Source organism: Falco biarmicus, chromosome 3 (assembly GCF_023638135.1).
Source record: "Falco biarmicus isolate bFalBia1 chromosome 3, bFalBia1.pri, whole genome shotgun sequence".
Lineage (NCBI taxonomy): Eukaryota > Metazoa > Chordata > Aves > Falconiformes > Falconidae > Falco > Falco biarmicus.
Window position 1 is genome coordinate 47269477 of NC_079290.1, and position 122483 is coordinate 47391959.

At 41.2% G+C, this 122483-nt stretch overlaps 3 protein-coding genes and 2 long non-coding RNA genes across 16 annotated transcripts; 2 read left to right on the forward strand and 3 right to left on the reverse strand.

The window, feature by feature from the left end:
- Positions 1-7656: 7656 nt before the first annotated feature.
- On the reverse strand, positions 7657-11173 carry LOC130146956 (uncharacterized). The gene is made up of 2 exons (XR_008821057.1): positions 9356-11173; positions 7657-7944 (listed from the first exon to the last, which is right to left on the reverse strand). It is a non-coding gene; the product is annotated as an uncharacterized LOC130146956 (long non-coding RNA).
- An 11421-nt stretch (positions 11174-22594) lies between these two features.
- Positions 22595-37003, forward strand: LOC130146272 (epidermal retinol dehydrogenase 2-like). 2 transcript variants are annotated; one of them, XM_056332257.1, is made up of 7 exons: positions 22595-22770; positions 25417-25760; positions 30872-31003; positions 31988-32087; positions 33368-33512; positions 34089-34214; positions 34728-37003. In XM_056332257.1, the coding sequence occupies exons 2-7, from the start codon at positions 25440-25442 to the stop codon at positions 34819-34821; spliced, it is 918 nt and encodes a 305-aa protein (XP_056188232.1). In that variant the 5' UTR covers positions 22595-22770; positions 25417-25439; the 3' UTR covers positions 34822-37003. The 2 variants fall into 2 exon arrangements, with proteins under 2 accessions (XP_056188232.1, XP_056188233.1); XM_056332258.1 differs by lacking the exon at positions 22595-22770 and adding an exon at positions 23194-23298.
- A 17860-nt stretch (positions 37004-54863) lies between these two features.
- Positions 54864-66894, reverse strand: CHCHD7 (coiled-coil-helix-coiled-coil-helix domain containing 7). 8 transcript variants are annotated; one of them, XM_056332265.1, is made up of 6 exons: positions 66709-66842; positions 63768-63845; positions 63114-63212; positions 62177-62308; positions 59560-59746; positions 54864-58836 (listed from the first exon to the last, which is right to left on the reverse strand). In XM_056332265.1, exons 2-4 carry the CDS (start codon positions 63819-63821, stop codon positions 62207-62209), a joined length of 255 nt encoding a protein of 84 aa, XP_056188240.1. In that variant the 5' UTR covers positions 63822-63845; positions 66709-66842; the 3' UTR covers positions 54864-58836; positions 59560-59746; positions 62177-62206. The 8 variants fall into 8 exon arrangements, with proteins under 8 accessions (XP_056188240.1, XP_056188238.1, XP_056188239.1 ...); XM_056332263.1 differs by having other exon boundaries at positions 59560-59778; XM_056332264.1 differs by having other exon boundaries at positions 62150-62308.
- A 227-nt stretch (positions 66895-67121) lies between these two features.
- PLAG1 (PLAG1 zinc finger) lies at positions 67122-119784 on the forward strand. 4 transcript variants are annotated; one of them, XM_056332254.1, is made up of 5 exons: positions 67143-67256; positions 81489-81547; positions 108683-108782; positions 112636-112994; positions 113594-119784. In XM_056332254.1, the coding sequence occupies exons 4-5, from the start codon at positions 112753-112755 to the stop codon at positions 114855-114857; spliced, it is 1506 nt and encodes a 501-aa protein (XP_056188229.1). In that variant the 5' UTR covers positions 67143-67256; positions 81489-81547; positions 108683-108782; positions 112636-112752; the 3' UTR covers positions 114858-119784. The 4 variants fall into 4 exon arrangements, with proteins under 4 accessions (XP_056188228.1, XP_056188231.1, XP_056188229.1 ...); XM_056332253.1 differs by lacking the exon at positions 81489-81547 and having other exon boundaries at positions 67122-67256; XM_056332255.1 differs by lacking the exons at positions 67143-67256; positions 81489-81547 and adding an exon at positions 67792-68528.
- On the reverse strand, positions 90677-108688 carry LOC130146275 (uncharacterized). The gene is made up of 2 exons (XR_008820849.1): positions 103378-108688; positions 90677-94551 (listed from the first exon to the last, which is right to left on the reverse strand). It is a non-coding gene; the product is annotated as an uncharacterized LOC130146275 (long non-coding RNA).
- Positions 119785-122483: the final 2699 nt, after the last annotated feature.

The following is a 122483-nucleotide window of genomic DNA, read 5'->3' on the forward strand; positions in this document are numbered from 1 at the left end:
AATCACTTTGACAGTTGGTTTCAGTAAATACCAAGTAGCACATATATTGAAAAGTAGATTTGCTCTTACAGACCGGTCGAAGACCAGCGTATTATTTTCAGCAGGGAAGAACTTAAATCTACGATCCATTTACTCGGAACTAGAAACTTTTCTGAAGAAACAATTGTACACAGATCAGCAACATACTGAAGCCAGCAAAAAAATTGAATACATCCCTACAATTCAGAAGCCAAGTTTACTGACTATAAATCTGCAGTAAAATGCCTGGAAAACCACACAGCAGACTTTGAGCCTTGACAGTGCTTTTCCCCCATTCTAAGGTTTCAGCATCAACAAGCACAGGGCACTGCTCAGATGCTCTGAGTGAAGAATGGTGCCTCTCCCCTATCATTTGTCCAGGTTTCAGTTAAACTTCTCCCCATCACTGTAGTCATGTCTATATCGTGCCCATGTTAGTCTTTTTTATTATGGAATAAGCTCTTGAGCTCTGTATTCTCCCACCTCTGTATAGTTACAAAACGACCAGAAGAAGAAATCCTGACAACTGCAGCCAAAACTGTCCAAGTTTTTGCTGGATAACCAGAGGGTCTTTTGCCCTGTCCTGCTGGATGGAAAGCTCTCCCAGTGAACTGAGTTTTTCCGAGTCTGACTGAGCTGGACATACAGGCTGAAGGGAGGGGATGCACTGTGCTCTCTCCAATGTCTTTACCTGGGGAAATAACACCAGTAGGCCTTGGCCATCCCCATCAGGAAGGCTGAGATTTCTTCTTTTGCACTCAGTTCAGTTCTATTTCTTTTCTCAGTTTCATAGTCCATTTTTATGCATCCTGCAATGACTAAATCAGAGTTCTTCCTACAGTCCTTAAGAGGGCCAGCCTGGAAGCTAACCTTCTTCTCATCTCACTCAAAACCATTTCTCTCAGATGAGCCAAACCCCATACAGCATTGCTTGTTCTTACTTTACTCTCTGACACACCAAAGCCCACCTCTCACGCATTTACAGCAGAGCTTTCCAATGCCATGATCTCTCACAGTGTGCAAAGCCTTCATCCTACCCACCAGCTGCACTAGGGATCATAGAGCAGGACTGGGGCCACAGCACTGTTCTTGCCACCAGTGGGGGACCATTAGCAGGATGTTGTGTGGAGCCCACTTCTACCTACAGCCTACAGCGCTGCCTGCCACACAGTAATGTCTGAATTAGCTTAATGCCACCTTCCACACTGAAATGAAGGAGAATCTTCCTCTGCCAAATCGTTGCTATTTTGCTCCTAATTCGTTTAAAATCTGGTGTTATCATAAGGCGTTTATGGTAATTAATTCATTGCTACAAGTTGTATTGATACAGGCGGTAGAATACGAGTTTTCTGATTAGATTGTGTTTCACTGTGAATTTTGCACTGAAATCAGTGGCCAAATTTCTACACATTCTTTAGTCATTCACACTTTTTCATACCAACAGAGGGAAGGTCTGTGGAAAGGAGAAGGAATGAAGAAGTCCCTAAAAAGCAGGTATCTTCTGGTGATGGCATTCCATCTTCCCAAAATACTCTACTTCTTTGACAGGTTTTTGCAAGTCAAGCGGTAGAAAGCATCAGACATCAGGAACCTTCAGCTCTTCTAAATCTTTCAGTTTTACCATCAGTCTGCACTCATATTGCTGAAAAAGTGTTAAATTCATTCATATTCCCCTGACTCTGCACAGATATTTATGAGGTCCAAACACTTTTCTGGACTGATGAATTTGCCCAGGAGCAGTTGTATCTTAAAGGTGAAGAATAAACACTAAATTTGAAAAAAAAACCCCACCCCTGAATTTTAACAGAACTACATAAGACCAGTGCCTTTTTATAAAGACTAAGATGCACTAGCATACCAATTTTACTGCTATGTTCTTCTTGGAGCAACTTGGCCTTACATTTCCATTAGCAAATCCAGATACTAAATAAATTTAATGATGAAGTTAAAGGGATTCACTCAGATATATAATGTTTAGTCATAATTTCTAATATCTTGACCACATTTCAAGAGGTATAAATGCCCTTTTCCTACCATACCTTCATAGATGAACTCTACACTTTTATTTGAATAAAACTAGTTTAAAGCACCAGAAATTTTACAAGTTGTCTTTGAGATTCCTTTAGGACAACCTACTTTGATTTTACAAAGGAGACAGATGAAAATGAGCTTTCCAGCTAGGACAGCAGATTCCAGATCCAAGGAGGTGCATTACTCTGAGCAACAGCTCAGCCATGTCACTTCTATTAGCGCACAAGGGACAATGTTATCATTGGAAAAAATCATAACATCCCTATGGAGGACTGATAGCCTCAAAAAAAAGAAGCCCCATAACAAGTTGTTTCTTTTTCTGAAAGTTCTTAAAGAGTAAAAAAACATAATCTGAGTTTCCAGAACATAGACTTTACATCTTTTTTCCATCGGGGTTTTTGGGGATTGATTTTTTCCTTTTATCTTTTTTTTTTTTTTTTTTTGCTTTGTTTTGGTTTTGGTTTTATTGGTTTGGTTTGGTTTTTAAGAACAAGATAGTTCTCTTATTTTGTTTCACACTGTCGCCGACTGACTCTCCAGTTTTCCTACCATTTGCTCTGCTAATTCAGCAATACCCAGTAGGTGGCCTCAGCGTATAATGTATTTCTTCACTCTATTTTTTTTTTTTTAGTAATTCTACCTTGCTTTTTTCATTGCAACAAGTTTACTTTAGATGGAATCTCCTGCCCTTGATCATTTATTTTCCATATTTCACCATCATCTATTTGTTAAGTACCATTTCTTTTAAATAATACTCTTTCTCTGTTAGTGAAAAAAAAAATAATTCAATTTCTATAGGGCAACTAATGATTCCGGGAAAAAAAATCCGTACAGTTTGGATGCTCTGGTTTAGAGATACCACCCATATACTTCTTGATTCTCCCTTTACCTGACATTTTACATTCCTCAGGGCTTAGGAAACATTTTCTTTAGAGAACGTGACGTATTATCCAGGTCCAGACAGACATACTCATATGGGCTGACAAACAGAGCAGGTCCTTGGAGTCTTCAGCTCTGGGTCTTTCAAAGAGCTCATTGCTGACTCTTGTGGTTCTCCCACATCTCCATCTTCGGAACTCAGTTAACTTGTGTGCTACAGTCAGCCCCTGCTTATGAACAAGGATGTTACCTACATTAGTCAGCCTGTGGGACTGCCCTTTCGGATAGAGAGGTTCTTTTGATATGAAAAGTATGAAACACTTCTTAACTGATTGAAGATCTTGGTTATCCTATTTCTTGTTCTTGTGGGAAACGTTTCTTAGTTTATAAGCAAGACTACCTATAGCTGGGATCACTGAGACGACACGTTGGCAGCTTTTTGTATTTTCAAAGACCAGAATGAATTAAATGCAAGTGTTTAAGACATATTCAAAGACATGTACCAAAATAGGAAATTCTGACCTTCGGCAGTTAGTAGAGTCACTTCTGTAATATTTTGTCATGGTGAGACTCTGTATTCATTCTACCTTGTCAAACGTCATGCAATAAATTACACAAGGTCAGTTGTCATTGTCACTGTGACCTTCTACGCTGGAAGAAGTGCCCATGTATTTGTGAAACATATTTGCCAGTATAAGTGAAGTATATTTATCTACCATGGATGTCCCCAGACTTCCTGACCCTATTTTTGTAGATAATTGATATGTAAATTCGGCCTTTGGCTATTGCCAGTAAGCTAATAAGACAGAAGGTCTTATAGTTTCCCTACCATAATGAGGCCTCAAACCAATTTGGCTGGGATCAAGGAAATATGAAGCCTCCAAATATTTCTGGAATTGCCTCACTATAAACTTTGTCAAGAAGGCAGATTGAAATGTCCTATAATAGATGTGACTGTTTGCATCAAGAAGCAGATATTTTTAGATTTGTGTTAACAAGGGCTTCCTAAGGAGAAGTTGGTGTCTGGTCCTATTGTACCCTAACATCATTCTCAGCTAAGGTTGGGATCTTCGTTGTCCAACAATATGTCCCCAGTACTGTCTTCACTTAAGGCTTTGTTTACATAGGGTGCTAAGGAAAATGTCTAGTCAAGACAAATTAACTACTTGATGTACATAAGTGAGGCTTTATTACATTTTCATTCAGAAGAAAGGCAGTTCTATTTCACAGTAGGCTAAGATACAGTGACCTAAGTTACAATGAATGAGAGCATCCACATAGAGGTTTAGTACAATTCAGCACATGTGCATTAGTTTATTTCACTTTAACATTCCTGAGTGTCCCAGTGCCGGCAAGTCCTAAGAAAACAACATTAGCCAAAATGAAAACTTGGGTTTGCATTTGTCCCCTCCATAGCCTGCTCTGCTACCATGGAGACAGACAGCTCTGTCAGAATCTAGTAATCTCATCTTCAAAGAAACAAAAACATTCTTGGTGAAAGAGCCTGCAAAGCTATATTTGCCCTAAATGTGATCTTGTGCCCTTCATTGAAATCCCACTTCATCACAGAAGGAAACAGAACTATTCCCTGCCACCCTTGTTTTCTTCTCATTTTTTCTGAATGGTAGTCGGAGCTCCTAAATTAGAAATTGTTCCATGGGCATCACAACTAATGGGTCCTGCACAATGCCCTACATCTCCCCAGCAGCACCATCATAGCAACCCTGTGCCCCCTCCCTTGCATTCCTTCTGCTCCACAGTGCAACTTTTCCAACTCTACCCCACAGAGGCAGGACCCTGCAATACCCTCAGTCCACCCTTATCCACCCAGCTCAGGCTGCTTAGTGCACACCCTTGCTGTCTCCTCTCCATAGCTGAGTCTCCTCTGCAGAGCTCCTGCTGTTTGGCCGGGGACTGGCCCTCTCCAGACAGCACTGGAGGACGGACCAAGTGTTGGCTGCCTCTTGGAGCAGGCAGTGATGATTCTTCCTGCATGTCCCTCAGTTTGACTCCCTTCTGTCTTACAAGTCTTCACAGAAAGTATGGAAATGTAACTTCTATGTCCTTCTCCCAAATATTCCTGTGGATTACTGGCAGGGCAGCCAAAAGACATCCTGGCTGATAATGTGTCATTGTGGCCAGAAACCACCCCTGTGAGATAGGAGTCCTAGGATCTCAGCCCATACTAAAAACCAGCTTTCCACAAAGGGACTTCACCTCACTCCTCCATTCTTTGTCTATGTAACAGAAACGTGAAATAACTGATCACAATTTAAGTTTAGAAAGGTGTTGGGAGTTTAAGACACTGGCTGTATGCTGGGAGACTGGTGTTCTTTAGCACTGAAGGAAGAACAGAGTAGGTCTTTTAACTCTCAAGAACATATTGAAATGAAGAAATTAAAACTACGTTCAAGTGCTTGGGGATATTTCTATTTTGGGGGTATATTCTGAATAGTGAACATAATTTAGAAGGAACTCCACTGTTTTTAAAGAGAGAAGTGACACATGGAAGTTATTTGCATGTTAGCTGGAGAAACATTGAAGGAAATGCAAATTTAACCCTCAGACTGGCAAGGACAAAACTGCAGCACATTCCACTTTCATGAGATTTAAATAAGTCTCCTCTTTGCCACAGATGAATAGACAGAGCTCTCACAGGCCTTTGTAGGTCTCAGCTCTGTTCCTTCCAGAAGCTGCTGCTGGAAAATCTGGCCTCTTATTTCTTAGTTCCCTGGAGCATTTTGTACCCATATAGTTACACATGATTTGGGTGACTATAGTGGTCACAAGCCCTTTGTTAACATACCTGTGCTGTGCATAAATTATTGAGGAGTCACTGGCCTGGGCTCATCTTCCACCCAAGGCACTGATCCATCGCAATCCATGTAGGGATTTACCTATTGCAATGCGTTCTCCGTTTCTAGCATCTTGGTACAAATTCACTGGGCTGAACATGAGACGAGTCTCACCCTTTCCTTTCCAAAGAAAAGCAATCAAGTCAATCATCTCATTATAAAGAGGCATCTCCAGATACAGCACATCAGGTACCTCAGATAAACCAGAGCTATTGAATCCCAAACTAAACTGATGTCCGTGGTGTGTCCAGCAACAGAAAATGTGAGGTGGAAAGCGCCAGCTTTATATGCACTTATAACTTCGACACTTGCAACAGTTCAATGGGAATTAAAGACGGTGAGCTGGGAATGCTGCCTGGCATAAGGATGACCTATTTGAGGGAAAGGTGAGCAGGTAAGTAGAAAGGAGAGGGATGTCACCAGTATGCTGTCAGGATTTAGCAGTTAGACCAAATTTTTTGTTTCTGTCACTGGCCCTATCATATTTTAGCTATTTCAAAATATGACGATTAGCCATGTACCACTATAGATAAAGGTGTATAGGGAGAGGAAGGATCAGACTAGGATCACATAGCAGTGATGTACTACACTCAATGTCACTCAAACTTCTGAAGCCAGGCAATAACAAGTAAAGGTACACACCAAAACTACCTAAGTTCTGCTCTCTTTGAACAAGTGTAGTTTAATTCATATAAATACATTTTGCCTCTGAAGATTATAGATATTGTTCTAGGATTGAGGCTCCAACACTGATTCCATCTCATTGCTAAACCTAAGCATATGTTTACCTGAGACATATTAAACCAAAGCATCCCACACAATTGTGCACTCAAACTTTTAGTCTGGTACCCGGAATTAATCCTGTTCTATTTTACAACAGTTTATCTTATTCTTAGCCACATAACTCTTACACAAAGTTATATATATATATTCAGAGGCCTACCATGGACCCCCACAACACCCTCTTGCCTGTGCATCAGCAGCCCTTACAAGACCATGGGAGTCCACCACTGACACATGGTATAAAACTTGGCTTTGGCCATTCTGGATTCCTTAGGGAATTTCTCTTATCTTCTTTTGATCATGTAAATAGGGTGAATCATATAATGCCCCAATAACAGCTCTCTTAAGATGTTCCAGCTAATCCCCTAACCCCTCAATTCAGCATCATCTAAAGGTGGGGACACAGCTGGATACCAGCAGATGACTCCAAGTGATTATTATCCATTCCAGGAGGAAGAGCTAAGGTTGCATTAGCACATACCTTGATTCCTCGCTGGTTTTAAGAGATCAGTGTTATGGAATTGCACACCCTGAAAAAGCACGAGACATTGCAGAGAAATTTTGACAATGTGTTAGTGTATTTTTCAGCAGGATTATTGAGGTGAAGCGTTTTAAATCACAAGTTCACTCACTTCCTCCTCACCCTCTGTGTGCAATCCTCTCTTCCTTCGTATGACTACCCCATTCAGAAAAATTGAGACAGTTTATCTCTCAGAAGTCTTTAATGCACTGCTGGCCCTGTGTTCTGGTGTAAGAGCTTATGCATGGTGTCCTTATTTGCTGTAAACCTAATCATAAGCTTGTATTTTACCTATACAAACTATTTTAGATGACAAAATATGTACATTTTTTCTGTAGAGAAGTATGATTGCATTTGAAACTGATGTGGAAAATAACTGATACTGGAAAACAACATCCTGCAAAGACTATAGCCACTTTCAGTTTTGACCTGCAACTGTGCTTCAAAGTGTGGCAAAATAGACAAAGTGAAACCTGAACAGACATGGAGAAATGGGAGAAAGGAACATTGCCTAGGAAAAGAACTCTTCTTTTCCCCGTTTGACAATAGCAGAAAGTTATTTTACACATGTATCTGTACAAGATGATTGGGTACCTTTTATTGCTAAACTACATTGACATATGTGAGGTAAATAAATCCATCTACTGCTGATACAAAGTTATCTTATCCTGTATGATGCAACAAATACATTGTTTCAAATTTAAGGTGGCCTTTTGACTTCTGCCCTTGGTGAGCCCCAGTTTGTATTTTACTTGTGAGCCTGCTCATCTCCGCTGTTTTCCATTCATCTCCAGTTCTGCCAGGTGTATTCATCTCCAGTTCTACAAGGTGTTGAGAGACAGTCACCAGCAACTGGAACTGTAGTGAGATTAGGTAAGGATGAACACAGCATGATGACAATCTTGCCTGCTCCATTTCGCAAACTCTTAATTGCACCAGTATGAAAGCCCAGGACTTCCTTATTACATTTGTCCCATTTTCCTTGGTACTAAATCAAATTAAGGTGTCATTTTATTATGTATTAAGTATCTTCATGTGTACCTTTTGCTGTGGTTGCTAAAGGTCCGAAACAAATGAAATACATCATTACGTCTGTGCAGGATGTGGCAGAACACACAAGATGAAGTTCACAGGGTACATTGACAAAGAAGAAATGGGGAAAACCAAATGAAAACAGAAATTTGGCACCGGGACTTTCTACACAGGGACACCAGAGGCAAGATGCTGAGAACATATAGACAAGTAATGGCTCCACTGGAAGGACTGTTTAGTCTGGGCATTAGATCTGAAAACCAGACAGCACTGGCTCAGCTGTTCAGGATAGTCCACTGCTGGCTCAACTGCTCGAAAAGCCACATGCCCTTCATTGTGTAGGTTTTACACTGAAGATTTCACAGTCATAGGACATATAGCTGTAATGTGAAAATTACACAGAAGAAATTCCTCTATGCTAGTACAAATACATCTTCTTAGAAAATTAGATTGTTTTGTGAATCTTATTAATCTGTCAAAGCTTAAACCTATGTACTACACTGACCTTCATACACTCAATGGTCCCCAGGTTTAGGCATTTGTGGACAGTTAATATAACAAGAATATAAATCTAAATACATAGGTATGAGATGAAAACTACACTTTCCAATGTAATTCATTCCCTGACTTTCAATATAGACTAGACTAGACTTGACTAGACTGGACTGGAGTGGAATGGAATAGAATAGAATATTTTCAGTTGGAAGGGACTTACGATGATCATCTAGTCCAACTGCCTGTCCAATTCAGGGCTGACCGAAAGTTAAAGCAAATTATTAAAGGCATTGTCTAAATACCTCTTAAACACTGACAGGGTTGAGGCGTCAAACACCTCTCTAGGAAGCCTGTTCCTGTGTTCCACCACCCCCTCAGTGGTGAAATACTGAAATGTTGTTCTTCTGCATGAAATGTGATTAATTTGTGGCTTTCTATAGCTACACCCGGTGTTTACTGTTGAAAGATAGGCATACGTACTTTCCAGCAACACCTAATGATCATCACCTCTTCAGTCAGTCACTATATCTGAGCTATAGCACTGAGAAAGCTTTTAATTTTTTTCTGTTATAGGGCCATTAGGAATTAATGTTCAGTGTTACAAATTTTGCTATGGAATGTGCTTATTAAATGCTTTAGAGGAAAAGTTAAAAAGATGAGCTAGTTTCAAAGTGTTTACAGTTCAATTTTCTACATGGCAAAGCAAGTCTGCCAAACATGAAGGAGGTTTACAGGGAATTACCTGAAATAAAATCTGGTTGTTTCCCTTTCCTATCACTTCTGAACACTATGATGGTAGGATAAATATGTGGCAGATGAAACACAGGTCTGCTTCTCTTAAAAAAAAACCCACCAAAAAAAAAAAACCAACCCACAAAAAAACAAAGCAAGCAAGCTACTGGGTGAATTGTTCTTGAGCACTTTCCCTCCTACCCAAATTTCATGTTTCATTACATGCAGAAACAGTCATATGGAAGTGAGATGCAACAGAAACACAACTGATGAAAAGGTGGACAACAAACATTAGCAAATTGTGGAGACAGACCTAAATATTTGAATGTTCACCAAGATATAGGAAGAATACATAAGTCAGCCGTTATTTGTAAGAGCGTGAAAGAATTCTGTCTGTGGCCAGGGCACTCCCATAATTTCTTGTGAGAGGAGCTCTGCACTTTACAGCAACCTTTTAGTAAGTTACAGTGGGTAACTTAGTGGTTGGCATTGTTCAGGCCAGAACCTTCCCAGTTCCAAGGAAAAGAAGTCAGAGAGTACTAGTGCCAGTAAAATGTTGCTAACTCCTATTCAGGCTCATGCAGCAGAAGACTCTCCTATGCTGCAGTCCTGACCCATGTAAGTCAGGCTGGCAAAGCACTTTCCTATGTGCTTTATTCTCTCATCTTTGACAACTGTTGTTTTCCTTCCTCAAAGAGGCTCCTCTGAGGAGGCAGCAGGTGTGTACATCAGAGTTCCTCCTGTTCCTGTCTTCCAGACCTAACAGAAGGAATGAAGAAAGAAGCAGATCCCACAGGTCATTAAAAATGCATTCTCCCTTCCTGTATCCCTGATTCTTAAAAGCTTCTCTGGCTTTGCTGCATTGGGAACTGGTTGGCCACCCGCCTTTCATAACCTCCTACACATTTCGTTGTACTGATATTCAAGTGTCTGGGCAACCTTCTCTGTGGAGTCTTCCCTTAGATTTCTGAGGGTAATTGGGAATGACTGAGACATAGATAAGTAGCAATGGGACCGACAAGTAAAGGATTAATTTTTAAGATTTGCAGGGGTGACATAAAAGAAGTTGAAGAGGAAAGCAAGGGGGGAAACAATAAAGCAGTGGTCAGCTTGCTGAGTAGGAAAGGCTTATTTGGGGAGTGCTGAAGGTAGCAATGCCCAAAAAGGGAGTGGTGAGAAGAGCTGAGAATCTGTCCTTAAAAAGGTGCGTATGAGATGCAGCCAAATGTCAAAGAGGCGATGCTTGGTAGACTGCCAGAATTACAACATGTAGTAAATATGGGTTAACTAAGGATTGCCAGACTGTTTCAATGGAAGTAGATAGGCTTCTCCTAAAGGAGCAGGGACTGTCTGTGATCTGTTTCTGATGGCAAGAGTTGAGGAAAGCATGTCACCACCAAAGGAAAGGCTGTGGGGAGTGCAAGCAAGCCAGGAACTGTGCACGATTTAAGCCTTAAAACATCACAGATGTGGAAAAAGATACCAGCCCTGGCAACATGGAGAAGCAGGTCAGGTTGTAATATGGCCTGTAACGGAGTGTCCCGGGGCTTTTCCCACACGTGGAAACATCATCACAGGAGCACACCTAGGCTCCCGGGTCAGAGAAAACATTCTCGGATCTACATGACTGTATCAGATGCCTGTTGCCGTGTCACTGCTCAGCTGCCATCACTGTCGCACGGTAGCTCACCCGCCCTCCGCTACGCGACCTCGCTTCGCGCCGAGAACCGAACCGCGGGCACCACCGGCAGGTGCCATTTTGTGGCACAACCGGCCCGAACGCCTCGCGCAGCCCCCGCCGCGGCGGCCCCGGCGCTGCCGAGGCTCCCGTGCGCAGGCCAGCCGCCCGAGGGGTGCCGCCACCGTGCCCGTGCCGCCCTCAGCCCGCAGGCGCCGGCCGCAGCCCGTCGCGCGTCGCCCCGCGGCCTCCGCCGGCCCCGCGCCCGCACTACAGCGCCCAGCAGCGCCGGGCGGCGCGGGGGCCGCTGGGAGAGCCGTTAGGGGCGGGCCGCGGCGGGCCCGGGGGAGGTAAACCGCTGCCGGTCGGCACCTGCAGCTGGCGGTACAGCTCGGCCGCTGGGCGGTAACCGCTCGTTGCGAAAGGGCTGAGGCGGGGGCTGAGGGGCCGCTGCGTGCCAGCGGGGCGCCACGGGGGGTCAGCCCCGCTCCCCCGCCTCCGAGTTTTCCGGGGCACCAGCGGCTCGGCGCGCCGTCGGAAGGAAGGGGAGGGAGGGAGGGAGGGAGGGAGGTGGGCGGGCGGGCGGGGGGTGGCGGGGCTGTCGTTGTAGGTGCGAACCTGAAGGGGAAAAAGCCCGACGGGCTAAGGGAAGCGAGAGCGGCGGCTCGGACCCGGTGCGGGCCCAGCCGCGGCAGCGCTGACGGTGTCGGCTGGCGCGGGGTGCGGGAGCCGCTCCTTCCCGCCCTGGGTGGCGCCTCGGGCAGCCAGGTGAGGAATCGGAGGGTGACTTCGTGGCTTCCAGAACCACTTCACAGGCAGCCTGGAGAGGAACGGCTGTGAGACGGTTGCCGTGCCTGTGGGCTGTGACCGCGCTTGTCGGCGTTTGTTCCAAATGCAAAGGTCAGGCCCTGAGAGGCAGATCCTGATACCGTAAAGTCGGCCATGGAGAAAAACCCTCTTAAGACTTGATCTGAAGTTTTAGAAGGCGAGCATTCTTTGTTACAGCGCTGGGAGCACAGGGGAATGTTTTCTCCGGGCGTGCTCAACAGTTTACTCGAGGGTATACGTTGCATGCAGTAGAGTGCTTGCCCATTCATAATGTATTACATACTCATTTTCATTCACATACAGGATAGGTTACAAGTTTATCGCTTCTAATGCAAACCAGTACGCAGCCTCAGGCAACACTGCTCAAGTTTTCACTAACTACGCGCGCTCCCCGTGCGAGGGTTTGCCCTCTCGGGGGCGCTATTTGAGTCGGAGGTCACAATCTCCCACTGCCGCAATTACCTTTGTGCTACTTTCAACTAATTTTCTGTGGGTTGCAACACTTTATCAACGTGTCTCCTCTTGCAGACAGAACTTTCTCAGAGGGAGGCTTCTTTCTGCATAATTTCGATGTCAGTGTTCCTGTCGTTATCTGTTCCTTGTTTCCCAAGGTTGACTCCCTTGATTAGAAGTCCTTTCGTTCATCAGTTTCGATAACTTGAGAGCCAGCTTGGCCTAAACTTTGTGCACAGATTAGTTTAATGCATTAAGGCTACGGCTGTGCACCACTCCACAGGGACCTGCAGCAGACCCTTGCCCACTTCTTATGTGACCTGAGCTTAGCAGACACATCATGCATCGTTTTGTTTCTCATGGCTTTTTGGTCTTTTCTAGACCAAAGAAAGACTAGGAATATGAGGTTAGTAGCTGGGCTATCTCCTTGGCAATACCTTCCTGACCACTGTTTTTTCACCCAAACTCAAAATGGCAGTCTATGAAATCACCGCAAATAAGCAAAACAAAACTGTACCCACAAGTATTTGGGAGTGCAAATAAACCAATGCAGGCAACATGAAAATAAGAACTGAATCTTCAAAGCTTAGGTTTGGGTTTGGTTGCTTCTAACTGAAAATGTTTGGGACAACACTTTACAATCTGGCTTGTGGATTTTCTTTGCTCAGAAAGTTAGCAGATCACTGGCTTTCTTCAAGAAATTTGTATAGCCTGTCAATTCATAAAAAAAAAAAAAAAAAAAAGAAAGAAAGAAAGGATGGAGGTCTCTGTTGAACATGATGGGAAGCTTCTTCCTACCGCCTTTACTGATCTTCCCTTCCTAATGTATTTTTCCATCTCAGTTTGCAGATGCCAAGAAATTTTCCAATGGAGCTATGTGTCCCCATATGGCAAATTTAAGCCCAGTGAGAAGGGGTTTACTTTTTTAGTGACTGTTGTCATTATGTTATGCATGATCCACAGATGACACAATCCATGGATTGCAGTTTAAAATGAAGCAGATAGGCTAATACCACTGAATTGGAAAACAATGTATACTTCCAATAATTAATCAGTTCCTCTAATTGCACAGTATAAATATTATGTGCCTATACTCTAATGCCTACAAAGGCAGGTAAGTCAGATAAAACCCTGAGACTTTAATTGTACATGGGTACATACTAATACGGACAGACTGTAAACATGCACTTTACATACAAAAGGTCTTTTTTAGGGGAAATACACACAGATTGTCCAGAGATCAAAAGGCAGAAAAGCAGCATTTCCAAAGTTATTCAGAAGCTGCTGTAATGTGTGAGCACATCAACTGCATTTGCTCCATTTATCCATCAGGACCATTAAACAGAAAACTATTTTCTGTGGCCTCAGAAGTCCCTGATCTGAATGTGTCTGTATGCACTCGGGAAATAGCACTTATATGCTTTCCCTGTTCTTACACTGTTTTCCTAAGTATGTGCTGCTGGTTACCTGAGAAGTAAAATACTAGATTAAATAGATGTTTTGTCTAACACAGTATGGCTGTTCTTCTATAAAGAACTATGTCACAGCCAGTACTGTATAGGTACAAGAATCAGTCGTGTCAGATCAGCTATGTAATTTAGCTTTCTGAAATGAAACGCTTCTTTCTTTAAACTGCTGCTCTCAGCAATAACATTCTCCACAATCATTTTATAAAGTGTCCAGTACTCATGCATAACTTAGCTGACTGCTGGATCTCTGAAAAGGGGCTTCTAGTAGGCAATTACTAGAAACAGTGGTTAATAAGTACACTTTTATAGGTATGTATTTGTTTTATAAACAGCCTGCATACTTGCAGATAAGAACTTGCAGCAGAAAAGTCAGTCTGATCTCCAGGACTAAGAATGCTGAGGGAAAAGGAAATTTCTTCCATTTATAACTTGAGGATGATATTTACTTGTTATCACCTACTTATTTATTGTGAGAGACTGAATAATCATTCACTTCATGCATGCTGTTAGATTTTATATTCCTCTGACACACTCCTCCCCTCTCAACTCTCTTCCAAACTGTTGTAAGGTCTCTTAACCAAAAAGCTATTGCATACTGTAACCAGCCTGCTCACTCTTCTGCATACCTTTCAAGTTCTACTAGATCCTTTCTGAGATGAGGGGAAGATGCAGAGGAATTAGTCTTCACTCAGCATTGAAGACGTGGGTGCACTATGGATGAAGTCATGGCGTGATGATTGCTTTCTATTTTCTTATCTATTTCTTCACCGAAAAAACATTCTTCCCAATGCTCTCTGAGCTCTTTCCCTATTCAGAGACCATTGATTTGGGTTTAAAAAGCAAGCAATTGTATACCTGACAGATTTTGAAATAAAGGCCACTCTAAAATCAGGTTCAGTGGTCATGTTTTGTCCAAGTGTAATTTTCAGGGAACAGGAAGAAGGCTGAGGAAAATAACGTTAGTGAAACTATCCTTCAACTACAGGAAGGGCAACAGTAAAGCTTTTTAAAAATGGTTTTGTTTGGCTTTAAGCTATGGAATTAACACATTATAGGTTTCAAGTCTAGTACAGAGAAACATTTCAAAAATGAAACAAGCAATAGGAAATACAGACATTTCAGAAAATATAAGGAACCTACTTCATGTTCAGATAGATGAGAAATGCCACAGTGAGTGCTAGGATCATATCCCGCATTCAAAAGTAACCAAAACAAATTGGGGGGAGGGGGGGGGGGGGGGGAGGGTAGCGGGGAGTGGAAATTGCCAAATTGCCTCTGTAATACTAAGCTGATGTCAGGATTCTCTGTGGGTGAGGTTTCACACTTAGCTTGGTGTTGTCTGATCAAATCACAAAACTCCTGTGGCTATTCAGAGTCAGCTGTGGAAAAAAGTTTTAATTGAGCACTGTTTTTCTAGGTTTTCTAGTATAAAATACAATGAAAGATAAAGGGCTTACAAAAGGAGTGATAAACTTTTTTCCTTAGGGTTAGCTGACAGTAAAGACCTCCTGGACAGGTTTCCTTTCTTCACAAACTTCATGGAGATTATTTTATCGTACCACTTTGTGTTGCTGTGGTATCATGTGTATGATCCCTTTGTCACCTAACAACATGATGCTCAGTTTTACCCATCAAAAGCCAGGTGTATGCATTAAAATCAGAGCTAAGTGTGACAACAGTGACTTTTAAGAATATGAATCCTACATATAATACACAAAGATGCAACAGTTTATTGTAGGAAAATTGTATTAACAAATGCAGTGGATGCATTTCAAACGTAGTCAAAGTGATGTAACAAAAGCATCAAAGTGTAAATATAGTAATTAGTATATATGAAAATGCAGTGCAGCTTACAAAAGGGCGTGCAAGTGTGTCTGAAAGAGCTGGACAGGATTATTTTCCCCCTGCTTTTATATTTGAAATGTCTTTTTAACCCACAGAACACTATATAGGCCAATACTCAAGACTTCAAAGTCCTGAATACAAATTATCTCCCTGGTTTAGATCAGAATTTTACATCATGGAAGGAGCAGCTTGCTCTGCGTGTGGTATATCATGTGTACCGTGCAGCATAAGCATGTATCACTGAGGCACATGCAGAACTACTTAGTGGCAATCGGGCCTGTACACTCTTCTTTTGGGGAGCTGTTCAACTTAAATAAACTATTAAGTGGACCATAAAAATCCAAATCTGTAGATGCGGGAGAGTGACATTTAAGTTTGAACCAAACCTGGCAAAGCAATGGTGATTTCATCTCTGGTTCCTCAGATACCAGCCAGATCACTTCAGAAAGCAGCAGGTTTGGGCTCTTCTGAAGTGACCAGGGGAACACAGTGAAACCTTGTCCAAGCCAGTACACTCCTGTAAATACCTTATGATCAATGTTCATGAATTTACATGTTCTCTGACAAAATCGTTTCACTAAACTTTTTATGTGTGAATTTTCTGTGCAGCTGAAGATGCTAATAATTTAGAAATCATAGAGGAAAAAGGCAAGTTAAAATCCTAAAGCAGCAATGCTGGGATTCTGCAGATAGCAGAGACTCAAGGGTTAATGACATTGCAGCTAATAACTAAGTATGATACCATGGATATAAAAGTTAATTAAAAGTATCAGCAGTTATTGCTTTCATAGCATTTTTCTTCAATTCACAGACCAACAATTAATGCAGAGAAATGTAGCAGCCTTTACTCCTCTCACAGCCATTTGCAGCATTATCTCAACTGAGAAATACACAAGCCAAAATCGACCATCACAAGATGTACAAGTATGTTCTGGCTTTCACCAAGTTTCACTGAGGGACAGAGGGTACTTTTCTTCTTGTTGAGAGGCACTTACTTCAGAATACCCAAAAAACCTGAGGCTTAATAATCACATCAGCTGGTACCCTAGAAAGCATGGTGCAGAGCTAGAAACTCCCATCTCCTTGAGGCCTGTAACGCACAAAGTAACGAAATGACAGGGGAGCAGAGGTCAAGTTTCCTATTTTTACAGTAGCTTACGGTGATACAGGTATGGAATGGGGCTGAACACTCAGTGAATTAATGGCCACATGTTACAGAGTGCAATAGAGTGTGCTACAAGTTCTGCACCTCACTGCCTCCAGGCTTTTTACCATCTAAAAGACAAAAAGCAAAAGAAGGAAAGCAGAGAAACGAAGATTAGGTCTGGCACAGAAGCACTATTCATTTGTTTTCTTCTCCCCCCTATCACTTATCTCCACCTGCAGCCCTTACCTACCTGCAAGGCTGCCCCAACTTTCCATCAGGGCACAGATCTGCTAGCCCAGATGAGGTACTCATCACGGCCTCACCCGGAGTCTTCCCTCAAGTTCACTTAGGTTTAAGTTAGTTTGGTTTGTTATACCCTGCTGTTTCCATCCCACATTCTCCTCCAGTCCTTGCTTATTGCTGTATTAGAACATACTTTCCCACCCACTGCTTTGATATACACTCAATTAATTAAAACCTTGCTAACTTTTCTTTCTGTTAGTTGGCTATCAGCCTGCTGCCTCATTTCCCAAACATCACTACAGACCTCAGATCATTTTTTGCTAGCTTTGCTTCCCTGCTGCGTCTCTAATTTTTCCACATCAGAAACCTTGCATTACTCTTTATTAGGAAGAAGTTTTCCCAAATCCCAAATGGTAGGAAGCTGCCTCACTCTGTTTACTGTTCAATGAGGATTATGAATTACCTTTTTTTTCCCCCCAGCATCTCCCTTTAAATCCATGCTGACAGCCTGTACACATCTGTATTGTAAATGATGTTTTAGCCCAAACTCCCCAAGTAACCACTCACAAATACATTTTTTTCATGGAGAAAGAAGACAAACCTCTTGTGGGCCACCTCCTCCCGCAGTACAGGCAGGTTCTCTTAAAGATAGTATGATGAATATATACCATGGGCACGTAGGGGAGCATGCAAAAACAGCGAGCAAAGAGATACACAGCAACAATCTCATTGCAGCATACTGTGGCAGACTACTGATTATGTGTCTTTGATGTGCATCAGTTACAGCTTGTGCATTTGCAAATAAAAGCCTAGTGAGGGATTGGGAAACATAACACTGCTAGACAAGGCCCTGATTTATAACACTACCTGGACACGTAGTTAATATTGGAGCACATGCTTTAACACTTACTGTATCACACTAGAATTACTTGCACCTTTTCTTTCATTCAGCTTGCTGTTCTGAATAAAGTGGGTCAGCCCTGGAGGCAAATGAGAGCTCAGCCAATGCTACCTGCTTACCTGAGCAAGCCCTCAGCTGCCACCCCCAGCTAGTTCGTGCCACAGTATGTTTAGGATCAATAGGCTGAATATTTCTGCACCCAGAGGGGATTAACATGCCAATTCCATCCCCGCTGCAGGGAGTTCAGTGAAGTTTAGCACCCTTGGCAAATATGACTTCAAAGAGGTGATGCTGCTGCTGCCATCCACTGTTACACTGCTGGGTGAGGGCTGGTATCATCAAGACCAGATACCTATGCTGTACCCACTTGTCCAGTGTGACTCAAAGCTCTGCAGATCCAATAAAGAAATTATAACCAGGTATTTGCGATGTCCTCATGGGAGGTGGAAAGTGTGATTTCAGGTCCTTTACACCATCATCATCATAACCTTACTATAACAGAAACTGGTACATGTTTCCGTGACTGAGGGGCATACACCACTTTTACCATCAGCAAACACTGTTTATTCATAAGAGCTGATGTAGTCACCTGCATCCACAAGGGATAATTGGACTTTGGCATTAGAGGACTAACACAACAGCCATTCCTGTCTGGATAAAGAACATAATTTCAGACACACCCTTGTCTACAATGTTACCTGTTGCCAAGGTTAGAGGCTTCTGCCCATGTCACTTTCACATCACATGGGAGCTCTGATCAAAAAGTCTTGTTTTGCAAGCTTTCATTCCTCTTCCCACACAATCTTCTGCACTGTGTGGGCATATGATAAATTTGATCACAGAGCTGGCCCAGATGAAAGAGCAAACCCCAAATATTTTCTTGCAGGGTTTTACTCATCAGTTTTGGTGAGGTTCACCACACCACAGCAAAATGCTCAGGGAATGAAAGACAAAGTGGCAGGTTCTGACACTGACCATCATACTGTAAACACAGCTTAACAGCTGTAAACTCTGGGATCTGAGCATCCCATGGCTAAGTCATGATGATACTTAGTGCTGCTGTGTTCCTTTTCTGATGAGGATTTGTCCCTTTCTTAATTTGATTTGTAAGGGACAGAAGCATGCTTTTCAGTGCACCAAGCTGCTGGTTATATTTGCTGGATATATATATATTCATATATATTGCTGAATATAACCTTGAACAGATGTTAGTGCAGCACATCCCACGCCCTCACCCTCAGTAAACAGGACTTGGCGCACTTCTCAGATGTAGTGAATGGAGCACCACTGGGTTATAGTTTTTCACTTCTACAATTCCTGTATTTTCAATCTGCTAATAAAGGGAACTAGAATTCAATAAACTCTCATTAGAGGGTGAATACGACTCAAAGGAAACACATATGGTAAACGAAAATTCAGAATGCAACTCAGTCATCTGTGTTCAGGATGATGATCCTTCCTTTTGATTACATCCCCTTTACCCAAGCGGGTTTTCTTCTGCAGGAATAAGAAGGAAAAGTGAATTCTGAAGAATTCTGGCTAAGTGCTGTTTGCCCTACTTCCTTCATAGGCAACACGGGAGACATTTCACTTCTATTAGCAAGGCAGTAGTTTTCAAACCAAGACCCACTCTTCACTGGGCAGTCGCAATATGTGGCTAAGGGCAAGTCTGCAGGCTGCAATTGCAATGGCATACCTACAGCTCCTAAAGCAGCTGACACTGCCACTGGAAACTTAATACGATTCTAGAAGATTCACAGTAGACATACAGAACGAATCACAGTATATAGGCACCGGTGGTATCTCTTGTACTTCCTTTCTTACTTCTTGCCAGTTAAAAGAAAGCAGAGAGATCAGACTGTTTACAAGCATATTACACTATTCCACTTCAACAGCTGGGGTAGGTGGGGAATAATTAATGCTTTAATATCAAAATATTTGTCACAATTTGAGTGCTCTGATAGAAATAGATTATATTTTACAAAAAACAAAACTAACAGAGCTTTTCAGAGAATGCGGCTGCAACAGCATACCAGTCTGTTGTTATTATCCTGGAGTGAGGATGAGTATCCCAGTCACTATACAATTGCATTTATCCAGCAGAGACCGACCCTTACTCTCCGTTTGCTTTATCCTTATTTGTTGCGACACATCTATAATCAAGATTAAATGGTGAAGTCAGGTCAATGTAATAATGAATCTACCACAGATTCACATGAATAGCACTTCAGCATGCTACTGTTTACACTGTTCCACTAGAGGTGCCAGTATCTACCCACAACAAATGTCAAGAGCTTTCTGGAAGTTATGGTAAGCCAAAATACAGTACAGCCCTAGCAGTACACTTACGTACACAACTACTACAGACAGGCAAAAGTGAAAGCACTTACAAAGTTCTTCAGACTTGTTCTTATGACTTGAATGACCTTGGGTTCCTTTGAAAACATCTAGCATGATGTTACACAAAATGCACAAACACCACCAGTCCCAGTTCTGCACTCCTGGGATTTTGCCAGCACTCACAAATTGGTCCAGAAATAACATGTGGCAAGAGGGAGACATCCTCTTCCAATACAAATTAGGGTAGTTTCATTTCTGGACTTGAATCAAAAGTAATGATTCCACTCGGGTCTTCTTTGACCTCACACTGTAAAAGACACTAATTTGACAGTCTTTAAAAGGGTTTCTTTACCTTAAGGCTAATTTTAGCTTTCGTCATACAGACTAGTAAATTCAAGATACTTAGTGAGTTTATTACTTGGAGGAAAACTTTGTACAAGCTGGGGAAAAAAGCCGTGTCCCACCTTCTAGTCTCAAATTCTGATAATAAGGTCAGTCTCAATGTGAAACGTTATTAATTTTCAAGTATTACTAAAAAGCACGGATTTTATCTAAACCTTTCTGAAAATTAAATGCGTAGGGTTTTTTCTTTTTTTTTTACACTTCCTTGTTTTAAGTGAGCTACTGTAAACAATACAATCCACAAAAAGAAAGCAGCAGCCAAAACCAGATTTCATCAGTGTCACTGTCTGGCTATCATTAGCCTCCTAAATTTACTGTATTAATACAATAATAGATTAACTCCCACTAAAATATTCTAATCCAGCAGTTAATTTCTCTTCTGTGAATAGATCTTGAGGGTGCAGCAGAGTCTATAGTCAAGAGTCTAGACTCTGACCCAAAACTACATACCTGAAATAAAAGACCTTTGACCTATTACAGCAATACTTTAAATAGATTGTGCAGGGGAAGCAAGAAAAGTATTTACTTAAACAGCACAGCACTTTTCAAACCCCTGCTCTTTTTGACTAAGGAGAGCCATTTGTTCCAAGGCAAGCAAGCAAGCGAAGCAACATGCTCCCTCACCAGTATGTATCGCTAAGCGTGCTCTCCATCCTTTCTCCTTGGAAAGTGTTTGTGCACAGTGAGTTCTCAAAATTTCTTTGGAGATTACTGGATCAAACGGCAGATTTTTAAAGCTGCCTAAAGAAAGCAACATGAATTGCTGTTTCATATTCTTTATTATGCAGTATATTAAATGCAGTGTTTCGTAAGCATTTGCTTAATTCATCAGATGAAAGTAACATTCGGAAGGCTGGGTTCTGATACATCTAGAGACATGTAACAGCAACACAAATACACCAGTCTGAAAAGGGGCATACTGATGATCTCAGTGCTAAGAAAACACCTTCAGTCATATTTTTTCTGATGGTACTACACATTCTCTCCTCATACAGACTTTCCTTGAAGTTGTGAACGTTCAGTGCCTTACAGTTTGAGTTCTGCTGCATAAGGATGAGCATGAGATTAAAAAAAACCCTCCAAAACTATACTGCTTTAAGAAATTAAAGTATCTATAGCAGTAAACACAGAGCACTTCACTGAATTACCAAACTCATGACTCTATTCTGACGACTGCTAGAAAACACATTTTGCAAGCTCAAGTCTCGTTCGCTCCCCTGAAAGGCCACCACGCTGGAAGGACCATGCATGCCCCTCCGAAACCCTGCTAGTGCCGCACGGCTCCTGCCGCCGGGCCCGGCGGCCCAGGGCACCTCTCCGCACCCAAGCGCACGGAGCACAAACCACCCCGAGCACAGCGCCTTCTCCACTCAGGCTTCCCTAAGCCCTGCACGCCCCGAAGCCCACTACTACCCAACGGGTTTCTCCAAGTTTCTCCCGAAGGCAAAATCGCCCCCTCCTCTCCCGCAGCACCACCCTCCGGAACCGCGGCCGGGTCCTGCTCCCGCCGCGGACCACCCGGGCGGGCTCCGGCACAGCCCCGCCGCACGGGTCCGGAGCAGCCGGGGGAAACCCACCGCCTCCCAGCGTCCCCGTTTCACACGCAAAACCGAGAAGCCACTGTCGGGTATTTTTTAAAGAAAACTCAGGGGAAGTGGGGGGGAGCCGCCCCGGGAGCCCCCGCCCGACGAGCTCTCCGTCCGCACAGCCCTCGCCCGACCGCCGGCCGCAGCAACGAACTCCGGGGGGCAAGCGCCCTCACCGCCCCCCAGGCCGCAACCTCCCACCGCCAGACCCGGCGCGGAGGGCAGCGCCCGCCCCCGGGCCCAGCCGGCCCCGGCCCCGCCGGCCAGCAGCCCCGAGCAGACAGCGGCCGCCCCGGGCCCAGCTCCCTCCCGCCGCGGAGCCCTTCCGCCCCGCCCCCGGGCATCCGGTCAGCGCCGCGCCGGGGCGGGCTGCCGGCATAAAGGCCGGGCCGGGCCGGGCCGGGCCGTGTCGCTCCGCCCTGCCGTTCCCGCTGCCTCAGCCCGCCGCTCGCACCCGCCCCGGCGCCGCCTATCGCTGCGCCACGCCGGGCAGGCGGGGGTGCCCTCTCTGCCCTTCAGCCCTGCAGGCGGAGGTACCCACGGCCGCGGGGGTCCCGGTGCTGGGGGCGTGCGCTGGGGGCCGGGGCAGGTGCGGTGCCGCCCGGCGCGGGGAGCCGTGCTGGCAGCGTCCCGCCCCGGGAGCGAGGGGCGGCGGGCCGGGTCCCGCGGGCTGGCCGCCACGGCTGAAGCCTGCCGGCGTGGGAGCTGCGGCGCTGGCTGGGGCGGCAGGCCGGGCGTGCCGAGCTGCCCGGCGGCATGCGGGTGCTGGGGAGGGCGTTGCTGTGCCTCGGCCCCCGGGCCGCTGGCTACAGGACCGCTGCGCTTTCGGGGGGAGGGGTGGGAGGTCTCAGCCTTCCAGGTGCTTGCTGAGCTCGGCTTAGGTGCCTTGTCATCAGCCTCGGATCTCTTGGGCTAGCAGAGGAGGCCGGTGGGTCGGAGGCCAGCCTCGGTGCTGTCGGTGGTTTGGGGAGCCCCGGCAGCCTGCGAGAGCCGCGAGCTGGTGCGGGTGCCAGCCCGGCGGTGCTGGCGAGCTTACCGGCGCTTGGAAAGGAACCGGTATGGTAAGCCGTTGTAAAGCCTTTGATACTTCGCGATGTAAAAGCCTTCCACGCTTAGGTCTGTGTGAATGTAGGCATATTAAAAAAACAATACTCGGCATCAGAAGGGATCTGAAGCCTTATGTGTGCCAATGGTACCCTGGGTTAATGCACCTGTAAGTAGATCCCTGCTCATGTTAGTTGAGAAGCCCAAATCAGCCAAGTCAGTTAGCAAATTCGATTGTCCATGTGGACGTTCCTGGTCACAGTAGCTGGTGTAATTAGCAGTGCTAATGCAGTGAGAATGAAGAGCTCTTGGCCCCACCAAAATTGGGTTAGGCGAGAGACGTGTCAGTGGAAACTAGGCATCTTGTTGAGGGATGTGGGGCTGGTGTTCTAAGGAAGTCTCCTGTGGTCTGTATGCCTAAGCCAAGTCTACTTCCCTAAGATAAAGTAGGTACTTTCTCTAAGATCTAATATGCCTCTGCCCTATGCAAGCCTAATACATTATTATTTTACTTAATAGATTACTGATGTAAATTCTAAACTGAGTTTAGGTCAAACTGTTATTCTATTTTCAAGGCAATTACCTCTTGTTTTTCCATAGGGAAAACATCCTTATCTATCCTGGGGATACCGATCTTCTTTCATACAAATGGAGTATGTTACATTAAGTGCACTAAGTTAGTGTAATCAAGTTACATTCAACAACTGAATTTATTTTAAAGATTTGTTGCTTCTGTCTTAGAGCCATCAAAGAACTTGTGTTTCCAAAAACTCGCTGGTTTTTTGATGTATGTGAAATTTAATAATTTTCCTGTATAATGTCAATATTGGCTCTAGAAAAATGTTCCTGTGCTGTTTTGATATTTCTAAAATTTCTTATTGGTGTCACTGCCTTTCATCTGTGCCAGAACCTCTGCATACCTTCACACCAGAAAACATTCACCCTATGACTTTTCTTTATCAGAAAGAACAACTTTTTTCCATACCTACTATGCGTCTGATAAATGCTTTCCTGTTATTGGAATAGTTTTAAGATATCCTAATGTTTCTGCCAGAAAACTTCCTGAAATAGCTAGCTCTGCCCGAGCAGTGGCCTATCCCTTTTCAGGACAGACCTTGTTTCCCACGTACAAAACCTGAGACTCATGATAACTTGTGTATGTCTACCTGCTAAATCTCACAATCTTTGCTCAGAGCAGCAGAGATCCAAGTAACTTATCTCTTGGCACTCGTCAAACATGTTTACCTATACACATAGATAGCAATGTTAACCAAGAGATGTTATCAAACTGGGGGTGTAGTGCTAAAGGTTGAAGTGTAAGTGCCAGTGTGCTTTACCTTCAGCTGAGAAGGAAGGTATTAATCCATCACACCGTAATTAGTCAGAGACTAAAACCTGCTTTGACTGAGGGTGCATTTCTTGCATGGTTTTTGTATGCTGGGAAATAAATAACATTCCTTCAAGGACTTAAATGCCTGCTTGGTGTCAGCATTACTATTATGAATACAGTCTGTGAAGTTTAATGCATACCTGAGATGGTAGGATTCAGGCCCGTAACATTTGCTTTAATGCAGGGAGGTGAAGGGAAGAAACTTAACAGCTTTGCAAAAGATTTTGTTCAGTTGCAAAAGCAGGCTTTCCTCAACAATGGTAATGCTAGTAGCTGAAAAGCTAGTTGTGAAAGCCATAATTTGCCTAGTGTGTTTTGGAGATGTATAAGCATACTGTACTCTGAAGCTCCCTATACTGGCAGTTTTTCAGGAGGGTTGAGACTGTGACTTTGACTATGCATTTGGTCAGAGCAGAGATGGGAACATGTGATGTGAGGGGTGGGGAATTTCTAAAGCAGGTGATGGCAAGTGGTTTTATTGCCTCTGCCAAATGGTAAAACAGTTGTGTGCTGCATTCTGGAAGGGAGTAGGAGCAACCTGAAGATGATACAGAAACAGGACAAATGGGTCAGATGTGCAGATGTAAGCCTATATGTATATTATTTTTTTTCAGACAACGCTCGGAAGCAGACTAGAGAAAATATTTAGAATGGATCTGAAAATGCCTTTCAGCTTTGAAATATTGATGTTTGCATTTTTTATCTTTATGGTTTATTCTATCTGGTAAACATTTTCTTTTATCAGGTATCTGAAGAAACAGCCTCAAGATGAACTTCTTGCTGGAAACATTCAAAGTAATCGGACTTACTGTTTATTACTTGCTGGAGTCGCTAGTGTTCCTGATTGTGCCTAGACGGAAGAAGAATGTTAGTGGTGAAATCGTATTAATAACAGGAGCAGGAAGTGGCATTGGAAAACTGTTATCTTTAAAATTTGCTAGCCTTGGAGCTACAGTGGTACTCTGGGACATCAATCAAGAGGGACTCAAGGAGACAAGTAGGCTGGCCAGAGAAAATGGAGCAGCGAGAATACACTGTTACATCTGTGACTGCAGCAAAAGGCAGGATGTCTACAGAGTAGCTGATCAGGTAAAGTATCTTACTTGTGGCTTTGACACTACTCTGAGTGCATGCATGTGCATTTAATTTTTAGTGACCTCAAAGCAAGAGATTCAAGTTAATTCAGAATGTATTGTGCATGCTACCTATTTCAAGAATACTGAGTTTTAGAGTTGACTTGTGTACTTCTGTTCCTTTAAAAATAAAAAGAGCTGGTTCTCTTTTTTTTGTCAGTAGCCCATTTCAGCTGGCTAACTCCTGATTCATTCAATTACTAGGCAAGCACTTACTGGTGAAGTACAGAAAAATCAATTTATTGAAGCTATAGCAGTATTCCAAGTTCTGGCAGCCTTTTACCAAAAGTAAACCCTGAAGACTGTACATTGGAAACTGCCTAAGCAGTTAATCCCCTTTACAGATAAATCCACAGCTGTGAATAGATTTTTTTCAGACTTGCTTTATCAGAATTAATGAGTGTATCTTGAAGCCTTAAATATTTCTTTCTTCCTTTCTGAAGAGCTTTGTAAATATAGCATGTGGTTAGATATTTTAGGCAGACTAGTAGAATTGCCAAAAGCTAAAATTGCTTAACAGTTTCCATTATAACAACCTGTTTTCATTTGCTTAAAACATTGCTAAACTTAACTGTTGATCTAGAAAGTTTCCACAGTAAGTGTTATGTCTGAGGATGAATTTAAAAAAAACCTCAGCTGTCTTCAGAAACATCTGTTGGCCGGAATAATGTTTAAGAAGCTCTAGCCTTCTGCATTTTTCTATCTGCAAAAATGGCTAGAACAAACTTTCTGGTAAGTGAAACTTGTGTGTGACTTGGAGCTTGCTAGAGGCTGGTACTGCTGGTTTTATATCCTCATAATGCTGGTCACCCTTGGTCCCCCTTGCAGCTCCATAATGCCAGCCGAGTTGCACATCTGCTGTCCCTGCAGAGCAATTGCATGTGCCTCACCACAGGCCTGTAACTGCATCCTGATGGACTGGAAGGAGTAAAGGAGGGGGGAATATTGCAGTGTGAAGGACACAGGAATGAAGAAGACAGAAAGTAATGTTCTTTTTTGAGGACTTGAGGGCTTGCGCTTCAGCCCTATGGATAAAAGCAGTATCGGAGCCTTTCTGGCCAAATATGAAAAGATAAGTGTGTACATATGTGTGTGACAGGTTAGGGATGACAAAATAGTCGTAGACAGGAGTGAACAAGTGGTAAGGGGGTCTGAGTGCATGATGCCTCACTTATAATCTTCTGTCAGCAGTTCACTAACAGCTGATTCACTAATAATCTGCCTCCTGATCCCCATAGAAGAAAATCTCCTACTACCATTATTTCAGAAATATCATGTCCTGCTGACAACTGATGTAGAACCATGCAGACAACTTTCCTGTCTTATTAGTAACAAAAAGACTTTAGTATTAGTTATTGCTTGGTGGCATTGTTTACATGATGCGGTGAAGTAGATTTTGGCTCATAGTGTTCAGTGTCACCCTTTGCAATATGGGACAGGAGGGCTCCAGGTTTTGTTTCCCGCCCCTCCCTGTGATTCAGCTTCACACAATGACTTGGAGTTTTGCAAGACTGTAGCAAACTGAGTGCATGTAGGCAGGGCAGGATATGGTTGAAAACTGTGTGCCCAGTAAAACAGTCTCAAAGCCAGAATGAAATGTATGTGGACCTTAAATACCTGCTTCTGGTACTTCATCAGCCACACAGAGAGACAAGGGGAAAAAGTCATTTCAGTAGGAAGAAAACAAAAAAGCTCTGCAGATGTGGTGGTGGTGTTCCCTTACTGTACTAACAGGATGAAGGACAGCTTTTAGCTATCATGAGCTATAGCTTAACACTTGTTTCTGATGTCCCTGTTCCAGAAGTACCCAACCCCAAAAAGGATGTGGCCTTCTCTGACCTATGTCTCCCTCCCCTGAGTTCAGCTAAACTTAAAGAATCTAGGGCTTTGAAAAGAAACTGTTTTTTGATCTTCTTATTTGTGAAGAAACAAAGCCTTTTTGTCATTATCATGTTGCAAAATTGCATCTGGGCTCACATTTACTTCCAGGGTATCTCTTGCATGGTATTTTTTTGCTTATCCATTGTTTTTTCTTGCTAGTAAAGATGACGGTTTGCAGCCAGTTTTCTACTTTTCTAAGAATCTTTCCTGTGCAGAGGAGCAACAGTAGAAGCAGATTTCCTGGTGGTATTTCATGCTGCTTGTAAAACGTCCAGTGCTTTCTTCCAGCTTTGTAGGCAGTTACAGAGGGGTTTGTGATTAAAGAGTAGATGCTTTGGGATGATATTTGGGAATTGCTCGCTACTAACTTCAATATAAGGGCATAACTGCCAAAGCAAGCAAGAAAGAGTGTTTATACCTTAAAAAGATGTTTAACCAGATGAGCTGTTTGCATAATGCTTGCCTTACCTAGGCTTAATGCAAACACCTGTAACATACTTTCCTGCACTGTACAAATGGGGAGGTTTAGAGCTCTGGAAAGCTGACATTATCCACCCCAGCCCCCAACAGCTAGGGAAAAGGCTTGGTACAGGTCTTTTGTACTTGGCCTCAAAGCAGAAAGTTGGAAGGGCTGGTTGTCTTGGCTCTGTCATGCTGAGGGGAGAATGCAATTAAAACAGCCATTTACTGAGGAAAGAGCTGCCACATCTAGTTAGTAGGGAAGCAACATGAACAGAGGTATTGTAAAGCTGGAATTATTTGCCTGGGTTGCAAGAAGGCACTCAAATCTGCTTTGAATTCTATTCAGAGTGTGAATATATTTTAGACTGAGCAGAGACAGGTGGTAAAGAGATTGTTCAGTTTTTTGCCACTATTTCCCTTTTCCATCAACAGAATGCTCCAATCACCAAGTTATAAACTGTACATACCACATCCCCTACCTCTGTCTGTCTTCTGTTTGCACAAAAGAAACATGACCACTTATTCAGATACTTGTTCTTTGCCCCAAAGGTTAGATTTGGGGTACTGGTCCAGACTTCTAGAATTGCTAAATCATCTGATATGAGGCAGTATTAAAGCATCATTTACTAACGATTGCATTTATGTCTCTGAATGTGTACTGAGGGGTACATTCTCAGGTTGGTGACTAGAGCAATGTGTCTAAGGCTGACATGGAGATCATGTGGCACTGCTTCAGAAATACTGGAATTGTTACATGACAAATTTTTGAGAGGGGAATAGACAGACAATGTCTGCAGTGAATGAGGTGGAGAGGGGCTCTGGCTGATTAATAACTGTTCTATATAATCCTACCAAGGCTCCTTTCTGTTTTTTAAACTCTTATGTAATTAACAAACATGGACAAGATTGGGACAAGTTCAAGGAAGATGAGGAAATTAAGCTAGAATAAAGGATATGTGGTAGATTATCCTTTAATTCTTTACTGCTATACAGACCTGGTCTGTCTGTGCTTTCTTCAGCCACTATAGGTACCTAGCAAAGGAAACGCTGTGTTCTGTGAGCTGCAGCAGTATGGCAAGATGGGATAAACCCAGCATGGTTTCCCAAAGCTACTGATCAGCGTGTATTTAGCACCTGATCTGGAAATCACAAATTAAAGTACTTGCTTCCTTTTTCCCAGGTAGCTCAGATTAATTAATTGTACTTCAAATACTACATTAAATATTTTCATTCTCCTTTTGAGAGCTAGCACAGTATCTTAATATCAGCTAGCCTATAGCTGCTCTCTCAAGTGAGTCTGTTCATAAAAGTTCTCAGTCTGGAGCTAAAGTGAGAACTATACTCCTCTTGCTGAACAAAATGTGTAGGTATTATTCTTTAGCCAACTTATTTTCTGGGAACCACCTCAAGGATTCTGGTACAGTGTTAGAATTGAAGCAAATACACTAAAACAACTGTCTGCACCATCACCTGCAGAAGCTCATAAGGCTTTTGCCTTCTGTGACTGTATGACCCCTAAAAATCTTCCTTTACTCAGAATCCTACAGCTTTTGTTTAATTTTCATAACAAACTACTACCCTTCCTACAGTTTTCTCATTTCTTGTGTTGTCCTGAGTGCTAATACCAATGGAGAGATAGTATTCTTTTAGGCTGTTTTCATGAGAAATAAACTTGTAAAAAAAACCCACCCTTTTTGTTTGGTAATGTAAGCTCTTAAGTTCCTGACCTGTAAAGTTGGTTGAAGTTAAGATACTTGAATAAATAAAAAGGTTGTAAGGAGGAAATATTTTACAGGTAGTCTTTCTTACTGCCTATGTGTATGAGGAATACTTCTTATCAAAAGTGACTGTTTGCCCATACCAATTGTAACACACTGGGGGAAGAAAATTCCATCTGCTCCCCTGGAAAGCTGTAGGGAAGTGTGTTTTAATGTGTGCACCGTGGAATGCAAGTAAAGTTACCACTTGTGGAAAAACTACTATGTAATACATTAGCGTTTAACAGTCAGTCAGAAGCGGAATATGTGGAAAGCAACATGAATCTTGAAATACCTGAAATACTAAGATGCTACTAAGTAGCTGCTGCCCTGTGCAGTGGGAGAGATGAATACCTGGACTGCTGGGATGCAGGCAACTAACACTACCAACAGGTGAAGATTCAAGTACTGTGCAAGCTGGCTTTAGCCTTCAAGTCATATGGCAACGCTGCCGCTCTGCTCAGGTTGCTCTGTGGAAAATGCAGGATTTGAGTATCACGCAAGGAACCTTAGAAGTGAAAGTTTAGATATTCCAGCCCTCACACAGATTTTTATGTACCTGATTCTGATGGAGTCACCTGAGGATCTATGTACTGTGCCTCACCACATGGCATAGAAATGGCCCTACAAACAGAGTTGTTTGTCGGTTTTAAGTTGTATTTATTATAGCAAAATACTTGTATTAGTTAAGTCCCTATGGCAGAGAGCTTGCCTGGAACATTTGCAGCAAGAACCAGAAATGTCGAAAGCAGAAGCCTGTGTGGAGCTGTTGGGCTCCACAGCCCCAGAGTAAGTCCAGTTGTAAGCTCAGCTCTAAAAATGTGTTGGGTGAGAATATGCAAGAACCTGAGGTGTTTGGATGTGTAAGGTCAACTTAGTTGAAATGTGCACTATTTCATATGTTTTCATTTATAAAACTTGGAAAGCATGTATTTATTATATAATATCTTGAGGCTTTTTGTTTTAGGTTAAAAAAGAAGTTGGTGATGTTAGCATCCTAGTCAACAACGCTGGTATTGTAACTGGGAAGAAGTTTCTTGATTGTCCAGATTCACTTGTGGAAAAAAGCATGGAAGTGAACATAATGGCACACTTCTGGGTAATATCTGTACTTTGCATATATACACCAAAAGAGCCTTTCAACATGTTTTTAGTGTTAATTTAACCTTTTGGAATTGAGGAAAATATGAAAGGGTATATAGGTCCTTGTAAGTTCAGTCAGAAATTATACAAGAAATTACCTTCTGTGCCTGGGAGTCTGTAAAACAGAACAAGGGTAGAAGAATGGATCCTTTGGGAACTCCTGGCATAGGTGGGTGGAAGAAAAACTGCTTCATATTTAGAAATGCTCTTAGGAACTGAAGTTTACCATCTGCTAAATTCTGAAGTTAGTCATATGTACAATCCCTCAATATTAGTTGACATGAATGAAGCAGGCCCAGACTAAAAGTTGGTGCTCTCGTAACAGAGAATTGTTCAATTCTGTTAGTGTTCTACTTTGTGGTTATGGTAGTTTTGGTAAGAAATACTACATGTTCAGACAATGCTCTTAATAAGTGGGGCTTTTGTCCAAAATGCGTAACTTCACATGCTTTTTCTTCCTTCCAGGGAAGGCAGGTCATCTATGTGGTGTTCCTATCATAAAGAACTGCAAAGGGGTTATTAACACATGCTTCAGTTTCATCATAAATAAATTTCATCACAAAGATTAAAGGAATGTAATGGCATAATTTTTTTTTGCCATTTTATAAAATTTTCAGTAAACATTTAATTCTCCTTTGAAATATTGCAGTGCTGAGCTTTAGGCTGAAAGAAACTTAACAACTAGCTGAGAGAAAGTGGTACTGGTACTGGTGGGGCCTGGAAAGTCCCAGCGCAGTGTTTGAAGGTTAGAGCTCAAACAACAAACTTTTTTTTTTTTCTTCCCCCCCCCCCCCCCGCCCCCCCTCCTCTTCCATAGTGGGACACGGGAGGAAGCTTATTTAAACTGCAGGGAAAATTTTTTAAAAAGACAAGTTCAAAATATTATAGCATGTAGTTTACTTAGTAAAATATTTCATTGGAACTCTAACTTACATTGCAGACTTACAAAGCCTTCCTCCCAGCAATGATGGCCTCTAACCATGGACACTTGGTTAGTATTGCAAGCTCAGCAGGACTGACTGGAGTCAATCGTCTTTCAGGTAGAGCATTAAAGCTAATGTTCACTTAGACAATTAGTTTGATTTAAACTCTGCAATTTAAACTCCTGTAAAAAATCCTGATTTTGAGTTTCTGGGTCTTTGCATATAGGTAAAGCAAATGGTCATACTTTCAAACCAGATGATCTTAAACAGATCATTCCTTTCAAAAGAGTTTTCCAAGTACTGAGCAGTGCTGTGAAACAGGATTTTCTGCCAAGGCAGTTAAAGGATCTAGGAGCCATATAGAAATTTGGAAACTGGTAACGTCAATGTTGTTAACCTGCAGGTATTTGGTGGGGAGAAGGACACTTTGTTTGTTTTGCTTCTTTTTTAATTCTTGCAGCATGTTCTCAAGCTAAGCAGAATGCTGTACAGGTTTCCCTGACTCAAAGAACTACTAAAATTCAGGTGTGGTACAGAGGCAGAGGTGCGATACCTCATTTTGCATTCTCTGTGTCTCAGCCATTCATTCAAGAGGACCCATACAGTGATGGAAAGAAAGTGTTGAGACTAGGGCAAACTCAGAAGGCATTTCTGGAAAATGTATGCAAAGGGGAAGGAAAATGAAATAAGGTGACATAGCAGTAAAAGAAATCTAGCTTCAAGGAAGCGATAATGAAGAGAAATTGAATTTCAGGTTGAAACCACATGAGAGAGTCTTGGAAGCTTGAGTTTGATGCATAAGAAGCTAGTGCATGGATTCAAAGATAAGGTCTGGTATGAAAAGATCATTTCATTTGCTGTTGTTCAGAGGAGAGTGGAAAGGTGATAGCAGGGGATGCAATGAGAAACCCTCTGCCTGTCAGTGTAGAACAATGGTCAATTTAGGAAAGGGGAAGTAAAGGGGTGAATTGCATCAAACACAAATTTTCTTTGTAACCTAATCCTGCAAACAGTTCCTACTATGTTCTAAAGTATTTTCTTATTGGACAGTAATTTCCTGCAGGTACTGCACATATATCATTTCTATACTACAGTGCTGCTGTTGTACACTGAAAAAAAAAAAAAAAACCCAAAAAACAAAAACCCCCAAAAAAACAACCAAAACCAAACCAACAAAAAAAAAAACCCAAAACCACTAATAAAACCGAAACAAAAAAAACCCCCACAAACACACAACTGTGGCTAGTTACTTAACAGGGGCAAAACTATGTTCTCGTCACCATCAAAAACTTACTGCTCCTGTGTACTTGTTCAATGGTAGGACTCACTAAACCTGTTTAGTAAAGTTTAGTTAGTAAATTAAAATGTTTAACTGCAATTATTGTTTTATTTTACAGATTATTGTGCAAGTAAATTTGCAGCAGTTGGTTTTGCTGAGTCAGTTGATTTGGAGTTGAGAGATCTGAGAAGGACTGGTGTTAAAACCACAATTGTGTGTCCTTACTACATAAACACAGGAATGTTTGATGGCTGTAGAACCAAGTGAGTAAATTCTTATGAAGTTCTTATGCAACGTGCATATTTAGCATGTTACGTATTCCTATTTCCTTTATGAAAATCATAAGCTACGCTTTTCTCTGCTTGTGTTATTTTTAGGGCTTCAGATGGGTGTTAACAGTGCTATCCAGCGACTGGGCAACCCAAATGGCAAAGCCCTTGGTACTTTACTGTTCATTTAATCTGAAATGTAATTGGTATCCTTTCCTCTGCAGAAGTCAAATGCTCCAGTTGTCCTCTCTGGTTTCTAAACCCCCATTCACCTCCTGAAATCAGTGGCATAGCTTTGCTCCATATGCTTGTATAATAACAAAATTTAGGAGCCAAATAAAAGCCTAGTGTGTCTTAATGTGAGGACTATATGGATTTGTCTCATTATAGATCATACAAAGGGAAAATAACAATGGCCACTCGCTCCCTAACACAATGAAAGTTCTGTTGTTCATAGGACTTGTAGTATTTATTTCTTTCAGTTGAATAACTGCAAAATTGAGACTTATTTTGAGTAAAATGGGAATCCAAACCAACTTGTATTATTGTAAGAAATGTCTTCTCTTCCAGGTGGCCACGTCTGCTTCCTGTTCTGGAGTCGGAATATGTGGCTGAGAAGATAATCACTGCTATTCGGAGGGACCAAGAAATGTTGTTGCTACCACGCAGTCTTTATTTTATATTACCTTTGAGACAGTAAGTTACGCCTTTCCTTCTTTTCCACTCTTTTTCTGTCCAGGGATTTTTCAGCTATACGTTTGACTAAAAGTGCAGACTAGGCTTTTACTTGTTGGTGTGAATTTTCATTATGTTCTGCAGGGATTCAGTCTGCCCTTGGACCACATAGCAATGACAGAAATCTCTAACTGTGCCTCGCTGACCCCACTGGGGTGCAGCTTTACTCTGTGCTGTAGAGACTGGGCCTGCTCCTTAGTAACTGCATGCCTGGTGTCTTGCTCCAGCATTAGGGCACTCCCGACTGTGTTGCAGGCTGGTCTGGGAAATGGATCTAATAACTCAGGCTGCCAAATGAGTGCAATAGATATTTTGAGAGGACCAGTGGTACTATATTCTAGAGAGTATACTGTCTTTGCCAGTATTAGCCAGGTAAAATTTAATTTTGTGATAAAACTGCACAACTCTTCTGATGTCTGTTCTGTTTGTTGGTTTGGTTATTTTTTTCTCTTCTTCAACTCCCCTACCCTACAGTATCCTACCAGTGAAAGTAACTGTTCTCTTTGCGGACTATTTGGGAGTCTTCAATGTCATGGATAGCTTCAAAGGTCGAGCGAAGAAGGACTGAAAAAGCACAAAATTCTGAGACGAGCAACTCTAAAGTGGACCTTGTTGAAGGTGGTGGTGGTAAAGGTTTGCTTCTTTAGCAGCTATGAACTTAAGGTGCCTCACTTCTCATTAGTAACATTTTTTTAAGGAAATTGCTTTTTAATTGCTGTAAATCAACAACTTTCACTCAAACGTGTTTTTTTTTTAATCCAGTGAACTGTTTTCTTCTCACCTCATTATGGAAATTTGTTCCATTGATTTGTTATAATGCCTTAAATATGATCCTGCATCACAAACTAATAGTTGACAACTTCTGGGGGAGAAGGGACGAAGAAACCATGTGTGTTTGGAAGGGAGCCAGGAAAGCCTTTAGTGGACCTGACTTCTTGCTGCCATTCACTGAACCATGAAGAGGGCCTGTACTGCTGGTGCCGTTACCATTCCCTGGTAAGCTGAGGAATTCAAGAGTTTCCTGAAACAACAGATTCAAATTTATCCAAATGGAAGTTTTGTGACATGAAAGTATGTGCTGTGTTGGTGCAAAACCAATGAAATATATTAATTTGTGGAGGTGGTGATCTTGGAGTCACAGATGACTGGATGTCAGGGCAGGGAGGGTGAAAGATGTAAATTATGTATTTGTGCCAATCTACTTTTGTTCAATTTATTTTAAAAGCTAATACTATGACTGCAACTTTGTAGTAGAGTTCTTTGTATCTTTTAAGTGCAACATTTTAAGAACAATATTACATTTTTGTCTCCTAAGCCAAATAAACTTGTAGCTATAAAGCATAGGGCTGCCAGTCTAGGTGGACTGTCAAATGTCTTGCCAAGTAAGACAATGAGCTACTAAAAGCAAAGGTATTACATCGTATAATCAGGGCTTCTCTTGGCGTTATTTCAGAAAGGAATGATGCTGAAAGTACGGGAGTGCATGGGATCATTACAGCCATAGCTTGAGCAACAGTGTCTTGCTTCTCTGAATTGGGTGGCAGGTTGCCTTGTGTCTACAGAGACTTGTTTTACTTTATTCTTAGGACTATCCATTTATTTTGAACATATGCTGAGGAGACCTTGCCCTTTTTGACAATGGGCACTTAGTAAACTGAAAGCCTCCTTGACTTTTCTAAATCCAAAACAAGAGAAAGGAATATATTTAAATGTATGTCACTTATGCACATGTTGGCTAAGCCCACCTTGTGTCGTGGTACTCTGCTGGCAATCAGTAACACCTGCAAACTAAGACTAAAATGCATTAGCATGCACTTAATTGAAGAACATTATGAAGAAAAGGGTGAGTTTTTTAATGTTGGTTTGTTTGTGGGTTTTTTTTTTCCATGATAGCCTAGAAACTACCTTCATTTTCTTTGTCTATACAATTAGAGAGGTTTACCAATGGAGAAGGGTTTACATAGCACTACTTTACTACTGATAGGCAAGAAACCAAATAAAACAAGTGCATTAAAAATAGCCTTTATGATGGACTGATGAAAGTCAGAATTCAGACTGATGAAGAAGATATTTGTCTTACTGTCCCTTCAGACCTGCAACTGTCCTACCTCAGAAATTCTGCTCATACAGTGCACTTCAGGACATAAAGTTACTAATTAAAAATCAGATATTGCTGAAATGTGCTGTCCATATGTACATTACACTGTTCACAAAGTCAACACTAGTGTGGTGTATCTGTGTCTTGCAGACTCCTCGCCTTTTTATACTAACAGCACACTTTTGCTTCCTAACTATGAAACATTAAGCATGCAGGATTCTGGAGCAAAGAACTGGATTATACATATGAACAGTATATATCAAACTTCAGCTTTTGTGGGAGCAAGTAGTTTTTCATTTTTAGTGTCTCTGCAAACAGGTTCTGCTGAGGGAAGTTGAAAGCAGAGTCTGGCTGTGGGATCTGTGGATTATCAGTAGGTTCAGGTTTGTCACACCACTAGGAGGATTTTACCTGAAAATCTGCCAGAGAAGTACATCTCCGTAGGGATTTTACTAATTCACAGAATCATTGAGCTTAGAAAGAACTGCTACTCAAAGCAAAGTCAATTAGAGCAGGTTACTCAGTACCATCTCCAGTCAAGTTTTGAATATCTCTGAGGCTGGAGACTCTACCATCTCTCTGAGCAACCTGTTCCAGTGTGTGTTCACACTCAATTTAAAAACAAATAAATACAAATTATGTTTAAATTGAATGTAGGTTTTTTACAATTTGTGCCCATTGCCTCTTGTCCTTTCAGTGGATACCACTACGAGTTTGTCTCTGTTTTACACCTTCCCAATCAGGTACTTATGCACATTGAGCCTGAACCTTTTCTCCTCTAGACCAAGCAGCCCCAGTTCTCTCAGCTTCTCCTTGTATGACACATGCTCCAGTACCTTAATTGTCTTTGTGGCCCTTCACTGGACTCACTCCAATATGTTTGTATCTTTTAGAGACCAAATTCTGGAGTATGTTGAGTGTGCATAATCTGTCATACAGAGCTTCAATAGAAAATCTCTGCTAGCTAGCTGTCCTGGTAGGACTACAAAAATACTGCTTTTATGCAAGTGTGCTGCTACCACTTTGAATGTTACGGTCACTGTCAAATTACTTTGTGTGACTGGAGGATAATATCCTGTCCTGTTGATGGTTCTGATCTCTCACATCTCCTGAGAGATGTACAGTTGTATCCTGGAGGTCCAGTAGCACAAGTCTTTCCTGTGTGTTCAGGAGGTGATATGGAGTGAGTGTTTCAATCTACAAATGACACAGGAACTTCTTGAGATAAAAGACAGCTTATTTCCAGCATAATCTTGATTGATTACTTTTCTGATGCCAAGAAGAACTCTTTCCTCCTGCTCTCTGCAAGAAAACTACTCATGGAAGGATTCTGGAGAGACCCAAACGAGGAGATGGAACATGAAATGGAAGAGCATCTCCATTGTGACAGCATCATGGCTGACAACAGCAGACTGCTTTCTGAAGTACATCAGGCAGCTCCCACAAAGGAATTCCTGGTTTCATGACTGTTGCTTGAAACTTTAAACAGTCTCCAACAATATGATTGGGTCCCAGATTTGAGTGGGATGGCTTCATTGGCTTGACAGTCACTGATACAGTGATTCAAAGACAGCCCAGAACATGGTATTTTGTTGACTGTTGTGTTTCTTTTCCATGTAAGTTCATATTCCTGTGGTAGCAGAAATTTTACTATCCTCTAATGCTTCAAATCACAGAAAACATATTTTTTTCTTGGCACTCACTTGGTCCCCTGAACAAGACTGCAGAGGAAACCGACAAAAAAATAGTGGCTGAGATACAGGCTCTATTACTGTTTATTTTATGATTTTGGAAATCTTGCCCAAGAGCAATATGCAGCTGATTGGATGTTGGTCTTCATGGTGGTCTAATCTCATTTTAGGAAGGAACCAAGCAGGCAGCTCTTTTTGGTAACTTTCCTAGGGGCAGTTGATCTGAAGACACCTCTGTGGACTGCATGCTTTGCTAAGCGGCTGTCCAAATCCATAGGCTTTGTAAAATCTTTTAACAAAATAACTTAGCTTCTCTGACTGAATTTTTCATTCAAAAAAGACAGGTTTGGATCCACAGCTGTCAGATATTCTAGGAGAATGCAGAACTACTGTCTCTCTGGTAAGACTTAGCGAGGTCATTGATGCTTCAATAGGTGGGGGAGCATTACAGGTGCTGGCTTTTGTCCACTCAGACTACACTTTCTCTGTAGTCCTAGGTGTCTCTAGCTTGACAGATATTTCCTCTGCTTGCCAAAGCCACCAAGCTCATAGCCTGAAGTTGTACAGATAACATACACCTGACGAAAACATAGCTTTGTCTAGGGAAGAGGGGTGAAAAAAAAACACCTTCACACCTTTTTCTCTTGCCCTTGGCAATATTCACGCTAGGAGTAACAGTGTCCTCATTGGGACACAGACATACAAGAAAAGGGTACGACGAAGGCCTAGGCTGTGTGCCGAGGTGCCTTGCCATGTTGGGTCTGCTGGGTAGTTACTGCTTGATCAAAACAAACCTTGATTATTGGTACAGCTGTGATGAGAGATGTCACCCTTGTCCAAGGTGGTAAATAACTACATCTAAGGAAACATGTTTCTGTGGGACATGTGATAGTCTTTCAGATTCCCTGCCCAGTAGAGAAGAACTACAGAAAGGGCTCAGGAGAGGCAGAGCACTAAGTCAGGGTCTGGCATATTCCGATGCATTCTGCTTTCCATGTCTGGGGATCCAGAGGCAGCATCCCTGGCTGTGGCACAGAAAAGAATCAACAGAGCCAGAACATGAGCAGCAGCAACAGCTCTGCCAGCAGATTCAACCAACAGCAAAAAAAGAGGTTCTTGCCAAGCAAGTTTTGTCCATTGGCACCATAAACTTTGTGCCATGATCTAGGGTATGAAACCTAGGTGATGCTGTAGTCCCAGCGGGGAGGAATCTGCATCACCTGTATTAAGTGCATCACTGTAAAAGCAGCTTGCTTGGGGGTTAATGTAGAGTGAGATGTGATAGCCGAGGTATACGCTGAGCATGCAATCCTCAATGATTAATTCCCAGAACTGGGAATTTTTGGTGGAGGGCTAACATAAAGGGTCTTCTTTATGATCATTTTAGAAAATACACTTTACGTTACTTATTGGTCTGTCTGCATATTTCTTGCGTGATGATGGTTGATACTGAAGCACACTCATACAATGTACTATGCACAGTTAATTAAATTCCAAAATGGATTTGAGTAATGCTACAGTTATTGCAAAATAGCATAGCTGTGTTTTGGGAAGCTTCTAGTGACTTAATTTAAGAGACAGCTTTCAGTTGAAGTCCCTCATGAGAGCCAGGGGCTTGTAATTGTGAGGCTACCTCCAAAGGTATCTATAAGGGCTATGAAGATGACTAGGGGGCTGGAGCATCTCCCTTCTGAGGAAAGGCTGAGAGAGCTGGGCCTGTTTAGCCTGGAGAAGACTGAGAGGGGACCTTATTGATGTCTACAAATAATCTTAAGGGTAAGTGTCGCAGCACTCTCCAAACTATCAAGCTGCAACAAGGTCCTTTACCATCACATACCAGCATACTCTTCATGCCCGTCCCTCTGCTGCTTTCTCCTCATCTCTCCTCACCCAGGGCACACTCTGTCTTTTCTCTGCTTCTTCCTTGGCTGCTCTCTCTTCCTTGGCTGCCCAGCCACTTAACAGAACCAGCCACAGCTGCACCTTGCCTACATCGGCCAACCCACCGCCCCTGAAGCCAGCCCACAGCTGTATGTTATCAATGTTAATTAACCCAGCTTCATTCCTCTAAGTGTCAGAAGTATGGGGCCAGGCTCTTTTCAGTGGTGCCCAGCAGCAGGACAGGGGGCAACGGGCACAAGCTGCAGCACAGGGAGTTCCTGCTGAATATGAGGAAGAACTTCTTCACTTTGAGGGTGACAGAGCCCTGGAACAGGCTGCCCAGAGAGGCTGTGGAGTCTCCTTCTCTGGAGACATTCAAAACCTGCCTGGATGTGGCTCTGTGTAACCTGCTGTAGGTGAAGCTGCTTTAGCAGGGGCTGGACTGGACGATGTCCAGAGGTGCCTTCCAACCCTGACCATCCTGTGATTCTGTGAGCTGTTTGTTTGAAATGTTTCCTTCAGGAAGTCCATAATTTCCACGCTCTGGTATCAAGTCAGGCTGTAACAAGATGGGAGTAAAATGACAGGGTATCTAGCTGAAATCTTCTGTGTTACAACTCTTTCCCTAAAAGAAAAAATACAAAATTAATTTCACGAAAAATTAAATACTTGAAGCAGGTAGAGCTTGCTTGTAGAAATTACTTCCACCTGCTGCAACAGGCAGAAATCTTTTTAATCTTGCTTCTGAGCTGAGGACTTGGAAGACAGCTATGAAGCTAGTTCAGGGGTCCTCAAACTATGGCCCGTGGGCTGGATATGGCCCCCCAGGGTCCTCAATCCGGCCCACGGTATTTACAGAACCCCCCGCCGGGGGTTGGGGGGGAAACCAAGCAGCCGCAGATGACTGCCTGCCACTTCATCCGTGTGCTGGCCCCCTGGTTAAAAAGTTTGAGGACCTCTGAGCTAGTTTCTTTAACATTTTTTTTTACATTGCCAATGAAATGGCTGACTGCTTTGACTCATGCTTTTTGATACAGATAATTTTATCTGCAATTATATTTATATTAACACTTTAAAGATTATGGATTGGTCTTTAGCATTCAGATAATTAAAAAAACAAAGTAACTTTGCTTTTAATTTGTGTGTAATTGTAACTGCCCATCTAAAATGGGTCAGGTTTGCTGATTCCTTTCAAAGGAGAGAGAACGCTTCAACAATGTTAAACAAACTTAAACTTCATGTTCAAGGAATAATATCCTGTCATCTGCTTCTTTCTAGATTTGCAGAGAGGCAGATATGTTTGATGGGAGAGAGCTACAGTTTCAAAAGTGGGAAACCACCTTAGAGAAGAAGGCTGGAGGACAAATGAAAAAGTAGTGAGAAAGTTTAATTTACCAATTCAAATGTGAGTCCACCAAATATGTGGAGGGATGCAAGAGAAGAGAGAAGGGTGATGCTGTTGATAAATAGTTGGTACATGGTCTCCTTATGGGAAGTACCAGAAGACATCTTTTTGGTCCACAGGATTCTTGAAGGCTTGACTTGTTTCTACTGGTTTAGAGAATTTCCTGAGCTAAAAAAGGGGTAGGTGTCTGTGTATATATATACACACATACCTACATACATGTACTTCAGTTACGCATATATGAAATATAGTATTTAAGTGTTGTTTGGACTCTGCCTGTACAGTAGTAAAAACAGGTAGATCAGAGCTGTTGTGAGTGATGGAGCAGCAGGCCCCCCTCCTGAGGCAGACAGGAAGGCTTCCAAATCCACCCCTTTTTCAAAGTCTTTCTAATTAGCTTTTGCAATTTGGTATGCTATAGCAGGCTGGAGCTTCACACCTAAGGCCATGTAGTGACTTGCCTGTGCAATGCTTTCCTTCTTGGATTAAATAATCTCTTTATAAATAGCAGGCATTTTATGGATAGCACCCTGACTATCCATAAAAGATAAGAACCCAGACTGAGGAGACACTGGCACCTTCACATTTTTATTTTTTTTTTTTTGTTCACCCAGCCACAAGACTATCCTTTTTGCCATTATTTATTTAGAACACGACACAGAAATAATGGATTTTTCACATCCGAAGGAAGAAATAGTGCATTATTTCCACTGTGGAAGCCTGTCCCATGTTCTCTTGTATACATATGCTTTTTGTCTTATTGTACTATTGTACTATGGCAGACAAAGACATATCATGAGTATCCATCCATACTCTCCACCCGAGTTACTAGATTGGTTTTATCACTGAAATCAGGAGTAAACCTCTTAACACCAATGTAGCATTAAGAAATGCGTTCTCTTTATTACAGAACCGGGTGCACAGGGGAGTGTTTCCTCCGAGCATGCTCAGCAAGTTACTCAAGGGTATACATTATATAGAGTATCTGCACATTCATAGTGCACACTCATTTTCATTCATGTACAGGATTGGTTACAAGTTTCTCGCTTCTAATGCAAATCCGCACACATCCTCAGGCAGCACTGCTGAAGTTTTCACTAACTACACGTGCTCCCCGTGTGGGGGTTTGCCCGCTTTTGGGGGGGCTATTTGGGTTGGAGGTCACAATCTCCCACTGACACAATTAACTTTCCCCTACTTTCAATCAACTTTCTGTGGGTTGCAACACCTTATCAACTTGTCTCCTCTTGCAGCCAGAGCTTCTCACTTGAAGGCTTCTTTCTGCATAACTCAGATAACGGTGTTCTTTTCACCATCCGTTCTTTGTTTCCCGTCCTTCCCAAGGCTGAATCCCTCGATTAGAAGTTGCTTCATTCGTCACTTTTAAAAACTTTAGAGAGTCAGCTTGACCAAAACTTTGTGCACAGATTTGTTTAACATAAGCTAAACACTAAATCAGAGCTTAGTATAGACAACTGTTTGGGTTTTTTTCAATAGTGTTCTCTTAATATCCAGAAAGGAGTACTAAAAGCACACATAGATCAAGGAAACAAGCTAGGAGAGATGTTCAGGGACCACACCATTCGTTGGCTGAGGACTTTGGAGGAGATACAATGGAATGACAAATTGTCACTTTCAAACCAAATATAAATTCTCTCAACTATTTTGAAGCAGCTGATCTAGAAACATTGAAATCCAGGAAATCACCCTGAAGAAGTCTACAATGTTTGTTGTTACATTCCTACATGTAAACCATTAGAGCTTCTGTGGTGACTAATGAAGTTCTGCATTCCTTAGGGCTTCATGACCATGTATTCCATGAAATCTGTTTTGGGAGACATCCTTTGCCACAGTACTGGTCTCCAGATTTTATACACCTACAAATATGTTTAAAGAATATTTTCACACCAATAGATCTATTAATCTTTAAACTGTAAAACAAATATAACCTAAACAAATAATGACTTGGGGTGATGAAGGGGTTCAGAAAAGGCAGTAGCTAAAACAGTCTCTTGCAGAGACTATTTGAGGTCAGAGAGTGCTGAAAGGTTATGTTTGCTCCTAATTGGGGAAGTAACTCTTATTCTTATTCTTAATCTTTTCTTATTCTTGTCATTCTTATTCTTCTTTCCTTGCTGTGTAAGCAAGCAAGAAGCCTTGACTGCTGTTGGGATGCATTGACAATATCTGTTAATCAGCGGCAGAATGGTCCTGCATCTAATTTTCATCAACCAAATATTCATGGCACTGCGTCAGTAATGACTTACTAGCACTTCAAGATTTCTGGAAATTCCTTGGCTTTCGTCCTATTACCACTCCCAAGTTGGACTATAAGGAGACTTGGATGGAAAACATTAAGAACCTTTGTATTTTGTCTGCGTAGAGAAGGGACTGCTATAAATTGACTGCTGTTATCTTAGAGCTTTTTCAAGAAGACTAGCAAAATGGATTGATTGTACATGTAGTGTAATCCCTTAAGAATAAGATTCCTCTTAACAAAAACAATTATCTTACGAGAAAAAAATAATACCTGTAAACTTACATATACATACATTATGCTGAACTTTAAATAAAGTTAATAGAACGGTAAATAGCTTCACTAGTCTGGAGACTTCCAACAGTAAAACTCATTTGAAAATGAGTTGCGGTAGAAAGACAAAAAAAAGGCAAATCATAGTCAGTACAATGCTAATAATACTTGTTTGGCTCTAAGATTTGTGTGTGCTCTCACATAGTTAAGCACACAGCTTATCAGTGGCTTTCCACTGAGGTTGAATGGTATTAGAGTACACAGTGTTACATGCCACTTAGAGATGTATGTCTACCCTTGCATTTGTTTTTCTGCAGATACTTGGACATCTGCATTCTGCATGCGGTGATGTTTTGGAATATTACCTCTGCATGTAAGAACCTCAAACAGCATCAAGTCCAATGTCTGCTGTTCCAGTCAATGGAATACTGTTTACTATTAAAGATGTAGGATGTTCATGGAAAAATATGTGAAGGAATGCCTTCAAGTGAATCTCGTATCTGGAAACTTGCTTATCATAAGACTTATTTGAAGGCTTACTGAGAGATGGTAACCATGATTATATGAGAAAAGTGGTTTATATTGGGATTCTCCCATGTCTTTGGACCTTTCCCCACAAAAATGTTAATAACAATCAGACTTGTTCCAAAAATAAGAATTGATAGAATTGTACTTGCTCATTTAGCTTGGTCCTGCCAGGTGATGAACCCTCTGGCTTTGCTACAATTACATAGTTACATAGATATATAACTCTGCATAACCCTTTTTGGCACTGTTGTCTCTGCCCTACATGACTGAGAATTTAACCATCATTGGGCAACCATTGGTTTGCAGGAGGATTTTGGCTCAGAGGACCCTGACAAAGGTGATAGGAAATAATCCGTTGGGAAAGGATGGTCTGGCCAAGCAGCTGAAGAGGGGCCATGGTACTGTGGCTCTCCACAAGGAAGGGAGGAGAGCTGAAAAGGTGCTTTTCTTGAGGCTGGAGCCAATCCCCAAAAATATATCAAGCCATATAACAAAGAGGCCAAAGTAAACAACATCCAGCAAAATAATTGCCATTGTAGCTAAAGCTTAGTTTTTTCCTTTGCACTTACTTAATTCTATCATTTTGACAGTGGGCAGCCAATGTAACTACCTGTGACAATATTTTCTTCAAACTTCAGCCACTCAAGGAACTATTGCTGGTTCCATTAAGTAGTACAAATCTGTACCACAGCAGGTGGACAACAAAACACACGCTGGTCCTTGCCAAGGTTCACAACAGAGACTTGCGTGATGAACTTCTCACCATGTCTTCTTGCTTGCTAGCAGGGGTGGTTGGTGCTACTGTCACTGAGAACAGGCAGCTGGCTTATACACTACTTTTCTTTGACTGTTAAGGGGGAGAAGGTACTGATGCTGAAACAAATAGTCAAAAAGGCCCATTGATCACATTAGTTAAAAATTCTTGTGGTAAACTAGCATTGTTTTGTGTCTCTCAAACAGCCTCTGTTTGTAAAGACATTTAGACTTGCCACATAGTGACAATACGTTCTCCATGTTTTTCTCCTGAGCAGCTGGTTGGACCTGTGCATTTCCGTGGTGATGTAGAGCTTGGCAAAATTTTCCACGTGGTTTTTAGTTTTTCTCCTGTCTTCCTAGCCCATCACCAATGCAGAAAACTAATTTGAAATAGCAATATTTCAGAAGCCTTTTCTAGATCTCATCTCTTTTCTGGAACAATCTCTCTGGTTGGAAATATTTCATTACTTTCCATGTCACACCTGGAAAACAGTGAAACATTCCTGACCAGTATTTCTCCAGTTACAATGTGCATGAGCTATTCACCAACTGGTTTTCTGCTAAAAAAAGATTTACAGCCATGCCTCTGAAAAGCCCTATCATGAATAAGCAGTCGCACAAGGAAGCTTTCATTAAGCAAGATCTCAACAGGCGTTCTTGAAGTCACAGTAAAACCTGTGCAGCCACCATTGCAGCAAATCTAGATGTGCAAGCAGGAAAATTCTCCCAGCTGAAGAAGACAGTCTTCTTGCTAGTCTGCCTTGACAGCTCACTGTTGCTTGAGGAAATAAGGCCAAGCTATCACTTTAGCACTTAGGCAGGTGATTCACCAGCAGCTGAGTCACCCCTGTCCAAGGTTAGCACACCCAAAACCCAGGGAGGGGTGGACAACTGCACAAAAAAAGCACAGCAATCCTTCCTCCATTAATTCGTGCCATCTGGGAGTGACAGCCCATAGGCCTGCAGCTTTATTTGCAAAATATTGTTTACAATTCTTATTACAAAGTCTATAGGGAAAAAGACTTAATTCTATTTAACAGTTCATCATCACTACACAAACTGCTGTTCTGGATTCAGCTTCAGAAAACAGGAAGCAATACTCGTAAGATTGGTTTGTCAGGCTCTCTTTTTTTTTTTTTTTGCAGACTTTTGTTGTTAAAGTTAAACAATTAGATGGGAAAATTGGAACTGAACCCACTGTCATGCATTTGGAGTCTGGTGTTAGAGGTCCTGGTGAGCCACAGAGGATATGAGCTGTTGCAGAGTCCTGACTCATCACGTTGGTTGGTGGTTACTCAGGCTTACAGGGGAGGTCTCAGCCTGAATGTTCATAACTGAACAGATGGGCAGCAATCACAGACGGTTCTCTGTAAGCGATGCTGCGTGGTGCCTGTAGCTCACGTGTCCCAGTGCTTGCGCAATCACTTTGCTTAAGTGTGAAATTACATAAACCCAGTCATTAACCCCACAGAAGCTGTTCCCTTGAACCTGCTGGGTTAGCAAATTTGATCAGCTCGGTGAAGGATCCAGCAAGTGTAAGAACTGGTGCAAGGTTAAAGATGAGACTGCCCCTGGGCTAAGGGATAGCATAAAGGGAGCAGGGTCTCTCCAATTTGACAATGGTGAGCTGTTGGATAGTTCAGCCTTAGAATTTAACTCACCTTAGTACATTTTGTTTACTGATCTCAGATACCACTTAAAAAATAAAAAAAGAAAAAAGAAAATCACTAATAATTAGTTGCTTTCCATCTGCTGCAACCAACAATTAAACACCAAACTTCGAAAGATAAAGGTAAACAGTGGATTATTCATTAACCCACAGTGAAGGAAAAGCAAATTCACGGACTGCGTAATGCTTTAGACCACTTGGCTACAGCCAAAATATGTCTCAAAAATCACTTTGATCTGTAGTTTCCACAGAAAAAGCAGCATCCACTGCACTTCCACTTCTGACCATGCAGCCTGAGTTGAAAACTGAGTTTCTGCCATCAAGGGTGGGGGTGAAGACAGTGGACGCACTTGTCTTCTCAAAGGAAAGGCAAACTTTGGTTTTACTTCAGGACAAGAAAACTAGACTAGAACTAGGCTCCACGTACCCAAATCAGCTCAGGTTCTGTAAGGGAGCGTAAGTGGAGGCAAAATATTTCCATATTTTCTCTCTCTTTTTGCCCCAGCTTCCCCAGACAGGAGGGGTCGTCAGGAATTCAGCATGTGGTGCAGGTTCTTGAGAAACTTAATGAAGGTATAAACACATCAGGAGTGTGATATGAACAGTTAATGGTCAGGATTTGAGATGTATCAAGTGGTTAGGTGTTTCTATACTATGAGTATAGCCTGAGACATACTCAGAGGGCCAGCAGTCACAGGGAAGAAACACTGCCTAAAATCACAGCTTTCCATGCTGAAAACCTCATCTGAAACTCATAGTGTTTGGGCCTGGGTCTATGAATACAAGAGTCCTGTGCGGATGCCATGGGTCTACAACAAATATGGCACAGACTGCAGTGCTCCCCATCCATGTGTTCTAATGGAATGTTCCACCAGTGATCCAGACTCCAGACTTTGCCATTTGCTGACTTGGGAACTTTGATATTACAGGTGCATATAAACTTCTAAAAGTTATTTGAAAGAGTGAAGTGTCTATGGCCTAGGTCTGTGGTTTTTTTTTTTAAAAAGCCAGATTTCACATTGGTAAGAAACCCCCCTCTTCTAAAGGACTTTTTTTTTTTTAAGATAAAAATATAGTTCTGTTAATAAATAGCAAAACAAGTCTGCAAATACTCTCAAATATTCTTTTTTTTCCATTCTGATCGCCTTTCTTGAATTATCCTCACAAATGATACTTTGCTTAACAATATCCAGATAGTTTAAACAGACAAGGGGGGAAAATACGCTTCTAGTTTTGAGTGCTAAAATGTGATCGCTTCACCAGAGGGAAAACTTGCACAACACCTCACGCATGCATCGAACACTAACATGGAAATGTCTACTTAGATGTGTGCTGGCTTCCTCTCTGGTTTTGTTTTGAGGGCGTTTATTTGGTTGGTTCTTAGAGGAATGAGGCCTAGAAGTTTGAACAATGAAACCCTTGGTATAGGCTTACCTGGGAAACTGCTTGTCTTCGTAATAGGGTTAGAGATGGCCTCTTCAGAGCTGCCATTCCTTGCATCATTTTTTTCAACACAGCAGGTAGAATGTGGCCTGTATGAGGAATTTGGAAATTGTTTTTTTGCTCTTGGTTAATAAAATCTTAGCTGTCCTTGACAGCAGGGCAAACATAAGGAGCACAGAGCTACTGCCTGATGTTGCGGTGGTTTTTTCTTTCTCTCAAGAATTAGGTTTTTGTAGTATCTGCGGAAGAAAAGTACCAGTTATATGATCTGGCTTCTTGGGAACGGAAAAAATTACTTTGGTTTCCTACTGCTGTCTTTACTGAATCAAAGTAGACTTTAACTCTGCTGGGTGGCCAGAGGTTTGTGGACACTTGCTTTCAATGTCTATAGGTGAAGCTAATCGTCAGCGATGCTGTTTGCTACACAGATTAAGTTGTTAGGAGCAGGTGACACACCTAAAAAGCAGGATGTCACACTCGGTGTCTCTCTCAAACAGCTCTGATTCTGTTTAGCAGAGAGTAACGTTTCAAAAGGCTATCCTCATTTAGAGCAACTTGTGACATTCTGAGGTTCATTTGGAAGAAGAATAATGTCTAAACTCCCTGATACAAACAATGCATTTTCTTGCACGTAACTAGTATTTGATAATTTGAGTGTTTGTCATCCATCTCACAGAAGTAAACTTACTCCTGCCTTCAACACTGCAGCTCAGTCCTTACAGTCTGCTAACCACTTCTCTCGGATCCATCAGTGAAAGTAATGAGCACTCACATGAATGTAAGTTACTGGCTCAGATCTTTAGGACAGATTATGTGGACGTTTCTCAATAAATCAAGACTAGTTTATGGATTCAATGACTGAAATGTCTTTATTGGGCCATATTAATGGATAACACAAAAAAAATAGAAGAGAAATTAAAATACAGTGAGGTTATTGAAAGACAACTAATTAGTGTTGTTTCATTTATTTTGAAGTGTCCAGACTTTTTTTAAGAAATTGCTTTCATAAGTTTTCTTTCTGTTGCAGAGTTGCTAAACTTTAAAAATAAACAAATTGCATCAAAATATGCTTCTAATTTTAAGAGAACCAAATCAAAACTGCTTTTTAACAAAAAACATGTGGCTAGAAAGAAAAACAGTATTGTTCCAGCTTCAGAAACCAGGAAATTATGGCAGAGTCTAAAGAATATGTATATTAAGAAACATAAGATTAACTTGGCAAGTAGATACCCTCACAACCAAATACTAATATTTCAAAATAAAATTAATTTCTATCTCACTTTGCTAACAAAACTCTTATTCCAGTGGCCGAAATAGTGACATCTAATATTGGTTTTCCTGATTATTTCACATAACATCAAGACAGACATATTAAACCCTACCTAACAAAGCAGAGTAGTCACCATATCCTGGGTAATGAAGGCAGAAGTGATAGGTTAAAGTGGGATCACAAGCAGCAAAACAAAGGGCTTGTAGATGCCTTACTCTAAGAAAAAGCCATGCTAAGGACCTGCCTTCATAATATGGTGTGAAACTATCATTCTGACAGTCTAGTAAGCTGTATTTCACACTCAGAGAGCGCTACCTACCTGGAAACAGCTGGATATTAAACAATTGCTGTAATATAAATATAGGGAATATAAACAAAATCATCTTCCTACCTCTCTTACAGAAATCTGATCTTTAATGCAACTTTTCAGGGGTTTGAGGTGGGGAGGGAAAGGTTATAACCTTTTTTTTTTTTCTTGACTAAGCCATTTTAAGGTCATTTGGATAAACACTGTGGGAGTCGAGATTATCTGTGAGCTGCCTGACAGGCTCTGGGTCAGACAAAATCAAAAGCACATAGAATCATTTCAGTTGGAAAAGACCTTCAGGAACATTGAGGCCAACTGTTAACCTAGCACTGCCAAATCCACCACTAAACCATGTCCCCAAGTGCCACATCTACAAGTTTGTTAAGTATCTTCAGTGATTGTGACTCAACCACTTCCCTGGGCAGACTGCTAAGGGAAAGGAGAAAGGCTGGTACTGCTTGAAAAATACTTTTAGTAGGACACAGACATTCTGACTGAAGATAATACCCCATTTGTGTCAATGTCTATTTCATTTTACTTTCCCCAATTTTAGCTTGGTTTGTGCTCAAGTACTCATTATACATCACTCAAACAGAAACAAAACAGATAAGAACGTTACACATCATTAGGGAGTGTAAACTCAGTTATGATGGACAAAGCCCCAAGCATCCTTAAAGCTTCACTGAGATCTGGAAATAAATTTCTGTCTTTTAGTTTTCAGGAAATGAAAGGAAAGAGCTTTCTGATTTTAGATATCCTTGGCACTGATAAATAGTCACTGTGAGACTACTCAAATGATGTCTCATCTAAGACCCACTGTGAAGAACACCATATCCTGAATCCCACACATATCTTTCAGTAGGGAAAGTGATATAGGGAGGCAATTTCTGGCAAAAAAATAAATCCTTTCTCGTGGTGCAATCATCTCTCTCTGGAGAAGTCATGCCTAATTATAAAAAGTGCCCAACTTCTGTGGTTCTCAGTCTTTGGGGATACAGAGAGATGACTTGCCGTCCAGAAATGTTGAAATCTGTGTTGAATATGGGCTTTTGAAAGAAGAACTCTGCATATGCCAAAGCATTCACTACCCACAAAAGGGTTTATGCATGTGAATTTAACACACTGAATGGTTCCCCTTGTTAGACACCCCAGAAATTAGTGTGAGACTGGAAGCAGAGTTCTAGGATGCTTTCTGGTGGTGTGACAATTTTATCCTCCAGCCCCCCTTGGGTTTTTATTGCTGATTAAATGGAAAGCAGTGAACCAGGCATATGAAATAGCTTACCTTTCTTTGGCTTTCATTTCAAATTAGGATTTTTTCACATTTCAGAGACAGTTTGTGTAGCACAGTATCGATCCCTTCTTTAAAAACCCGGAGGAGGAGCACCTCTGCAGCAAGCACCTCTGCTGTGCTCCTGGTGGAGCCACCCTCTTTTGCTGGGAAACCTCCCAACGCCACCGGCTCCGTTCCCTCGCCTCCAACACACTGTGTGCCCCAGACAGCTTAGTAAGCACCAAATTATACTGCACTAATAAAAATAAATTTCTTGGCAAAGCACAAGATTTGGCTCCATCTAGTTTGATGAAAAGCAGTTTATTAAGTTAAGTCAATTTGCTTACCTAAAATTTGCTGAATATGTTCTTGCAACGCCACATGTCAAATGTCCTTTTAAAGACTTGTGCAAGAACATCTGTGAACCTCCTGTGTCAGAAACATCTCATCAAAAGTTTAATCCCTTACTGAACAGAAAATGTTATTTCTCTTGGGTTGGTGCAGAATCTAGCAATGTGAAAGGTGAACTGGAAATAAATCATGAGGAAAAACTTGCATATAAAATCAGTCTCTACAAGTGAATAGCAAATCTAGATTTTGTAGAGGATAAAAAACCCCCATAAATGAATCTATTAACATCTTAAATTAGCAAATTGCTCTGATTTTAGAGAGTATCAGCTTCTCGCTGCTTTACAGAAGCCAATTGGTAGCAATAATCAGCAATAAATGACCTCACTAGCACATTCCAAAATGACCAGCCTGCATTTCCAGACTAGTACAAAATCAGGCAGATCTGTATCCATTTGGATCAAACCGAGAATGAGATTTCCCTGATACAAGGAGCAGCTGACTGCTTGCAAACATCCAGCTTTACAACAGCTTTTCCGGCAGGCCAATCTCCTGCAGCTGCCAGCTGAAGGAGACGGAGAGAGATACTAATGTTCTCTGCCAACTCCTGGCTGGCAATTTTTCTACACCGTAGAAAACCAAAGCATTTTGTGAACTCTTCTTGTCCCACAGCAACCCTAAAAGAGCCGAGCTGTTAAAAGTTTTTATTAACATAATTGATTCTCAGGATTTGAACGTTAAAATTTAAAGGGCAGAAACCTGAAAACTGCCTTAAATACATGGGTAAGTAAAACCTACCAGTGAGTCTTTTCAGTGCTTTTCTACTCCTCATACTTAGTATGTATATGTAACTACATATATGAAAGTACATACTTACATAAGTGCTTGCAGCACTTAATTGCAATGTGATCACATCTAGGAATAAAAGACTGGCATACTGTCAAAGACACTACTAAAAAGCTGGCCAGCTGGAGATGCTAGGGAATCATGGCTCCTTCTAGGGTTTAGCTACTTTTAGCTGCCTACCTCCTCATACAGTACAGCAGAGAGCAAACAGTCCAGGAGGTTCCCGGAGCATGCAGAAGATAACTTCCTGACACCGCTGGTGCGGGAGCCAGCTGGGGACGGCACCATGCTGGACCTGTTGTTTGTGAGCGGAGAAGGACTTACGGGGGATGTAATGGCTGGAGGCTGTCTTGGGCATAGCGATCATGAAATGATAAGAGTTTTTGATTCCCAGAGAAGTAAGAAAGGGGAGTCAGCAGCACTACCACCTTGGACTTCTGGAGGGCAGGCTTTGGCCTGTTCCGGAGCCTGGCTGACAGGGTCCCATGGGAAGCAGTCCTGGAGGGCAGAGGAGTCCAGGAAGGCTGGGCATTCTTCAAGAAGGACACCTTACAGGCACAGGAGCAGGCTGTCCCCATGTGCCAAAAGACGAGCCAGCAGGGAAGAAGACTGGCCTGGCCGAACAGAGAGCTTTGGCTGGAACTCAGGAAAACAAGGAAAGTTTATGACCTTTGGAGGAAGGGGCAGGCAGCTCAGGAGGAGTGCAAGGGTGTTGTGAGGTTATGCTGGGAAAAAAAATCAGCAGGGCCAACGCCCAGCTAGAACTTAAATCTGGCTACTGCCATAAAAGACAATAAAAAATATTTCTGTGAAGGCATTAGCAACAAAAGGATGGCTAAGGAGAATCTCCATCCGTTATTGGATGCAGGGGGAAACAGTGACAAAGGATGAGGAAAAGGCTCAGGTGCTTAATGCCTTCTTTGCCTCAGCCTTTAATAGTAAGCTCAGCTGTTCTCTAGATACCCAGCCCCCTGAGCTGGAAGACCGGGATGGGGAGCAGAATGAAGCCCCCACAATCCAAGAGGAAATGGCCAGTGACCAGCTACACCACTCAGACACACACGCACCTATGGGACAAATGGGATCCATCCAAGGGTACCGAGGGAGCTGGCAGAAGTGCTCACCGAGCCACTTCCCATCATTTCCCAGCAGTCCTGGCTAACTAGGGAGGTCCCAACTGACTGCAGGTTAGCCAATGTGATGTCCATCAACAAGAAGGGTAGGAAGGAGGATCTGGAGAACTTCAGGCCTCTCAGCCCGATGTCGGTGCTGGGGAAGGTTATGGAGCAGATCATCCCGAGTGCCATCACACAGCATGTGCAGAACATCCAGATGATGGAGCCCAGCCAGCATGGGGTTATGAAAGGCAGGTCCTGCTTGATGAACCTGATCTTCTGTGACAAGGTGATCCACTCGGTGGCTGAGGAAAAGGCTGTGGCTGTTGTCTACCTAGGCTTTAGTAAAGCCCTTGACACCAAGTCCCACAGCATTCTCCTGGAGAAACTGGCTGCTCATGGCATGGATGGGTATGCTCTGTACTGGGTAAATAACTGGCTGAACAGCCCAGCCCAAGGAGTAGCGATGAATGGAGTTACACCCAGCTGGCAGCGGGTCACACGTGGTGTTCCCCAGGGCTCAGTGCTGGGGCCAGTTGTGTTTAGTATCTTTTATCAACAATCTGAACAAGGGGACTGAGTGCACCCTCAGGAAGTTTGCAGGTGACACCAATCTGGGGGGGAGTGTTGATCCACATGAGAGCAGGAAGGCTCTGTAAAGGCATCTGGACAAGCTGCACTGATGGGCTGAAGCCAATTGTCTGAGACTCAACAAGGAGAAGCATCAGGTCCTCCACTTGGGTCACAACAACCCCACACAGCACTACAGGCTTGGGGAAGAGCAGCTGGAAAGCTCTTCTTGATGACTATCAACTAATATTCTGCAGAAGAATAATTTCCTTCTGCTCACCCACATGCTAGCAGACTTCACAACCACTTGCTGGGGCTGGTGGGAGTAAAATGTTCATTGCATAAACCCCAGTAGGGCCAAGATGGGAACACTCAGTCCATCAGCACTCTGCTAGCACCAAAGCAGAACATGAAATACCAGGCACTTCTAGTATCAAAGTGTTTGGCATCTACAGGCTCTAGATGTTGGAACACTGAGATAGCCAACAGGTGAACAGGCCCTTAAGGATCTACATTTTAAATATGAGAGTCAAAGTAGTCCTTCCATCCTATATAGGACCATCCCAGAATCTTAAATCAGCATCTTTAAGGAACTGATTTTGTTTACCTGTCAAGTAGACTACTGAAACACAGCATTTCTCAGACCATCAGTAACATCTGTCCAAATCCATTCACCATTAGGAAACCTAGAGCCAAAGTACTAAAGACCAGTATTGCAGGATACAGCAAATTCATAGCATACACCCTATACTAGGATCTGTGCCTTTATCTTCATTCCATCCTTTTGTTACTCAGGCACAGAGGCAAGCACTGTATTGCTAACATTCCAGTGTAGCAGCTTCATTCAGTTTCACTACTTCACAAAAAAATCAGGAGAAAATACATCACAAAACCTCACACATACTTTTAATATACAATCACATTCACTGATCACTTCAACAGTTGCATCAAACTCCAGAGTCAAGGACTGCTCAGGGTTACAAGTTTCAAGGCAAGACAAGTTTTTGAGATTCATGTGACAATATAAGAAAGTATTACTAGCAGGCCATTTCTGCAAAGACATTGCAAAAAATCTTTTCTAACAGAACTGTAATCTTTTATAATCAAAAAATGTGAAGAATCTAAACAGGCTTATGATTGTTTGCAAACTTGAGCCGATTTCCCCTATTTCTGCTATTAGTCTTTGTCTTAAAAGCTGTGAATTGCCTTTAGCATATTCAGTGAGTACCCTCTTCTCCAACTTAAGCATAATCTTGTTTGTCATTATACATCATCTTTTATTGTTTTCCATGTTAAGACACCAATTTTCTTGTATGTATATACAACATAAATCTGATCCGCAACCTACACAGTTGCCAAACTGTATAGTTTGAAGCTTTTAATATCATCCAGCATTCATATTCAAGTGCCTTTACTAAAAAGCAGTTAAAGAAATCTTTTTATTTCCAGTAACAGTAAATTTAAGGAGAGGCTTGCTTTTGTAAAAATTGTTTTGTTGTTACTTTTTATTTTAAATCTACTGATTCACAGCACACATGAAATGGTGTTTTGCAATGACTAAGGGTGACCATTCTTATGTTACAGGGCAATGGATGACACTGATAGCTTCCAGGCACAAAACCTGTCCTTTGTGCCAGGGACTATCACATGAAGTATTAAAAAAAACCAACCCAACCAAACCAAACCAAGCACAGCATAGTTAAGGTGCTAAAGTACAGGAATTAAACAGTACCTTTTCAAATTCAAAGGCTGAATTTTAAAAAAATTTTCTTAAAGTATATTGGAAAAGGTGTAAACTTAAAATACTGAGAAGTGAGAGATAAAGAACAGGCAAAGATGCATGCATTTCTGTTCCACTGAGAATGTTAGATACAAAAGGACCTCTCTGCTAGAAGAGAATGAAGTATGTAGTACAGAGAAAAAAGCTAAAACAGAAGGCAGTATTTGTAGAAACATTTGCCATAAAAGGGTAAAAGTGTTTTCCACGTAAAGTAAGAGTTTGACATTAAGAGAAAATGTTTGTTACATAGCAGCTTCAAAAGGTGGCTCATAGCTTGCATCCACTAATGTGACCCAGAAGTATTATGAAATTGAAAGAGGAAGCAAGATGTTTTTGAAACTCTTTGAAAATGAAAGCAATGTTCAAGAAAATAGCAGGGATTGAGCAATTTTCATTTCCTTTTCAAGTCTGTATTCTGCCAAAGTCACTTAAATATCACTAAGTGTTTACAGCACATTGCTTTTTATCAAAGTAAAATAGGTAAAGAGGTAGCCCAAGTGTAGTGGGACTTTTAAGAGAGTGATGATTGGAAGAATAGTGCAATGCAAAACACAATTCACCAACAATCAATATCTGAGTTTTAAAAAAAAGAAACAATAGCAGGTTGTGAAACAGCTCCACATAGATTTAAATAAATTAGGGTTGGTGGTCCAGACAGAATCTGCTCAAGCTGAATGTTGCAAAAAAACCCCAAACAACCACAAAGCCCCTGACACAGGGAGGCTGTGAATATCAATAATCCTTTAGGATTTTGGAAAAAGCCTAGATCTAGAAAAGAATACTCAAAGTTCATTTTAAAAAAGTTTTAGAAAAATAGATGTATGCCTAGCTTCACTGACAATGAAGGTTTTATTAGCTTTAAAAAAAACAAACCACCACCAAAAGAAACTTCTGTCTCCTTGACAGAAAAACCATGCCACCCAGCTTATCTGATTGTTCGGTATTATATAACAAAATAAGGAATTACTCCCACAGACAGCATCAGGAAAAAGCATTTCATATTAAACACCCCTCTTGTCTCTCCTCAGAAGAGATTTGCTAGGGAAGGAACTGCTAATAATAATTAGGCCATCTGCCACATTACTTCAGTATCAGAAAGACAGGAAAATCTATCATGGCTCTCAGCCTAACCAACTTCAGTATTATTTTTAATGTTTCTCTAGTGCCATAGCTGTGTACAGAATTCTACACACCAATCAGAAATGGCAGGTTGCTGCTCAAGGAGCAGACAGCTTGAATTACATGTAACATGCCACCATACAACAAATGAGCCTGGAAAGCTTTTTTTGAGAAAGGGTTAACAGAATTAAAAAAAAAAAGGGAGGGGAGATGCTTTCACCAGCTACCTCATTAACATTTTATACAGATACACATGTAGTCTTGCGAGTTTGCTACTACAGTAGCCTCTTTCTTTTTTATCACAGGGCATTAACTAAAGAATTGTATTTCTGAGTTGAAAGACAGTGTTCTTAAAACCAAGGCACTTATATATGCATTATACAACTGATTTTTTTCATGAGAGAGAAGGTATTTCAGCCAGAGCTAATGTAAATTAGCTTGCAAAAGAGCTGATCAGGCAACAGGGGAGGATAAAGCTGTAGAATAAAACCTCAAAGATTAACTTTGAATCTCAGGCATGGTGAGCAAAGTTACAAGACAGGGTGGGAAGCAGGGTAATTGATAAAAGCAAAAAGGTAATATAGAAATCAGGAGATGAAACAGTATTGTACCTGAAGGAAAAAATATAATCAAAAAATAACACAGTAAGAGAACAGTGTCCACAGGGTAGAATATAGCATCAGTGTGAGGAAACAGCAGAGTTTATTGAAAGGCATGCTGAAGAGAGACAAGCAAGTTGCAAAGAATTTAAAGTTGCTGCATTCAGTCTAGCAGCTTAGTTGTCAAAAGGGAAGTAATTGTGTGATCTAAGATTTTTACACTGAAGGTCTTAAAACTGAAAATCCTCTGAAAAGGATTTTGAGATAGCAGCCATCCAGACAGAAAGGATCCTAAAGGATGGAGCGAAGTTACTAAAAATCTGCTGAGCCTCAGTTACTACATACATGGTGTCACGTATACAAAACATACTGAAGTTTTACTTTCATGATATGCTGTATTCAGTCAGTATAAATGCAGTACTTCCCTCAGGTTTTTTTCTATCAAATAGGCTGCAACAACAAAGACTCGTACTATGCTTGTTTCACTACTTTCTTACAGAATTTTTTCCTCCAGTTGCCTCCAATTCTTGAAAGAGAATAAAAGTCTGCAGTAGTGTGCTATTTTTCCAGACTTTTCAGATTACAACTGCTTTTTTCATAGCTATTTTGGCTGACTTTAAAGATGCAGATACTTTTAGCCCGAGTTTGAGTTAAGGGCTGCCTCCAAAGGCATTAGAGCAGAATAACATTGTATACTCTACATTCATCCCATCTATTCCGCACAAGTTTTAGGAAAACCTTCCTTATATGCATACCCTTGATCACACAAGTGCAAAGTTTTATTAGGGGAAGACCATGGAAAACACTCAAGAGTTGCAGCGCATGCAGCTCCCTGCCTTTCAAAGCTTCAGCTATTAAATCCAAAAAAAAAAAAGTCTTCAGGACTTGAGCTAGATGACAAACTTCAACACCTTCAAGAGCACGGACTCATCCCAGCTCTGGCAGCAGAAAGCTTCTGGAGCCAAACATAAAGGCCTCGCACTGCAAGGTAATGGGAAGGATGAGATAGTAAAAAAATGTACATATGGGAGTCTGGATGTTCACCTGGGCCTGGCAGAGAGCCTACAGCTGCTGCTCAGTGCTCAACTGTGATCAAATGAACACTGTGAAAAATACTCTTTTTCAAGGACCATAGTCCAAAACTTCTCAAGCTGCACAGAAACCTGTGCAAACAGTAGCAACTTAGACTCTTGTCCTGCTCCTCTGTTTGTAGTGTAGAGGCAGTACCAATCTTCCCTTTCTCCTGTGTGAATTTTGCCATCTCTGTGGGAAGAGGCTAAAAAAGCTTGAAAGAGCCAGTGGTGGGTGGAGTGAGTCTCTTTTCATATAGTCTGTTATGCAACAGCACCATCCAGCTGTCAACCAATAAAAATAATCAAACATTAATGCCACTATCCAGATTTGGTCCTTGTACCACAAGCAAAATTAAGAATTACACCTATCAAACACAACAAAACTCATCTCAGTCCTTTCCCTGCTTCTGTATTAACGATATTGGTCAACTGTGTTATGTTTTCTAGGTTACTACAAAAGAGCATGCTTCAGCAAAACTAAGAATTCAGCCCAGTAAGACCTGGCAGGCTATAGCTTACCTCAGTGTTTCAGCGAAGTATGGAATATACTTGAGAGCTTATGAGGGAAAAGACCATTGTCTTTGGCTCACAACCAAAGACAGTTAATCACACTACAAAAATTAATGGAAAAAACTCAACCATTTCATACATAAGAGCCTGTGTTTTAGCTATCGTAACTTACCACTCTTGAGCTTTAGCAGTTTAAGCAAGAACAGCAACCTCCAGTGACGGGAAAAAAAAAAAATGATGAAGACCCAGGCTTAACTAATGGATTACTTGAGAGGCATTACAACATGAGGAAGAAAACTTTTTGCTTTTCAAAATTTTTCATAAAACTGTTACTTAACAGCAACTGTAAGGCATATGCAATGGAAATAAAAGAATAAACTGCATTCCCTACAATAGATGACTAACTACCTGAATTAAATCTACAAAGTCACTGCTTAAATCGCCCTCAGTTCTTCACTAAACTCTATTTTGTTCTAACACCCACAGGGAGCTTACCATGTATGTTCAGTGATGATCAGGAAATCTAATATTAGAATACTGTTCTTGCATTACATGTGCCTTAGCCTGTCCTGTGATCCCACATTCTTGCATTGATACATGAAAGCAGGGAATGCATCTCCTTTTCTTTCTGCAGTCCAGTACTAGCTTCTTTACAAACACTTGGCAAAGTAGCACAGGGTTCCTATTAAAGTCCAAAGACAAGTCGGTCATCCCCTAGAAGAAAATAAACACAGTGGAAACTTTCCAAGTAAATACTGGCAAGAAAAAAACTGTAAATACAACAATTAACCTAAGAGAAAGGGCATTTCTACATTCAAAGAAAAGTTGAAAGGAAAACCTAGGATAAACAAGATGACTAAGGAACCTGAGCTTATGCAAGGAAAACTCAGCATAATCACATCAATAGTAGATGCCATTTTTCTTGCATAGAACTAAAACATACAGTTGATTTTAACATAAGCCCAGAAGAGCAGAGCAACAGGAAAACAGCAAGCACTAGAATAGCAGCTAAAGCCATAGGAGCAAAGAACATGCTGAAAGATAGAGCAGAGGTGCCAAATGACAAACCTGCGCCAAGTAGGAGAGAAGGTGCCCTTAGACAAGCAAGGCAGCAAAACCAGAAGAGTCCAGAGAGACATAGCCATAAGGAAAAAGAGGACAACAGCTCCCCAAAAACTGCAGATCAATAAGAAGATCAAATAGAAGCACGGCCAGTGAGGAAGTATTATGGCCAAGTTTGACTAATGAAAGCAAGGAGCTCTGCTCTAAGACAGGGAGAACAGAGAACGTAAGACCTTCAAAAAGGAGCTGTAATAGGAAGTCACTGCAGGATTACATCATTAGACAGATCAGAGACAGAACAAAGGTACTAGAAGAAAACATGTCAGAATGAGAACAGACCAAGGTGCTCAAAACCAGTAACAAAGAATTGGTGCCAAATGTGTGTGTGGGGGGGGGGGGGGGGGGCAGGCACGTGGGGGGAAGACAGACTGGTATGTAGGAAGTATTGGAAGAAGGTGGCAAGGAGGCAATGCATAAGAAAGTGCCTTTGAATCTATAATGAAAGTTTCTTCTGTTACACACACACAAAAAAAAAGATGTCAGCAAAGTTTCAATTTTACATGCAGAGAAAGTAATTTAAAATAAAAAACCTGATGATCCTGGTTGAAGAGAGTCCATTTCCCTTACCAGCAACAAACTAGAGAACTTGTGACATGGCTTGGAGGCTGCACAGCCATGCTCAGATTGCTGCATCTCAAAAGGTATAGTGTTACACACTCATTCCAATAACAGAACAGGTATGATCAAATCCATTTTGAAATTCAGATGTATAAGGAGAACAGCCAGAAAGAAGAGAAGCAAAAGCATATCTCTATTAGTTACCAGGTCAGGTCGAATAACAAGAGGGAAATTGTGTTTCCATTTATATATAAGGTAAGTGTAAAAATCGCACTAAGCATGGAAATAGGCCTCCAGTGGAAAGAAATAAGACAAGCCAGACAGAGGGAGAAACAGGAAGCCATGAAGTCTTTCCAAAACAGTCTAAATAGAGAGACAACACTTTTACACCATCCTCCACGAGGTCAGCCAGAGTTCTGCCAACTTGATCACAGCAAGTCCTAAAGGATTTCATATGGAATTTGAGCTCACGACAGTGTTTTTTCTGTTTTACCACAGGGTGCAAGCTTTTAAGCCAGGATAACAGAAGGTACTAGAGGTAAGAAAACAGTGTTTCCACTAGACAGCAACACATTTACACTTGTTAGTTCTTTGGTTTAGTTAAAGAATCAATCTTACTTAAGATCAGAGTACCTGTTCAAACTCAGTTTCGTAGTCTTGTATGAGTAAGCATTTCCAAACCCAGGGCTTCAGCTGTCCAGAGTCTTAGATACATGTACTATAGTTAAACCTGCCATGTCACTCAGAGTATATGTTTACATGTCTACAAGTCCCCCCTACCTCCCTGCCAGCAAAGTATCTATTTACTATCCACAGAAGGTACTATTCAGTTCAGACCTGAGTAGTTCAGTTCTATCTGCATCAACCTCTCTAACCTTGTAACAAGCAAGGCCTGCAGATCTGATTTATTACAAGCTTCTGCTGTCAGCAGTAAGTGCAGCAGCAGGCCTAGTGACAGGCTTGTTGGATTTCAGATTTTTAGTTCATGAACAGCCTTATTAAAACTGGGGACACAGACTACAACTCATAAAGATAGTGATAAAATCACACATGGTAAATCCGTACTATTAGGCAGCATAGCTGGATACAAGAAACATGTTGTGCACATACCAGTCTCTCAACCTGTTCCATCCTTAGAACTACGCTGCAATACTCATCAGCCCCCTCTTTTCAAACAGTCTTTCTGTGAGTGCCATTTACTTTCTGTTCAGCATTTCACAGCAAGTTAGTTTCTACATCCAATGTATCTAGACAAAAGTTATGTTAATACCCATGTCTTCCACAGACAGGCAATATGAATAAAACCAAGAGGTTGAATCCTAGAGAGCTCACACATTTCAAAATTTAAGAGCTTATTTTAATCCAAGATTTGGCAACTGTAAAGTCCATTTCATAAGAGGGCAACCTGCTGCTGGTAAGTCTTCACATGTACAGTGAAAAGTCAGTCCGTGCAAGTTTCTAGTCAGTAGGGCTTCCCCATTGATTCCAGTATTTTCTTTCTCTCTTCTGCTGAGGGCATCTCTGGTTTTACACCATTTCTTCTCCTTTGTATCATGATGTTATGCTGAAAATAGAAGAAAGTGACCATGAGAACACAGATTTCTCAGAATTCTCTGCCTCTGAGCTCCAAATAAATAAGATTCTTCAACAGAAGTACTCTTTACATATCAAGAGCCAGATAGTCCTTCTGATTATCAGATATCTTTAGTTAAATACTAGTATATTTTGGTTACCGACTAGTTTACCTTGCTGCTTCAAAAGACAGTGAAATTACAGTATGCACATTATACTATGTCAGACTAACATGCATATAAACAGGCAAATAGTTTTTTGATAGTTTGCACAAGTATTTAATGGCTAAGCGAAAAGATTCTTTACTACTATGACATAATAGCAGATAACAGTTTAACTGCATCTAGATCCTCACGATACTTCCCTACCAGAAGAGAAAAGGAAATAAGGACACCACCAAATAAGAAAGAGCTTTTCCTAAGCTTTATCTTAGGTTAAAGTAAACATGATCGAAACCAATGGAAAAACAGATGACCTTATCTTACTTCAGAATTTTTTTCATTATATCCATTTAAACCCAAAACTTATTACTAGAAATGCCTGACTGAAATTCAGAGGGGGAAACATAGCAGGGACTGCAAGAACACAGACTCACAATCTAAGAGGGTAAACTTCAGAGAAACAAGTGAAGTACTTTGACATGCATCAGTTTGAGTCTCCCAGCTACACATGCCAAGATTACTCTAGGCCTGTAAGTCACTAAAAACCATAGCAGTCAGCACAAGTTGTGAAAGTTCAGAAAGCCGTGTGTCAGAAATGATGTGCTTAGAAAATTTAAAAAAATCTACTGTGCTTACCCAGAATTTTCTGCAGCTTTTGTACTTCAGAAAATAATCAGTACACATATCCTTTTTATAGTTATTGTCGTCCATGCATTTTCTAGAGGCATCTGTTTCCTTTAATAGGGAAAATACTTCAGAGCTGAGGGAAATTAGTGTGCTCTGTGTCTAAAAATTCTAACAAGTCCAACAATATCTATGAAATAGGAGGCAGCTTCTCAGATGAAAGAATTCTATCAAAGAGACCAGAGGAACACCTATCACAAAGGATAATCAGTAATTGCAAGCAATGACTTCATTTAGAGATAACAGACATTAGTACGCTTTGAATTGTAAGGATAGAGTCCACAGAGTAGTTGTTTAAAAGTCTTTTGTGGGTCAGACCAAGCATCTTTGCAAACATCAACCAAGCTTGTCTAACCAGGATTTCAGGCACTGCTTTTAGGGGCAGAAAACTGAGGAGATCGCTATCGGTTGTATTACTCTCATTTATGAGTAATTACTTATTGATATTTCACTTACTATAATGGATGATTTTCACCTTTTCCCATCTTCAGACTCTAAGATCATGCAAAATGCCAATACCAGAAGGCTATCCATAAAAAAACCTACAGAAATTGCATTATTTAACATTGAAACATACAAATAGAAATCACAATTTGGTCATCTTACCGCTATACATGGATTTGTATCATGGTCTCTAAACTGTTGTGCATGCCTGGGCATTGCAGACAGACACTTGTATCTTGGCTAGAAAGAGAAAAGAAGCAGGTTAAGTATCTACTTTTAACAGTAGCTCAGGATTAAGTTTGAACTTCAGCATGTAATAAAGGCCTTCCAGTAACAGCTTGGCCGTCTTTAAAAAAACAGCCAAAGACAATCACAACCACTAAATAAATACCTTTTGCAAAAATGTTACCTCAGAAGCACTAACAGCAAGACAGCTCAGGCAAGTTTAGCCTGTCACCAAGCCTGCTTACTCCCTGAATAAATTCCTGCAGAGAATGGAGCCACTGCAGTGACTCTTGTACCAGCCTGTCACATAGTCGAGAAAATGACCGTGTCATGTAGGAGAAACAGCTCTGTAGAAGCTGTTCACAGGCCAACACACTGTAGACACTTCAATTAATAGTGTGTGGGAGCAATGTACAAGTAAACTTTTCCAGATTTGTGCCTAGTCCTTAGCTGGATCACATCTGTATCTTCACTGAGCTTTCCCAGGTGTAACAAGTGCCCAACCATCTGTGGCTGTATCACATTTAACAGAAAAAGAAACTGTTCCACCACAAGGAGGGACCAGACCCACTTACATTCTGTCAATGACAGCTTGACTAACATTTTTCATCAGTTTAGTAGTTTGACGCTGACTCTAGGAACTGTAAGCTTGACAGAGTTCAGTGCCGAGAACCTACACTGATCCAAGACGATGACATCAAGATGAACAGCAGACGCTCGTTCCCTTTACAACTTCCCACATATTGCCTCTGGCACACATATGGCCATGCAGGTATTTGTTCCAAACAAATACTGAATATAACCAAGAATAAATTAATGTTGACCAGATGACTGTTTGAGCCAATGCAAGCAGAAACACAGGAGCGAAGGAGAGAGCTCTTTGCAGCAAGTTAAAGTACAGCTACTGAAGGAAATTGTGAAAGAACATCCTTGATTGATACTGTTGGGATTTTTTTCTTAAAAAACATTGCTTATTCTAAATTTCAACCTGTGTCTGTTCACGTTAGAGATTGCAAACTCAGAAGTCTGCAGTAAAAACCCAGTTTTGTTTGGTACCAGAAAAAAAATAATCAAATACTGCTGTTTAGTAGCTCTCAGACAGAAAACAATGTTTCAAATGAAGGTTCTTTTTTGGGTAAGACAAAGATATTCCAGGCAAATAAACCTTACATCTTACACAAGTATACTCTCCTGATGCTTGGAGTATTTTTTGCGTTCTGCATGGTCATTTTTGGCAAACAGGCCTTTTAAAGAACAGCATCAGGAAACTCCTCCACTTTCCTTTGAGAACTATCCAGTGTTCAAGTTCACTTTACAAGCTAGGCAAATGTTTGCTTTTTTGTGGGTGCAAGAGAATTTTTGATCAGGCACTTCCAACTCAAATGGAAACACAAGCATGTATAACAATAGCATCATCCCAGACTTCAAGGAAGGATGGGGAGGAAAAGAAAACAAAAGCAGCATATCACAATGCCTCATCAAAGTTAGTACCACAGACATGTTTTTCAGAGGTTTGTTTGCATCTGTGTTATAACTCTCTGCTTCACTGACCTCAGAGGTGTAAGTACCACCTAAGCAGACATGCCTCAAGGAGTACAGTGTTGGATTGACTTCAGCCTTACTCCCTGAAAGAGCATTCGCAAGTCACAGGAAGCTTCATCAGCGTTCATTATACAAACTGCAATTAAAGTTTTCAGTCTGGTTACACCACCAGCAGTCTGCAACCATGCCTGGTTTAAGGAACAATGCACACAATACATTAAATACTTACCTAATGAACAGGCAGTTCAGGTTCTCATGAAGCTGCTTAGCTCAAGAGTAGGCAAAGGCTTGAACATGCTTAGTACTACCAAAAAGGTCTGATAGCTCCTGCTCACGTTCCTCTCTCCCCCCATCTCCTAAAGGCTTCCTTTCTTCAGGATTTGCAGCACTACTAGCTAGAAGGGCAGGCAGGTCGCACCAAAGCACTGTGGTGTTGTGATGGAGCGAGCAGTTGGGCAGAAAGCGAGCTTTGCCCTGCACTTTCTACACATGCACAGCCTTCCCTTCCTGCTTTCGGGTGACAGGTCAGAGCCCAACCACAACCAAAGGCTTGTCTATTCCACAGTTCTTAATTATGCTTTAACGCATTAACATTTGTAAACTGTACCACAGAGAAATACGTTTGTTACTAGCGCTCTTCAACCCTAGGGCTTTTTCCGTTCATAATCCATCAGGGTATTTTTCTGCAGGCTCCCTCCCATTGAAAAGTGTTCTTTTTTTTAAATGCATGCATGCATACAGACAGAATTGCTAATTACGCCGCCCTACAGACCAGCTTATTAAACCTTAAACCCCGGCGTGGAGGCCGTGTAGAAACCCCACCGCTTTTATCGCTGTTCGAGCGGCGGGTGGGCGAGGCCGCCGGCGGGCCCGGAAGGCCGGCACGGCCGAGCTGCCCCCCCCCCCCCCCCCTCAGCCCCCAGAGGGTGGCTGGGGGGCACGTCAGGTGCAGGGGGGGGCGGGCGGCCCGGCCGCCACGGGGTGCGGCCCGCCACCCAGCCCTGCCTTCCCTCACGGCGGCAGGGGCCCGGCCGGAGGAGCCCGGCGCCCCGTTCCTGCCGCGCCGCCTCCTCGCCGCCTCGCGCGGGTAACGGCCCGCGGCCCCAGCGGCCCCCGGCGCCCAACGGCCGGCGCGCGCGCAGCCTCCCCCGAGCACCACCTGCCGCCGGAGCGCGGTGGCCGGGCCCCGCCGCCGGGCCCAGGCAGGGCTCCCGCCGCCCGCGGACGGGCGGCGAAGGGCAGGCGAGCCCTCTCCCCCGCGGCGGGGAAGGGGACGCGGCGCCCGGGCGCAGGCACGGCAGGCGAGCGGGCAGCGCGGGCCGCCGGCGGCACTCACCTCCGTCCCCGGCCGTGTCCGCGGGAGCCCGGGCGGGAGGGGGCAGCCCGTCTCCAATTCGAAAGACGTCAGCGGCTCGGGCAGCCCGCTTAAATACGGGCGCAGCCTACCCCGCTCCCGGCCTCGCGGCTCCCCCCGGCCCAGCGCCGCCGCCGCCCACGCCCCGGCGGCGCTGAGTGGCAAGGCCGGGCCGCCAATGGCGGCGGCGGCGGGTCCGCCCCGGCCTTGAGCGGCGCCTCTTTCCACCAACGGGACGGGCGGCGCGGGCCGCAGGCGCCGGCGGCGGGGCGCGGCCGCGGCCCTGACTGACTGGGGGAGGCGTCCAACCCGCGGTGCGTGTGGGCGGCGGGCGGTGTGGGCGCGGCGTGTGCGGCAGGCTGGGCTGCACCGCAGCGCATACACTACAATGGCTGCTGGAAAGACGGGAAAGCAAACAATTTCCAGGCCCGCCGCGTCCAGCCCGAAATATGGGGAAAAAATTACAGAAAAATCGGAGAACACTGTAAAGGGTGGAAACGGGGCGCAGAGGGGATGCTGAGGCTCCCGCGGTGAGTCTGCTGCGGGTTTGGGGGGCAGGCGCCGGGGTTTAGCAGAGAAATATCAGGGTTATTTAAATTATGAAGGGGGAGGAGGAGAAGGAGGGGGGAGAGGAGAGAGGAGCAGCGAGCAGTGAGGAAAAGTTTGTGTTAACCATCCCTCCCTTCCATCCCCTCTCCCCCCATCTCCCGCAGCCCCCCGCCGCCCCGCGTCGGACCCCCCCGGAGGGGAAAAGCAGGGGAGGGGAGGCGAGGCGAGCGGTGCCCCCCTTCCCCTCCCTCGGAGGGAGAAAGAGATGATTTTCAGAAAAACCTCTCTCAGGAGTTTCCTCCACTCCTCCCCTCCCTCCCCGCGGCGCTATGTTGGTTCGCGAGCGAGCGGGCGAGGCAGCGGTCTGCCCGGGGGACGGCAGGAGGGCGCGGGGTGCCCGCCGCAGACCCCCACGGCGGGCCGGGGCCGCGGCGGCGGCGCGGGGCTGGGGCAGGGGCAGGAGCTGCGCGGCCGCCCCCTCCCCTCCTCGCCTCTCCGGAGCCTGTGCTGTGAATGCAGTGACAGCGGCGAGAGCGGCGAGAGGGAGCGGAAGACATTAGAGACCGCGGTGCCGAAAAATGAGGGAAAAAATTAATATAAATTCGCCCCCCGCCTCAAACCGGCCGAATTTCGCACAGAAATTTCCCCCGTGGACCCGGCTACCCGTGGGGTGTCCCCCGGACCTGGCGGCTGCGTCTTTGGGGGGATCCGGAGTGACTTTGGGGCACTCGACCCCCCTTTCCCGTCGTTTTTCGGACAAAAGTGGTTTTTTTTCGTAATAAAGAAACGAATTTGTCTGCTCGCCCCCTCCGAGTGGCCCAGAAGCTTTCCCCTTCCCCATCGGTGTGTGTTTAGTGCAAAGTGTGAACCCAAGTAAGTGCTGAGTCGTATTGCATTGGGGAGGGGGGTTTGCTAACTGAAAGCAGGAGAGATCCGGAGAGAGAGAGAGCAGGGACAGCTTGTTGTCAGTATCATAAACAACCAAAATGGAGGGAGAACTGAGGCATATAACAAAATAAAAATCAGAAAAAAATGCCAAAAAATACCTAAAAATCGGGGCTGCTCCCCCTTTTCTTCTTCAAGGTAACATAATAAAACCCCTGTCTTCCCGAGACTGTTTTAAGGTTTCAGGGAGCAAGGAGTTAATATTTATTATTTTTTTTTTTGTTGATTAATTCTTTGGAAAGGCGAAAGCCTCTTATAACTCGCCACCGACAATGAGAAAACATGAAAATCCCTTTCAGGAGAGAGAGGTAGGGGGAGATGATAGTGCAGAAAGTGCCTAACTCGGGGGTAATGTGTAGTGATTCTAGATAAGATAAATGCTGTATGTGCTGCTTTATAACTTCCTTTTTTAATGCTTTTTTGTATGTTTGGGGGGTTTGGGGAGATGGGGGCTCTTTTCTTTTCCTCTGTCTTTTTTTCTTTTCTTTTTTTTCTTTTTTCTTTTTTTTTTTTTTTTTTCCCCAGACCGGAATGTAATGCCTTTGTAGTGTCACTTTCCTGATCTAATTAGGATGTGTGAGGCAAAGAGTAAACCTTTCCGGTTTATAAAGTGCATTTTCGTTGCCTTTGAATTTCAAGTTTTCCTGGTGGCTCCCTCCTCTATTTAAACTGGATTCTTCAGAGTAGTGTGGGGTTGAGGTAATGCTCCATAGGGAAAGCAGAGAGGGCTCAGGGGCAGGGCACCTTTTCTGCGGGTGGTTGCTGATTTCCCTGGCACGTTCAGTTCACCTGTTTGTCTCCTACAAAGAATGTATTCTGCAGTCTCCTCGTTTTATTTATATAAAATAATGATGCCTCATCTCGCCTCACATTGAAGTTAATGCGAAAGTGCTGCTGATGTTGGTTCCACGTGGGATCAGGGACATAGCAGGGCATTTTAAAGAGACAGCTTCTCTTTTCCTGGGGTTATCATCACCTCTGCAGCACCTCTGCCTCTAGCAGAGGGATGGTTCGTTGTTCTTTTCCTTAATGGAAAGGTATCAAATCGGCCCTGGTATGATAAATTAAGGCAGGATAATAGGGGAAAACGTGCAGATTCGTTTGGATCACAGCAATTCTTTTGTGTGTAGCAGGTCTTCAGGGGAGTTTTCTTGGTGTGTTAATTAAAATGCTGTGTTTTGGAGAGCATTTTTTGGAATGGCTGTTGCAGAAATGAAGTAGTCTTGGGTTGTTTAATATTAAAACCTAGTGTTGCTCCGCTAGCTATGAATTCCCTGGGAGGAGACCTATGTGCATAGAGCAAATTCACAGACATTTTGTAAAAGTTGAGAAGTGCATTGTTTTTACTTTGAATAAATTCTGTTTTGTTTGGGACACCTGAGTTTGTTGAAGAGCATTGCAGAGCTTGTGCTATAGTTAAATCTTCTGAACAGTCTGAAAAGGATTGGAAAAATAATGAAAATAACTGTAGGCTTTAATTGGCCAAAGTAGGGACTTTTTACAAGTACACCTTAGCTGTGTAATTGTAACATCACTTGGAAGAATTGCTTCTGGCTTTGTTTAAAAAAAATAATTAAAAAAAAAATAATCCTATACTGCAGTCTGGTTTCGTGTGTATGTGTGCATGTGTGCATGCCTACATGCTTATAGCATGGGTTCTGACTGATACAGGTTTTTGCTTAATTTTTAACTTGTAAATGTTTAACTGTAATGATGTGAAATGCTCTGCTTGTCTCTGTTATCTCCTATGTATTTTAATTTTCAGTGAAATATCCTATTTAAAAAATTAACATCGCCTCTTAGCATGGCAATCTGATATCATTATGAAGAGTTATGATGTTTCCTTTACATGTGCCTTGGTTTTGTAGTCTTTGTATTTAATTCTAGATTAAAAAATGAATACAGGTAATGTGGTTCTTGAGAGGGAAGATGGAATACTGAACTTTTAGGGAGGCTAGTTCAACAAAAGTTTTCTTAGAACTTGTGCAAATCGAGTATCGGTTGCAGTAGCCCTCTGTGTTGAATGGCATGAATTTGAAAATGATCTGTACCTTTCCTGCAAGTGTGACCAAATAAGCTGTTGTGGAGTAGTTGTTGACTAGGATAGTCTTGTGGTTAGAGATTTTGGAAGAAATCTCAAAGTTTTCCAGTGACTCACAGTTGTGAAAATTAAATCACATTAACTACTCTTAGGCTAGAAAAAAAAGGCTCATTAAGGAAGAAGGATTAATCAGTTTGTACAAAGGAATGAAATTGAACATTTTTCTAAAACACTCTTTTATGGTTTGGAAATCTCTTTTATAGTTACCAAGAATTCATACTTTAAAGTTCCTTTCCAAATATGTCTTACAGTGATCTCTTCTTTTTATTGACTGAAGTGAGATTATCCTGAAATGCATAGAAATTTGATAAATTAATAGCAGTACACCATGTGTTGGTGTTTTTAATGTACTGAGATAGATAGATAGTAGTAGATGTGCAGAACTAACTTTAGTAAACTAGTTGGTGGTACTGACAGTATTTAAGAAGTCTTCGAATACTGTGTCTGTGACCATCAGTATGAAGTGTTTAATGTGTTGCTACATTTTTACCTAATTAAGAGTTTCTAAATGATTAATATTGTAACACTGAAAATAGGTATAGGCACTGGTAATAACAACATGAAAGAAGCACATGTTGTGGAGTATCTTTCTTGACTTACAGTTATGTATTACAAAGTAAATTCAGTGTATCCAACCACAGTGCAAAATTCAGGACATAGGGAGGAGAAAAAGCAGAGTGTTCTCACAGAATTTGATACTCTTCTAAACTGGGTTTAATTTTGAGGTATAATCCAGATGATTATGATAATAGCAGAAGATAAATGTTGTTTAGGATTGTTTTTTACAAACTTACTCTTTTTTTGTGGAAAACTGAATTCTTCTTACAGGGATGATGTGGTGTTTAATAAAAATAGAAGTAACTTTCAAAGCTTCCTTACTTCTAAGAATTAAGATAATCTGTGCTATTATATGTTTCTCTGATTCTGTATATGATTCAGTATGATTTTTTCAAGATTTTCTAAAATGAGAACACCTGAGGAAACAAATGCTATGGGCTGTTGTTGCTAAAGTTACCCTACTTTTTGTAGGCAAAGTGGGGAGCTGTAAATGTATTAAAATCCTTCTTAAATACTTATCGATCCTGTTCAATAATGTTTAAAAGTTAATAACTGCAGTATTTACAGCAGTACAGCAAATACAGGAATCTAAACTGACATGCATTCAGCTTTTCTTGAATGCTTAGTTCCAGTGTGTCTCTTAGTGTGTACTTTTCATTTAGTAATTATCCTGGAAAAATAGTTTCCCGATGTAGAACTGTGAAATTTGAATTAAGAAACTTTTAAAAATTTTGTGTAATCCCAAAAGGCACTGCATACAAAGCACAGCCACTTTTAATGGTTGCCCACCTCTGCAGCTAGTAGGTCAAAATGGTGCCCTTAAGTCTCCTTTCAGGGTAGTGCATGTGTTTTAAAATTAATGGGTTAAAGAAAGCACAGCTTATGTTCTAAATAAACCACTGTTTGTAACTCTTCAATGATATTTTGTTAAATGAGATGTTTTACTTCAGAGTCTAAAACATAAGTTTTTAAAATTTTGTATCTATAACCTCTTACATCTTTGCAACCGGGTTTTGTCAGCAAGAACCTTTTGGGAGTGTTCTTGAACAAGTTTATCTGTTTACCAAGGGGAGATATTCTGAAAAATGTGAAATATGTTAAAGCAATTAGACCATTCTCAAATCAGTGTAGAGTTAAAAGGGATCTAGAAGCCATCACCACTGTAGTGACAGAGTACTTGCTTTCAAGAAGATATTCTCCAAATACCTGCTACTAGGGAGGATTTAGCTTGCCTTGCTTTTGAAAGAAACGTGCAGTATCTAGCAGTTGAACTGTTGTTAAGCATCTTTAACCAATTACCAACTGTTTAGGTAGCCTTAAAAAACTATTTAAAAACAATTCAAATATTAGAACAAAGTAACATTTTGTATTGATCAAATGTAAAATATTTATATTTCTGAAGTGTAGGGGATTTTTTTTTTTTGCATTTATCTGAGCATTTGGATGGTAGGGAGTTGTGTATTTTTCTTGCTAAGCAAAATATCATCTCTAGAATTTAATTAAATTTATATTGATTTTTAAATTGTGTGAACTTGTAACTTCAGTGTAAAACATTAACTCTCAATATAATCACTTATACAGCTGCCTATATTTTATTCTTTATTTTTTTAAGGAATATATTGACCCTTTACCTGAAATTGAATAGATTGCAGTTACTAGTGTATTTAAAATGAACAGTTGTCCACCAGACATCAAATGTGAAAAATTCTGATTGTACACAAGTTATGAAAATCTAATACTGAATGGAACAGGTCACCATTACTGCAAGTTCAGTTTTACTTTTATTTAGATTGGCTTGTTAAAGTCTTTTTTGTCTACTTCAGTATCTGTGTTCACCTGTTATTGTCTCATTTTAGAAGGATGAATTAGCAGAAATGAATAGAATTAGAGGGGGGGTTAAATTTTTTTGCAATATATAACATGCTTGTTAAAATACTTAAGTGATACCAGCTCTTAAGGATGGGGCCTTCTCATAGGATATATTGAAATTTTTAATATTTAAATGGACCCTGTATGTCTTGTAAGCACTTACTGTAGGATCATGGCATTAAAATTAACCACCGTATGTACTTGACAGTGAAGAGTGGGAAAGCTTATATAGTTATTCTCATGTTGAAGGAATAAATAAGTTTCTATTAGAGCCTTCTTTGTAATAACTTCTGTCCCTTTCCTAATTCACTTTCTGTCCAGTGTATAGAGATACCTTGTCAAGTACATTAAAATACATGGCCAGAGTGGTGAGCTATTATATGCATGCACAACCCTGGTGGTTTTCATAGAGTTTTGATAGACTTACAAGTGGGCACGAAGTGAGTAGAATGTGGCCCAGTTTGCATGATTTTGTTTTATGTGTTTAAAAGAAAGAAGGACACCACCACCCCCAAACGAAAAAACAGCACTGAACTAGTATAAACTAGTATATGTATGAACTAGTATAAAATCAAAAAGTGAGAAAGATAAACAGATGAATGTAGACAAGTGTGGCTATAATACACAGAACAGTGACTCAAAACTCTGAAGTAAAATAGCTCAAATCAGCTTTGAGAAGTCAAGTGGGAATCAGGAAAGTAAAACCTAGAATTGCCATCAGATGCAATTAAGAAATAACTATGTAAAGGAACTTGGAAGAATGCAAGAAGTGTCTGTTACAGTAAACTGAATTGCTATAATCTTCTTTTGCACTTAATGTGCTAAATTCCTTTCTCAAAGGAGAATATCCCTAGAAATCAGATTAGAAAGTGTTTAAAGGGAATTATTTGTCAAAGTTGTTTTTTTACTAAAGTTAGGATAACTAATAATAATCTCTTCCATATTGCTGTAGATAATGCTTTATTTTATATCATTTAACCATGCAGATTGCACATAGATTTACTTAAATATTGTACAGGTAATTTAACTGGTAGCCTGACACTGTGTATTATTAACTTTCACCCTAAAAGCTTTTCTTCATGGTTATGGGTCACATTATACTTTGAAGACTTCCAAGTCTGAAGTATTTCTCATGAAATAAGGTGTAGATGGTTGATTTTGTCTTACACACATTTACTGTGATTTGCCATGTAATCAAAAAGCAATGAGGATGTCAGAAAACTTATCTTCCCTCTTCATTTATTGAGTATGTATTTGTATACTACAGGGCATCAGATTTATCAGTGTGTAAGTTTTCTAAAAAGCCCTGCAAATCATCTGATTCTGAATTAATGAGATTTCATTACACTAAATGTTGAAATAGCAGAAAGACCCAGTATATGCAAATCATATTTTACTGTCCCAAGTGCTTGTCCTTCTAATAAAACTGTTTATTGTGTGGTATATGTGTTTATCATGATGGTTACATTTATATGTAGTATCAGTGTACACACACACATATATATGTACACATATTTTAAGGGAACATCTGGCTGTTTAGGAAGAACATCATGTCTTTTGAATCAGTTGTGATATAGGTTTTTTAAAGAAGAGACCTTTTTGAAGGCAGAAAGAGAGATTCTGGCAGCTTACTATTAAATTTCAATCAAGCCTGTGTAGTTAGTAATAAAACATTTACAAGTTTGTAAGTGCTAAGTTTCTTCAAACTCTTACTGTCACGTGCGGAATTTTCATTTATACTAATAGTGCATTTACTACATAATAATAGTGCATTTACATAATAATACAGTATTTATCACATGGAACTATAGGTACAATATAAATAGGTAGAAGTAGGAATTGCCTGCAGCTGGTCTTATGTTTTCATAAGATGATACACTACAAAGGTGTAGATTTGTGGCGTTAGCTACTTGTTATCAGTTACCTGTGTTCTTCCCCTCACAAGTACTTTAAGAGGAGTGAGTATTAAACTAAAATAAAACAAACCTAAAAATCCTATCAGTGTTTTGTGCTCTGTTTAAAAGCTAAACATATACATTGTTCGAGCTTATTTTGTTCACTGGAAGTTATTGTGGTCAATACACGCGTAATTTATTTCATTTAGGACACTAGGAAACAGTGAACCATATAGCTTGGAGAAGAGCTTAGACATAGCTGATAACAATAAATGCCACTTAATTCAAATCTGTAGATTTTTTTTCCCTCTGTGACTTGATAGTTTTCTTTAATTCTTTTGAATACTGGGATTGTGTTTAGACTAAACCACTTCTAATTATACCCCAGCACAAACATATAGCTTATGGCTATATTTTAATCAGTTTCAGAAAAAGTAATAAAAATATTATTGCATCTGTCAAAGGATGGTGTTGCTACATGCTATTTTAAATGGCGTTTAAGTACGGTTATAAGCATACCAGTACAATGAAATCAGTTCTATGCCTAAACAACAAAGTTGTATTATTTGTTACTTTAAAAGTTAACCGAGAATCATAATATATTAATTATCCTCATTATTCAGGCTGTTTTTAATATGTGTTGAAATTGCTTTAAAAAGTGTATGTGAAATATTTATATCAAACTCATTTAATTTCTCATTACTTGTAAAATGCAGTATTTTCCCTGTTGTAATTTTAAAGGGGTTTTGTCTTAGCAGCATGAGCATATCCTTTTGGATATGCTCTTTTCTGAACTGAACAGTTCTTTCAGGTATTTAAAACTCTTCTGTTCTCTCAAAATGAATGCGTCCCATTAAGTGTTGATGCTGACCATTTTTGTACTACAGAAATTGCGCTGAGGAATAATGTGGAGATAACTTGTGCTATTGATGCTACAAGTATAGAAATTGGGTGTAGAGTAACATGGGAAACTTAATCATAATGGTATTTGGATGATGGGAGCAGTCCCAAACTGGATAAATGTTAAACTAGGCTATGAGGAAAAGATGTCAGGTTTTGCAGCCTTGTAGCATTAGTCAAATATCTGGTATCACTATTTCTCATAAGAAATACTCAAACACACTCCTAGAAGGCAAACATAAATCTAGATTTTACACTTTCAGAAATGATAAACCATGAAATAAGTTTCTTGGAAGAACCAAGAAATTTTAGAGGTCTCCCCTGCAGTATAATACTATTTTACCTTTGAAAACTTGACCACTTCAGACTATTTGAGAACAAGTAAGTTAAGCCCATCTTGGGTAATCCATTTCCATTTCTAGTACAGTTTTTATCTATGCATTGTGTAAAACAAACTTGTTACTTTTCATTATACTTAAATATTTGTACTCAAAGGAAAGTGCATTTAAGCAGTTTTTAAATGCATAGGTTACTTGTTCATTTGGAGTAGAAAGTTGCTTTACTTTGGAGAGGTTGAATATGTATTACCATTTTCTGTTTTTCTGTAGTTTGCCTAGTAAAAATACTGAACATAAAAGGAGACCAGATTTTTCTTCAAGCCTTGAGTGAAAAGGGAGATGTGGTCAGGAAGGGGTTCTGATGGCTTACGTCACTGCTCATCAGTCTCTCACAATATTTAAATCCTATGAATTTGGGATTTCAGTCATGCGGTAATGTTGCAGCCTAAAAACTGGTAACATATTCAGTTATCTTGAGATGAACTCCTCAATTCCTCATTAGGCAGACTGAGTTCCATAAAGGTTTTGTCTGAAAAAGTACTTGAGTATTGTGCTGTTTGTTCCAGTTTTCATCAGGAATCAAGCCGTAGAAAGTCTCTCGACTCTGAGCAAACCCTCAAAGACTTCATGGATGCACTAAACCTCCCCTATTCCTGTCATAGTTTTAGTTGTTAAACTGTGGTTGAACATCAAATAATCCTTTCTGCTAAGCATCTGATTTTATCATAAAGGAAGTAGTTTGATATTTGGTGGAAGTTTTAGCATAAAGGTTTTATGTAGGTAGCTTACCAAAAAAGCTTAAAGGCAGACAGAAATTTGCCATCGGGTTGCAAGTACTCTGTAACCGTTACGTGTAGTCGTACTTAAATAGCATTTGTTTGTTGAGATAGACTCGTAGTTTGAAGAAGGCAGAGCTTACCTGAGTTATTAATTCTTCTTTCCCAAATATACGTAAAAATTTGCAACCACTTTTGCTGCCAACAGTGCTCTGAAGATTATCCACCCATATCTCTCTTTTGCCCCCAAACTTTTTGTAACTTAGGCCTTTGTAGGAAGGTTAAGAGGTTTAGTGGTAGAGATCATAATGTATTTGTATCCCTCTTTTGAATGTACTGCTACTTAGCAACTTTTTAAAATTCATTATGTGATTTTGTGTTTAGGGGGCACATCTGAGAGAATATGTAGTCGAAAGTATGTATACTCCACCCCAGTGCATGGCAGAGCATAGGCCTGAAGAGCAAGTATTCTAAGTTCTTCCTTTGTGTATTTTTATCCTGGTTATGTGGAGATAAAAATGTATTAATTCCCCCCCACACACACACACGCTTGTTGCATTCATTTGTTTAGGAAGTCTCTTTCTTGATATTTTTTTGAGTGTTGCAGTGGCTGGCAAAGTTATTAAATGACCTGAACTACAGAATTTGTAGATGGAAGAAGGAGACCTTTTTTTTTTCCCGTCTGATCTTAACAGGTTATTTGAAAGTTTCCTTGGACTCTTCAACAGTGCTTTGCTGCAAATCAAAACAAATTAAATTGAACAAACAGTCAATAAAAATGTGTGTCCCAGCTTCCTCTGGCAAAGCTTATTAAAATCCAGTTGGATGCTGACAATTCTTTTCACTGTGACCTTCAAGATATTCAGCCTCTGCTTCATGCTTTCCAAATACCAACATTTCCATCTATCAGATTTTAGGTAGTTCATTAGTAAATGTACAGAAGTAACTGTATATTCTGTAGTGCTAACATTTTAAGCTTGTTTCCGAATGAGAGATCTATGTTAAAGTTTAAATGCTTCTTGAGAGAGTGGTATTTTCCCATCTTTTTTTTTTTTTATTGTAACATCCGTTTGAGGTTCTTTCAGATAGCACTCATGAAAAGGAGTGATCTTTCAGGTTGTCAAGAATCAAGCTGTTCAGGGTTTTTTATAGGTTAAAATAAGTATTTTTTTTTAGCACCATTTGGAAACTGTTGGTCATTGAGGGTACAACATGGAACAGTAGAGTCATGTGCTTCTCAGCAGGGGATGCTGCTTAATGATGGAACTGCAGTGTCTTGAAAGTGGGACCTGCAGTGAAGGATTGGTCTCTTTCTACAGTGTGAACAGGGAATTGCTTTACTCTGGCTTTTACAAATAAATTAATTATTTGGAATAAGATCCTTCCTTCACTCACATTTTCATTTTTTCCTGCAGTATCAGAAATGGACACTTCAGGATGATTTTTCCAAGTCTGTCAACTTGAAAGGGGAATTAATGTAACCAAATATGAAGTTAGAGTATTTGAAAAGGACAAAAATCCTTTTACTAAAGATATTGGAAAAATATTTAACTATTTTAAAAGCAAAGGAAAATTACTACTATACTAATCCGATGATATTTTTTGACCTAGTAAATAATACTTAAATGTTGTGGGAGATTCATTTAGCAAGACCTTGGATTTCTCAGTAAGGGAATGTTTGTTATATTAATTTATTTATGAAAATAATACATAATGTACATTTAGAAGAATGTAGTTTTCCGTAACAAAACCACCAAAACTTTATCAAAGAAAAAAAATTTGGTTGTGTCCATATATATCTGTAATTTATTTTTTTTTTTTGGGGGGGGGTGGTGGTGTGTGCGGTGAAAAGGTTAGGTACCTAGACATGCATAGGTATTCGGAACCCTACCATGATTATTTCTGGGAGCTGTACAAACATAAAGCTCTTCTACTACATTCAGATAGTGCATGATAAAGTGCTTTCTAAGGTTAATGAGTTTGTTGGCTTTGTGGATTTGAATTCAGAATTAAAAGGGATACATAGAAGAGTGATATGGTACTGATTTAGAAGCGCACAGTATTTTAGTCCAGTGTTGGAAGTGCATATTATAAAATTGAATGTAAAAGTTACGTGGCTTTGGAGTTGACTTTCTAGTAATGTGGATTGTACCTAGAAAAACAAGTGTTTTGTTTTGTCAGAATGACCATTTCCCTATGGTGAATTTGCTTTTAATTGGATTCTGCTCCATGATCTTTTTTTTCTTGTTATTTGCATGGAATTGTGCTCATGCTTTTTCCTCAAAACAAATACAAAGAGCATTATACTCCTGCTGTGATTATTATGCATAACACCTCTGACTCAGCAGATCAAAAGTTATGTTTATTGGAAAACAGAATTAACATTTCATATTTTTTTTAAAGACCACTTAAAAATAGCTGTGTCTAAAGAGTTTATACTTCTAACATGCTCATCCACTAAATCATCATACATCAATCTGTAGGCAATGTTTTTATTCCAGGCAGCTACTTCTTACTAGAGTCCATCTGAAAGGTTTCAGGTTATCACAGAAATATACCCATAAACTTGAACTCTGATGGAGAGAGGCTTCTTTAATAGAATGCATAATACGTGCATTATCAAACTGCAGCCTTTTTTCCAAGAATTGTTTTATATGTTAGCACGGTTTGGCCTGCTTTAAGGCATTCTTGTTATTTGAGAAAAATTGTTGATTAAAAATGGCATATGCAAAAAACCTGTTCTCGGTGTGTGTGGGCAGCAATTCCTAATTTTGATGTAGGATATTGTTTTGTGATAGCCAAATACCTGACTGGAATGCTATACTGATTATGGCAGAGATAGAGTAAAGGAGAATGGGAATTGATGCCAGCTGGATTAGTAGTTTCAGTTGCTAATCTTGCCCCATGTTCCTCTGCCACTTTGTTTGCTTTTTTGATTTTTGCAATTGTATACTGTCGCTGTGTAGAGTCACACAAACGTGGGAAACGGCAATACTGACTTGGCAGAAAATCCGTAAAGTGCAAAAAATACAACAGCAAAATAATAGTTAGGATTTATCTTTTGACTTCAGAAATCTTAGATGTTACTTGTAAGAGCAGTAGATATGTGTCTGTTAGTCTGAAATTTGACATTAGGTTGACTGCCACTGTGTACATCAGTGGCTAGAATATTTTAGGTATTAAACACCAATACAAGGAATTTGCTTATACTTAGTTGAATTACTGTGCAAAGTTTGCTGAAACAGCTTAGAAATAACCATCTTCATTTATTTTTACCAGTGCTTATAATACAAAGTGGTACAACATGAGTGAAAAGTTTAGTTAGTAGTTACTACTTGGTATTCTATTCTGGCTAGGTATGGAGCTGTAGTTAATGTTATCTGACAGATTAGAGTGTTTAACTTGAAAATGTGCTGCTGCTTGACTGGCGAGTCGGGGACGTTGCCTACTGTGTTCCCTCCTGGCAAGAAGTCTGTAAAGACCTTTTCAAGGCAAGCCTGCCTGTATTTGAAACTAATAGGTAAGGTGAGACGCACTGCTTTCTTCTTTAGGCACACTAAAACACCTTTTGTGATTTAGGCCAATATATTTTTAAGCTGGAGAAGTGTGTTTCATATAATCTAAAAGATTCCTCGGTTTTGGTGGCGTTAGCCCTGTACCTTGAAGCATGATTCTGTGGGGGTTTTGTTACGCTGGTAGTCTGTGGACACATATGACCACAGCATAGTATGTCATATTGTTGATGGCTTCTATATACAACCATCTGCAAAGAACAGTGCCATGATGAGACACAGGGAGCATATAAGGAAAGAAGATAGTGTGTGATATAGAGCAAAATGAAACATTATAGGGCCTACACTGAGGATGCAGTGACAGTCCAAAGAAGATTATCCTCACAGTGTTGTTTTGTGAGGCTATGTACTGTTTGTATGCGATGGTACTTTCTACATATCACCTATAGATTATGTTAAATAAATGAAGTATTTTCAACAAGGAGTTTTATGTATTAGTAGACTGGGGTGCTGCATGGAAGTAACTATGTCAGTCTTTTTGTAAATTGTTTTTAAATAGACTGTTGAATAAGGTGGTGTTCCAAACAGTCACAGTTTAAAATCCTGATAAGGAAGGGATTGTTGTGAAGCGTTTTGTTCCGAAGCTGTGTACTGAATCATCCTGGCAGATGGAGTTCTTCATTCTTCCAGGGCTGGATTTTCACTGAACAATTAGATGAAGTTACCTACATTTGAACTGATTCCTGAAGTTAGCCAAAGTAGAGTGAAAACAATAATGCTGAAAAACAGTACATAAACCACACTGTGGAGCTGGGTCATTAACTGCATTAGTAAAAAATACGTTGCTTGCCTCACTGGTGTTAAAAAAAAAATAAATAAGAAAACAACCTAGAGAGTTTTGTATGTGATTAGGATAGGGTATTACTCAATTTATATGTATGGCCAGTGCAGAAACAGAGAATGTCTCTAAATTCAGCAAGTGGCGTGTGTTGCTCTAAAGGCAGCAAGTGACTCATGTGACTGTCTTAGCAGCTGGGCAGCAAGATTAGAGAGCTACTATGTACACATTCCCTTACTGAGGGGTCCAAGCTATTGCTAAATGAAGTTGTATTACTGCCAACCACTGAATAACGGGCATAAGAAAATATAGTAAATAAGTGTGTCACCAGGTTAGTGAAGTAGTTATTTCAGACAGGCATTAAAGTGAAGGAAAAAAACCCCAACTTTTCCGAGATTCATATTTAGAAGATTTTTGTCCTTTTTTTCGAAGACTCAACTTCACGTAAGATTACATGTTAATTGTCCCTTTCAATTTGCAGATTTGCAAAAGTCATCTTGAAATGGCTGTTTCTGACACTGCAGGGAAAAAAATGAGAATGTGAGTGAAGAATCTTATTCCAAAGAACTCATTTATTTGTAAAAGTACTAAAAATATGCTTGTATCATGAAGTATTTTGATTTGAACTGAAATTGGCAAAGCATATACTTCTTGGTCACTTGCTAATTTGAAGACTTATTCATGATGTTATTCCTCATGTATGTCCTAATTATAAGAATTCGTGAGGTTTATTCCAGATTGTCTTTAAGTTTTCCTGGCATGCCAGTATGGATTAGTGGAATATGTATTAATTTTTTTTTTTTATGTTTCCCTAATCTAATTTTTTTTACTTTACTCAGACACTTGCTTGTCTTTAAAGTTGCTAAAAAATTGTGAATGCTTTGTCCTTTATATGTGTGCATGTATTTACAGTTACACATTGATATTTCAACTGTTATTTATGGATTTAAACTCCAAAGTGTCACCCTGTCAAACATCTCTTTAAGACTAACACTCTTAAGACCTCCTTTCAGTCTTGAGGACCAAAGGACATATGCTTGACTGTTGCAATCAAGTAAATTGATACAGAAATCAAGAAGACATGACTATGAAGTTCCTTAGTGCTATTCTTAGTGTCAACTTTCAGCCCATAATTATGTTTTTAAGATGAGAGTGTATTTACTGATGAGGAGCTTTTATATTTAAAAAACCAAAACAGATGAGGGGTCAAGCCCATGATAAGTTCCTTATAGTAAAAGAGGACCAGAAAAGTGTGTGTTTCTAGCCATCATCACTGTGTCCCACTGTCCTCAACAACATTAACTGTTTGTTATTCTGCTTCAGGTTTTCTGGATTTCTGATTTCTCTCTTTTCCTGTCTAGTAATGATTTGTTTCCCATCTTGTTACTCTTTGATGTCTGTTCCAAGTTTGTGCCATTTTCCTTAACAATGGTTTTCATTCACGTCTCTAAGAAAAAATGGAGAGCATAAAATAAGGTTGTCCAGGGTTGTCAGTGCTTCTGAAAACTACCTTCTCAAGGTATTTTAATAATATTTCAAAACACCTTGTTGATCTGGCCTTTTTATTTTTGCAAGTGTTTAGATTTCTTCATAATTGCCTCTTATCATTTAGTATTTTGAGATCTTTGATTTATAGGAAATGTTGTTTCATTTTTGTTCTGATTCATCCTGTCCTGAATGTTTCATTACTACTTTTTTTAATGTACCGTTTTCCCATACTAGATTGTTTTTCTACTCTGCTTTCATCATTTTTCAGTCACATATTGCTCATCAGTTGCAAAAGAAAAACGTTTGAAAATGTTTGTGTGCTTATTTCTGCACTGCTTAGTCTGATGGTGCTCTGTAACATAGGAGCACTAGGAAGCAGAGGGATATTTGTGTCTTGGTAAGTAGTTTATAGATAAAGCACTAGCAGATTGTGGCCGAGGATATACCTGCAAAATGTGTCGATCATCTGACTACTTGAAGCTTCAGTGGGTTCTTGTGTGCTGTTTTTAACACATTCCTTGAGATGAACCATAAGAAATGTGCACCTGGTAACAGAGTTTCAGGTCCTGGGTCTTGCTGCACTGTGTGCACCGCAGCAGCTCCTTGGGCTCAGACTTCTCGCCGCCCCCCCACCCCTGGGAAGAACTCTGCCGTAGTGCAGGTTGGGTTGAGCTGCCTCCCTTTCTTCTGCAGCGTGCTGTTTTGAGCACCTTTTGCACAGCTGGAAGAATTATATAAAATAAACAGCTGTCCTGAGAGGATATTTGCGTCAACTTGGACTTTGGCTTGTTTGTTTCTTTCAGCATTACGCCCAAAATTTCTTAGGCACAAATTTGTGCTGCTCCACTGAACTAAAAAGGGAAGTATCATCTCATGGTATTTACTAAAGAGGAAAGCTCTTAAGCTACTTCTAGCCAAAATTACAGTATTTTCTTTAATGAATCTGATTTCCAAGTGGCCAAGGAGAAGCAGCCCATCAAGATCAGCCAAAAATACCTCCTATTTGTGTGAGGTCGCCTCTTATAAGCAGGCATGGTTTAAGAAAGGAATAGGAAAGATTCTTGCTTGATATAGTCCTTCTCCCCCTGCTTCCTCGTGCCATTGTGTTCTTAGGATGGGGAATTATGGTGTTTGCTTCCTAGGACTGTTAGAAAATCATGGATCTTTTGAAGGAAGTTGAGGTGCTGTTTCTGATGCTATTTCTGTCCTTCTGGTGAGAGTTTCACAGCGTTACTGTGGCAGTGTGTGCCACCTGCCCAATATGCTTTCCTTTTGCAGGAAGACCTACAACTAAGAATAAAAAATGTTTTGGGGAAAGTTTGCAGCTCTTTTTTAAAAAGCTCAGCCTGTGCTCTCTGACAGCGTTTCTTAGGGCTGGAGTTGCAGTCTCCTGGTTTCCCTTGCACCAGGACCAGGGGAGGCCTGGCAAGTTAGCTGGAAGTTGAGAGCTGATCAGAAGTGACTCTTCAGGTCTTCAGTTTCAGATATGATGTTGGTATTTGGTTCTTTTAAGGAGTGACAAGCTTCCCAGTGATGAGAGAATTTCAGTGCCTTTGGAAAGACAGAAATCTTGGTTCTAGTATCCTCTGAGAAAGCAAGCCTTCTAGGGCAAGCTGAAAAGTAAAGCATGGGAAGGATCGGAGCCCAGATAACTGAAGCACTCTTCTCCAGTAACTATAGATACTGTGGTCTTTCACAGGAGAGCAGTGGACAGGAAGAATGTTTGTTTCTAAGCACTGATGACCGGGTAAGAATAAATAGAACTAAAGGAGGCTCTCGGAGTTGTGTTGCTTTGTTCATGTCTTAAAAAAAAAAAAAAAAAAAAAAAAAAAAAAGCAGCATCCATTTTTAGGATTCCATGTACTAGAGGCTGAAAAGGAAAACACAGCAGGCATCTGTCCTTCCCCTAAGAAGCTTACAGTGTTACTTGAAGGAGGAGAACTGAGACATGTGGAAAGGAAAGGGGAAAAAGCAGTTAAAGTACTTGTGGTTGCATATATGCACCCTGTTTAATTTTGTGTGCTAATTTAACAACAGTGGCTGACACTACTGTTTTTAAATAAAAAAGTAAATTCAGCTGTCCCTCATTTACACAAAGCCAAATTATGTTCCTCTCAGTCATCGCCATGGGCACTCCTATGCTATCCTACTTTTCAGGCCCTGGATCACTGAAGGCAAATACCCAGTGGGATGCTAGTTCTCAAAGCTGTATGTATCCTGCAGATGGGAGTTCGCAAGCCAGTTTGCTGGCTGGAAACTTATGCATGGATCTTGACAATGGAACATATTTATACAGAGTTCTGGTATGCTCTCTAGCACATTTGATGTTTTGCCTCAGGCTCTGGATACTTTGAGAAATCCTACCCTACAATCACAGTCCATACCCTTGTGAAATACCTAGCTGCTTGTACATGGTTTCTGACGCTTGCGATGGAGAGACACTACTTGCCCAACCTGCATCATGACACTTGTACTGTAAGCACCTTGATAGGAAAGCCTGCAGTGCATGCTCAGGATAAAATGCAGAGTGAGAATAAAATAAATGGCTCTTACAGTTTTTCTGAGGGTTGCTTTTTTAAGAATCAAGTTTCTGTGGCATTTTTTGGGAGAACCTGTTTTGAGATTACTAGGCCAAGTTTTTCAAAACAATTGTCTTCATAATCTGTTTAGAACACAGCTTTCACTGCCTTCCACTGCAGCTGCAGGCACTAAGTGTTTCTGCAAATCACTCCTTGTAGACCCATGCCAAGGACCTGGAAAATTAATGACCTCTTCTGTTGCATTCAATTTAAGTGACACAGAGATCTCTAGTAGAATCCGAGTCCTCTAGGACAATATTCAATTATCTGGCTCAAAATATTGGTTTATGAATGGCTAAGGAGCTTGTGGAATAAATAATCAAGAAATTGGCCAAATTTGGGTAAAATCACAGCTCTACCACTATCCCTGTGTAATTTCAAGTCTCCATCCCAAGGGGCAGGGATTCAAAACTCTAGGAAAAGGAAAAGTAGGAAAAGTCTGTCAGAATCTTTTGACACAGGCAAAACCTTTTTTTCCATTAACCTTTATTTTTTTTAAATGGCTGTACTGTTTTGAATGAATAAAAAGTGAAGAAACAAAACACTGAAGCAGACACTAACCTGTAAAATTTCAGCCCAAACAACGGCAGTCTGGCAAAGTTGTAAGTTGTCTTATGTAGAGGGGTTTGTCTTATAATGGCAAGTGTTTGGCAGCATGGTGAAATGTGATCCTACTCATTCTGCCAGTAGTAAAATATGCTGGGTTTGAGTTAGCATTTGTACCTACTGACAACAGTGCCAGTTCTTGTGTAAATTAACAGAGGAATTGTCCTGCTTTCAAATCAAGACTTGTTAGAAAACTGTTATCACAGGTCTTACCAGCCCTATCAAGGCCTGAGATGACAAATACCACTTTTAATCAACCTGATAAATGCTGATCAAATTCTATGTTTGCATTTTATTTACTAAGAATAATTACACTTGTGAACATATCAAAGCCTGGTGTTCTGTTTCTGACAATGGCAAAACCAAAGATGTGGTGACAGGCACAAGAGCAGGGCAAACATGTAGGGATGGCTTTCCCAGAGTATGCACCTCGTCTTTAATAATTCACTTGTCAAAGGCTTTCTGAGCCAGACGTGGTGGGGTGTGTATGTAGTTACTTTTACTGGACTTTTCCCATAACTTTTTCCTGTGGCCTCTTGAGCCTTTGTAAACTCTTTAAGTGTCTAAATGCCCTGTTGCAAGGAGTTCCACAGCAGAAATGTGTGAAGAACAGTGATGTTTCCTTCTTGAGCCTGTGTCCTCATAATTTCATTTCACGTCTCCAGCTTTTTTATTGGAAGAGACAGTAACTACCGGTCTGTTCAGCTTTGTCTGTCAGTCTCCAGCCACTTCAGTGCAGGTATACCTGCATGCCATTCAGTTGCATCTCCCTTGTCTGCACATTTATTTATTCCTTCAGAGAACTTCGCTTGCTTTGTGGAGCTCGATTTCCTTTTCCAAGTTGTGTTGCCTCTTCACCAGTGTGTTGTATTTGTTCACGTGTCCTTCTACCATACTCCTGCCCCCCGTTGTTCAAGTGTATGCTGACTTGCCTGATGTAGATGTCAAGCTTATTGTAGTACTTCAATGGAAATTGGGAATTGTTAGGAAAGAAATAAAACAGGCAGCAATCCATGGTGTGTCTGTCTCCTGACTAGTGCACAAAAGATATGTGCAGAGTGGCAAAAATACGGGACAAGGTGATGAATATGAAAAAAGTAGTGAAACAGCTTCCATGCAAGGAAGGCCTAAGTGGGCTTAGACTTTTCAGCCTGGTAAGAGACTACAAAAGGGAGAATACAATAGGGGTTTCATAGCACAGACAGGGGATCGTAAAGGAATCATGAGTGGCATAGATGGGATGAAGTGGGGCCAAAATTATTAGCTGAGAGGAAGGAGAAATAGTGAGAGATGTGTTCAGAACAAGCTAAAAGAAAGCAGTTGTTAATAAAACGTGAAAATAAGCTGTGGAACTCCTTGCCACTGGGTGTTGCAAGTTAAAAAGCTTACATAGGCAGAGGAGGGGGCTGCCAAGTTAGTGGAAAAGAGCGTTATTAAATATTTCCAGCTCAGGAAGTCCCTAAATCACAAATGGTGATAATTCTCCAAAATACTACATGCTTACCTTCCTCATGATCTGCTGTTGGCTGTTACTGGAGCAAGGTTGCTGGGCTCGATGGGCTTCTGCATTGACCTGCTAGGACCATCGTTGCATTCTGATGAGTATTCGGGACACAGACTAGAGCACATCACCCAGAAGTGGAACAAATCATTCTGAGTCAAGTGCCTTGCTGTCACAGAAACCATGTCTGTGTCTGTAAACCTGTGTAGACCCACTTGCGAACTAGTTACATTTTTTCCTCTATTCGCATCCCTATCTTCTAACATGTAAACTTGAAGCCAGTGTTTTGTTGTTTAAGAACCCTTTTAATTTCCAGCCTAAACTTAACTTTTGATAAGCTTATAGTTATTCTTTATGCCAGCCATGCTGATTGACTCCTTGGTGTACTTGTTAAGACCTTTTGCCTTTTTTTTCTTTTTTCTTTTTTTTTCTTTTTCTTTTTTTTTTCTTTTGTCAGTTGTTTTGTTGTGCTGTCCCAAATAAGTTTTTTGTGAATATGTATTACCAGATTTGTACACAGTGTTCCCGGCAAGATCTTGGTATTCTGCTATAGTGCCATCTATATGTCCCTTTCTGCACTGGAAATACAGCTGCTTTTTTTGAATCGTTATATTTTCTGTCTTCTGAACCAGCTCTCCTTAGTGACTTTTACTAGCTACTTATAGGGTGGTTATACACAAACTTTTTCCTTCTCTGTTAATTCCAACTAATGATTCATCATTTTTCAGCAGAAACCATTAGTCTTTTCAGTGTGTTACTCTGCCCTTTGTTACTTTTTCATCACCTTTCTGTCACGGCTATCCTTAAGGTTTGTTGCAGTTTTTCTTGTGTGCTGTTTCAGTCTGCACTGTACTTCTGGTACCTCCTAGTTTCTTATTTTTTACACATTTTGGTAGTGCTTACTTAAAGGCATTAAAAAAAAAATCTTAAACTAAAAAGCTGAATCAAAAAAGACTGAAGACCACTCTTGGCAGAAGTCCATATCCACCTTTCAGAAAGAAATCTGTTGTCATCTCTTCTTGATCTGCTGCTTTTCCTGCCATACTATTCTTAAACTAAGCCCTCTCTTCTCAGCTCAGCAAACTACTGCTCGGGTGGTAGTATACAGTGTATCAGACTTCTTACTGAGTGAGACTAGAAGTATTGTGCTTCTGCTGTATAATCTATTTTATCATGTTGAAGAAAAGTTGAGTGTTTGACATGGTTCAACTTTTAAAAAAACGTGTTATGTTTTATTTGATTTTTCTCTTTACTTTTATGTTTTCATTCTTTCTTTGAAAACATGCTCCAAGCAAGACTCCATGCTATCATCATGAATTTTAAGTCCAGATAACTTTTCTCCACCTTTCCTCAATACTGAAATGAGGCCAAAAGTGTTTATTTGGATTTGATGCTGTTCTGAGACTCTTACATCTCATCACATGGCAGCCTTGCTTCCTGTTAAGTCAGAAGATAGTATTCCAATGTGAAAGGTAAGGTTATAGAAGTGTACTAGAGACTTTTTTTTAAATTCACCTTTCGGTAGCACCTGTGCTGGTCTCTGTGGTTGGTAGCCATCTCTGGTGCAGAGAACTGTACACTTCTACCTTATTTTCACTGTAGTGGGAATAGTGAGTTCAAACAACAGTTTCCTGATGCTTCTTTCTGTTGTGATTGTAGGTGTTTGGCAGACTTAGTTCTGACCACATTTATTCAAGTAAATAGATGCACTGCCAATAATATGAACTTAGTCATTTAGTAACCTGTTGTCAGCCATGCTGAGAGCACCTCACAGTGCTGTGATACTCCATCAGTCTGTTGTGCTCAGTCTGTTCTGCCAGATTGGTTCCCCTCGCTGCCCTCTTGGATGTTGGGTCTGCAGGATGGAGGTGGTGCCAAATCCCCTTTTGCAGGGTGCTGAAATGTCTGCCGTTCCTGACCCTTAATGTCTGCTCAGCCTGGTTAGTGCCAAGAGACCACAGGAAATCTGTGGGTGCACTTTCTTGGTGGTTTGCAGTTTGGATTAGAGCTGCGGGAATCCCAACCTGCTCATCCCTGTACCTGAGATGGTTCTTCTCTGCCTGCCGGCACTAAGCCACTCTAAAGTCTTAGGCTGCACAAAAATGTTTGGCATTCTTTCTGTAGATTTAATTTTACTGTTTTAGCTCTCTGGCCTGGTACGCTGTGTGGCCAGACAAGTGCCAGGGCAAGAGGGAAAGGGAGGAAGGAAGAAGCACCGTACCTTAAACTGTTTCAGTGTGGAGGCACGCTCAAAATAACTAAGCTCTGGACAGGCTGACAGGCAGAGTACTGTCTGTGCTCTCTTCAACGTGACAGCTGGACAGATGTGTCCATCTCCAATCCCAAAGCGTTAGCCAAGGTGCTGTGCCGGAGCTGTTATTCCCTGCCTCCAAGCTGCTCCTGGGTGTGTGAGCCTGGCACCGTTTCACTGCACAGCGTGGCCTCCAGCAAGGAGGTGGCTTGTGTCTGGCCAGCTGGGGGTGTTGGCTGGGCACAGTTGCCTCTGCCTATGGCTGACTCAGTAAATAAGGTGCTTGCTTAGGTGGAGTTACCTAATTCTAGAGATCACTGCTTTGCTTTTGGGATTGGGTCCAGAGATGGGAAGGTAACTGCTGAAGCTGCTTGCCAAGGCAGCTATCAAATCTGATGAGGGATCAGGCCTTGAGGTTAACTGGCAGCAATTATCTGTACCATAGTTATACCCATGCTGAGTGATTCTTCAGTGTTTTGTTTTGTGTTGAGGTTTTCTTTGTTGTTAAAAAAACCCAAAATACAAAAAAACCGAAAACCCAAAAGGTGATGTCTCACAGTGCTGGTTTCTGTGGACCTGTAATTCAAGGGAAGTGTCAGCTCTTGTGTTTGCAAGTACAGCCTTTTGGGTACAAAGCCTAAAGTTTTGGTGACAACTGTGGTAACAATGAGACTGAAATACAGATGTCTGACATGTTCTCGTGTTCCCATTTAGGATGCAGGCTGCTCTGAAAACCACCCCCCTGCTTTGGTAAGGAAACAAATTATGTCGGAAAGGGACATGTTGAAATCATCAGGCTGTTGTAGCTGTTTTGGTAGCGTTGTGTTATTTTTCTTAGCTGTTCTTTCACATAACCCCAACTCTTTTTCTTACTATTTTGTACCAGGCCCTTCAGCAGATGTTTCCCCCCAGCACTAGTCATGGTGGCAGCTTGGGCTGAGTGGTGGGGCTGGGAGAGAGTGGTGTGTTTAGGGAGAGGGATGGGAGATTACCATTGCCATGGGTCAGAAATAAGTGTTTTGTGTGTGGTCGATAATATGTAACAGCAGGAGAAGGTGATGCATACCTTTCTTGACTCTGGCAGATTTCTGCGATACGATAGGAGGCAGAAAAGAAATGTAATTTCTACAGCCAAGTTTCTATGTGTTACTTTCTCATGTGTTCTTAATGATAGAAAGCTTGGGTGGGTGCCATACTGTCAGACTGTATTACCCAGCGTTAGCTGGGTCATGAATCTGTGCTTCGTGTTCACAAGTATTTCTTTTTTTTTTTTTTTTTTTTTTTTTAAAGACTGCTCATCTGTGTAGTTACAAACACTGATGGCATGGGCATGAGTCTCCACATCTCCCTTGCCTGCCCTCTGGTACTCAGGTTTGGGTAAGCAGGGAAGTTGCAGTTTGAAAATTGTAGTTGTAACATTATCCGTTCGAGGTAAAGAAAAAAAAGTCCTGCTAAAACAAGTATTGTAGACCACACTAGATCGGCTTCAGATAAGCCTGCCCATTATTGTGTGCAATTAGACCAAGTGTTTTAAAGGATTAGTAGATACTGTATTTTAAGAGTTTGGTTAGTGGTAGGAAGTAAGGCTGCCAGTGAAATTTTTCTTCTTGAGTCCAAATGCAAAGATCTCTTATTAAAATTTATCCAGTTGTTCAGCTTTTAACAGAAGGTTCATAGGTCATAGAAACAAGTGCGGTATGAAATTTCAAACCAAATAGTCACCTGCTTTTAAAGAAAAACAAAAGAAAGTAATATTCCCTCATTTTAGAAGACAATGCAGTTAACTACTGCCTAGTGCTGTCAAAATATGCCCCTGTTTGTTTACATTCATGTGTAATCTAAACTGCTTTGATTTTTGTTAGTGTTATTTTAGCTGTAGAAGCTGTACAGGGTACCAAGGATTTCATTGGCTTTCTTTCTAGCTCCTTTTTCGTAAGAAAAGGTGACCATACCAAGGCTGTGAATAATCCTATCAGTATTCAAATCTGTTGGACAGTGAGCATTGCCTTTGATTCGGTAACAGTGCTGCTTTGCCTCTGCTCTGTTTCAATTCACTTTTTAGGCCTCCTTCTCTTCATGGGAATCTCTGTTTCGGGAATTTTTTTACCAACTTGTCACCTGCCAGATAAAGAGGGGCAGGGGGAAGAGACTGCTTTCTTAACAACTGTTTCGAGAGAGCCCTGTTGTTCCTAATCCACCTATAATTTGTTTCCTCTTCCTTAATCTTCTTTTGCCCCTATCTCCAAACCTCTTTACCTTCATCCTCATCATTCCTCCCTCCCTGATGGTTGGTTTTGGAAGAAGCCGGGAGGCGTGGTTAGATGCCAGAAGAGCTCAGTTATTACTTACACAGGGAAATTTCATCCTGTCCGACAAGTGTGCTATTCGTAGCCTTGAGGGATATATCTAAAGGGCACAGAGTTTCCACTCAAAATTTAAGTAGATTAGATATGTATACATATTTGTTGTGACTTGGCAGGTATCCCAGTGCCTGAGGTCTTAAAACATATACTTTGCTAGACCCAAGGCAAGCTCAACTGCATGTTTCAAAAGATGCTCTGGAGAGATGGGAGGCTGCTGTTTGGAGTTCACAAAAGTGTTATGCTCTCTAGATCTGATACGATGCAGGAATTCTGACTGCTGTTCTGTCTAGTCCTGTATTTTGTCTTGATACTAACTGCTATCAGAAGCTTCGAGTGGTGGTATAATCAGAAGATACAGAGGAGAAGATCCTTTCTTCTTTAGCTCTCTGCTGGTTTGGATTTTGTCCTGAAAAGGGGGGCGGTGGTTATTTTTTCTGAAGCCCTCTTGAAATTGTATTATAGTTCTGGATGATCCAGTTATCTACGTAAGTCTTGTCTGTCTAACTGTATGTTACCTTCTGGCAATAAATCTCACAGGCTAACACTTTGCTGTTAAAAACTAAAGAACTAGTATTTATTGGTTTTAAATTTGTTATGCTGTGGTTTTATTGAATGTCTCTGTCATAAGAACAGATGAAACCATCTGAGCAAGTTACTGTACTGCTAATTATTTTAATAGTTTTATCTTGTCATCTGGTTAAAAAAACCCACCAAACACACAAAACATAAAACTGCAGCCTCAAAATTCAGGTGCTGCCGATATGCTGGAGGGAACTGTGAAGTTAAAACAGCTGTATTTTATGAAATTCTGTTTGGTATGGCACTTTTCCTTATAAGGTCCAATGACCAATTGTTTTGATTATTTAGAAGGAAAAAATTCCATGAGAACTGTTACTGAAAATGACTAACTTGGCATTAGTGATCTGTCGCTCTTACGGCGTTTGATGCAATACTGAAGTTAATTAAGATAGCTGAAATATCCAGTTAGCCTCTCCATGCTTCAGCTGTTCAGATGTGACCTGTTCATTACATTTTCTTGTAAATTGCTAATGATATCTGTAAATAAATACTTCTGTTTGTAGTGGTGTTGTCTTAACGTCCAGACCTTTGCAAATAAGGAACAGCCTGTGTGTCCAGCAGAAAGCCTGAACACTTGATCCACAGTGCACAGTGACCTGCGGGCTTTTGCAGCAAGGAGCTGAAGTGCTTCCGCAGGTTTTGCCATTAGAGCAGTGAAACCTTTGAAGAAGGAATGTGGCGTTGCAATTGCTAATGGACAGTGGGGGATCTGCAAGAGCTGAGTGGCTGGGGCTGCACCTTAGAAACTAGGGATGGTCAGGTTGCAAAAGGGCATACTTGACAGAGAGGTAGGCTGGATTTTGTTAAGTGGTTTTGTTTCTTTATTTAAGCAAGGATTGGAGGTTGATAAAAATGCCGTAGCTGATATGCGGTAGATACGAGCTGCTTCTGCTCAAGATTGCACAGGGGTACATGAGACATATGGGACCAGGACTTAGCAGATCTGAAATGTATGTCCACCTGACCCATTATTTTGGCATCTCAGTGGCTTAGAGAAGATATGCTTGAGTTACTGCAGTTGCTCAAACCCATTTGTGTTACCTATTAGTCTCTTAAAGGCAGAGGATGAGGAATAATCTGTTGTTGGGATTTTTTACCTTCTGCATGATATTCTTCCTGTAGGTTGAAAAAAGATTTGCCCTAACAAACAGAAACTGCGTGTAAAATTGACTGCATTTTCTGTTTGATTGGTTGCTTTTTTTTTTTTACTTCTATTTTGCTTTTCTAAGTGTGGAAACATAGGATTCACTCAAGCAGATAATAGGTAGAATTGTCCCTTTGTGAACCTTAAAATGGAGGTAGTGAGAAAGAATGTCTAGGCTGTTGATCACTGGGAAATAATTAACAAAAACAATTTACTATGGCTTAGTCCACAGTCGGATGTTACCTTGAACACGCTTCAGTTTGTCTTACAGCATCATGTGCCCATGCTGAACTTAATTCTCAAAGTTGTATCAAAAAGGACTACTTACTGTAGTGAGTGCAGTAAATGCTTGTTGCAGTGAGTGAGTTTCTTCTCTAAGGTTTCTTTGGGTTAATTGCTTATAGTGTGATGGAGTTTGTATTTCTTCTCACCTGGCTCACTCCCCATGTCCTTCTTTACTCCAGGATCATCCTGACTGGAGGTAAATGCTCCATGCGTGCTGGCAGGTAGCCAAGAGTGCTGCTCTTTGTGGTGAGGGTTGTAAGCAAGTTGGTTGTAATGACTGATTAGTTTTGAAGAGTCTGCCCAAGGCTCTGGTGGCCTCCAGTTCATGTATGTCTGACCCGACTCAGATATGAATCATTAGGGGATGGACAGGTACAGGTCACTGCCCACATAAATGAAAGCAAGAGGGCACACCTGGCCTCAGGGCTGAGTCAACACAAAGGACCACAAAGGATGTAGCAGAAGGCAAAGAAACACAACGGGATTCTTGATCAGTGTCCTCATACACGCTCTGGGCTGTGGTTTTGCAAAGGCATTGCCACCAAATCCAGGAGAGATCTTTCTTTCCCCCCTGGATGGTGCACAGTGCCATAGGAGAGGCCCGAGACAACTGGGTAAAAACCCATCAAATGAAGGTCAGTAGCCTCACCTATGCCATAGTGTCCAGCTGGGCCTGGGCCTGCTGCAAGCATTGTGACTCATCAGATGTGAACAATACCCAAGAAGCAGCTACAGGATCCTGCAGAGGCTGGAGAAGGAAAACAATCCGGTAAGTATTGCATGCCCAATTGCACAATAACTTCACAGGAGAGTTCAAACTACTCTTTCTGGAGCAGTAGCAGCCTTCCCCTTGCCATTTAACTTAGCCATTCTCAAACTTAGATCAGACTCTTGTTTTATTTATTTGCTGTGGACTCCTCATCTGCACAGATGCACTGTCACTCACTGGCCACCTCTGAACTTCTCTGCGCTCCAGCTACTGTCCCTACATCCCTGCATTTCTCTTGCCCTCTCACCCAGAGTAACAGCCTTTACTGTTGGTATCCCCTACCCCAAAATTCTGCATGTAAAATCCAGCAAATTCAGTTCAGTCTTCGCTCAGCTATCCTTGCCTAGTTATCAGTCCAGCTGTACTGAAGGACTTCTCAGAAACTCTACCGTATCAGCTCCTTTGTACCTCTCTGTCTTCTCCATCCCAGGAGGAGTGGCATCAAGTTGTCTTCACTGTCCAAGTCTTTGCGACTATCCTGTAGCTACCTTGCCCTATTTCGGAAGCCTGGAGATCTCTAGGAGAGAGGTGACCCTGCTCTTGGTGCAGATGTCACCACGGAGCACAGCATGCTGCCTGCTCCCTGCTTTGGGGAGCCCTGGGGCTGTGGGGAAGGCACGAAGCAGCCAGCCCAGCTAGACTCAGCCAGGAGCATGCCTGTCCCAGCTGAGCCAGAGCCACTGCATGGCTCACCTCCATGCTCCCCAGGGCTCAGCTCCCCACGTGGGCGTAAGGGGAGAGAGTCTGAAGGTTTTAGGGAACCATCTGTTCAGGGGGGGTGCACAGACATAGAGAATGGGTGGGTGTTACATGGGACTCTGTGTTTCCTCCTGCTGCTGCCTACACCCCTGCATATACAACACATCCATCTGTTTAAGAAGTATTGGTTTGCCTTTTTCCCAGTCAGTGTCATCTGTCACATCTGTGCTGCTGACTCAGGGCTTTGCAGTTTCTCCAGTACCTGACTCCACAAATACAGGAGCTCTCGATCATACTTTATGATGCTTTTGCCTATTATTTTTATTATTATTATTATTATTATTTTTACTCTTGCTCTCCCCTCCCTGAAATGGCATCTTCTCATCAGGCTTACTTTAAAGGTTTAATGTGCCAAGTCCCAAACATGAGTTGCACTTTTCTGCCTCCTTTCTCAGCTGATTTGATCTCCTCTCATTTCCTCCTCACTAATCACAGCCTTCCCCAGCTTTGGTTATGCTGCCCCCCTGCTCCAGACCTTAGTTATGCTCAGAGTGTTTATAAATCTGAATGCAGTCTCAAATACAAAGTATGCTGTCACGGAGTTTCGTTAGCGTGCTCAATCTTTACTCAGGGTGAAATACACAAGGAATTTTGAACTGCATTGCTGTTCTACGATGTTTGTTTAGTAGAGTGAGCTTGTATATATCTAACAACTGCTACAGAATTTTCTTAATTTTGCAGCGTATTTTACAGTAATTTGTAGGAGCAATACAAACAGTGAAAAGAGTTTGTGGGAGGGAGGTTTGACACAAACATTGCATATAAAGGAGGTGTTAGGGTTATTTTCCTTCTTTTTTTTTTTTTTCCTTTATGGAAATGCTCCTCTAGCACTCCTGGATGAAGCTTGTTGATAGGTAACCTCGTGTATTACTGCAGTTTGCCTGTTGTCCTTATAAATGAATCCCTCAGGTTTCCCAGGAATTTGCTAGGGAGTAGTATCTTTCCGCATAAGGAGAGCTAGTTGCACATGTGTGCAGTTACAAATGCAGTGCCTACTGTTCTTTTTCTTTAAAAAACCCCAAAACCAGAACCCTTTATACTCAAATGCCTATCCAACAGTGTCTGACCATTTCAAGTTTTGAAACAATAGCAACCAACTTACCCCATTATGTATGTCCCAGAAAAACCTACAACAGCATATGTAGTATGTGGAAGTAATTTGGAAGGCATCTTGCAGTTTTGAAGGGAACACGGTGAAAAGAAAAGTTGGGGAAAAGGAATTTGAATGTGGTCATGAGGGAAGAAACTAGTTAGCAGTATTAAAATAGAGTTTGTAATGAGTGGGGTGACTAGTAACATCTTTATTTTTTCTGATTTCTCTTAGCACATAAAAAAGCTGCAGCCCATATTGAAGAGGGGAATTATTAGCTAAAAGATAGCCATCAGATTTCAGAAGATAAACGAAGGGTGGATCTGAACCTTGAAATTATCAGCTCAGCAGGAGGTTGCAAAAGGCAGAGTGCTGAAAGAAGGGTTTCCTGGAGAACTCCCAGAAGATTAAAATGGATTATGCAGTTCTGGAAGGGGACAAGAAACAGGCAATACAAAGGTGCTCAGTACAAACAGTTGTAACAAAACACTGGTCAAGCACTTTACCTCTAACACCCAGCAAAACGTAGATGATGTTCCATATTGAGACCACTGTCAGCTGAGCTAACTGGGGATGTTTCCTGACAGTATTCAGGATCTTGCGTACATCATCTAAAGGAGCATTCCTCACATGACCTACTTTGTTTTTAAGGTCATTATGTTTTCATTGAAAAAATTTCACCAGCTGAATCAGTAAATAAATCTATTTTTCTAAACACCTGTCTGAAAAATTAATTGAACACGACTATTGTAAAATTCATCTCTTCACAACTTTTCAAAAATAAAATTAAACTAAAACATACCTTTCTGATTGCAAATGTTTTGCTAGCCTACAGCTACTTTCCCACAGTGTGAAAGGAGCTCAAGCGTCTTGTTGCAGAGCACTTCAGAGGAATACATTCTCTGGGACTCACGAAAGCATTTCCATTTCATGTTTCCATCTGCTTTCCAGGATTTTTCCCCATAATGTGCATGAAACATTGATGCATACCATACAGTCATAAGGCTATTTTTATTCCATCTTTTTTGTCACCATCTTCCTTCCACCTTTCTGGAAGCCTGCCCCACTGGTAGTCTGTAGCTACTCAGGGCAAAGTCTTGCATGTGTTTTAATCCAATCACGTAATGTATGCTTGGAAATCAGGAAAGCGGAGTGTACTAAGTTGCTTTAAAAAAAGAGGAGAGCTCTTAAATGCCCTGGTTTCTTGGACTGTGGAGAACAAAAATTACCTTGCAGGGCATAGATCTTCCATCATAGACTACCCATTATTAGTATTGGTGAACGCTTACTGTGGTAAACTGTGTCCAGCAAGACTGTGAAGGAATATGCCATCATGTTGATGAAGTCTTAAGCTTGTGTGTTTGTGAGGTGGAGCTGGGGTAGGGTAAGGCAAGAGGTATGTGTCTTGCAGCTCGCTTCTGTGCCAGTGGGGAACCCTATCCCTTCTAAGCTATCTGTGACCTACTGTGCATTGACATAACATGGAGAGTCCGCCTCCTCCTACTGTCAGCCTTCCTGACTTGCTTGCCCTGCCAATAACAAGCTCATTATCTTGTGATTTAATGGTAAAGTTGTTTGGTGACTACAACGTTATGACATTTCATCAGGCTGACAGGAGCTCCCAGATTGGTTTTCTGTTGGTGCAGCTCCAGGGCAGAATCTGTGTGGATTTCTGGCAGGTTCTGCCTTTGCTGCCTGAAACTGAATCCATTAGTTGCTGCCAGTCACCTGAATCCAAAAATTGTACTCCAGGTGACTGTTCTGGATATTAACTTCCTGGCTTCATCTCCCTCTACTATGTTCAATTGTGTAGCTCTAAATTATGCATGACTGCTTTTAATTGTTCATTAGTCTGGCATCGAATCTCAGAATTCTTACAGATTCAGATGTGCATCCCAAAATAAATTGCATGACAAACTGAAGCACTGTAAACAAACCACTCAATGCACCAAATGGGAGATGGGAGCAAATGCAGAGCTATGTACTTACCTCATTAACAAGGATGCTCTCATAGCAAAATGGCATGCAAACAGTCTGTGAAGTCACTCCGATCAGAGTAAACTTTTAGGTGTATGCTAACATCATTGCATAGATAAAGCTGGTACGTGAACAGAGTCAGGAATAAATTCAATGTCTGCACTGTGCAGGTTCTGAAAGGCTCACTGATTAGAGGTTTGAATAGGGGTTTGCTCTGGTATTAGCCTAAGTATTCTGCATCTTTAGTTATCCTTTCCTAAGGGTTTTGTGTTTTAGCTTGTAAGGTCATTGATACAACCATCCAGCATCACGGCTGTAGCAGCAGTAGCAAAGGCCATCGCGACTAAATGTGACACTCCTTATTTACTGTAAAGTTACGATAATCTAGGAAGTATTTTCTTTTCAGATATGACAGCAGTTCCTTGACTGTAGGGTGTACTGGAAGATTAGCAGCTGCTTGGAATTTGGGCACTCTTTTTCACTTGTTGCTGTTCTTTGAGGGCTGAGATAAGAGGCAGAGGAGATGGGGCAACCAGGATCAGCATTTTAATTGGAATAGCTCCAATAAATCATATGAAAATCCAACGTTCTGAAAAAAGCAAGGCTAAACCCTGTCACAGCTTTTGCCCCCAGGCAATGTGTTTCAGGGAGTGAGATTCAGGGCAGGGCTGGGCTTCTGCTACATTCTTTGGACTACTGCATAGTTACCACCTACACCCAGGATGTGGTGTATGTAACTGGAGAGACTACCCTTTCTCTCAGTCACTTTATTTCGTCTTTCATGAGTTGTCTTTTTGTCCCAAATGTAAGTTTCCCAACCATCTAACCTAACCTAACCTCATGAGGGAAATCTAACTCCTGTGAAAGGTTTTGTCCTTAGTACGGTCCTTGCAGCTTCTGTGTCATACTGCTACTTTTTCAAATAGCACCACCTTGCCATTCTTATTTGAGTTTATGTTAGCTAGATGGGTATCACACTTTTATTTCCTTTTTTTTTTTTTTTTTTTTTTAAACAACAGACAAAAAAATGAGGTATGGTAGAGGATTTCTCCAAGCCCAAATGATGAATCACTGGTTGGATTATTGTAGTCCCACGTTTTCTGATTTATAGTCCATGCGTATTTTACAGATTTTGCTATTTCAAACCTGTCCCTGCCTTTTGGCACCCTGTTAATTTCTTCAGCACAGCCAGTTCCTTTGTGCTGTCTGCCCAGCAGACCTTCAAGTGAAATTACTGAGCTCTTTGGTAAATTTTACTTTTTCATCTCAAATGAGGAGCAGAGCACAAGTGAAGTGACTGGTGGCTTTTTTCTGTGCCGTTCCAGTTCAGGCCATCTCGCTCTTGACTGAGCAGAGATCTGTAGCTGCACAGGATTGTATGATGTAGCGATGTATGTGAGTGGAGTTTATCTTGAGTTCACCGATGTCATTGTGATTTCCACCTGGCAGACCACAGCAGACCAGAAACCCTTGACCAGTTGCTGAAACCGTTAAAATCAACTTGCGTTATCATTCCAGGTAGATGAGACTGTCTCAACGAGCAAAACCTGTAGCTTCCTATTCTGTCTAGTGCTTTGCAATCTAATGACGTTGTTTACGTGGTACATCCTAAAGTATTCAGGTTTAGACAAATCTTCTGACATGTGAGTGTGTACAATCATGGTTTCAGGGGTGGTCTGGGCCAGGTAGGCCTGCACCAGGCAAATCTGAAATCTGTACCAGGCAATTTTGATAGACGCTATAATAAAGTGTAGAATTGGTGGTCACCTGGCTAGGTGTGATTATTTGGGAAGAGCCAAAGCAGCATTTGTAAGAGAGTTCTGTCTTAGGGAGTTGGAGTTCTTGGGAGGCATCAGCAAGAATTAAAGATGGTCTGGATCAAAAATCAAAGTGAACTTTATCAGAAAGGCTTTTTAAGGAAGCTAAGGAGCTATAATGTAAGAGGGAAGGTCTTTGCACAAGTAAATGACATTAGAAGGCACGATCAAAGGGTAGAAGTAGGTCAGTTCTCAATTAAAGGAGGGTCCCAGTTACGTTCCACAGAGATCTGTGCTGTTCAACACATTTATAAATGGTATCAGGAAGGGGATGAGCAACTGGGTGAGCAAGTTTGCTGTGAAGAATAGAGCTAGCTGTGGAGATCAGTAGAAGGGCATTAAAGTGCTGAGGACTGAGCAGCAAAACGGGCAGTGAAATTCAGTGTAGATAAATGAGGGTAACTGTGCAGAACAATCCTGATTATATATCAAGAAGATGAGTTTGACTTGAGTATTACCATTACCGCTAAGATTTGGGGATTGTAATTGGTGATTCTGTGAGATTATGAGCTCATTGGTCACCGAAACACAACCCAAATATTAGAGGAAAGAACTGTAGAATAAAATTGAGAATGTCATTACAAGAGTTTATGGTTGTCACAGATGGAGTGACGCACTTCACTTCTAACAGAGAAGCAGCAATACGTTTGATTTATTAGAACTGGAAGAGGCTTAGAGAAGGTTGTCAAGGATGATAAGATACAATGGGGTAGCTTCCACATGAAGAACACTTCTGGAAACTGGGACTTTGGTCTGGGAAGGGAATTAATTGAGAGCAATATCATGGAGATCTAGAGAGGAAGGAAGAGGCAGACTAACCACTGCCTTTCAAAAGAAGAATGTACACAGGAGGGAAGGTAGATTCAGAGACTTCAAAAGGAAGAGGTTCTCCATAAAATCAGTAGTGGAGATACCTGTGGGACAATTTTTTGAAAGTATGCTGTAGGTACTAGAAATTGATGTGATTTCCAGGGGAGTGTGGATATTGCTTGGAAGGGTGATGTGCTGAAAGTTGCTAAACTAACAGAAACACATACAGTCCGGAAAGTCCCTGACATCAAAGCGGTTGGAGGTCAGAAGAGTGTCAGTAAGAAATATCATACATTTTTGACCTATTCTGTACTTTCGGCTATTACTGGAGACAGAATACTGGCCTAGATGTACCATTAATCTAGCCTGCACACCTAGTCTCATTTTAAAACATCTTGGGACAAAGGAAAAGAATGTTCCTTACGACCATCAATTAAGTCCTGATTATATTAGTGTATGATCTCATACACACCTTTAGGATGTGTGTTTGCGTTTACTTGTACATATACAGGATTTGCTTTTGATTAGGGTTTATTATAAAAATGACATTGTCCTATATGCAGATTAAATAATAACCAAAGTTTGCTTTTACAGAAGCATCATCACATTAAAAATGGGTGCAGATTATTATTGGGGAGGGGGTGGGGGTGGGGGTGTGATTCCAAAATAGATGAAAACATTTTTGCAGGTTTAAGCATTCTAACAGTAATTACCATATCAATGTTATTTGTATCACGGCCTCTCCAAAGATTTTAGAAAAAGATCTATGCAGTACCATAGAGATTTTTAAAAAGCCCGTAAAAACCACAATCATCAGATCAGTTAATTCTTGGCATCTCTTGTTTCCTTAAATTTAGTATATAATAAGGAATCATTTGGAACATTTAGTAACCAAAATTAAGCTCTCAAGATTTAAAGTGGACCTAAGTAATTTTAAACATGGAATGCCCACAAAGAGATGCTGGTTAGTATTGTGATTTTATTTTTCTTTAAATTACAGACTGTTAGGTCATGATAAAATAAATGTTGGTAAGTTTGTGTTCTACATTTCCAGAAACTTAAGGAAAAAAAAAAAAAAAAAAAGGCAGGCATGATAGAATTTTTCTTCTATATTCTGGAAGAGGTGATGTAATACTCATTCTAGTGTAGCATATTATAAGAATGGGTTGTTTTCTAAAATTAAAAAGCTGGTTGTCGACATTTCATGACTGTAGTACAGCTTTCAAGAATTGTGAATAGCTTTATGATCATGAAAAAAAACCATGTACTTCATAGTCAAATTTTATAAATACCTATTTTTGTATGATGGTTACTGGCCCACAGAACCTAGCAGTTTTTTCTTCCAAATGCTTGCTTTATTAATTAATAAAAGGTCTGGATATTTAACAGGTGTTTACTAGTGGAATCTGTGTGTTTACTGCCCAGAAGAAAAGTAATGGGTTTAATCATGTCGATGCATTTGTTTTGCTACCCATATTTCACACTAGTTTGAAAGGATCAGGTTTTCTTCCAGCTCAACTTTATGCAATTTCAGTAGGTTTCTCTGTGGAAATTTTCCCAAAAAACCCCAACAAAGACATAATTAAATTTTTCAATTGATGAAATATCTTAATTCTTGTATTTTTCTACCTTCTATATAATACTCTTTGCAGCATAATTGTTGTTTTGCACACATAATATATAAGATATTATTAATGTGATGTCACTAACAGTAGACTACAATGGTTGCCTGGTTTTAGTTTCAGTGCTTATGTTAATTCATTATGTTCTAGCTGTTAGGCTGTTTTCCTGAGGGATGAAGTCTTGTGTGTTATTACCTCTTAAATCATTCGTATGTTTATACCTAAGATTGCTGGATATAGATACTTCCACTGTTTTGCCCACAAAATTTCATTTTCCTGCAGCAGCTTTCACAAGCAATTCTCCTGCTGCATGCCTGGATTTGGTGGTGTCTTCCTGCAGCCTGTGCACACTCTCACTGCTGTTCTGCCACACTCCCTCGGCCACCCCTCTGTACAGTAGGCTAGTGCCTGAATCCGTGGAGAAGGATTTCTCTGAACTCAGCTGCCTGCTATAAGGAGAAGTCCTGAAGTTCAAGATAAGATAAATACAGCCTTGTCTATATTTAAAAAAAAAAAAAAAAAGAAAAAAAGAAAAAAAGAAAACCAACAAACTACCTGTTCTTTTGTGATTAGTTTGCATATGTGTGCATGCACTCCCCTTATATGAAACAGTGCTGTGTGGTAGGGCCAGTGCCTACATCTTTGAGTGGCTATTTACAATAACTTTACAATATAATTTACAATAATAATTATTGTTCCAAAATGCAAAAGGCCAAGTGGCTTCACCCACCTCTCAGTGCCATCTTGTCCTGCCGGGGCCTCAGCGTGGACCCCTTTGCCTTTTCACATTTCTCCATCAGTTCCTGAGAGAACAGGAGCTGCAGGACCCCACCGATCCCTGGCTGCTGTCAGGCAGTGTTGCTGTTGGCTCTCCCTGTCGCTGCCTGCTGTATGAACGGCGACGGTGGCCAGAGGCAGGGCTCCAGGGGCTGAGATCTGTCCCTCCTGCTGTTCGGCAGCGCAGTGTTTATCAGCAGTCGTGCCATGTGCATACGTGTTGCTTGCCGTATAAATCTCTTCCAAACTACACAATGAAACAGGCAGAAAATTAAATGAAGTATGACTTTGTGACAATGCAGGTGCAAGCCCCTTCTGGCCTGGGCAGGCTCCCTGGTCAAACCTATCTTCTGGCTCACCCCAGCAATGCCCATTCTTTCTCCTTCTTGTCCTCCAGCACCAAAGACTCAGCTTGAGCTTCCAGATGTAGGAGAACTCGGGCCACAGAGATACGTCCTTTTGTTGCCCCCTTCCTCTTGCAGCTCCATTCAGCCAAGAACAAATGAGGGAGAATCAGCATCTTCCTACCAAAGACAGCATTCTCCTTCTAAATGTGGGCAAAGGTGAACAAGCTTCACTGGTTGTCTCCTTGAAAGAGTGACATGCTGTTCAAATAAATGCAGATCAAGTGGCCTGCCAAGAACAAACAGTTGTAGACCCCTCCATTAGTCAGAAGACTGATTTTAATTCAACATGGAGAAAGGCACCCCTGAAGTCATTGATACTTCAGCATCTTCACCAGTTAAGCGTGGATTTTTCTTACCTGCTTGACTGTTTCCATTGATGTGATTAACTTCTCCAGCTGAGATCCTCCCTTACTGAAAGTTAATTCTCTGTAAGAGGGACCTCTGGAAGTCCCGGGTTGGCAGCTAGACCTTCTGCTACCTGCAGCTACTCTGAGATGAGGCTTTGACTGCAAAAATTCTAGCATTTTTCTACAAAGTCTGTCAGACCTACCGCTCACTCTGAGGTCCGTGCAAGTGTGTAGTAGGCAAGTTGATCCTTGATGATCCAGGAAGGATGGCTGAGCCTTGCAGAGCTGCAGGTCCCAGCGTGCTGTCCTGGAGCAGTGCAGGCACTTTGCCACTATGCCCTCAGCCCCTTCCAACAACTGTCCCAGCAGAGGTGTCTGAAGGAAGGAGGTTAAATCTGTACCTCCACAAACTGAACTGCCTGGAGAGAGGCTTGTGTGTAAGCCCGCAGCACAAGGAAGGCAGAAGGAAGCTAAATCGTGCTTCCTTTTTGGTTGCATTAACCCAGGGGTAGATTCCTTCATCTTCAGGAACCCTGGTGACATTTATGCAATTTTAACAGCCCTGGCTGAGAGGGGCAGATGTGGTGAGATTTGTAGTTCACTCCTGCCGCTCTGTAGCGGAGGTGCTGTCTGAATGTCACTTTGGCTCTTCTGAGCCACAATAAGTGGCTACGTTGGCTGTCTCTGGCTGATGCTTCCTCCAGCTCAGCTCCTCCAGCTATCCCTGACTGCTCAGGCAGAGAAGGTTTCCTCTGTCAGTACTTTTTTTAGCCACCTGATACAGAAAAGAAGGAAAATGATTACTTATGCTACAGTAATTGTGGCTCTTCCAGGGATGTTCTCCATAAAGGCACCACAAGTGGTCTGTTGTCCTTCGCTCTGAAAGAGTCTTTACTGTTGGCAAACCTGAGAGGTCAGACTGGGGCATCCTGAGCTTAGTTTGCTCCATCATGACCCTGAGCAGCAGCAGTTCCTGGCTTCCTTGGGCTGCACGTGTGCATCCTCCTTCTTTCCAAACCAGGATGCCAGTCTGTTTCAGCTTTCCCGTCTTCACACTTCATTCGCAGCTAGGACATCAGCTCTTGCCCACATATTTCTCTCCCATGGCTCTGCTTCCTTTCATCAGCCACAGCAAACCTGGCCAGCTCCTTCACATCATCATCTAAAACCCTGAGACAGGAGCGCAGGTTTGGGAGCAGCAGGGCTACGGCAGCCACTGAAGAGGGAGGCTGCTGTTTCCCAGAGCAGCACGTTGATGGCAGTGACGCGTGTGATGGCTCTGGCCCCACAGCGTGAGTGAAGAGCAGGACTGGGAGCTGCCACTGCTGCAGACCGCGTTAGGTGGTGCGATGATGTGCGTGGCACTGTTCGGGAGCCCGTTGCCTTGTGCCACGGCCGGTAGCAGTTGGGGGGGTTCACAGGCACAGCCTGGATGGACATTACTGTCTTCAGAGAACTTGATCCTGCTCATGTGAGTACATGCTTACCTGGGATCTGTGTGGACAGCACTTCTTAAAGAATCACAGTTTCCATAGGGTAAGTAACCGCTTTTCATTTTGTTTCCTTAAAGAAATATTTAAAACCTAGGATGACTCTGTGATACTATTAAATCTGTAATCAGTTCCAGCATTATTATGACTCTAATGTTTCTGGGAGCCTTCCTCTGGTTTAAAATGGATTAATTTCAGGAACTGAAGCTAGATTCACTGTTCTGTATACAAGGCGCAATGACAGATACTGTGTTCTCAATATGTGTTCTCATTATTGCTCACTTATTTTAAAAGCAAATAACCATGAAACTGGTGTTTTCCTGCTCTGTGCTTGAACACTCTTAAGAAAAGTAAGACATGCAAGTTAGGAGTAGGAGGGTTATTGTTTGTATTCATGTCTTCATTATCCTTTTACTTCAGATATCAAATAATGTTTAAAAGCATTTTCAAGTGCACTGTTTTTTCAAATTTTTAAAGATGAACTGCAAGTTTCGAACAAAATATGTTACTCTTTTTTAATATTAAAACCAGGAATAAGTGATTTAGTTTAGGGTTTGGGACCTTTTTGACTCCTTAGGTGGTAGAAATTCAAGTGTTGTCTAGCCTGGAATTCTCTGAGTATTAGCAAAATTAGTGTTTCATGGATACTGGAAGATCTGATAAATTCTAAGAATGATAATCTGACAGATTATAGAAGTTGTATTTTATTGCTAGTTCCCAAGTAGGTTTTGGGCATGTGCATGTGACAGTGCTTTTTGCAATGTGATGCTTCTCTACTTCATGTAGAGAATAATTTGAGCTTTGTTATTCATTAAAAAAATGTTCCTAACTCATCTAGCAGAGAAAAAATTTTAGTAATGTTATAACTATAAGCAGTTAGGAGAATGGTACATCTTTGTCCAGTATTCTGCCTCAGAGATTTTTCTAGCACCAAAAACTTCTGAGAAAGTTGGTCTAAAAATCAGCATTATCATGGACAACTTTTGTATTGTGTGCATAAGAAAACATCTTTTATCCAATAGCTGATTTATTGTTGCAAAGCATAAGAATTATTTTATTTTTTGTTTTCACTTAATCCTGTCAAATGTAGCAGATGTTTTCATTATTAATTCAAATTAACCCCCTTTTGTATGTATGTTGTTAAGCTCTTTGCTTGGTAATGGTCTTGTAGAAGTTGAAATCTCAGCTAATTGTAGGTGTAGCATTGCCCTCATCTGGATCCACTGCACTGTGATTTTGCTATATTCATAAGGTAATGAATGAGAGTACCTGACCTTTCTCCTTCATTCTCTTCAGCATTTTACCTGCATCTGGTGTTTATCTTGCTTATTTACTCATTCCAGTTGCTTCAGTTTCCCCTGATACAATAGTCTTTTCATGCCCCTAATGGCCTGTCTTTGAGGGCATCTGCTTTTTGCTGGAGTGATTTTAGATGTGTGGTGAGAACTGAGTACCACAAACATTTAAGAGGAAACGTTGAATACTGTTGAATGGGTGTTATAATATTTTAGGTAGAATTTGGGGGGTGGGGTCCGAACAGGAAATAGCCTGTAAATACCAATAGTGGAGGGACCAAGTCCATGAGGACTTAGTCCATTACATTTATGTGGCTGTCTTAAATATTGTCTGCTTACTGTGAGCTACATTAGTAGAAACACCTGGATAATAACAGCTCTTCCTTTCTGCTGCAATAGTGGAAGATATTGAGATAGGCCTCACAGGGTAACTAAGTTACAAGAGCCTTGCTGGGAGAGGGAGTGAGGAGTCAGCATTTTCTCCCTGAAACAAGGAGGTTTGGGGACCTCCAAAAGAGGAGGTGAGGGTTGTGCCCCCTCTCTTGCTCATTAGTTGAAAACAAAGCGTTTCTTTGAGCACAGGAGCTGTTTCTCCTGCCTGTATATACAAAGTCCCAAATTAGTGCTCCTCAGCTGTCAGAGAGCTTCAGTCAGTTGCTCTGAAGCACTTTTGCCTGTAATAGATGTTCAAGGACACCAGCTTGCTCACGTTTGTGCTTACCAGCAGAGGAGGCTGGGGCTGTGCGAAGCTGAACTTGATACCACAGAGGAAGAATACTTTGCTGGAGTGAATGGGAAGTGAGATGGGAAAATGGTTTGTGTGGGGGGAAATATTACATTTCTCCGGGGCTCCTGCCAAATACCTTCAGCCTGCTGTGCCACGTGGGGGTATGTGCTTTGTATAGGGCTTCGCCCTTGCATATCTGGAAGAGCTGAAGGGGATAAACCTCCCCATTACAATGAGGTGCTGGACATGTTTTTTGTGTATACCTGTGTCATCCAGGAGGCCTTCTAGCAAGAAAAGGAAGACATGCTGCACATTTACAGAAGGATGGTGGCAGGGAAGAGGGAGATATAAGGGAAATTCCAGAAAGGCCCTCTGGATTTGCTCAGGCACACCTAGACTTGCCCTCTATCAGGATTTACCTGTAGCATGTATTTCATTAAGAGGCTTTATTATTTTTTTTACATTAATTTTATTTTCCTTTGCAGGTCACCTTTTAAGCTGCTATTTCCTGTATAATTAAGCAGAATGAAGGCATTAGGTTCTAGTAAAGTTGGGCCTAATCCAGAAATCTTCTCTTATTCAGTCCTTTCTGAGTAAGAAACTCGAGTCTGGGCCCAGCATTTTACGTGTTTTGCTGTTATATCTAAACTATTTGTGGTCTGTGGATTCTTTTTGTTTTGTTTTTAACTTTATTGAAAACTCCTTTACTTTTGTCTAATTTCATCTCTTTATGTGTTACTGTCCAGTGTAGCGTTAGTTGAAATTATGTAAGTATATTGCAAATTGAAGTGCATAATCGCTACTGATAATGCAAGAACGATTGATTCCTACAGTTTATAATTAACAGTACATAATGTTCTGTGCATGGGTTGGATCTGTCCCTTTTAACTTTTCCTTTCCGATTCTTTCCGACCCCGGTCTTGCCGCATCCCAGCCTTTCTGAATATGCTGGTTTCGCTGGAATCTAGTCTATTCTTCCTTTTGTTTTTCAGACCAGTAAAAATGGGAAGTACTGGATTCTGGTTTCCTCCAAGAAGAGTCAGCGGAACTGGTTAAGACCAAAATCTGAGGACTTTAGTGGGCAAACATCAGGTGTGCATTGAACAGAAGCTGCTTTAATCCTGCTTTAAGTATATGCTTCTTTAAAAATAGTATTATATATGAGCTTTTGTGTAATGTGTTTGTTATATTTGATACTGCATATAATCATTCATCCTGCAGTTGTGAAAGCACCAGTAAGAATGAGGATTTTAAGTGATAATATGTTGAGACACAAACAGGCAATATTACTCATAAAATTCTTTCAGCTGGTCTTTGGAAAGTGTAATATTTGAGGATCAGTGTTTTTTAAAGTTTTATCTCCATTGCTCAGTCTATATATCCACAAAAGAAAAAAAAAAAAAAAAAGAACATGGTTATGTGCTATTCAGAGATCAATACTGAAGTTCTTAATTGCCTCATCTGTTGAGAAATGGTACTGAGATAATAGTGCATACATGGTTTTTAATAAAACACTGTCATTGTCAAGATTGGATCCACACTATATTTGTTCTAATGATACATTTTTAAGGACACTTAAACACAGTTCAAAGTCAGCTTAATTACTTTTGATCATAGAAGAACAAAACCTGAATTCTTCATCTGTGTGAATGTTCCAGGTTACTTCTGTTACAGTAGCTAGGTTGCCTCAAGTTTTGGAGAAGATAACGGTAATGTTATATTGGCCTGAATATAGGATGGCCTCCAGCCTGAGGTGTGATCTTTGCATCGAGAAAAGGAGTGAGAAGTCATCAGAGTTGTTAATTTAACAGTTAAGTCTCCTGTGCTGTTCCACAACAAACACTGCTTTTGGCCTCGCATCAAACCCTGCATATTGTCCTTCTGCATGACCTAATATCTTGCACCTCCCCAGCCTGATGCACGTTCAATTCCTCCCCATCTGCCCCCAGTGTTACCAGCTCATCCCTATACTCATTGTCCTCAGATATTCCCAACCCCTGTGCAGTGCTCCCTGCACCTCTCTGGCCCCACAGCCTCACCCTAGTTCTGGCTGTTGTCCCTCCCTCTCCTGCTCTCTATCCTGCCAGCTGTGCCTGCTTCCCTTACCCACTGGCTGGGCACAGAGACCACTTGCTGCTGAGCTCTGGACCCAGCATGGTCAAATTCCACTCCCTTGCAGCAGGCTGTGGAGGCAGTTCCCTTGCCCTTTGCTGCTAATGCTGCCTGCCCTGTCTCATGCTAGGTGTGGATTTGGTGGCAAGGTGAAAGGGCTTGTAGCCCTTTGTTACTCCATTGAGACCTTAGGTGCCCTAGCTGTGCATTGAGGGCCACAGCTGCTACACTGTCAGCTCTGTGTGGCAGGTCTCACGTAGGTGCCTGTGTGGTATAGATAGATATACCCTATGTAAGTGTAGATCAGGTTGGATTCACCACCCACCACCACCCCCCGCCATGAACTTCATTTGTCAGGAGAGATTAGGCTAAAGCAAGATTTCATTCTATATTCAGGCCAATAAGCGCAGAAGACCAGTGTATTCATTTACAGGAAAGCAAAATTAATTTTATTACCAGATTCTGATGAAAGCATATGTTGAAAAAAATCTTTCAATCCACAAAGGTATCACAACTTCGATGTGAATCAGACCCTCCTTTTGATTACATTGGTGGCTTCACTGAAGGCTTCGGAACTGGTCTTCATTTATTTTTATTGCAGAAAATTGTTGCTCCTGAGTCTCCAAATAACTGTTTCATTTTTCCACTTATGAACTAGATAGTTGATTAGCAGACAGAAAATAAAATTAAGCTGACCCTTTGAAGACCTGTGCATGTTCCCACTCCTGGAACTGATGTGTCCAGGCTTCGTCCCATGAGTGGGAATGAGTCCAAGACAAATCTGAAATCTTAGTAGTCCTTAAAGAAACACCTTAAAGAGGTTAATGGTTCCATATAAAATCTGGGGGAGTAAAGGTCTTACAAAACTTCTTGCTTAAAGAATGTAGCATAGTTTGACCTGCCGCTGGAGGGCTTTAGGGTTGAAAGGCAGCAGATTTCCATCTTGGTGAGCCAGGACTTCTCTCCTCTTGTAAAGACAAGGGAGAAGTTATGGGAACAGGGGAGGAAAAGGCATAGACGAAAGCATACTCTGTGTACATGTTTCAAATGGAGATGTCAGTCTGAAGATTTCACAAAATGCAAACAAAGAGGCACATTCCCATCTCCCTTCCCTGCCCTCCCAGCCCTCCTGTCCTGCCATGTATTAAGAAGAACACCAGCTGTCCTTCCTCCTTGCTTTCTTCCAGGACCACGCTGGGGCTCTCGCAAAGACCATTTAGTGTTGGCCCCATCGCACCTGGGCACTGCTCTCCGCTCCCCTCTGGAGTGGTTGGCTCCCTCCGTCTGCTGAGCCTCGGCCGGGGAGAGGGGACAGCTGAGGCAGGGCCCAGGCCGCCTCCAAGCTCTCCGGCCTTCCCTCACAGGCAGCGGGGAAGAGTCCGTTTTGTTTATCGGGGAGGTGGCGTTAGGCTGGAGCAGCTGCAGCCTGGTGCTCCCTGCCTGGCTCCCGGCTGCCCGGCTCCACCTGTCCCAGCAGCTGCTGGCTTCCCTTGTGCTGCTGCTGGGGGCCGTGGGGGCGGCCGGCCGCTGAGCCCCCCAGCCCGGCCAGGCCACTGCCCCGGCCTCGCTGCCGCCCGGCCCAGCTGCCTCTCACGCAGCTGCCCTGGCGCAGGCCGGAGCGGACGGCAGCTGCGAGCAGCCACACCAGGGCTGGGGGTGGGTGGGGGCACTTTTGAGGGAGAAAGGCCAAATTTTGGGGCTGTCTGGCCCTGCCAAACGCTCTCATTGAGTGCCATCCTCCCACCATCCTCCTCCTTGCCCCTGCTGCCACAGACCTCGCACTCGGCCCTTGCCACAACGGGTAGCACTAAATTTTGGTATCTGTAGTAGCAATTGTGTGCCAATGATGAAAAAAAGCTGTCAGCTACCCCTGGCAAAGGAGGGCTGTTGAGTGCCCTGTCATGGCAGGTGCCCAGTTGCTACTACACGTTACCAGATGATGAACTTAAAGCTGTTCACCCGAGTCAGTCAGCAAGTCAGACATGAGCATCACGCACCTCCTCTAGCTGAAAGGTGCCGGTTTAGCTGGTGGTTTGCAGTGTCCCAGCTGGACTAAGAGCCTCCGTCCTGAGCTAGCCCAAACCTGAACACTTGCCGCCCCTGCAACTTGAAGGATAGCATGAGGAGGGTGGGGGTCTCCAGCACTGGGCTGTTAAAACCCTAATCTATCTAACCTATCCCTAATCCGTGGGATTTCTGCTGTTAATACGTTGTCTCTGTTAGCAGAGGGTAAGTTTACAGGAGAATTTCACCTGGCGTTAGCAATCATTGGCAATGTGTACATGTTGCGAGAGTAGATGCGCAGATGTGCAGGTAAGGACAGTGAGGAGGTATGCCCGAGAACAGGAGCTTTGCCCCCCGAGTCTGTCAGCATGGGTACTGCTGCTTTTCGTGCAGGTTTTCAAACATTTCGAGGCTTACAGATTTTCACTTTGATAACCGTGTGTGTGCATGTGTGCGTGTGTGCATGTGTCTGTGCAAACACCGCAGGCACGGCTGTAATTCCTTTGAAATCCGAAGCTGCCGAAAGCCGCTTGGGTAGGTGGGCCCTTTGCCTGATGCCTCCCATAATCTGACAGAAACTTTGCTGTTCTCCATCAGTGCTTGAGGGGAAGGTTGTGAGGTGTGATCTCAGGGCAAATGTGGATCTGTTCATCCTGAGCAATGCGTTTTAAGAGTTGCAGCAAATAGTGTAAAGAAACCTGCAGGTATTACATCAGACCAGCTGAACCTAATTTTATTTTTAAGTTTTATTCAGAAGCATCACATAGCAAGTAAACTTCAAAATCTAAGTTTAGTTACAAACTAGTTGTTTCTTATTTTTTTTTTCCAGTCCCCTTTTGCTTTCTTTTACGACCACATGAAACTTGAGAAGCCATCTAAAGCTAAATCATTTAGTGGAGTTGGGCAATTCCCAAGTGTCCAACAAGAAGGCCTGGTTTAGGCTGCGATGGCCACTGTCATTCCTGGTGATTTGTCAGAAGTAAGAGATACCCAGAAAGTCCCTTCAGGGAAACGTAAGCGTGGTGAAACCAAACCAAGAAAAAACTTTCCTTGCCAACTGTGTGACAAGGCCTTTAACAGTGTTGAGAAATTAAAGGTTCACTCATACTCTCACACAGGAGAGAGGCCCTACAAGTGCACACAACAAGACTGCACCAAGGCCTTTGTTTCTAAGTACAAATTACTAAGGTATTAAACTCTATTTATCTTTCAGATTATATTATCTATTTTATGTTGGCCATGTTAAGCCGTGTAAAAGTATATATTTGTGTACACCTTCAGCTGATTGCAGAGAGGATGTGTTAATTAAAGTATCCATTGGATTGTTTCTAGAATTCTAAATTACCTAAGTTTTCAAGCTAATGTCTTTGATTTTGTTTCTTAATTTGTTTTCTGCTTTTGTTTTCTGTTTGTTTGTTTGTTTGTTGTTTTGTTTTGTTTCTTTTTAATGAGCGTAGAATTTTCATTTGTATAAGGAATTGTCACAAGAAAAAGAGTATGGACTGAAAATTTTTTGGCTATGGACTTTTACACGAATACTTTCATACTTGCCCATATACCCCTGTTACAATAGCTAAAACCCACCAAAACTAAAGTGTCAATTTAAGAAAAATGGCTCACGTTTTGCTATATTTAAATTTGTTGAACTGTCTTTGTAGTGTCATGCTTTCAGTTAAAAGGTTCTGTTGCAAAGCACCCCTTAGTGTAGTATTTAGCTGCCATTAAAAAATGAGCACGTGTGTTTTTTGATCAAAATAATTACTTACAGAATATATCTGTGTTTAAAGGCATATGGCTACTCATTCTCCTGAGAAAACCCACAAGTGTAATTATTGTGAGAAAATGTTTCACCGAAAAGATCACCTAAAGAATCACCTACATACACACAATCCCAACAAAGAGGCCTTTAAGTGTGAAGAATGTGGAAAGAACTACAATACCAAGCTTGGGTTCAAACGTCACCTGGCTTTGCATGCTGCAACAAGCGGTGACCTCACCTGTAAGGTATGTTTGCAGACTTTTGAAAGCACAGGAGTGCTGCTGGAGCACCTAAAAACTCATGCAGGCAAGTCATCGGGTGGAGTGAAGGAGAAAAAACATCAGTGTGAACACTGTGATCGTCGGTTCTACACCCGAAAGGATGTCCGTAGACACATGGTAGTGCACACTGGAAGAAAGGACTTCCTCTGTCAGTACTGTGCACAGAGATTTGGGCGGAAGGATCACCTCACGCGCCACATGAAGAAAAGTCACAACCAGGAACTTCTGAAGGTCAAAACAGAGCCAATGGACCTTCTAGATCCCTTTACCTGCAATGTTTCTGTGCCTATTAAGGATGAGCTGCTTCCAGTGATGTCTTTACCTTCCAGTGAACTGACATCAAAGCCATTTACAAACACTTTGCAATTAAATCTCTACAACACTCAGATTCAGTCCATGCAGAGTTCTGCATCTGCACACCAAATGGTTGCCACATCGTTACCATTGGGAATGCCTTGTCCAATAGATATGGAGTCTGTCCACCCTTCTCACCAGCTATCATTGAAATATCCGCTCGGTACTACCTCATACGCAATTTCTATGCCTGAAAAAGAACAGCCATTGAAAGGGGAAATCGAAAGTTACTTAATGGAGTTGCAAAGTGGTATGCCTTCTTCATCCCAAGATTCTCAAGCATCTTCATCAAAACTAGGGCTGGATCCACAAGTAGGGCCGCTAGATGATGGGTCTGGGGAGGTTTCCCTTTCCAAGGGCTCCGTTCCTATTAGTGAACCTCTTAACACCCCATCATTGGACTTTTCTCAGCTGTTCAACTTCATACCTGTAAATGGCCCTCCCTATAATCCTTCTGTTTCAGTGGGAAACCTCGGAATGAGTTACACGCAAGAGGAGGCACATTCTTCTATGACTCAGCTTCCACCACAAACCCAGGATCCACAAGATCCTAGCAATAGTATAGGTCTTGGGTCTCTGCACTCATTGTCAGCAGCTTTCACAAGCAGTCTAAGCACAACCACCACCCTACCGCGATTTCATCAAGCTTTCCAATAGGATGTACAAAGCTGGCTTGTTACTGTCTATTTGTAGAAATGCCTTAGGTGACCATTTTTAACTTAGTGCCTACTATAAGACATTATAAATTCTCTGCTTTTGTACAGTACCAATCTCATGAAGCCAGTAAGAAATTTAAATTAACTTTTTTAAAATGTTTTGAAAGTGTTTATTCTCAGCTGTGTTTACTTTGGTTTTTTTTAAACAGTCTCATTGTATGGTTTTCATTTTCACTGCCAATTGACACATTTTAAATGTTTAGTAGAAAGTCATCCCAAGCAAACTCTCAACACTGACCCCTTTTTTAAAACTTTTTCAACCATACCAGCTGTTCTGTTTTATTGATGTCAGTGGTAGAACTACCACTTTTACCTTTTAATAGATTTTACTGTTTGCAAAGAATCCAGTTAAAATATGTATCACAAAGATTCCTGAAGATTTGGGGAAAAAAATCTCCAGTCTGTTTCCAGACAAATCCTCTTCCCAAATGGTGACACATCTGATCTGTTCTCTAATGACAAATCTAAATTTTTTAAATAAATATAGAATTCAGATTTTTCTGAAAACTTGTGTGTCTATATATAGAAGTGCATATATACACATGTACATATATATAGCATTTTGACTTGTATTGAAGTCATTATAAAAGGTGTTACGAATTTTGCCATTTTCTGGCTTAAATTTTTGTGGCCTGTTATGGATAATGGAAGAAAAAATATAGTTTCATTCTCTAAAATCATGGCTGAATAGAATTTCAACAGAGAATCTGCTTGCCTAAATGACAAATGTTTCAAGTTGAATTTGGAACTGTGTTGTTGTGCTTTCATGACTCTGGTAGAGGGAAACAGGCAAAATTAATGGCTGATCTTGAAATATAAAAGTGTTGTAATGTAGTCATGCAGACTATTTTGTCGCAGTTTTTGTTTTAATTCTTAACTTGCTGTTTTTTCTCTTTAGTAGCATAGAAAGAGTACTGCATAGGAATCTTCCAATAGCGTATTCACATTTGTAGGCATCAGTCTTCTCCCAGCTGCCACCGCCAAAGGGTGGATCAAGTCCAGCCAGAAAGTGTGTATCTATTTTCAGTTCAAAACTAGTGTGCAGTCAGAGAGTGAATGTAAATTTGCAAATACCAGTTTTTGTTTGATTTTTTTTTTTATTGGAATGATCTTTCCAGTTGTGTTACATGGTGTGTTATGTCCTCCTAAGCAACAAGTTAGATGTTAATCATACTTTCTACACCTGGGTACTTGGTTAGGGACTTTTTGCCCATTGCCAAGATTTAAAGACAGGACTCTTAGGAGTGAAGTAAAAGCATATTGCTTACACCACTTTTACCTAATGCAATATATTCTATTCCCCAACCCCTAATAACCAAAAGAGGAAAAAAAAAAAAAAAACCAGCCCTGTGATGCATGAAAGCAAACTAGTTTTGCTGTAATTCAACAATAATTCTTTTCCTTGTCATTTTTGTACAAGGAATTAAAAAATAGAAATCAAGTACATTAGTATCTCTCAAACAATAATGAGGATTCGTACAAGGTTTTAAGTGGTTAAACTAAATATACTTCACAGAAACAAAAGTTGCTCCCATTTAAGGAGCTCATGCTCCAGATGTTTTATCAGTAGCTCCTACTTTTTTTTTAATTCTAGGAGCAATATGCAGGTGTAGTTTTACTATTTTATACATATGTGTATTTAAATTTTATTACTGAAAGATAACATTTTTATAAATGTGTTTGTGTTCCAAAGGCATTAAAATAAGGATGTATTAATAAGGAAAATACCTTTTGAAATTCTGCCAACTACTCCTAAATTTTGGATTTAGGAGCACGTTATCTCAAAGGGGGCTTTGAGCTCTGCTTCATGACTGCTTCCTCTGGTTTCTGTGAAACAGATTGCTCGCTTACTTACATCTTTAGTTGAATGATTTGTTCAATATTGCTTTTTTTTCTTCTTCACCTTTTGAAAGGAAAGAAAACCACAGATGAACAGAGCACAAGGTGAACGCAACCGAATGTAACTCTAGTTTAAATCAGCAACCATAACGTGTCTAGGAAGAACTCGGGTTTATTCTCAATCCTTTAAATCAATCTGAGATGATGATAAATGGACTTAATTCCTCCAGTGGGTTATGTCCCATGTGGAGCCAAGCACCTGCAACTCCCGCTGCAGTAGAGGAAAGTTGTGAGTGCTCAGCATCCTGCAGCTGGCCCAGGAGCCTGGCCGGGCAGCACTGTCAGTCCCGGGCAGCCTCTGGCACACAGGTTTCTAGTCCATAGCGACTGTTTATCAGTCTCAGTTGCCACTTAGACTTCATTAAAAAACCAAAACCCAACAGACACTTTGCCAACATCCATTTCTTAGGGCGTAACCAGAATCCTTACTACTTTGTTCGTGCCTTAGCTTCCTGAAAAGGGATTGACATTTCACTTCGGAGTTAAGACATACATTTCACTTGAGAAATAGGGACCTCAGACAAGATATTGAACCTCATTCAGTTAGGGTTTCAGTGGGTGGCTGCACCGAGTGTGTTTGCCACTGAACTAGGATGTACAGTAACATGGAAGCAGACTGACACTGTAAGCAATACTACCACCACCGGAGTGCTTTTGAATATCACTTAGGCAGAGTCAATATTGGCCACTACTAAACTGCTGGTTTTTAAACCCTGTTTTCTTGATTTCAGATGGATTCTTGGTGGGAGGGGGGAGGGCTGGCTGATCATGCACCACTCTTTGTGCAACTTCTAAACTTCTAGTAAGGTTGTTGGGTTTTTTTTAAATATATATATTTTTGTGTACTTGTTGCTTGTGCTTTATTTAGTAGTAAATTGTGGAATAGAGTGATTTATTGTTAATTTGGCAGTAGCGGTTTTTAAAAACCATATACTGACTGAAACATGAGCCAGAGCTGATTGCTTTATTAAGCTAATAATGAATGTTAAGAGTACATATTTTCAGGATCATTTGCCTAGTGAGCTAAACTTGTATTATAGGCCAATATTTTTTAAAATAAAGCTTGGTCAACCTCTATGTTACACATATTACAAGATATAGCACTTTCAAAAAGAAAACCTAAACCTTTTAAGAAAATTTCTTACAGGTTATGCTTTTTATTATAAAACCTTTTATTATAATTTGTTTCAAGTGCCATTAGATTACATATATGTAGGCCTTTGGTATAATGCTTTGTGTACAAAATGGTAGACATTCTAATTTTAAACAGGTACATTTTTACAGTGTTTTCTTATCAATTTGCTATATTGCACAGAACCAGTGTGTCTTTCTAAAGGGTTTTACAATGGTTTTTACTAGGTTTACATGTTTCAAACTACACTGTCTTCTACTGCCATTTTGAATACCAGTCAAAAAAAATTAGGAGTTTGTCTTCAGTAATTATAAACTGTGTCCTCTGGAGTTCTGGATGGTAAACTATGGCAAAAATGTTTAACATGCAGTATTTGATGCAGATATATTTTTATCATATCCTATCATCGCTATGCTGCTGTCTGAAGTTAACTTAGGGCCTGATCCTGCATCCGTAAAGGTCAAGGGGGCAGGATTGCATCCTTCGTTATGTCTGTCTCATACACTGGTTTAGCAGCTCATCCTGTAGTCTTCTCAGTCTATAGATAAGCCTCTGAAATAAACATACCTGTCTGGTGTGTAGTAAACCGTATAGGCTTAGCTGCCCATCCTGCATCCTCCCAGTGTACAGTTAAAACCACAGCCTATTTAGCATCACGCTCAACGTACAAATAACGCCACAGTAGTTCAAAATGTGTTTGGATAGGCCCAAAGCTTTTATGCAATAAGGGTGTCTTACTTTTGTTGGAAGGCAGTGTCTTTTGATAACAGTTATCTAGCCCTGGAAGTGACACAGAACTATTGCTAATCATATGTAAACACTTTTCAGTATAAGCTTCAGTGGTACAGTTGAACCAGAGTGAATGTTTATCTCCTCAGAAACACTCCTGCAATATTGTTATATTGGATCATGCTGCTAATGTAACTTGGGATACAACTCCTCTCATGGTGCTACAAACCTCCCTGTCTCATTCAGATGTATTTTTACCCATAGAAAAAAGGACTATACTAGACCTATAGTTGTATGATATATTTTTATACTGTGACTTAATTTGTCATTAATGAACTTTGTGCAACACCACAATGTATTCATATGCACTTGCAAAAGTAAAATTTTGGACATGCAAATTTAAACGCTGACAAGCCCAGCTCTTGTTCACAAAAATAGGTGATGGCTAGTTAAAATTAAATGTGGGCTTTTTATATGGTGTGGAGTGAAGAACATACTATATATTACTAAAAGCCTTGGAATTTAGATGAAAACTGGGAAAAGTAAGATTGGGGAATGATGACACACCCAAACCTGACTTGGATTGCTGAAATTATATTTTTAGCTAGTGGAAAAATTGTTTGAACTTGTATGCTAAAATGTTTTAATGATAAAAGTTTTGAGTCAAAAATAGAGAAAAAAAAGAACACAGAAAACCCTGCATTCCAGACTGAATTTGTATATGTTTCTTGCATTTAAAATTTGCTATCCTGTGATATGGGAAATTGAGTTGCTTATCATGTATATGTACTTTAAAATGTATTCACAAACTACTGTTGTATTTGTATAAAATATAGACAAAAAGATTGCATATATATTTTTGTGTATAAGCTCTGTAAAATAGCAATCACATTATGAAGCTGCAGCAGAACTTCATTTTAAACATTCACATCCAAAGAAACAGATTATTTATTGTCCACATACCCTGATTATAAAATATACCTTGCTGCTATTAAACAATAGTGCTGCAGCTTCTTGTGGCCTACAGTGTTATGTTTGCTGTACAAAAATATGTGAACTCCACAAAATATATCAATAAAATTACAGAATGGTTTTAGTTAATGAATAACTTATGCCTGGCATTTCAATAGATAATCTTTATCTGCATGTTTGTGGTTATGATAAGTAATTACAGAATACATCCAGTTTTCCTGGGTGTAGTTATTCTGAGTTTGCAAAGGTATAACTGTCTTTTCTAATTTATGACTGGTAAAATGTCAGTTTTCCAGAAAATCTTAAAGCATAAGTATCTGCATTTTATGATTTCACCAAGGAACAAACTGGATGATGCTACTGTGTCTGTGACAAGACAGATCTGAAGGAAGCAATTGAGTTTGCCATCCAGTTGCACTTTGAAGAGCTGTGAGACACTGGAAGGTGAGTTTGGGGTTTCCATAGTGGGACTGCTCATTGAGGAGATGTAGGTGAGTGATTCTCCGTCATTTCAGATTAATGTAAGTCATTTACATCGATTGTTACATTTTGTAGGATATACTGTAAGGGTGCAGCATGCGCTAGGCAGAGTATGAAATATTTCCAGGAGAAGTACCATTGCTTTGATCCCGTAGATCTCCCGTCTGCCCATGACACTGCTGAAGAAGTCTGACTGTAATGCGTGGGGGGAAGAGGTGCTATGCAGCCAGGCGAGCAGCCTACTCACAACTGCAGAAAGTTGCCTCTCTGCTCGTTCCATGTAGTTGTTCCCTAGCATAGACTGTTTGCTGGGAAAGTAAAAGACTAGCACTTCACATTTCATTGCTCATTGGAACGTACTTTGTTAACATCCTCAGCATTGTCTGTGTTTTCTTGCTTTTGGGTTCTTCTCTTTTCCAAGTCTTGACTTTTTAGATTTCTTCTGTAACCTGGTCTGAGAGAAAAGCTTGTTACAGAGAGTTGTTGGCTCTTGCCTTTCGCATGCACAGACGTTTTTCCTTTCTTGTGATCCCTATCCCTTTCCTCTAAGCTGACATCACTTCTGCCTCACAGGTTTCTAACTTGCTTGAGAGGATTGGCCTTGTTATTTCAGGAGTCAAAAGCTGTACAGATGCTCTACAGTATGAAATACTCTGCAAAAATATTAATTCCCCACTCCCACGCCGAGGGAAAAACAAGCTTTTATGTCACTGTCATAGGTGGTCTCATCCACCATTACTGAATTAATGTTTCCTTCCAAATGGACACCCTCTAGGAACTCCATCAGCCTCTGTAATAAGTAGAATGTGATTGCATGGATGATACCTATGTTATATCCAGAGATCTCATGGTGCATTCCCTCCAGAGTTTTCCTTGTTAAATTGAGAGCCACAGGTGTCTTCCCTTCTGTCTCTCCTGTAACCACCCCTTTCCAAAACTTGCATAAGAAAATATAGGAAAATGGTACTTCAGTATCATCTCTATGTGGTCTCACTATTCTCCAGGAATGGAAGAGAAAGACCATTCTAGTTTCCCCCCTCACTCTCCTTTTGCTTCCCACATATAAGCATGCCCTAGAATAAAGAAATTTTTTTGGCAGAGAACAAAAGTGATGCAGAGCTGCTGCTGGACTAGCAAGAGCTGAGCTGTTGGCATCCCTGCTTTGCAAATCAAAACACTGTATTAAATTGGATAGAAATTAAGTTTTCCAAAGCGGCAGGTGTGGTAGCTGGCACAGCAAAAGGGTTGGTGATCACAAACAGGCAGCAAGCAGGACAGCAAGATAAGCTGTATTACAAAATTTAGCCTGTGCTTAAAAGTTAGAGAAGTGTATTGGAGGATTAACTGCTGCTTATCATTTTAAGCTGGGGCCTTTAGCAAATAAACAGCAATGCTCTATTTCTGTTTTGAACAACAGTGGAGATACTGGTGTTGACACTGACAGACACCAGCAGTAGTTTGAAGTTTCAAATTCCTGCTCACGTGCTATAAGCTCAGGTAATACAGTATAAACTTCCTCTGCTCCTAGTAAAGGTGTGACATCTTGCTCGGTATTTTTATATAATTATATTCATTTGTTGTAATGGTCTGTGTGTCCTCCAGAAATGAACATTTTCAGAATAGTATTTAAAAAAATATAATTGACAGTTGTGTTCCTCAATGTCATCATCATCCCACAACCCTGTCTCCTTTGGGAACATTTGTGTTGTAAGATCACTAGCTACAAAGCTAGTCTGCCTCAGAGGGGACTGAAGACATCAGCAATCACCTGAGTACTCTGGAAACAGGACTATAGTGATGCACACTGTGGCTGGGCTAGAAATCATTTGAATTGATCCTTGGTAGTTTGCCCATGGCACTGATTTTCGCTGCTGCACTGAACAAAGAAGAAGAATGGTTTAGTGTCATTTTCATATAAACCAGTCAGATCTCTGCTCACTGTGTGTAGGAATAATGTGGAGTACCTGAGAGTACAGAGAGAATACTCATAGAAAATTGGTACATTGCTTAAAATTTTGTATATGTATGTGTTCATGTATTTATACATGGGAGGGTAGCAATCAAACCTGAAAAAGTTGAGAAATCAGTTTTATTTTGTTTTGGTTTACTTCAAAAAGTTTAAGTCTGAACTGTTTATGTTTTACAAGTCCAAAATGAATCATGCAGTTTGTAAAGGTATCTCCTAATTAACACAGCATGTGGTTTGCCAGGCAAGTTGGAAGAGTTTCTTCCAAATACGTGATTAATCTATGAGAGACAGCAATTTATCTAAGGGGAGCACAGACTCTCGCGAGGAAGGTGTTTGTCAGCTATCCTTGTGTAGTATTGGATACAATTTCAGCAGAAAAGTTCTGT

Bases quoted from the DNA above. Each gene is read 5' to 3' on its own strand.
- LOC130146272 (XM_056332257.1), top strand. From the start codon at position 25,440: ATGAACTTCTTGCTGGAAACATTCAAAGTAATCGGACTTACTGTTTAT. The intron at 32,088-33,367 runs GTAGAGCATTAA...TTTATTTTACAG, and splicing joins TGGAGTCAATCGTCTTTCAG to ATTATTGTGCAAGTAAATTT. The intron at 33,513-34,088 runs GTGAGTAAATTC...CTTCTCTTCCAG, and splicing joins TTTGATGGCTGTAGAACCAA to GTGGCCACGTCTGCTTCCTG.
- CHCHD7 (XM_056332267.1), bottom strand. From the start codon at position 63,821: ATGCCCAGGCATGCACAACAGTTTAGAGACCATGATACAAATCCATGT. The intron at 63,213-63,767 runs GTAAGATGACCA...TCCCTATTAAAG, and splicing joins ATACAAATCCATGTATAGCG to GAAACAGATGCCTCTAGAAA. The intron at 62,309-63,113 runs GTAAGCACAGTA...TTCTATTTTCAG, and splicing joins AAAGCTGCAGAAAATTCTGG to CATAACATCATGATACAAAG.
- PLAG1 (XM_056332253.1), top strand. From the start codon at position 112,753: ATGGCCACTGTCATTCCTGGTGATTTGTCAGAAGTAAGAGATACCCAG. The intron at 112,995-113,593 runs GTATTAAACTCT...CTGTGTTTAAAG, and splicing joins TCTAAGTACAAATTACTAAG to GCATATGGCTACTCATTCTC.